We start from the raw sequence: 137,679 nt of genomic DNA, 5'->3' as shown, positions 1-137,679 counted from the left end.
TGACTAATTCTCCTAAATCAAGTTGTGTTTTTTTATTAAGAGGTTTAATAATAGCCAGCTTAAAAGTTTTCGGTACATATCCTAGTGCCAAAGATGAATGATATTATGATATTAAGAAGAGGATCTATGACTTCTGGACGCAACTCTTTCAATAGCTTAGTCAGTATAGGGTCTAACATATATGTTGTTGATTTAGATGATTTAATGAGTTTAGACAATTTTTCCTCTCACATAGCAATTAATTAATTAAAAAAAATTCCTCAGGGAGAATACAATGCACTGTCTGCGGCATTCGCTTGATCTAGCCATACCATTGTTAGATCTCCTTTCTTCTGTTTGGCCTCTTGGAATCAACTTGCTGATCATCGGTTTTCCAGACAGCCTGAAAAGCATGGGAGACCACCACTCTGGATGGAAGTATTGTAAGCTCAGAGTAATACTGTAACATAAATTACATACCCAGTTCAGAACCGAATAAAAAAAAAAAAAATAAACATCTCTCTGTTTCAATTTGATCACATGCTTCCTCCATAGCTTGAATGAGGGGCATCTGGACATAGGACCAGAGATCATAAACCTTCCACCGCCATGCTGAGAAGAACTCCTCGATGGGGTTTACGAAGGGGGAGTATGGTGGAAGGTATTGAACAGTAAATTGTGGGTGTTGATGAAACCAGTTTTGAGCCAGAGCAGAACGATGGAAAGCTACATTGTCCCAGTATTGCATTCATTGCATCTGGTCCCTTTGGTTTGCTGGTGTGATAATATTGTGTAATCTTTCAAAAAAAATGAAGAATGAGGTCAGTGTTGTAAGGACCCAATTTGGCATGGTTGCGGAGAACCCCATTCTGTGTAATGGCAGGCAGCACAAAGGGTAATGTTATCCCCACGTTGCCCAGGTACATTGACAATAGCCCTGTGGCCAATGATGTTTCTTCCCCTTCTTCTCACTGTTGTCAGGTTAAATCCAGGTTCATCAATATAAACTCATGCGGGTCTTCCTCCGCATCCATTTCCATAAAACTCTCTGAAATACAGCAAAAGATCACATTGAGTAGATCTATATACCGTAGGTCTGGTATACAGTAAAATTACATGTACAGTAAAAAAGTTGTGTGTGCAGTACACAATACTACAGTCAGTGAACAAAACATACCACCACATATTCACGCCGCAGGACTTTCACCCTGTCTGAATTTCTTTCAAATGGCACTTTATACAGCTGTTTCATCAGAACTTGATGTTTTTTAAGGATAGAGGCTATTGTTGACAGAGAGACCTGTTGGACATTATTTAAAATTGGGTGATCATTGTCAATATGTGTCACATGCCTGTCCTGTCTTGTGTTGCACATGGGTGTTTTGTTATTTTGGGCCATGTGCTCTGGTCGTTGTCTGATCCCTCCCCCTCGTTACCTGATTATTGTTTGATTTCTTCCACCTGTCCCCTCTTGATTTGTTCCCTTCTTAAGTCTCCTCTTGTTTGCAGTCTTTGTCGGATCGTTTGGCTAATGTCTCCTGTTCCCCGTGATTCCCTGTTCCCCGCTTCATGTTAAGGTTCAGTCGTTGTTTCATTTTTATTCATTGTGTTTTTCCCCCCTCGTGGGTTTTTTGCTTTGTGTTTGTTTATTTTTGTAATAAACCATTCTCCTGCATTTGAGTCCTCACACCTTTTTGCCTTACCCGTTCCGTGACATAACGATCCGACCTCATGAGGACTCAGCGGAGAAGAGGGGCCATGCCAGGGACTGTTCACGCTCTGTTTGCCCAGTCAGAGACTGTTCACGTTCCGTCTGCCCAGCGTGAGACTGTTCACGTCACGTCTGCCCAGCGAGAGAGTGTTCACGTCACGTCTGCCCAGCGAGAGACTGTTCACGTCACGTCTGCCCAGCGAGAGACTGTTCACGTCACGACTGCCCAGCGAAAGACTGTTCACGTCACGTCTGCCCAGCGAGAGACTGTTCACGTCACGTCTGCCCAGCAAGAGACTGTTCACGTCACGTCTGCTCAGCGAGAGACAGTACACGCTCTGTCTGCCCAGTCAGAGACTGAGCACGTCCAGTCTGCCCAGTCTGAGACAGATCCGGAAATGCCCATTTGTGTGGCCGCCAAGGCACTTACGGACTATCTGGAGTGTCTGGCTCGGATCCTGGACATGCCCGTGTCTGCTGTTCCAGAGCCGGAGCCAGTGTCTCCAGTTCCAGAGCCGGAGGCAGAGCCAGTGCCCGTTCCAGAGCCGGAGGCAGAGCCAGTGTCCGTTCCAGAGCCGGAGGCAGAGCCAGTGTCCGTTCCAGAGCCGGAGGCAGAGCCAGTGCCCGTTCCAGAGCCGGAGGCAGAGCCAGTGCCCGTTCCAGAGCCCGAGGCAGAGCCAGTGCCCGTTCCAGAGCCGGAGGCAGAGCCAGTGCCCGTTCCAGAGCCCGAGGCAGAGCCAGTGCCCGTTCCAGAGCCGGAGGCAGAGCCAAGGCCTGTTCCAGAGCTGGAGCCAATGTCTGTTCCAGAGCCAGCGCCTGTTCCAGAGCCAGTGTTTGTTTCTGTGTTTGTGTTTGTTCTTGTGACTGTTACAGTTCCTGTGTCTGTTATTCCTGAGCCGGTGTCTGTTGTTACTGAGCCGGTGTCTGTTGTTACTGAGCCGGTGTCTGTTGTTCCTGAGCCGGTGTCTGTTGTTCCTGAGCCGGTGTCTGTTGTTCCTGAGCCGGTGTCTGTTGTTCCTGAGCCGGTGTCTGTTGTTCCTGAGCCCTAGTCTGTTGTTCCTGAGCCCTAGTCTGTTGTTCCTGAGCCGGTGTCTGCGGTACCTGAGCCGGTGTCTGCGGTACCTGAGCCGGTGTCTGCGGTACCTGAGCCGGTGTCTGCGGTACCTGAGCCGGTGTCTGCGGTACCTGAGCCGGTGTCTGCGGTACCTGAGCCGGTGTCTGTGTCTGTGGTACCTGAGCCGGTGTCTGTGTCTGCGGTACCTGAGCCGGTGTCTGTGTCTGCGGTACCTGAGCCGGTGTCTGTGTCTGCGGTACCTTAGCCGGTGTCTGTGTCTGCGGTACCTGAGCTGGTGTCTGCGGTACCTGAGCCACCGCCCTGGCCGCCCGAGGGGTCTTCACCGCCCTGGCCGCCCGATGGGTCTTCACCGCCCTGGCCGCCCGATGGGTCTTCACCGCCCTGGCCGACCGATGGGTCGTCTGCTTCGCCCTGGCCGCCCGATGGGTCGTCTGCTTCGCCCTGGCCGCCCGATGGGTCGTCTGCTTCGCCCTGGCCGCCCGATGGGTCGTCTGCTTCGCCCTAGCCGCCCGATGGGTCGTCTGCTTCGCCCTGGCCGCCCGATGGGTCGTCTGCTTCGCCCTGGCCGCCCGATGGGTCGTCTGCTTCGCCCTGGCCGCCCGATGGACTGTCTGCTTCGCCCTGGCCGCCCGATGGACTGTCTGCTTCGCCCTGGCCGCCCGATGGACTGTCTGCTTCGCCCTGGCCGCCCGGTGGACTGTCTGCTTCGCCCTGGCCGCCCGATGGACTGTCTGCTTCGCCCTGGCCGTCCGATGGACTGTATGCTTCGCCCTGGCCGCCCGATGGACTGTCTGCTTCGCCCTGGCCTCCCAGGAGTAAGCGTTCTGTTCCTCCCGTCCCGTCCTGGTCTGTCCCTCCCGTCCCATCCCGCCCTGGTCTGTCCCTCCCGTCCCGCCCTGGTCTGTCCCTCCCGTCCCGTCCCGCCCTGGTCTTATGGAGCGTCTGGTAGCCACTCCGTAGGGAGGGGGTAGACTCACATGCCTGTCCTGTCTTGTGTTGCACATGGGTGTTTTGTTATTTTGGGCCATGTGCTCTGGTCGTTGTCTGATCCCTCCCCCTCGTTACCTGATTATTGTTTGATTTCTTCCACCTGTCCCCTCTTGATTTGTTCCCTTCTTAAGTCTCCTCTTGTTTGCAGTCTTTGTCGGATCGTTTGTCTAATGTCTCCTGTTCTCCGTGATTCCCTGTTCGCCGCTTCATGTTAAGGTTCAGTTGTTGTTTCATTTTTATTCATTGTGTTTTTCCCCCCTCGTGGGTTTTTTGCTTTGTGTTTGATTATTTTTGTAATAAACCATTCTCCTGCATTTGAGTCCTCAAACCTTTTTGCCTTACCCGTTCCGTGACAATATGGGCTTGAATTTCTCCAAGTCTGATTGCATTATTGGCCAAAACGAGGTTTATGATCTCTGTAGCGAAGAACTACCTGAAGCTGCTAGGGCTAGTTAGATCGCAGTGAACCAGGTGTGTCGGTCAGAACACCACAGAGTGAAGTATTAGTTTGAACTGAATTTATTATCACTGGTATGAAGAATCAGCATGAGAGGAGGAAACAGCCTTTACATAAACATTAACAAGCTATGAGAGATTGAGTTCAAAGGACTGATGAGAGCTTCCTTTTCAGCCTCCAGAGGGAATGGATTCAATTAGCGGTGTTTGAGCATAAAGACACTTGCCGATACACATGCAAGGATTGGTGGACAATGACACGATGTGAGCAGGTTAAGCACACGTAGGGACCTGCTGTACAGTCAGTGAGTCCTACTTTAACTGACTTGGGTTTGACTCATAACTGGGCTGAATACGTATTAGCTGACGTAGACAGGTTTGGTATACGTGTAGTTAAAGATGTAGATGCATGTATGTGTGGTTTCTCTGCAACACACAAAGAGCAATACTCAAATAACAGCAACACTATTACAAATCATCATTCACACACTGACTATAGGCTGCTTCAAACAAACAACAATAAATAATACATAAACACCTCATATAACATCTTCCATCATATTTACTTTGCTATTTATCTACATTTATTTACTATAACATTATAACGCTGAACTTTGAAGATCGACATTGAAGTATAAGAGCTGGCACGGATTAATTAACATCGTCATGGAACATTATACAGCCGATAACTGCGTCATTACTGATAAAAAGCATCAATCAGCGAACATTTAGGAATAAACTTACTCTTTATAGGACGCACACAAACACAAGATACATCCACTTGAAAGGCAATAATGCTTCTGAAACACATCTTCAGCTGTTCGTAATTGCGGTGAACCTGATTTCTAGCAGTGGCTGATGCAATCTGTCATACGCACTAAGCGGAAGAGATAACTGCTCTTGCGGCCACTCCCTACAGACTTCATAATAAGAGTCCCAACTAGAATAGTGCAACAGTGGTCAAGCATCATCTTATTATTAAGAGTCTTTTGCACAATCTCTCTCTCTTGCTCCTGTGTGAATATGGGGCCCCTCCCTCCTTGGTGTTCTCGACGTTCAATCCTATGTTGGCCAATCAAAATACATGTAGCTTACTGTAAAATGATACAGGAATATATAACAAAACTGTTGAAATAGTACATGCAGTAAGCTATGGATTTTTTGTTGACAGAAGATAACTTTCTCACCTGTGCTATTGACGAAATGTCTAAACTATTGATGCCACCATGTACCTGCTTAGGTTAGGCTGTACTCTCAGTCCAGCCTCCCTTAGTGTTAGTCCGTGGTTTATTACATGGTCCACAATTGTAGCACAAATTTTGTTACATAGATTTGGTTTTCTTCTTCTTTGTCCATGTCCTACCCCTCCTCCAGGTCTTCATCTCCCTCTCCCTCTTCCTTGTTCTCTCCGGATTCCCCCTCTCATCCGCACTCTCCCTCTTCCTCTGGCACCGTCCATTTTTGTTGAAGACAGGTGAACTTACCTGCTGCCTTTTTATAGTGCTTAAACTTATAGTGCTTAAACCGGATTGGTGTGTCTACAATTAAGAACCAGTGTGTGTGCACACCTGATGGCTGTGTTTAACCAATTGGTTCATGGGTGTGTTCATTTGAAAGCCTTTGCTTTGAAATTGCAAGGAAATGACATCATGATAAATTTCTGTGTCAAATGCATACAAGTGTGTTTAGTGTTTTATAAATTATTGTGTGTAATGTTTTGCAAAAAGTGTAAAGCTGACAATGTGCTTACAGTTGTGCAAATCTAGGCGGGTGTTTTCCTCCTTGAGTGTTAGGTTTTGCTAATTGTGGGAAAGTTTTCATTTTTGTGAGTAAGCAATTGAAAAAAACGAATATTTTATTTTTTCTTAATTTTTTTGCATTTGTTGAACTACCAGCTGACTTTTTCGCAACACAGTATGTTCAGCACCCTTTGTAAAACAGTTCTGTGGAGAAGCATGATAGCAGGATAGCATTTTGTGTGATATTACTATATGTAAATGATTATAAAAGCTATACATTATCAAAAAGATTTGTCTCCACTGACCCTTGTTTTCATAGATCTGAGCAAAGTGCGTACACCTTTATCAGAGCAGAACCAGTAGCCTGGATGACTTTACAATACCCATATAAGCAATTAACAAACAGCAATACAGCTTCTAAAGGCTGTGTAGCACGAGAGGCACCGGCTGGGTCATTCCACGAAATAGGTGCCTTTTCAACTTTAACAATTTGAAAGATTTCTAAGAAAATATCTCTATTATTGTCAAAACCATTGCTTATCAATATGAATACACTTAAGACAATATAAAACTGTGAAAATATTTTAATTTTACCAACATTTTACAATGAGAAGTTGTAAAAGAACAACCATAGCGAGGGACAGGCTAAAATCCTTACCCATAGCATATAATATGGGATTTTAATTATTTTAAATTTTGTTTTATTGGCTTTACTTGGTCTTATATTGATGCATATGATCTATAGTAACATCAAGTTTTTTAAATTACACATTTATTTGTTGTTAAAGCAACTTTAGAACTGATTATTTGTTTGGGACGCAAAAGGCACCGATTTCACGTAATCCAAGTGAAAAACAGCATGTGGTCATTTCCATGGTTTATTATTACTGGACAAAATAATGTTAACATTATCACCCATTGTTCTAGTCTGAACAAACAGAGGATCATAATTTCGAAGTTCCATTGAACATGTTTGATGGGTTGAGTTTGTAACGCTCTACAAAATCAAGGCAGGATACACCACAAAATATTCATTCTCGACCATCTATAAAAGCGTTTGATATTGCTCACAATGTAAACAAAACAACAAGCAAGATTAAATGACAACCCAAAGTGTATTAAATAAAAAGCACCGAAAATCAATATAATATATACTGTTTTAATATAAACTGTATGTAAGGGTGTGTTTCCAGTCCAATGTTGCGTATGTGTGTGCGTTGAATTGGCCTCACCGGTAGGCTGTTTAAGTCCGTGCACACGATGAGGAACTGCGCTGTCCTGTGAAGCGATCTTCAAGGTGAAATAATCCAATAAGTATCTCCTCAAAGAGTCAGTCACAGTCAATGACAGCCAAGCTGTGTAGTGCGATCGATCGCTAATCCAAAAGAGCAATAGTAAAGTTTTTCCGAATACCGGTAAGCCGGCCCCCTTTATCTTTCGGGGGATTCCCAGGGGTAACAATCAAGACTCTTGCTTAGAGAAAACAGTAAGACCACTCGACACTCGACAGGGGCAACAAAACACCAGGGATTATTTAATATAAGAATGGCTGATATATATAACTCTTTAATTAGTTTAATAAGCCGCCTTATAAATATCCCTTTTATGTGGCCGCGCTACATAAATCCCATTTTTTCAATGGTAATTATAATACCTAGGTTGTTTGACTTGGCACATCCTCATCCTATTCCTCACTTCTTCCATCATGTTGTTTTGTCGTTCCACCAGGGACTATGCAGCTTGATCTGGTGAAGGTGGTCTGTGGATAAGACGTTCCAGTGGTCCTAGAATTTGCCTACCCAGGATGAGCTCTGCATGTGTCTTTCTGGTGGTTTCTTGCTGGGCGGTGTTAATGGCATAGCAGAATTCTGGTAGCCACTGGTCCCAGGTCTGATGTTGTTGACCCACATAAGCATCAATCACAGTTTTTACTGTTCGGTTGATTCTTTCTGTTAGGTTTGACTGTGGATGATAACTCGTGGTGAGTTTTTGAACACAACCCCAGGTTTTGCACATATCACCCAGAATGCTGGAAGTGAATTGGGGACCCCTATCAGACACCAGGTATTTGGGTACCCCCCAGCGTGTAAATAAATCTCCCTGAGTATTTTCACTATTTTCTGGGTCTTGCCGTCTCTAAGAGGGAACATATCCACCCACTTAGTGAAGTAATCAACAATTACAAGGAGGTACGTGTTCTGTTTTTTACTGTTGGGGAAGGGTCCCATTAGATCCACCCCTGACGTGTGTCCAGTTTCTGTGATCTGTGTACTCTGCATAAATCCAGAAGGTTTGGTATTGCTGGATTTATATTTCTGGCATATCTCACAGCTTTTAACGTATTGGCAACGTTCTTCCTGACGGACGGCCACCATGCCTCGTCTAGGATTTTCAGCAGAGTTTTTAACTTTCCGAGATGGCCACCAAGTGGATTATTGTGGTAATAATGCATGAAATCAGTGGTTAACGATTGTGGTACCAACTGATACTTCTCTCCCTTATTTCTTAAAGGAACTTTGCGGTACCACACCCCTTAGAGGTCTTCAAAGGTGATGCGTTGATCTTTGATTGATCAAGGTTTGATGCTAGACTGCAGGTGAGTGATGGTATTGTCCAAATGTTGAGCTTTAGTAATTTCTTCCAGAGAGTGAGATAATGTAGACACATGGTGTGAAGATATAGATATAGGCAGCATCAGCAGCAGGCATCTCCTGGACCCGGGACAAAGCTTCAGGTCCCATGTTGAGGCAAACTTTCCTGTGATGGATCTGAAAGTTGAACTGTTGCAGGCGGATTGTCCAGCGGCTTAGACGTGAGGAGGTTTTAGGGCAGGTGAACACCCATGCGAGTGCCACGTGTTCAGTGAAGACGTCGAAGGGCCGTCCCTCCAGTAATGTCTCCACTTTTCAACAGCCCAAACCACTGCTAGACATTCCTTATCTGAAGTGCTGTAATTTTTTCTGCTTCAGTTAAGGTCCGTGATGCAAATGCAACCAACTTTTCTCCGTCCTCTGAATGTTGAGTGAGGATGCACCCAGTCCCACTCACGTCCGTGTGAACCTGGAAGTCTTGGTTAGTGTCTGGGTGTATTAACACTGGTGAGTTTTGTAAAGCTTGTTTAAGTGCATCCATCCTAAATTGACACTCTGGAGTCCACTCCCACTTAACTCCTTTCTTTTTGAGGTAGTTCAATGGAGCAAAAATTTAATGAAAGTGGGAAATAAACTTATGATACCACCCCACCAGTCCCAGAAATCGTTGCAAGGCTTTGAGATCTTGCGATGGGGGGGGGAACTCTGCAACGGGGCTTGTCTTCTCTCGGTCAATCTCCACTCCCCTCTCAGAGACTATATGGCCGAAGAAATGGAGCTGTCAGTTGAAGAAGTGGCATTTCTTAATGTTCAGCATCAGGTTGGCTTGGGTAAGTCTATGGAGGACCATGTTGAAATGTTGAATGTGTTGTTCTATTGACTTTGAATAGATGCTAATGTCATCAATATAAACAAAACAAATTTCCCCCCTCAAATCAGGCAAAACTCTCTCCATCAAACGCTGGAAGGTAGCCGCAGCATTTCTGAGCCCATACGACATCGACTTGAATTGAAATAGCCCCTTGGTGGAGATAAAAGCAGTTTTCTCTGTACTCTGGTCATCCATCTCCACATGCCAGTACCGAGACTGCAGGTCCAAGGAACTAAACCAGGAGGCTCCTTCCAGGGATTCAAGGATGTCTTGAATCAACAGCATTGGGTAAGCGTCAGGTACTGCCTTGCTGTTAAGATTCCTATAATCCACGCAGAATCTGTATGAGCCATCAGGTTTGGGGACCAGGACCACAGGTGAAGACCAAGGTGAAAATGAAGGTTCAATGATATTATCACGCAGCATCTGATCTACTTGCTCCTCAATGATCTGCTTCTTAAGAGGAGAAACTCTGTATGCCTGGGATTTGAGGGGTATGTCATCAGATAATGTGATTTTTTTCTGTCCTATTGATGTCTTACCCAGGTTGTTTGAGGTGGTGCGTTGCCAAGCGGAGATCAACTTCAGTAACTCCTCCTTATTGTCAGAGTCCCACTGAGTGATCTCGGGGGAAATGGACATGAGTTCGGGAAATCTACAAGTTGATGGTAAGGCATAGTATAAATTCAGCTTTGCAGCCATATGAGAAAGATCTTGACCAGAAGGGGCAGCTGGACCTGTTGGAATCAGTGATGCCAAAAAAGGGTAATAGGTGTGTCCTTTGTCAGATCTTAACCCAAATCTGCTTAGTCCCACTTCCAGGACCTCCCCCGTAGCACTCAGGAAATCCAGACCAGCAATAAGAGGAAATGTGAGGCGAGTGTCTTTTAGTCATGCCATTGAATCCTAATCCTTTGCAGGTCTCTGGTGAATCGTTCCATCCGCCATAATGAATCTCTGAGGGCTGTAGGTAATGCTTGATGTAGTCTCACCCTTCAACTGTAATTATAGTGTAAGTGCTTCCTGTGTCTAGTACTACCTTCGCTTCTTTGCCATTCACCCTTACGGGCACAACGAGGAGAGATGCCAATGGATGGGTTGTGCTAGGGTTACTCCCGCTTGGCTTTTACTGATGGCACGTTCTGTTGATTTCCTGTAAGGCTCCTCCTTGCTGCTCTTAGTGCCAACTTTCCACCAATAGTCTTTGGCTCCCATGCAGTCCTTTTCCACCATTGACCCAACCTTCTTCACCAGTTGCTCCACAGAGTTGACTGTTCCCCTTAGACATCCAGCGATCCTGGGGTTGATGTTGTTCAGGATTCGGTTCACCAGTTCCTCCTCTGAGATCTCTGGCTTCCACTTCAGACAGAGATAATCATAAGAAATGTCCCTCAGGCGTTGTCGTGGCTGCTGAACCACTGTCTTCAGCTTTTCCTCCACTTATGATAGGTAATAGTCTGATAGAAAAGCAGCCATGAATGTCTTTTTGAAGGATCTCCAATCAGTTACCTTGACCTTATCCGCCTTCCACCAGCTCAGATCGGGTCCCTTCAGCACCGTGCTCAAGGTTCCTATGAGTTCAGCACTGGGAAGGGGCCGTATCTCCAGGACATTCTCACATTGCTCAATGAAGTTGAGCACCTCCACCGTCTCACATGAGTCACCAAAAGAGGGGAACTCAATGCGGATAGGAGGTCGGGCATGGAATGAGGATGAACCAGCCACTACTGACGAGGTTATCACATTTGGGTGTTGAGCAATACTAGGAGGTTGAATATCATTGAGAGGTTTATGAGTTATAATTTCCTCTCTAGATACCGGAAATTGAGCGTCAGCGTCAGTTCTGGCAGGCCACGTAGTCAAGACGCTGCTATGCTACTTGCTAACAACACTATCCCGTCAGCTGATCTGCTCCAGCTGACCTGCTTCAGCTGAGCTGCATTAGCTGGGTAACTCCCCTCGCTGCTCAATGGCCAAAGCTCAAACAAGGCGCCCTACTTAAAAGCTCATTCATCTTGCTCATACATGCTTGCTGCTCACTTCTGCTGCCCGCCACCTCCCCAGCTCCTCCTTATGCATAACGTGGCATTTGCTTATGTCATGTTGCCTGCTCTGTTCACGGGGGATATTTTAGCTCTCACAGTCCTAAACTGTGTGAGCGTTCCCTAATGCTGCTGCTGCTCTTCTGACCCCAATTGAATGATGTTCCTGAATTTAAATTTGGCGGTATGGCTCTGTTCAGGAAGTCCTCTGACCTTTCATGAGCACCATGAAATAGCAGAGAGTCAGAGGACTCCCTGAACAGAGCCATACAGCCAAATTTCAATTCAGGAACATCAACTTGTTTGCATTCTATTCAATAAAAATTCTTACATTTATTTTTGTCTGTGTGTTCTTGACTTAATGGACCTGACAGAACTGGGGTCGGTGGATAATGGACAGAGGAAAAGTGGGAGGCATCAGGCGAATAGGCCCATAATCTGGAGAGTGCGGGAGTGCTAGTGAGCCTCAATTTTCTCATTTGACTTTCCCATTTAGCATCTCTCCTAAGAAAACAATTCCAGAGCCTTTACAAAATAATCCTCCAACCCTGCCAAGCTAGTATCAACAGCCTGCCTGTAACTTTTTACGATTTAATGTACTGTCCATTGACTGTTTGAAATCTTGTTCAAAAGTGTGAACTTTGTTATTGAGGGCCAATAAATCCACTTTACATTGAGTCATTTCTGATTGTAATGATTGTACCATCTCGACACAATTCTCACCATCATCACCATCAGATGTTTGGAATCAAAAATGTACAATGAGCTAATCACTGAAGTTACTTCTGCAGTAGGATTACGCCTGTCACAAATGTGCCTACAGTAAAATCCATTCCTGTCGGTTCAGTATCATTTTGGACATTTTCAGATGTAACTAGGTCTTCAGTATTTACAGCAATAACTTCTGAAACTGCATCAGTATTATTCACATCCATATTGCCGATTGAAAAGGAAAAAAAAAACAACACAATAATAAAGTTTCCCCGTAAGGGCCACCAATATGTAAAGCTCTGCCAAATCAAGGCAGCTACACCACAAAATATTTGTTCTGATCCTCTATAAAAGTGTTTGATAGAATTGCTCACAATGTAAACAAAACAACAAGCAAGATTAAATGACAACCCAAAGTCTATTAAAAAGAAAGCACTGAAAATCAATATATACAATATATTCAAAAATGTATGCATTCCAGTCCAATGGTGTGCGTTGAATCAGCCTCATCGGTAAGCCGTTTAAGTCCGTGCTCACGATGAGGAACAGCGCGATCTCCAAGGTGAAATAATCAAATAAGTATCTCCTCAAAGAGTCAGTCACAGTCCATGACAGCCAAGCTGTGTAGTGCGATCGATCGCTAATCCAAAAGAGCAATAGTAAAGTTTTTCCGAAATACCGGTAAGCCGGCCCTTTAAAAAAAAGCTTCCCTTTATCGGAAGTGAAGTTGATCAGCTGACGTATGACGTCACGGGGATTCCCAGGTGTAACGATCAAGACTCTTGCTTAGAGAGAACAGTAAGACCAACACTTGACAGGGGAAACAAAACACCAGGGATTATTTAATATAAGAATGGCTGACATATATAACTCTTTAATTAGTTTAATAAGCCGCCTTATAAATATCCCCTTTATGTGGCCACGCTACAAGTTTTTTAACCTCTCGCCAGGAATGGTTGAGGATGTGAACCAACCCCGGCCCTTCCAGCTTTGGTGGTTCATTGATGGATGTCGTGCTCACTTCTACAATTATCTCCTTGGATTTTTGTCTTAAAGGGATAGTTCATCCAAAAATGAAAATTCTGTCAGTATTTACTCACTCTCATGTTGTTCCAACCTCGTAAGACCTTTGTTCATCTTCGGAACACGAATTAAGATATTTTTGATTAAATCTGAGAGCTGGATCACTCCTCCATAGGCTTCAAAGGGATTGAAACTTGCCAGCCCCGAAAAGTTATTAAAGACATAATATTTTTATAATTTATTACAGCATGTATTTATGATTATCAAAATTTGGAATTATTATGATTATAATAACAATTATATGAAAAATTTTGAAGATAAAACATTTGAAGGCAAATTCAGAAACAAGTGTGATGCATTAATTATATTGGTTTTATAGTAAATGTCATATGTTTAACTTTGCTTATATATATTTTTTTTTTATGCAATATCACCCAGACATTAACTTTCCCATTAATAGCCCATATTTGACCCCTTAAATTGATTTCCAGGGGTATTTTTTTCTAACTATGTTCTAACCATTTTTTTTCTATCCATGCATTTACACTGCAATTACAACACCATAAATAATGTTATGAGATTAATTATTTAAATATAATCATTTTAATATAGAAAAAAATAGATGCTAAAAAATAATAAATTATATTTTTTTAATTATGAAATTAAAACCGCCAATAGGTGGCCCCAAATCAACATCTTACTGTACGAGTCATAGAAGCATTCATTCAACTGATTCGTTCAAAGCAGCAGATTCATTCCGGAAATAAGCAACTAGGTCACTCAGTCACAAAAACCCCGGATTTACTCTTTTTCTGTGGCTTGTTTGAAACTACTGTCATTGGAGAAATAGAGCAAAAACAGAGAATATTTACAATATTACGTCTAAAATGTCACACCACAATATTCACTCTTTGTTTACTGGACTGTTGTATAAAATCATTATCACATTTGCAATTGCGCCAATATTCTGGAAATATTTGTTAATATCATATGTTATAAATATAAAAATAACTCATATAGGGACATTTTATCCACATCTTGAATTTTGGGTGCATATTAATTCTGCTCACATTGCCCCCCAACCCCCTTATAACATCTGACCCTGCTTGAAGAGAAACATAAAACACGACAAAACAGTTTTCTATGTAAGAAAACTTTTTTTTTTCGTCATTGGAAAGAGCGACATATTTGCCTTTAAAGCATGATTTGAAAGAAACTGTGGCAAATGTCTGCCTGAATTTATGCACGTTATACAAAACATATGCCACCATTAATTATCATTTTGACAGCCTTAAGCTATATTTGAAAACATAATATTGTATAAAGAGGCATGCTGTTTTAACCACTATTCTCTCTAGATTTAACATTAGTCAAATTAACTAACAAACAGGTTAAACGAGCGATATAGCTTACTTTTAGACGTGGTGAATGAAGTTCGAGGTTGTGATGGTCGTGTCCGATATCCCTTGCCAGTTATTATGCGTAGAGCAAATCGTCTTGTATGAATATGGTCAATTTCTAGTGTTTATATCCAAAAAGAAACGATGCTGGGAGATGTTTTTGTATTTAGCGCACTCACTGAGGTGTAGCCTATGTTTTTTCTGTGCTCTGTGCGTCACGCAATCGCGCAGAATCTGATGACTGCCGTCAATGGTTCCCTGGCTTTGATTTTTTTCATCAATATAGGCTATGTTGCGATGATTTATATAAAAATGTATATGAAGTCATTTTCGAGTCATACAGTTCAAGTCAAGTCTCGAGTCATTGGATCTCAAGTCAAAGTCAAGTCAAGTCATTTTCTTAATTTAGTCAAGCAAGTCTCAAGTCCTTAAATATGCGACTCGAGTCAGACTCGAGTCAAGTCATGTGACTCGAGTCCCCCATCTCTGGTAAAGAGCGTAGAGCTTCTGTTGTTGCACGTCACACGCATCACACACATGACCAGCATCGGCCAAAAGTGAGCCTACGTGTGACGTAGTCTACCCTATCACACTACGTTAACTGACTAGAGGCCCACAGAGAAGGAAATGAATAGTTGAAATAAAGTCATTTTTGTTTGCTTTTGCGGGAAAAAAAGTATTCTCGTCACTTGATAAACTTAAGATTGAGCCACTGTAGTCACTTGGAGTATTTTAACGATGTCTTTAATAACTTTTCGGGGCTGACAAGTTTCAATCTCTGAAAAGCCTATGGAGGAGTGATCCAGCTCTCAGATTTAATCAAAAATATCTTAATTTGTGTTCCGAAGATGAACCAAGGTCTTACAAGGTTGGAACAACATGAGGGTGAGTAATTACTGACAGAATTTTCATTTTTGGATGAACTATCCCTTTAAGTTTGTATTCAATGTGTTAGTTGTATGTCTTTGACTTTCTGAAATATCACTTTAGCCTCCACAGGTGGAAAACTAAATTTGTCTAAGAGTAGGCCTAAGTCAAGCTTTTAAAAGAAGCTCTACATTAATGTATTACCTATCATAGTTCACATTTCACCTTTTTCAATATGCAGAACACCTTGTTTTGCTAATCATTATCATTTAAAACTGTTGTTATTGCCTCAGTCATACAAGGCGTTGTCCTCTGTTAGAAGATGAACTTTGATTTATTATGTTGGGTAACCGTGAATTATAAAATGATCATGCATGACTTCGCCAAAAAGATTGCACATATAAGTGTCTAGATTACCAAATGAAGTTGTGCAAAATATGTACATTTTATGTACAATTTTCCTCACTTCATTACTGATGTGTATCTAGATAAGCAGTTGAGGGCATTTGACAAATTCAAATCTATTCAAATGCTCAAATCAAAATGATCATCTTCCTCAATTAATATGTCACCTCTGTTCTGGGTTTTACTTTTGAGTTGAGTTCTTGTTTGATTTGCATTGTTTCCAGTTCAGTTTTCTGACTTAATTTATCTGTTGCTATGGTTTTTGATTTGTCCTAATGTGTTTCACATGTGTCTGTTTAATTATCCTGTGTCGCCCCAGTGTTTCCCAGTGTATAATTCTCATTTTCATTCCTACGGATGGATTGTTTGCCGTCGGGTGCTGGTTAAGCCTGGTAGCCTCGTGAGCAGTTCACTGACATCTAGCATGGATGACCTTTCCAGCACTGTTGGGTCTTGGACTTTTCCTGATCCTGTCTTACAGTCCTGTCTTACACTTACAGTCTACCTAATGTCCTATCATGATGAAAGGCAAAAAGACATAAAATAAATCTTTAAACTGTTGCTGGTTAATTTACATCTACACACAGAATAGAATCAGCATCTTTTAAGCCACTACATCAACGTCTCTCTTCAAATGGGTGGGGGAATGGATTCCGACAGCTGGATTGTTTGCCGTCCGATTCTGTTCCCCCATGTTTCTAACAAATTGAGGTTCTATTATTTACAAAACTAATGCTTGCTAGTCGTTGCTGATAGCCTCGTAGTAGGCAGCTCATGGATATCTAGCACTTTTGAACTTTGGGGGACCCGAGTTTAAATCTTGGCACTTGGAGTTTTCCTGATCCTATCTCCCACTTCGCTTACTGTCTATATGCTGTCCTATCATGATAAAAGGCAACAAATAAATCTTTAAACTGTTGCTGGTTAAGTTTCATCTAAACACAGAATAGAATCAGCATCTTTTAAGCCACTACATCAACATCTCTCATCATGGTGTTGGGGAACGAATTCTGACAGCCGTATTATTTGCCGTCAGATTCTGTACCCTCGTGTTTCTTACTCATTGAGGTTCTAATATTTATCAAACTGATGTTGGTGAAACTGTTGCTGGTCAAGCTCCATCTTCACACAGGGAATAAATTACAATCTTTTAAGTCGCTATACAGTATCAACATCTCGCATCATATGGATGGGCGAATGGATTCCAACAGCTCGATTCTTTGCTGTAGGACTCTTTCCCTCTGACCCTGAGCTTTGGGTGATCTGAGTTTGAATCTTGGCTCTTGGACTTTTCCTGATCATGTCTTACACTGTCTACATACTGTCCTGTTATGATAAAATGATATATCAGCAGCGCACTGCCCGCGATGCTATCGGCGCCACCTAGCCTTCACCAGTTTTGTAAATATCAGAAACTCGTTTTGTAATAAACATAGGGGCAACAGAATTTGACAGTCAATCCAGCAGTCAGAATCCTTTCCCCAAACCCCATGATGTGAGAAGTTGATGTAGGCTTAAAAGATGCTGATTCTATTATGTGTGTGGATGGAGCTTAACCAGTATAATTTTAAAGATTTATTTTTTCTTTGCTTTTATTTATTTATTTGCTTTTTACCTTGATAGGACAGTATGTAGACAGGGAAAGAAATGGGAGAGAGAGAGAGAGAGAATGGGGGAGAGGATCAGAAAAAGTCCAGAAGCCGAAACTCAAACTCAGGTCACCCAAAGCACAACAGCACCATATGTCAGCGCACTGCCCACAAGGCTGTCGGTGCCACCCGATCTGCACTTTTTTTTGTAAATATTAGAACCTCATTGTGTACGAAACATGGTGCGTACAGAATCCGACAGCAAACAATCCAGCTATCAGAGAAATGTTGATGTAGTGACTTTAAAGATTCTGATTCTATTCTGGGTGTGCATGGAGCTTAACCAGCATCACTTTAAAGATTTAGTTTCTGCGTTTTTGCCATTTATGAGAGAGAGAGAACGGGAGTGCTTCTCAATATCCCTCCTCGTCTCCTCGTGTCCTCCATCCTATGACCCGGAAACCAATCAAGCTCAGCCATTTTGAAGGACAGATCAGGCTTGGTCTAGTATCCCACCGTCGGTGGTGGAGGAGGACAAAATTTGGTTAGTTCTAGAGCTGGATGAAGGCAGGCGGGATTTTGCTGAAGTTTTTACAGCTTGTGCGGTAACGTGTGCTATGCCGCGCATAAAAATTGCTTTTGATTAAATTCTTGCATCCCACTTTTTTGTAACCTTTGAGCTGGGTTATGACATATGATAGAACCATATGTAGACAGGAAGAAAAGTGGGAGAGTGAGAGAGAGAGAGAGAGCTCAGAGAAACTTGAACTCAGGTCAACTGAAGCCCAACAGAACCATATGTGAGCTTGCTTACAACAAGGTTATCAGCATCATCTAGCCTTTAATTTTTTTTTAAATATTAGAACCTCATTGTGCGCGAAACATGGGGGGAACAGAATCCGTTCCCCCATATTATGAAATATGTTGATGCAGAGACTTAAAAGATGCTGATTCTATTCTGTGTGTGGATGGATCTTAACCAGCATCAGTTTAAAGATTTATTTTTTGGTGTTTTTGCCTTTTATTATAATAGGAGAGTATGTGGAAATGAAGTGAAGTGGGAGAGAGAGAGGGTAAATGAAATCAGGAAAATCCACAAGCTGAGACTTAAAATCAGTTCACCGGAAGAAGGCTACACCAGTGCTACATGTCAGCGTGCTGCCCATGATGCTAACAGTGCCAACTAACCAACATTAGTTTGATAAATATTAGAACCTCCATTATAAAGAAACATGGGGGGAACAATCTCCAATCGCAAACAATCCAGCTGTCGGAATCCGTTTCCCCACCCACGTGATAAGAAATGTTGATGTAGTGGCTTAAAAGATACTGACTCTTATCAGTTTGATAAATATTAGAACCTCATGGAGTTAGAAACATGGTGGGGAACAGAATATGACAGCAGTGGCGTCATGCCCATTCAAAGTGAGGGGCACGTGCCCCCTCATATTTTTCCTCCCTGATAATTTTTTGATTCCTATTATGCTCCATAATTACCAGTGCCTATAACGACTCAAATGTAGCCTATTCTCAGGAATGTGATTTTTCCGGATTTTCCGATTTGCCGGAGTGAAAAGGAGAGGAGATATGAGGACATAACAGGCTGACGTGCGTACAGATTTTTTCCTTCCTTTCCAAGTATCAACAAGGACGTATTTGCGTTCAGCTTGTTCACCTGCTCAATTTCGTACCTCAGTCACTCTCGCGCTACAGTGGTATCGTTGTCAGTTGACAAAAACATCGCCGTTAGGCCACCAGTAGGACTGGCCGATATCGATATAAAAAATATATCTATATATTTTTAAATGTGATATGGAATTAGACCATATCGATATAGTTCAAATTTGCGCTATAATCCTTGCTCCAAACAAGCTGCTGACTGCTTTTGTAGAAATAGATATCGTGCATTCTATCAGTTGCAGTTCTGGCACCTCCGTCTCAACAGCATTAGTTTAGGCTACAATGCGACAAATACTCATATCAAATGTTGGCGCAGAGGAACGGGACACATAAGTTCAGTGAGTTCTCAAAAGTTAATTATTTGCATGTGCTTTAAAGCCTTGCCGGTTAAACATGTCATTCACTACAGATGCGCTGTTCTAACATGCGCTTAACTGAGCGCGAACACCCGACGTGCACATGAACTAAAAAAGCCTGTCTAACAGCGCCTGGTTACTGGACTAAGTTATCTTTCGAGTCTTATTTCGCTAATACTCTCAAATACACACAAGGTTACACACAAATGCATAAGGAAAGTTGGTTATGTCTAAACTGAAAGCAAACCGAGAAAATTGAGAGAAATCTGCTTGTCAAATTAGACGCTTTGCGTACAGGTCTTAAAGGGACAGTAGCCCTAATAATAAACATGCAGCCGCTTGTCCTTAAAGGGATAGTTCACCCAAAAATAAAAATTCTGTCATTATTTATTCACTGTAATGTTGTTCCAAACCGATATTAATTTATTTGTTGTGCTGAACACAAAATAAGATATTTTGAAGAATGTCGGTAACAAGACAGTTGCTGGTCCCCATTGACTTCCATTGTGAAAAATATACTATGGAAATCACTGGGGTACATCAACTGTTTGGTTACCCACATTCTTCCAAATATCTTCAACAGAAGAAAAAAAACTTATTCAGGTTTAAAACAACTTGAGAGAGTAAATGATGACAATTAAATTTTTTGGGAGAACTATCTATTTAATGTTAATAAAACAAGAAAATCTGTATATTTTCCTGCTTTTTTGTCCTTAGCTAATCACATGATTCTTCTGGATGTGTAATAAATCGGTCAGCATCAGCCCGCCCCTTTTTCCTAATATGGTGTCTGTGTATATCAAATCAGCGCTCTAGAATCTTTGCTTTGTATGTTCAAGCAACTCACTCGTCTCGAACGTTGAGCTGGCAATGTTTTACATGGTCTTGAAGTGGCATGGCTCTCAAGTCTCACGCATTGGCCGTGAGACACACGCATTTCAACCCGTTCACACGCTCACACGCCACCACACCTTGTATTTCTCACGCTGAGGAGTAAGGGAACTTGTCCCGCTATACAATTAATGGACGAGACGCAGGCAAACGGAGGGAAGTTCTCTGCCGAGTTCATTGCATCTGTCTCGAGTTATACAGAGTTAAATGCTAGCTACCAGCCAATCAGAAATTAGAATGAGTTGTTTCCGGGTAAATTATGTGTTCCCGCTGCAAGCACGTTCGTTACTAGAGAACACGCGCACAAACGGAGTGGAAGTTGAAAGAGCACGATCTGATGAATGCGGTTTGCGGACATCTTCATTTATTTTTATTTTTTTATCATTTTGATTTTACGATTCCTGGACGATATCTCTTGCCTGTGATCAAAGACAGTGAGAGCTGATGTTGAGGAGTATAGCTAAATTCGTGCTTAATTATTTTTTGATGCATTCAAAAACTCTCCAACTGCTTTTAACTGCGGGGTCACCGGATGCAAAATACACTTTTATATGGTATTTGCAAATAAATGTGTCTTTGCAGTGTGTGGACACAATCACCATGCAATGAAAAAAATCCATTCACTTTTTTTTTATCCTCAAAAAACCAAAAAGTTGTTGCTCATTATCATTTAAAGAGACATGCACCGAAACGGGTCACTGTGAAGTGTGAACAGAGCTGTATTTGAAGAGGTAAAAAGGGTGTTGTTTTACACAACCATTGAGAAATTTTAACCAAAGTATGTTACAAACTTTAAATGAAGACCCAAAAGAATCATACCAACTTGTGGAAAATGGGCATCCGATGACCCCTGTAAAGGTGACCGGTTTGGGTCTTGACATACATGCTCAGGGCAAGTTGTTATGACACAATGTTATGTACATTGAGCACTGATGTTCAGTTGGCTTGTTTGGGGTCAAATTTATTTTAATTTTTCAATAAATTTGTATTTTTTAAATATAACTATTTATTTTATTTGGATGAATTTGTCTTTTTATCAGATTTAACAATTGTTATAATTTCCATTTGTGCTGGTCAATTATGAACAATAGGCAAAATTGAACTGCTAGCAAAAATTGAAGCGAATTTGGTTGGGTCAGAGACCGCTGCTGCAAATATTTGGGTGGCTCCTCCCCTAAATCTCACTCTAAACTTTTGATAAAACTTGAGAGCCCTGAAGTGGTAAGTGGGCAAAGCAACAAATCGGCATTTAATTAGTTATCGGATGATATTAAAAGGTAGTGGGATTATTTGTGGTTGACCTGGAAATTTTAACTTGATCAAATAGTTATGGATTTGATATTAGCTGCGAATTCAGAGCATTAACTTAAGTTGTGTCAGTGTAACGTTATCGATAGCTAGCCTAGTCTAACCGTCAGAAAAGAATTGCCTCAGATTGTGCCCCCCCAGAATTTTGGCTTGCATGACGCCCCTGTATGACAGTAAACAATCCAGCTGTCAGAATCCGTTTCCCCACCCACATGATAAGAAATGTTGATGTAGTGGCTTAAAAGATACTGATTCTTATCAGTTTGATAAATATTAGAACCTCTTGGAGTTAGAAACATGGGCGGGGAACAGAATATGACAGTAAATAATCCAGCTGTCAGAATCCGTTCCCCCACCCATATGTAGATGCAGTGGTTAAAATATGCTGATTCTATCCTCAATTGAGCTCAACCAGTATCAGTTTGATAAATATAAGAACCACCTGAAACATGGGGGTCGGGGGGGGGGCATAATACGACGCTGAACAAACCAGCTGTCAGAATTTATTCCCCCACCCCCATGATGAGAAATGTTGATATAGCCATGTAAAGACTTCTGCACATCGATCCTGCCGCTTTTTTCATTCCTGCTGGAACCAATGGTGACACAAGGCAAAAAAAAAGTTTTTTTTTGTATGATTATAAAAAGTCCCTCTATTAGCACTTCTCCAGAGGTTCCACTAGATGGCAGTACTCTGTTACTATATAGTCCCTACATTAATTACTTTTAGATGACAAAACTTGCATGAAAAACCTGCCTTTTCATTTCGGTGTAGTTAAATGTGAACCACCATGCGTTAAAAAAAAAACTTGGGTGTGTCAGCAGATATTCAATCATAATTAATTTTTACTTTTAAAATCTTACAAGCACTTTAGGCATACTACGAATCACAACAGTACTGCTCCTTTGTATTTTAAGTGGGTTTCAACTAAATTGTTTTCACAACTAGCACTTGCTTAGGAATCTACTGTTTCTTATGGAAACTTTGCAGTTGCTTCTTCAAACTTCTGTTATGATCAAACATTTTTTATATATTTTAAACTATTTACAAAAGGAAATGCATGCTCCCGAAAAAAAGTGCATGCTTTTTTTGGACATACAGTACATTTTAAACATTCTTGCTTACATATTACATTGCATGAACTAATTATGAAGTCATGGGATTTCATGTCCCACGAGTACAGCCACCCTTTGAGCCATCTGACCATTTTAACTACTAAGGTTATCTCACAATAAAAATTCAACTGACTCACAACACTTGGTTGAAAAGTTCACAAGTCCTGTCACTGGTGTGACATTGCATAATTTAGCCAGGACCATGATTATGATGACCTATTTGAAACACACACAGATAAAAAATATGATTGTTTATTCACCAACCAATGTTCAGGCCTCTGCATGGCTGATTTTCTTCTATAACGTGTCTTCTTAGATGTAATTCAAATGCCAGATTTGATTTTTTTTTAAATTTATATATATGCACTTTTATGCACACTATACTATACCAATTTCCCATAGCCTAGCCGTTTTCTCAAATTAGTGCTTTTCCACTGCGGTAGAAAATTCCACCAAACATTCTACACCTAATAAATCCAAAATGGATCCTCCAATTGCTTCCGACAATGTTGTAAGTATTGTTAAAAAATAACTATATGTGTAACATTAAAAACAATGTTTTGTTTTGTTTTTGGATGCATGACAAGCTAGTCTGAAGTGCATATGAATGTTTTTTGGGGATATCTTCTAACAGCCACAGACTAAGAACTTTTATAGATAGGCTACTATATTTTATTGTTATAAATTATACTCTCTTCACCCCAATATATTGTCTCATACAGACCATATTAAGACCGTATTCATCTTTAAGTAAATTGATGACAAATATTTAAAATGATTGCCATATTCAGTAGCCTATAGACTAATTTCTATTAGAATACATAATACACATTCCGTGGAGGGCGAACAAAACAACTTCAGTAAAATAATACAAATATTCAATTAAAATTTCTTGTCGTTGCTTAGCTTTGCTTTAAAATGATTCGCACACGGTTTAACACTGAAATTATAAGATTTCGTAGTTATTTTTCTAAATTAACAATTCACTACAACACCATAACAATACAAATAATAAACGCACAAATACACCAAATATTCACATGCATTGAACATTTAAACTATAATAGTGGAATGAGTTGCATTGCTTCGCGTTCCCCTGAAGCGCCTCATGGGTAATGTAGTCAATTATCTTGAGGCAGACAATGGAAGCGAACAGAGGTTCTTCAAACTTCAAACTACAATTACCATACTTCTTGTCCTTCGATTTCCGGTATCTTTGGCAAAAGTTTCAATGGGGGTGGAAAAAGAGAGTAAGGAAAAAGTATCCGTGTTGTCTTGTACATGAAGTGAAACTAGACGGGGAAGAGGAGGGCCATTGCCTTAGACGTAATAGGGCAAGGTAAGAGATGTTACCTATCAACCAGATGATGCACGCGCAGGTTAATCGCACTGGAAAGAAAACGTTTCAATGCAAACTCAGCTTTCTGCTATGTTTTTAAGTGTTATGCACAAAGGTACTCGTGCTCATACAACAATTTATTTTCGTCATAGGCTTTCTCTTCACAAATACAGCCAAACATGTGTTTTTTTATTATGAAAAAAACAAACAAAAAAACAATGCGTTAATATTTGTGATCAAAGTTGCAGCGGCGCTGCGCTCATCGTGATGCTCATCTTTGCACGCTTGCGGGTTTTTTTTTTTTTTCTTCTTCCCCAAATTCCATGCTTTAAATGCATATAATAAGCACTACGAACGGTGCAAATGCCCTTTAGTCTGGGATAGGAACTGAAAAGATAACCGAACATCTGAGAATATTTGCCGTTATGATGATCAGCAGACTTTTCAGCGACGCACGAGAGCTGTTTTTTACAAATCCGTAACGTTATGTGTTGACGGTGGTTTCTAAAGGGAACCTGTATAAAGCATTTCAATTTAACAGAACATTCCCAATGCTTTCTGAATGTATCACCGCTCATTTCCATGTCCATTTGAAATACGTGCGATGTGCACGCGCGTCAACTCGCAGTCAGCATTTCGCACCTACCGCCTGTTTTTTGTCCATTGTTACTCAAAATCTAACGAAACCGTTTACGAGAGCCGGTGTCTGTCTGCTCCTTATCACATGCAGAGACCGATCTCGCCAGCTTGCGTAACATTGAGGAAGATCTCATCATTATTAGCATCTGATTTGTTCTTTTGTGCACGAGTCGTTTTGAGGACTTGATTAGCTCGGAGCTCCATCAGAGCATCACTCATTCATTGCTCGAGTGAAGCTTACATTTCTCTGGTGTGTCTGTGCATGAGTGAAAGATTGAGATGGATTGCCGGTTGTAAGGTAGGGTGAAGGACAATTGTTAAGCTATTTAATAATATTTTAAAGAAATATTCCTGTTGCTCAGTGTGGTTAATGCAGACCATCTTATTTGACTCGCATTGGTATTCTATCGCAAGGAGGACACAAGTGATGACAAGAACGTCTTTAGTGGAATCCTGTAGATCGGGGATGTTTAGTTTTTATTGACACGGAGACATTAACAAAACCCAGGAGCCACAGATTAAAATCGTATTTTCTTTATAACAACTTTGATTGTGAACATTATAACTTACGTCGGTAGTAGCCTACAAAATCTACGCTTAACAAATCTTTAGTTAGAGTCATTCATGTAATGAAAATGTTGTTTTATGTATTTTCTCTATTACATGGATCGGCTGGTTGAAAATCGTGGTTCTAGATGACAAGATTAGGCTATAGTTATATTTTGTCATTAGTGGTTATCATAGTTATCATGTTTCAAATTGAAGTTCATTTGTTTAAACTCTTTGGTGTAAAAAAAAAAAAATATATATATATATATATATTTTTTTTATTTTTTTTTATCCTATCTAGATGGTTTCTACAGAGAGATGTGTAGATGTTGAAGACATTAATCTTATTTGGGAGGGATATTGATAGACTTGTTTAAGTCATTTACACACGTTGCTGGAAAGGAAACGCGCACATAATTTTTAATATCAGGAGAAAAATCAGCATAGTGTGAATCATATCATATTTCATATATTTTACTGGACTGGAATACTTCTACCCCTTTAAGAAACGTGTTTTATTCTGTTGATACTTTTGAATTTTTTTTTAACCAGGGTAATCCAAGTCTTGAAATTATTTTTGTAAGTTCTGTTACACTGTTTCACACTGCTTCACACTGCATGCACAAGTATGCGGAACTATAACAGCAGATTTGTGTTGTACTCTCGCACTGTGGCTTTACAGAAAATAAAGTGATTTCTGGGTTACTGCATTTAATTTTTCTTTTTTTAAATAATGACCTGTACATTATACAATGGTTATCTTTGTTAGGCCGTTGAGATTTATCATCACCAGTAAGGGGGTAGCTTTTAACAATCAGTCAGATGAAACGAATAGTGTAAAGTTTACTTCATTAGTTTGTAGCTTCATAAAAGCCTATATTGTAAAAGATTGTTTCGATAAATCGCATTGTAGTGCATTTTACCATATTTTATTTGCTGTTTTAAGCATGCTATGTATGTCTGGCAAAAATCTCTGCAGCCAGGTGATGTGGTTATGGCACCTACCTACCAGTAAGGGCCAAACCTTGACCCCTTTGTTTAATATGGGTACCGAAATATGTACTGCTTTTGCATGGGGTGCGAAACAGGCTTGAGGCTCCAACCTGATCTCATTTGAAAATGTAAAATTTTTACCAGGTGGCGATTTTGTATGAATTTGTACGATGTGATCTGTACTAGGAATGCTGATGATTAATCAACAATCTATTAATTGTCGATAATAGTGTATTCGATAAAACTTAAGATAGTTGATTAAGCAAGGTTGTCATGAGGTTTGTGCATCTTGTGCAAAACACGTGCAGCAGACACACAAGAAAAAATTAAGCAAGCTTGCCTTTGTTACGTATTATAAATGTATTAATGTCTTCAAGCCATGCAATGGATTAGGTAGGCTTGCTTTTTATTTCGAAACATAATTAACCAAGGGTCCAAAAAACCCTACAAACAAGTGATTTTACTGAACATAAGAACTACTTACAAACCAATCCAAGTGTGCTCCAGCTGTAAAACAGTGTATGATTGGTCTCTACACACAATGGTCCCTAACCATTGGCGGGGCGTAAGATTATACAAAAAACGTACAATTGTGATTGAATTAGGCTAATTCATACGAATTAGCCACCAATTCAACAAAACTTGAAATTGTTAAGAATTGCCATGAGAATGTGTTTCACTCAGCTCTACCACTTACACATCATCCATTTCTGATTGAGTTGCTTTGTATCCAGGAGACCTCCTCACTAAATGTCGTGTGCCAGCTATCAGGATTCAGTCTAAAGATCTTAATTTACTGGTGGGAAATGGAGAGTGCCTTTTCTACAACTCTATAAAACAGTTTCTCATTAGGAAACAAGCATTGACGTCCTTTCCTTGGAACACTACTTGGTCAAGGTTGTGTGTGTGTTGTTAGTTTCTACGGCTATGTACAAGATGGAATGAGAGGAGGGCTGAATTTGGTTCGGCCTGGTGTTTTGGACTCCTTGAAATGTGGGCCACTGGTCCCTGGGGTGAGCGGAGCTTTTCTGGGGCAGGCGTGGCTATGACGTACAGACGGTTCGGAATGGGAACGTACAGTACTGCCCAGTCATTCTGAAGGAAGCCAGGGGTGTGATATGCGGTCTGGAGATAGGAAATCAGGTCTCGCTTCATAGTTCCCACAACGGAGCTCTTGCGTTCTGGTTGAGGTTTCGGCCAGAGAGGTAGGCCAACTTTCTAGAGCGATTTCTGAAATTACAGTAAGATTGCGTTTGAGTTACATTGGTGAATTATAAGTTCACCGTATACTGTCTTCCCCACGCAGTTGGCAAAAGTTGCCATTGACCTCCAGTTCACGTAACGATTTTTTCTCTCATCCATCGGCAGCTGTCTCAGCCCAAAACTAAACACACAAGCCAGCCTTGACACGCAGAGGTGGGATGCTATTTAAAGATCACACAAGCGTACCAGCTGCTCCCATTTCCGTGCTACGTAATTGAATCGGCGCATCCAGTTAAAGAACTCGTCCTTAGATTTGAAAGTTCTGTTTATAGAAGGACTCTACTTTCTGTCATCCTTTCTTCTTTTCTGTCTGTTTGGAGAATCAACCATGTACTACAGGCAGTTTGATGTAGGACACTAAACCCACTTTTTTATGTGTGTTAAGCTATTCTTAGGCAGTCAAGTGGTAGGCCTAGTTTTGTACATGAGAGGGTGGTGCCGTAGTGTCACTTAAAAGCGAGCTTTGGGGATGTGTTTCAACGTGCCATCTGCTCTGATACAATTTCCATCATTGTTTAATTGTGTCAGTCATTAAGTGACATCAGACATCATTTTTGGATTGTTCCAACAACTGAGTAGTCGATCAGTGAAGTTTAATGTATCTAAATGTTTGATTATTTACTTATGTAGGTGTACTTTTGGATGCATTTTTTAAGTCACTGTGCTCTAAAAAAAATCTTCATAAAAGCCTACTTTAAAGCACCACTCCTGCAACCATCCACATTAAACAGAAGTCTTTGGTCATTGCATTCTGCATTACATCTCATGTTATTTTTGGATTTTTTTTTAAAGAGTCTTGTCTTGTGCATTGTTCCAGTCTGTTGCATTTCATCTCTTGCTGTTTGGTTTTTATGTATTTTCTTATGTATAAAGGACAGATTGTCTGTCTTAGTCTAGTAGTTCACGGTTTTCAGACTTTTTTGGGTCACCAAGTAAGTATGTTGATCCCTGTGCAAGGGATGTCCCTTTCTAAAATATAAAGGTAGCTCTATATTTATTTTCATATATAAAGAAAGACCAATTTTAACTGTGAAAATATTTTAAATGTTTAAAATATTTAAAAGTATTTATTTTAAAGTGCCCCCATTATGCCTTTTCAGATATTACCTTTCATTGTAGTGTGTAATATAGCTGTTTGTGAATAAAAAAAGGTCAGAGTTTGCAAAGTTTTAAAGATCAAAGTGCATGATAAATAGTTATTCTCTCTCTCTCTCTCTGTCTCTCTCTCTCTCTCTCTGTCTCTCTCTCTCTCTCTCTCTCTCTCTCTCTGTCTCTCTCTCTCTCTCTCTCTCTCTCTCTCTCTCTCTCTCTCTCTCTCTCTCTCTCTCTCTCTCTCTCTCTGTCTCTCTCTCTCTCTCTCTCCCTCAAAAAAAAGAATTGATTCTAAACTGCCAAACAAGTCGTTAGTAATTCCAGTCTTCCGTATTTTACATATGTAACAAATTTGCATAATGCCCACCTATGGTCTTTATTGGCGGGACGCGACATCAACAATGTCTACTTTGACCCGCCCTCACCTCAAACACTTGTGTATGTAGAGAAGGTGCTGTTTTCTGCTCTGCAAAACCAAATTCTCTGTGTAAACACTTCCAAAGGATGAGGATGTGAAGAGTCAGTGGTTAAATTACCAGAGAGATACAACAGCGCTATAACCTTCTGACGATTGCTTCTCAAATCTCTGTGAGGTTTAAGTGGAATTTACCAAATGCTTATCCATTAAAGATGGGATACCACTTTATTTGGACCAACTTGCTCCTCAGAATCACAACCTGTTAGAATTTAGATTAACAATTGATGCATCAATTTTCTACCGGGTGTTCAAAATACATAGCTTTGTGTTTTATATTGTGTAGGTCTCCTGCTAAATCATGTTACTGTCTTACTGAAATAGTTCTGCTAATCAGCTGTGGGCACGCTGTTACCTAAAAAGATGTCCATAAATGCAGATTGTCTGTTGTTTTTACTACTTTGAGTAGTACTTTGAATAATGATAAAGGATGGAGCAAGATTTGTTTCACAAACTTTAATGTTACATCACTCATTCACGTTAGTGCTCGTATTTGTGCACTTTTATTGATACAGTTCCCGCTAATGCACCGCAATAAATTAGAAATATACACATCGGTTTGTTGATGGACATACTCTTGTTAATGCTGATGGTGAGGAATTACAGTTTCAACATCTCATAATGTACGTCAAACTAAGTAGCGTCCCATCCTCAAGTCTTCCTTGCGATGAAGGTTTGGGTTGAATAACTAGCCTGGTTCTTCTTCCAATGTTTCATCGTCAGACTCGTGCTTGAATTGATATGGCAAAGTCGACGCCATCATTACTGTCTTTACAATGTGTACAATCTCTGAGCTTTAGGAAGCCTCCGGAGCTAATGTTCAGGTATGGTAATGTCTCTATTTGTAATTCAGTTTTTGCCATGAAGATAGCAACAGAGGCTGACATGGCCTTAAATAAAAAAATAAAAAATGTGGTGATGTGCAATGGATATTATGAGAAAGTTCAAGTGTTTTTTTACCTTTGATGCTTGTAAACCTGTTGTAGAAGGAGACTTCTAAAAAAAATGAGGCACCTTTAAAATAATAGAATATAATAGGGGGACTTTAAGTTTACACTATCATTTATTTTTTCATCTCATCTATAAATAGAATAATATAATTTGTGAATAATCTCATGAAATATGACCAGTTTTCAAATTTGTATTTATTTTTTATTTTATTTTATTCCATTTTATTTTATTTACCTTCTGGCCACACCCCAGTTTGAAAGCCCCAAGTCTATCCAACCACTAGCAAACCACTGACTAGTCAATTTTAAAGATAGTTTTGCACTGCCCTACTTGAAAAGCAAATGAAGAGTTTGTTTGGATGTTTTTTTTCTGGCATAATAGTATTTTTGTACAGAGCATGGAATGGCCTTGGTGTTCACACATAGGGGTTCTGAAGGAGAGTGAGACATCAAAGAGGAGTAGATTCAATAATAGTGTGAACATCTGTGATTTTTCCTGCTCGGCGATGGAATTTGATGGTAAGAAACAGTCACCGTTAGTGACGTGCAAAACTAAGTGAAATGACCTTGCGAAGTCATTCTTCCAACGTATTTCCCCATCTAAATCTAATTTTGCTTTTATATCATTTAGGCTATGGGGCAGCACCCAAACAGTTTGGTACCACACTTATTTTGCCATGTTTCATTTACAGTATAGGATTTTAGTTCCCTGAGCACACATCCTAAATGTTGCACGACACAGGCTGAGGAGTTAAGCACCCAAAGAAGAAATAGGCCAGTTACATCATTTTTTCACACTTCATGTCCCGAGGGAAGCTGTGTGTGTGTGTGTGTGTGTGTGTGTGTGTGTGTGTGTGTGTGTGTGTGTGTGTGTGTGTGTGTGTGTGTGTGTGTGTGTGTGTGTGTGTGTGTGTGTGTGTGTGTGTGTGTGTGTGTGTGTGTGTGTGTGTGTGTGCGTGTGCGCGTGCGTGTGTGTGTGCGCGTGTGTGTGTGTGCGCGTGTGTGTGTAGCATGTGTTGGGTATCACCAAGTGTCATGTCTCTGAGGTGACACTCTCTTTGGGAATATGACAACATTCACACTTTATTCCCGTGTTATTATAGTGGCTTTTTTAAATTCAGGTCATATTCACATTCATCTCGCAAACACTACACATGTGAATTTTGCATGCAAACACCTTTTAAGGAAGTACCCAGCACATTGTTCCAGTTTACAGTATCTGGTCCAGGGGTGTGAGAACGGATTTATCTGAGACGCACACACACATCTGCTCCCCGTTAAGGCACTGAAGTGTCTCCAATTCATTCTCTCGGCTCTTTTGCCCATCCAGCACATATTCCTAAGCCATTCCCCATCATTATGAAGCCACAGCAGCAGCATTTATTCAAATTGAATGCGAGTTGTGTGTTAAATAGCAGACTCTCAAATATGCAATGAGAGTATTATGCTACATGCCTTATTAAAAATTGAATGATTAATTCAGTGAGTGGCATCCATTTATCAGTTATTTTGAAAGGTAAGTTTTATTATTGTTTTGTTTGTTTGTTTGTTTTTTACATGGTCAGTTAATGGATGTATATCAGTTGATATTGAATATTTAATTGTTAATGTTTATTTCCCATTTCCCTATTTTACACTTGGATAAACTTTACCGTTATCTAACACTCACTTAAAGGTAATCTTTTAATTACACTGTTGTCTGAAATCTATAATGTAATATGTTGTAATGCCTAAATGCAGTTAAAACATTTTAGTGTTATTATTCATTTATTTACACAAAAGTGTGTATATATATGTAAGTGTATGGAATAAAAGTTGTATAACATGGATTGAGGGGAATGTCTTGTTCTTGTGGTTTTGAGAATTCAAACTGTTGAGTAGCCACAGATACCTAAGCTTGGAAACCTAAAAGACCATAGCTAGTTTGTTGCGGTGGCTAAACTACGATTTCATGGGAGGATTGATTATTTGATGTATGCATAGCTTTGGTCGATATTACCCTGTAGTTTGATACCGCAGTCACAACATGCTAACCACATGGCCCTAAACAAGAATGTAAGGTGACATGCTTCAAAATCATAAATGAAAGCATAGGTATGCAACTTAAAGGCAGGGTAAGTGATTTTTTTTCCAGAAACATTTTTTGTTATGCTGGTTGAAGGTCTCTTCACATCCTGATAGCAATCACAAATAGTGGTGGAACGGATCACAAAATTCGCCTAAATGATAAAAAAGTAATCAAAAGTCAGGTTATAAAAGTCAGTGCTTTTAGCTTGTTTGTTCATTATTATTGTAAAGTTATGTTCTTTGAGACATGAGGTAGTTTAACAGTCTCTCGTGACGCTTTTCTCATGGCTGTTGTACACGTTCATGTGTTTTGAAGGAGGCGTGGCTTTCGAGAGCGCTCTAAAGGGAGGGTGGGATCTTATGCTTTCAAAGCTAGCTCGCTACTCAATTCAATTCAATTCAAATTTATTTGTATAGCGCATAACATATCGCCGGCGTTGAGTCGTCTTTTCACAGGCGTCGAGTCGTCTCTTCACAGGCGTTTAGTCATCTTATCGCAGGTGTTGGGGCATCTGAGGTCTCCGTGAGAGGCTGGATACAAACCGGAGCTGACGAACGCTATTTACCTCGGGACTAGCGTCCCGAGATAACAGCAGAAAAGCAGATGGGAGATAATTAGCATAGCTGCTGTTCATAATATTAATGCATTCGATCTGATTCAACAGTGGTATAAAAGGTAAGCATTATGTGAATGCTTGGCTAAAGAGATGCGTCTTTAATCTAGTTTTAAACTGGGACAGCGAGTCTGAGCCTCGAACAATATCAGGAAGGCTATTCCAGAGTTTAGGAGCTAAATGCGAGAACGCCCTCCCTCCTTTAGTGGACTTAGAAATCCTAGGAATAACCAGAAGCCTCGAATTTAGTGATCTTAAAGAACGCGATGGATTGTAGGGCGATAGAAGGTCCATTAAATACACAGGAGCTAAACCATTTAGGGCTTTATAGGTCAGTAATAGTACTTTGTAATTGATACGGAACTTAATAGGTAACCAGTGTAGAGATGATAAAATTGATGTTATATGATCATATTTTCTTGACCTAGTAAGAACTCTAGCAGCTGCATTTTGCACTAACTGTAGCTTGTTTATTGAGGATGCAGGACAGCCAGCTAATAAAGCATTACAGTAATCTAGTCTTGAGGTCATGAATGCATGAACTAACTTTTCTGCATCAGAAACAGATAGCATGTTACGTAGCTTAGCAATGTTTCTAAGGTGGAAAAAGGCTGTTCTTGTAACATATGAAATATGATTTTCGAAAGACAAGTTGCGGTCTAGTATAACACCCAGGTCTTTTACTGTAGTAGATAAAGTAACAGGACATCCTTCTAAATTAAAGTTGTATTGTACAAGGTTTTGTGGGTAGTTTTTTGGACCAATAAGTAATACCTCCGTTTTATCTGAATTTAATAGCAGGAAATTACATGTCATCCAGCATTTTATATCTTTGAGACACTCTGTCAATTTAGATGAGTTAGTGTTTTCATCTGGTCGTGATGAAATATATAATTGAGTGTCATCAGCATAACAGTGGAAATTAATTCCATGTTTTCTTATAATATTACCAAGTGGCAGCATATATATTGAGAATAGCAGAGGGCCTAACACCGATCCTTGCGGCACTCCATAGTCTACTGATGTTATCTTCGATTTTTCTCCATTTAAACAGACAAAATGATAACGGTCTGATAAGTACGATCTAAACCAGCTTAATGCCTGTCCCTGAACTCCAGTGTAGTTTTGTAGTCGATCCAAGAGTATTTTATGATCTATAGTGTCGAACGCAGCGCTAAGATCAAGTAGAACAAGTATTGATACAGCCTTGGTCAGAAGATGAAAGTAAATCATTTGTAATTTTGACTAGCGCAGTTTCTGTTCTATGATGCTGTCTGAATCCTGACTGAAATTTTTCATAGATATCATTTTCTTGCAAGAAAGAGCACAATTGAGCGGACACAACTTTTTCTAGTATTTTAGACATAAATGGAAGATTTGAAATGGGTCTGTAATTTGCTAGGTTATTTGTATCTAATTGCGGTTTCTTAATGAGAGGTTTTATTACTGCCAGTTTGAATATTTTTGGAACATGACCTAAAAATAAAGACGAGTTAATAATATTGAGAAGAGGCTCTTCCACTACAGGTAACACTTCTTTCAGTAGTTTAGTGGGTATTGGATCTAATAAACATGTTGTTGGTTTAGATGCAATGATAAGTTTATTTAGCTCTTCCTGTCCTATATTTGTAAAGGGGTGTGGTTGTTCTTGAGGGGCGATAATTGACGCTGGATAATAAGACACCATAAAAGATTGTACATTTACAATTGTGTTTCTGATGCTTTCTATTTTGAAGAAATTCATAAAATCATTACTACTATACTGTAACGGAATATTTTGCTCTTGTGATGTTTGTTTATTTGTTAGTCTAGCTACGGTGTTGAATAAAAACCTTGGATTATTTTGGTTATTTTCTATTAGTTTGCGGAGATGCTCAGCCCTGGCTGCTTTTAGAGCCTTTTTATAACGTGACATACTGTCTTTCCACGCGATTCTAAAGACCTCTAAATTAGTTTGTTTCCATTTACGCTCTAAGTTACGAGTTTCTCTCTTGATGACATGCGTAGCACTGTTGTACCATGGTGCTTTAGTTTTCTCTCTAACCTTTTTTAATCTAATTGGTGCAACAATTTCTAGTGTACTAGAGAAAATGGTGCTCAAACTGCTAGTCATTTCCTCTAGTTCATCTGTTTGTTTGGGTTCACTGAGCAGCTGAGATAGATCAGGTAAGCTATTTGAGAATCTATCTATAGTGGTTGGAAGGATTGTTCTGCCTGGTCGATAACGTGGCGCAACATGACAAATTTCAGCAGTATGTATTATGCAAGTTATCATGTAATGATCAGTGACATCATCACTTTGCGGTACAATATCTATATCGGTTGGGTTGGTTCCATATGATATAATTAAATCTAGTGTATGATTTAGACGATGAGTGGGACCACTGACGTTTTGCTTGACCCCAAAGGAGTTTAATAAATCTGTGAACGCAGCCCCTAACGCATCATTTGTGTTATCTACGTGTATGTTAAAATCTCTGCACAATTATTGCTTTATCGACATTGACCAATAGATCTGAGAGAAAGTCTGCAAACTCTTTTATGAAATCAGCATATGGCCCTGGAGGTCTATATACAGTAGCCAAGGCTAGAGATAATAGGGATTTCTTTCTTACATCTAAGAGCGTAACATTTAGCACAAGTACTTCAAACGAATTAAACCTGTGACCTGTTTTCTGAGTAACATTTAGAATATCTCTATAGATTGTTGCAACACCGCCGCCACGACCGATCAGACGGGGCTCATGCTTATAACAGTATCCTGGTGGATTAGACTCATTAAGACCGAAATAATCATTTGGCTTAAGCCAGGTTTCAGTAAGGCAAAATACATCGAAACTAATATCTGTGACCATTTCTTTTACAATAACCGCCTTAGGTGTGAGCGATCTAATGTTTAGAAGACCTAGCTTTAGAAATTGTTTTTGTTCACTGATATTGAGATTTTCTGGTTTAATTACAATAAGATTTTTTCTAGATCCTATAGTAGATTTATTGTTTGGCCTCACTAAACGAGGAATAGACACAGTTTCTATATAATGTTCTACACTTCTTATATCAATTAAGTTGGGACAGCAGAGACTGTGATTTGGACTTTGACTTACTAGTCATATGGTGTGTAACGTCTTGGAGATGTTGTCCGACAGAACAGCCGCTCCGATTCTGCTGGGGTGCAGGCCATCAGCACGGTAGAGCCTAGGTCGCTCCCAGAACAGATTCCAATTATTTACAAAGAGCAGTTTCTGTTCATTACACAATGACATTAACCATTCATTTAGTGCAAATAATCTACTGAACCTTTCCTGTCCTTGTCGGTACGTGGGAAGCGGTCCAGACATGATGATCGTTGCTTCAGGCGATGTGCTGCGTACCGTCTCGATCAGGCTCCTGTAGTCCTTCTTCAGAACCTCCGTCTGACGCAGCCTGATGTCGTTCACTCCCGCGTGCAGCACAACAGCTCCGACGCGCTCGTCACCGTTCAGGATCTCGGGAACATGTGCAGCGACATTTAGAACACAAGCACCAGGAAAGCAGTGAGTGCGCACCTTACCCTTACCTGAGGTAGGCCGGACATGACGGACGATGGAACTGCCGATGATCACGGCGTCGTCGCGTTCCGACTCGCGAAGAGGGGAGAAGCGGTTCCGGGTGGAGATCTCGAAGACCGGGAGAGGCGGAGAAGTTCTTGGTCTGGTCCTGTCTCGTGTCTTCCGCTGAGGAATCACCCAGGGCCCATGGTGTTGTGTCGGTGCCGGAGTGAATGAAGCCAGGGAAGATCGCATCCTGGGTGCTTGCGTCCTGTGCAGAGAAGCACACAGAGTAGACGAGGTCGGAGTCAAACAGTTACTAACCACTGACTTGTGAGCATCGGCGCGTGATGTTTCAAGCGCTGATCGCCGATCTCGCAGCTCGGCTTGCCTCTCTAGCAGACCACGGATCTGCTTCTCCACGGACTCCAGCTCCAACAACACCGAATGCAGCTCGAATGTGTCCTCACCTGCACTCAGAGGTAACGTTAGACACACATCCGATATATTCGCCATTATAACAGATGAACAGTAAATTAGTATTGATACTACAAATCAATAGGCGAGAGGCCACGCGTGCGATGCTAGCGGGCTAAAGGCTAGTAGCGGAGATTCGGAAAGTTGGATCTAAGTAGCGAAATCAAAGCAATCCGATTGTTTTTTATAAGGAAAAGTATCGAAGATAAGTTCACATGCTATAAAACTAGAAAGTGCTTGTTTATAAATGAGAGCTATTGCTCTCCTCTGCGAAAATTGGATACCCTACCTTTAGGCCGGGTGCACACTGACTGTACGAGTTATATTAATCCTTTACGACTGTTGCTTGTCAGACCGTACGAACATGATTCCTGCTGTAAGCCATGTCACACTGTGGGATCTCAGTGGTCATTATTAATGTCAGACTGTACGGCAGGCAAGACGCGTTAAAAACAGACACAAGCAGGAAACCTAATCCAGAGTTTTACATCATCAATCAGTGAATCATTCGGTGACTCAGCCGTTACATGCAGGATAGAAGTAGGGGCTAGCAAACAAAAACAATTACTAGCGTTCATTTTGATCATGGCTTTTCTTGATAACGAAGATGATGTGTGTGGAGCAAGTGGTGGTTTGTTGTTGTCTGTGCTCCTGTTGGTTTTTGATATGACAGTTGTCGTATAGGAGAAGCCACACTGCAGGACTGTGCCTAAACTTCTGACACTGCCATATTTTCGACTGAGGTAAAATTTGATCGCAATGGTCATCGTTAATGGCAGCGAACATGTCAAACTGCCATCAAAGACTTTAGACTTTGGCCTAGAATCAGATTAATTTCTTTCTTAGAATTCTCAAAATTTGTCTCAAAGACCAAATCGTGGCCATAATTGTACAGTGTGAACCCAGCTTTAGATTTATGAAGATCAATTTTGATGTTGTGAAAGGCTGCTTGATTTTTTTCAAAGGAATGTATTGGAGAGCATGTTGCACAGTATTAGTATTCCAGCTGCCTGGTCACTGCATCGTCGCAGCAGTATATCATGTTGTTCTCAATGAGATTTGCATAGGGGACAGCGTGGGCTCCCTGCAGACAAGCTTTTTATAGTGTGTCCACATTCACAAAAATAAAAGCAACAGACTTTTCTCTAAGAGACAAATGGAATCTTTTTTCTTTTCCTCATCCTAAAAGAACAGTGTGATAAGAGAACACTAGCTTTATAATCAGGGGTGATGTAATATTTTTTGCCTTTTATATCAAAATTAACCACAATTGTACATATGAAACTCCAACTTCTTTATAAAACTTAAATGACCAAAACAAAAGCAGGCACTTTAAGACTTCTCTTTTGCATGTTCTTTTTATTTTTACTCGCTTTTCTTATTTTTTAGTTTGTCAAATGTGTGCTTTAGATTTGATCATACAGCCCTCAAGGAAGTCGCAAACCAAATGGTTTTAGGATTATTTTGGTGTCTGAAACCTCAAAAATGTGAGGTTGCAGGGGATAGTGATCATCGCTGAAGCAGGCTGCTTAACTCTAGCAATGCCTGTCTCATGTTTACTGCATTCCTGCCTGCTTAATGTACTTAATCAAAGTCTGTAAAACTTCAGCTGACTGTCATGTTTTATAAGGGACGTACCAGCATCCATGATTGAGCCTGAGTAAGCTCCAATAACTTTATTACTTTAACTGCAACATGGTTGATTTAATGAATTTACGTGTGTGTACAAAATATTGCTGTTTACTATTACGAATTATGATAATAATGGATTTAGGTTTTAATTTTGGTGCTTCCCTATTAATTTTTTTTTTCTTTTTGTGAAAAACAATGTGAAAAACATTCCCAGTTTATTTTAGATTTTTCCAGTATTATGGTTTATTCGCATTTAAAAACAAATCCTTTCAAGCCTTTTTCAGAGCAAATAAAAATAAATTAGTAGAAAAGAAATTAATACTTTTAGTCAGTGTGGTTGAAATAAATTGCTTAAAAAAAAAATGTAATGTCACGGTTTCCACAAAAATAATTGTTGATAATAATAAATGTTTCTTGAGCAGCAAATCAGCATATTAGAATGATTTCTGAAGGATCATGTGACACTGAAGCCTGGAGTAATGATGATGAAAATTCAGCTTTGCTGTCACAATAATAAATAAAATTTTAATTAAATAAGTTCAAATAGAAAACAGTTGTTTTAAATTGTTATAATATTTCAGAATATTACTGTTTTTACTGTAGTTTCGAGCATACAGTATAAATGCAGTTGACCCTTCAACAACAACCCTTCCCTCTAAAACTCTCTATACATCTCTCCTCAATTCATCCATCCTCCACTTCTACTGACAGTCCATTACAGTCTGATGTGCCCTGTCTGTTTTGTGTATCCATCTGTTAGACATTCGCTCATTTTATTTGCCTGTTATCTATCTTTTCCAACAGTGCCTTTCAGATAATTGCCTGCCTTCCATTTGTGGTCATTCCTTCTGGTCTTTTCTCAAGCTCGTGCTATTTTAAACAAACCATTAGCTTTGTCCCAACAACTGTGCAGCCTGGAGGTGTGATACCTGCTTTTTAAAAATGTTTGATGATTGGAAGTTCTTGCCAACTTAATGGTGTGAGACTTGCGACTAATCAGTGTAGGAAGTAGAAACCATCGAATCTCCTTTTTTCTTTTTCAAAGATTAGAAAAGACTACATGAAGCAAAATAACAAGCATCATTCGTAGCATATGAAGCGGTCTTGGACTGAAGCTTTAAAGAACAATGAGAGTACTTGAGAATGCCACACTGTACTTTTCGCTCTGGTGAACCTGTGATCACAGCGAGTGAGGATTTGAAGAGATGTTTGGTCTCAGCTGACCTCCGATCAAGTGAGTTATACACAGTATATATCTATATTACAGGAAACCCCTGGAGATGAGCGATTGCACCCCGTCTGCTGGTCTGAACCCTTGATATAGACGAACAGAGGCACCACGGACGACCACCAATGACCTTCACCACTGTACGTCTGCACGTTCATTCTGAGTAAAATATGTTTTGAAGCTCCCATTTGGTGATTTCAAGAAAGATGTCTGTCCTTTAATGGACCCAAGAAGGAAAACCATTTTATTGTATTTGTTTCTATTATAGTTTTTTTCTATTGTGGTGTTTTATAAGTTTTTTGTCACTAAACCTGAAATATATTTGCAACAGTCTGAAATATATTTGCAACAGTGAATTCTGATTTTGCCAAGGGTAAAGGAGTTTGATTGCATTTAGCGTAAGAACACCCCTTACCAGTGGTAAACTGATTGTAATGCACAGCCTCTTGTGCCTTATTGCTTTATTAAAACTTTTAAATGCCATACTATCTATAATTAGTAATGAGTGGCTCTGTAAAAGATGGACCTGCTTATGTAATTATTATCTGTTTGTTTTGCTTTAATTACAGGATCCATTTATCGTTTTGTCTCAGATTCTGTAATGGAAAATCGAGGTGAGTATTTATTGCCTTGCTTTGCTCTTTCTTGATACTAATGATGCTGAATAATTGAGAAGAAACTGTTCCATTAGTAGATGCCGTTGATTAAGGTCCAGAAACCAATGTGTGATCTTGATTTAACTCGTTTTGGTGCATTCTAACAGTGTTTATTGTCAAAACCACAGTTCCTACACAATTTATATTCTAAGATGCAGCCTTTGTAGTGAAACATTTGTTATTTGTCTGAGAGCAGATTAATGAAGAACAACTGTATTTGATTAAAATGGGATTCTTGTGAAACAAAACGCTGGTAAAGAGCCCTGTGGAAGGAAGGTCATGAAGGCAGTTCCTACCTTGAAAAGATTCGTAGAGCTTGTTTTCCAGGTCATGTCATGTCAAGCTGATTCTCTTCTCTCTCTGTTCTCTCATTCTCTCTCTTTGGAAATGTGCCCAGTGTAGGTGCTTTAACTGGGACAGAGAGAATCAGAGCTTCAGTTCAATCCTTTGAGTCATTTCTTTCCAGTGTAGATGCAAGTGTGTTCTTCTTATTGTGGGGCTGATCTTGGAACAGTTGCAAAGATAACAGATGAGTTGCGAGATGAATAGGTCAGAGTTCTTTTGTGATTGTGATCTATCCAACTTGGATGTACAAATTTTATGTAACATGTCGGAACCATGTAGCACAAAGCTATTTTTGCTAGCTTCTTCTTTTGCTGGCTTTATAGTTTTTGTTCCTTTTGTTGTATTATTGCAGTTTTTCCCTCTTGCTTTCTCTGTATCTGTTGCCCCCCAGTCCAGCATGTGGTTTGGGGATTTCAGCTCCTGCACCACAAGCAGAAAGGATTGTTTGTTCTTTGTTACTTCATCGAAGCCTCAATGTTACATTTTTTGTTCAAATATTTTTGAAAGATGTGTTAATGCTCTATTTTACATGATTTTCTCATCTATAAACTGGGCTTTAAATCAACTAATCGATTTTGCTGCTAGTCAATGCATTGGGTCTGTCAACTAATCATGTCTCTTTAAGTTGCACTTCTTTTATACATGGTAATTGGTAAGATTTTTTTTTTATGTTTTAGAAATATTTATCTCGTACTCACCAAGACTGCATTTTATTTGAAATGTTTTCTATATCTCTATATTTCAAAATGTACAGTTAGGTCCATATATATTTGGACACAGGCACAATTTTTTTTCAGGTATTTACAAAAACATATTCAAGCTATAGGGATCTCCCAGTCACGTGACCCCTAGCCGCGTGTCAGCCATTTTGACGGAATACACCCGTAAGCTACTCAGTGGCAATGGATCTATTATTGGGGGAAAAGAGTATAGAAGTTGTTCTTCTATACTCTTTGTTAGGGGTGAGCCACCCCAAATAATAGATCCATTGCCTTGGGTAATATATATTATTAGTATATTATTATACTAATAATATAATTACATAAAAACGTTTTGACATTGGGCTACAGTGGTTTAGGTAAATGCATTTACCAGTAACGTTACTGACTCTGAAGCTAACTGAGCAGTTCCACGGCTCTCTTCTCTACTCGTTACTACTACTTTAATACTGTTTCTAGCTAATGTTGGTAGTTTTTTTTTTCACTGCTACAAGAAAAACGTAGAAAAATGTAGTCAACCCATACACCAATAGAACCGTGAAAAAATGTACAATAGTTCTATCATAAAGGGCGACAGCTAAACGTTTGATTAACGAATGATTTTATGTTTAAAGCAACAACAACAAAAAATTATATATATATATATATCGTAAAATATGATGACGTGTCCAGCTAAGACAAGCTTATGTTATGCTGAATGCTTGGTAGTGCACACAAACATTGCGGATTTCTATGGCAACAGTGGATTTAACATTTGATCCCGAACTCAGAGAAATCATTCATTCAATTGTGGAATTATGGAATTACAAGATTGTTCACTCTACTGCACTATGTTGGTTTGTATGTCTGACTGTTAAATAAAAAAAATAATAAAAAAAAAGAGAAATCTTTCATTAGCCTTCGAGGGGACAACTTACCTGATCCAAAATGAAGACTGCAAAGCTGCGTGTGTTGAGTTGGAAGCCAAACACCGCCATCAGCGTTTTGCCTGTTTATTCTTGCCAACCACTTTTTTCTCCGTTTTGTTTCTTTTGGGATACGGTATAAAGATATTCCCTTTGTATGATCACGCATCTGATCACATCCAACTGCACAGCATCGCTCGGGCATGATAGAAATATTTCGCGACGAGCTGTATTATCACCTGCGGTATAGCATTTTCTATTCCGTCAAGATGGCTGCTCCAAATGGTGTGACGTCACGTGGGACGTCCCTATAGTTATTTAATGGATATGGGCTGAAAATGCACACTCTCAGGTTTAATTCGAGGGTATTTAAATCCAAATTGGATTTTTGTGATCCCCCTTCCTTCAAAGGACCAAAAGTAATTGGCCAATTGAATGAAAATCGGTTTCATGGACAGGTGTGGACTATTCCTTCATAGTTCTTCATCAATTAAGCAGGTTAAAGGTCTGATTTGATTCTAAGTGTGTTATGTGCATTTGGTATCTATTGCTGTGAACCTACATCATGTGTTCAAAGGTGCTCTCCATGCAAGTCAAACAGGCCATCATTAGGCTTCAAAAACAAAATAAATCTATCCGAAAGATAGCTGGAATATAAGGAGTGGCCAAATCAACAGTTTGGTACATTCTGAGAAAAAAAATAATGCACTGGTGAGCTCAGCAACTTAAAAAAAACTGGACGTCCACAGAAGCAACAGTGATAGAAGACTGCAGGATCCTCTCCATGATAAAGAAAAACCCATTCACAATATCCAGCCAAGTGAAGGACAATCTCCAGGAGGTTGTCAAAGTCTACAGTCAAAAGAAGACTTCACGAGAGCAAATACAGAGGGTTCACCACAAGGTGTAAACCATTCATAAACATCAAGAATAGAAAGGGCAGATAAGACTATGCCAAAAAACTTCTAAAAAAGCCTGACCAGTTCTGGAAAAGCATTCTTTGGATGGATGAAACTAAGATCAACCTTTACCAAAAAGACGGGAAGAAAAAAGAATGGAGAAGGCTTGTAACAGCTCATGATCTAAAGCATACAACGTCATCTGTAAAACATGGAGGCAGTGTGATGACATGGGCATGCATGGCTTCCAGTGGCACTGGATCACTGGTGTTTATTGATGATGTGACAGAAGCAGCCGGATTAATTCTGAAGTGTATAGGAATACACTGTCTGCCCAGATTCAGCCAAATGCAGCAAAGTTGGTTGGAAGGCGCTTCACGGTATGATCACGGACAATGATCCAAAACAAAAAAGCAACCCAGGAGTTTTTTTAAGGAAAAGAAGTGGGAAATTCTGCAATGGCCGAGTCAATCACCTGATCTCAACCCGATCGAGCATGCATTTCACTTACTGAAGGCAAAACTAAAGGCAGAAAGACCCATGAACAAACAACAACTGAAGACAGCTGCAGTTAATGCCTTGCAAAGCTTCACAAAGCAGGAAACCCAGTCTTTGGTGATGTCCATGAGTCATTGTCTGCAAAGGATTCTCAACAAATTATTAAAAATAAACATTTTTTTCTTTGATTATATTAATTTGTCCAATTACATTTGAGCCTCTGAAAATGGGGGGACTGTGTATAAAAATGGCTGCAGTTTCTAAAATGTTTACTTTATTTTTGTTCAACCTCTTGAATTTAAATCTGAATATCTACACTTCAAATTAATCCAGATTTTTTCATTTAAATGTTATTCTGGTGGCATACAGAGCCAAAGGTATGAAAATTGTGCCTGTGTCCAAATATATATGGACCTAACTATTTTATTGTTGTGATGGCAAAGCTGAATTTTCAGCATCATTACTCCGGTCTTCAGTGTCACATGATCCTTCAGAAATCATTCTACTATGCTGTAACACCTTTGTTTTTGTAACACCTTTGATTAAAAAAAAAAACATACTAAGCCCAAACTTTTGAAAGGTAGTTGGAGGGTTTTTTCAACAGTAAACGGTAACAAGATATTTAAAATGGATAAGTTCACCTACAAATTAACATTTTGTCATCTTCTCACCCTCATATCATTCATAAACAGCTTGCATTTCTTTGTGCATTTCCATTTCCATTTGGGCTCCAAACAACATTTGTCACATTGTGTTATACAAAGAAAGTCAGTCAAACAGTTTTGAAACAACACGAGGATGAGTCAGCAACAAAATTTATAATTTTCATTTTTGTGTGAACTATTCCTTTCAGTAACCATGCTAAACTATAAACAATAAGCTAGCTGGAAGGGTTGTCACATTACCAAAATGTCAGTAGTCTGTACCAAAACCAGTAAAATTGTGTGGTTCTCAGTATCAATTTCAGTACCAGAGAAAACCTGTTGTCCCCTTTCTTTTCTCTCGTCCATTCATCAAGTCATCGCAGTTTCCAATTCAATCTTGCATTTAAATAGTTGTCAATTCAGAAACTTTGCAGTGTACTAAACAGCATGAAAAACTAAATTTGTGTTCAGATGAATGTGGATGGACAATAAACAAAAAGCAAGAATAAGAGACCTTATAATCACTAAGGTTGTCTATCTCTAGTGGGTCACGTTAAACAAAACCTTGTGCATTTTCAGCGGTGTTAAGTGGATTGTAATTGGCTCAACTGATTGTGATTGGCTACAATGGTTAACGCTTGTAAAAACAGAGACCGCTCAAACAAACAGCCTTTTTTTTAATTTTGGTAAAGGTACTAATTTTACATTTACATTTATTCATTTAGCTGACACTTTTATCCAAAGCGACTTACAATTGCTATATATGTCAGAGGTCGCACGCCTCTGGAGCAACTAGGGGTTAAGTGTCTTGCTCAGGGACACATTGGTGTCTCACAGTGGATTCGAACCCCGGTCTCTTAAACCAAAGGCATGTGTCTTATCCATTGCGCCATCACCACCCCCAATTTTACAGCTTGTGTGTTGCTATTTTTATTTAGTCGACAGTTAAAGTGAAGGTTGTTTTAAAATTTTCATCCTTGAGATTATTCCTTATTAATTATTAAATAAAGTTAATTCTAATGAATGTTGAGATCACAGATACTGATTAGTTTTCCTATATGCTTGTGTCCAAAAGCGTTAAGAGTTTAACATCAGGGGAGCCTTTCCTTCAATTGTGGGTGAAGTCACCTGAACATACCTTTGCAGCATTTTATTGCTGGTATTCATTTGTGAACTAATGAAGGTCCAGTAATGTACACCTGATCTCTTGAATTGAACATCCTCCTAAGATTTGAAAGGAAATTAGGTCAAATCTCTTACATGAATCATTATATTCTTTTGCGATCCATCTGGCTGTGTTTGAACACAAGAACATGTCCTCAGGCTCTATGATCATTACACAGGGTCATGCATGGTGACCAAAGATCTGGAGCATTCTTGATCACAGGGAGGATGTGGTCAATGACTGAGGTTTCTCATCTAAAAGAAGCTTTTATATACACATAGATTCAATGCAGGGGTTTGGGACAGAATCGCTTTGTTATACACTGTGGAATGAGAAGTAATTTCTGGCTGTAGAAAATGGTATTAGGAGTGCGATCTGCTGTAGTCAAGTTACACAGCTACACACGTCCACATTCCCGTTTTCTGCTAATGTACTCTGCTGGATAAAATTGCATTCTTAGAATTCCTGTGGATGAAGATTTGCTGAAGTGAATTACCCTCTGCTCCGTGCAGAGCGCAGGAGTCCAGATCCGCTGATGACTGAGTGTATACTAATAGATTTAATGTTCGAGTTAAAGAGAGGGTTTGTTTAGGGGAAAGACTTCAGTATCAATCTTATAGGGACAATTCACCCAAAAATAAATTGTAATTGTTTACTCTCTATTCCAGACCTGTCTGACTTTCTTTCCTCTGTGGAACACAAAAGTAGAAATGCTGAAGACTGTGCTGCCCGCTCTTTTCCATGCAATTGCAATGAATGGAGTGGAGCTTTCAAGCTTCGCAAAGGACACAAAAGTATTATAAAAATAGTTTATGTAACCTGTCCACAATATTCCAAGTCTAACATTTACACCAGCATTCAAAAGTTTTGGGGTCGGTAAGATAGAATTTTAATTCAGTAAAGATGTTTATGTTGTTATAAAAGTGTTCTTTTGAACTTTCTATTCATAAAGAATCCTAAAAAAAGTATGACTGTTTCCACAAAATCATTGAGCAAAACCATTTTTAACTGTGATAATAGTCAAATCTTGAGCACCCTGAATAATGATTTCAGAATGATTATGTGACACTGAAGAATTCCAGCTTTGCCATAATAGAAATAAATGACTATATACAGTATATAAATTAAATGTATTTTAAAATATATTTTAAAGGGTTTGTTCACCCAAAAATTAAAGTTCTGCCATCATTTACTCACCCTCGTGTCGTTCTAAACCTGTAAGTCTTTCGTTCATCTTCGGAACACAAATGAAGATATTTGTAATAAAATCTGAGCAGTTTCTGTCCCTCTATTGACAGCTACGCAACTACTACTTTGAGGCTTAAAGTTCATAAAGAGATTGTAATACTAATCCATATGAATTGAGCAGTTTAGTCCAATTTTTCTAAGAGACACAATCACTTCATACATTGAACATATTTAATTTAGGCTTTTATTCACATATAAACATTCGTCAACTCGCACATCAGTTATGGTAAACGGAGTTTCATTCTGTGTTACGCAGCACGTTTGAGCTTCCACAAGAACAAATGAGGTTTGTTCTCGCGCTTCAAGCATGCATGGGTTAGCTTCTGTTTATCTTCACTGATCAATGTTTATATGCGAATAAAAGCCTAAATTCAATCTGTTCATCATGTAAAGGGATTGTGTATCTTCTGCTCAATTCATATGGATTAGCTTTACGACCTCTTTATAAACGTTTTAAAGCTGTCAATTGAGGGACAGAAATCGTTTCGATTTTATTTGTGATCCGAAAATAAACGAAACTCTTAATGGATTTGGAACAATATGAGGGTGAGTAAATGATGACAGAATTTTAATTTTCAGGTGAACTAACCCTTTAATAGAAAAGAGTTATTTAAAATCATATATCATAATCAAACATGTATCATATATTTAAATTCATAATTTCATATTTCATGTGTTTTCATAATCAAGATATCAAACATACTAGATGCCATAACATTTCTATGGTGTCAATCATCGCAATTTCGGAAGTGAGTCATATTCAGTACACACACTACTGATACTTTCCAGTGTGTACGTGGCCAAGGAAAGGTTATCCAGGGTTTTCTTTGTAATGTCGGTGAAATTTCAAATTTCATTTCAAATTTTGGCTAACGTGATGTGTTAAGAGTATTTTTGATGATCATTCAGATGTCAGTTCCTCTTTCTTTTGTATTCTCCATAACCACAAAGTCAAATGTCTGCCCAGCTGATATACCATTTCTCCCTCCGTCGGCAGAACTTCCCTTTAATCCCTTGCTCTTTTTTTTCTTTGCTTTTCATTAGAACTCATACGCAAGCGCGCACACACACTCACTTTGCACTTTGACCTCTGCTTTAAGGAATGATAGGCATCCGTTGGCGTCTACGCTGATCTGCTTTGCTTGCTCCTTTATGAAGTGGAGGGAGAGATAGTGGAGTGAGAGAGGGAGAGGGGGTGGAGAGAGTTGCAGAAGGAGGGTTGAAGGACACTGGAAGAAAAGAAAGGTAGTTGGCATGAGATCCACTCAAAGAAAAGAGAGGAGCTTGGAAATATTGTGGGTTGGAAAGTGGAAAGAAACATGAGAGCGACACTCGGTGACAGGAAACAAGTCCTTTGAAACTAAAAAAGGAAAGGCAGAAGACTTTTGGGTATCCTGAATTGCTGCTGTTGTGCACTGGGTTGCACCTGGGCAGGAGCTGCAAACAGAGGCCCTTATAGGGGGCTGGAGCATGGGACAGACGTTCCCTCTAGAGACGGCACCTCGAAACTCCTGCGCACACTTGGGTGAGTCAAGAAAACACTTCAAAAATCAGCATTTTAGGACATTGTTGGCAGCTTCAGACAAGAAGGTACTTCCTAGTAGCCAAATTAATCATGTTGTCTTCTAAGATAACTTGTAGCCAAAATAGAAGGCGGCATCACATGTAGGCAGTCCTTTATGAAGAATGCAATCGCAGAACGCACTACGACAAGTGGATTTAAAAAATGGCGTTGGAGTTGAAGCAATGAGAAATGTTGATTTATAAATGCTTCTTGACATTCAATATTGAATTTTTTATAACTAAAATTATAATTTAAATGAATTAGTATATTTGAGAGTGCTTAATTTAAAATATTATTATATAATATTATTATATTTTATTTTGTTATTTTACCCATTTACATTTATTTACATTTTTGTTTGTGCTACTTATCCACTATTTCCTGTGAATGTGCAAGACTTGAATTCATTAGCCGTTATAGGTAAATAACTAAAGGAATAACAAAAGTTGTAGTAAACTGTAAAACTATTATTATTGTGGTTAGAATAATACATTTAAATATGATAGCATAAACCTAAACCTAAAATCTTGAAATTTTCAATATTTATATATTTAAATATTTATATTTGTTAGAATATCTTGCTCTTAAAATGACTAAACATCTGAGGTTCCAAAACAGTTAAACGACTGTCTTAGAAAGCAGCTGCCAATGTTGGCAGTAAGCACTAAGGCAGCTCACTAGGTTTTAGAAGCATTAAGCTCTGCAAGCATTACCTTGGCTTGACTTCATCACAACAGGAACTGGCTATGACTAAGAAACAGTTACCGGTTTGATGTAAACCACATTAAAATTTAAAAGGGTTAGTATTACACTTTCATATTTAAATTATTTTTAATATCCTATTTGATTATACCACAATTTAAAAAAATCTCATGGTAAATACCATCCAGCATTAAAGTCACAATGAAATCAAAATTTACTATTCTTATTTTCTTATTATTTTTGAAAAATGAATGTGCCCTTGTAATCTTTAATCAAAATGACTTCTCCCTCTTGCAGCGGCATCTCTTTTATTTTCTGATGTGTTTTTTTAAGTACGACGGCTGGACAACCTGTCACTCACATGAGATCACAGCGATAGCAAACTACAACAATCCAATTAATTCCTGAAGGACAAAATCAAGTCCCGCCTTTTTTTTTTTTTTTTTTCTTGTCTGAGAAGCCATTTCACTTAAATATACATCACAATAGGAAAGACATTCAAAACTTCTGTTTATATGTAGGGTAGGCAATTTTTGGAGCAGCTAGCAACAGTGAGCTAGCTTTGAAAGCATAAGATCCCACCCTCCCTTTAGAGCGCTCTCGAAAGCCACGTCTTGTTCAAAAGACATGAACATGTACAGTAGAGTTTGCAAAGCATCTCGAGATGAGGGATGGCGTTAAACTACCTCATGTCTCAAAGCATATAACATTACAATATAATAAACATAAAACAACTTAAAGAGCACTGACCTGTATCTGACTGCTGCCAATTCATTCTGGCGGTGATAGTGTTGCCATTGAAACACTTAAATTCGAGTCACGATTCACAAACCGCTCCGAGTATAACGTCACAGGTTTCCAATTCCATCTCTTCCACATTACAGTAGTTATGGTGTGTACACAGCATAAGCGTGTTGTTTTGGTTCAGGGGAACTGTAAAAGGTGGCTGCTGTTTCGGTTGCGGACGGTGCTCGTTGACTGATGGCGATCTAATAGCATGAACCACGCTGATGACATGTGATGTCTGCACGAGCAGGGTGCACTGAGGTCCGAATGCAATGATTGGACGAACATTTTATGGTCCTACGCCTTCCATAGATGAGATATACATAAAGACAACTTGGTCAAGGGTTGAAGAATGTCGGAAACCAAAAAGTTGATGAACCCCATTGACTTCCAAAGTATTTTTTTACATACTATGGAAGTCAATGGGGTCCATAAGCTGTTTGGTTAACTATATTCTTCTAAATATCTTCTTTTGTGTTCAACAGAACAAAGAAATTCATACAGGTTTGGAACAACTTGAGGTTGAGTAAATAATGACAGAATTTCATTTTTAGGTGAACTATCACTTTAAATTAGTGTTTGCTAACAGGATGTGAGGAGACTTTCAACCAGCATAACAAAAAAAATGTTTCTGGAACAAATTTCGATACCCTTACTTTAATGCTGACTTTAGGCAAAGTTAGCAATAATCTCACATTGTTTATTTGTGGAGAAAAGCCTGAAGTCTGAATCACGATGATCTTAAAGTTTCCCCCAGTGCAGGGTGTGAGACTCCACCGATAGTGATGACAAACAAGGAGACAAAGCACAGCTGACATTCGGTTACTGCACAGAGGAAGCAATCAAGTCTTTAATGTTCCTCAGCCAAACAGCACGGCTAGGTTCAATGTCACAATACAGGCGTCTTTGTTCTTTTGGCGGAATCCGCTCACTGTTCGCTCTGCTGACACTGTATTTGTTTCCAGTGGTATTTTCCTTGCAGCAAAATGTCAATTCGCTGTAAGCAACTGAAACTTGTTACCCCTACAACAATGTGTCCAATTGAAGCTTAACCTCAGACAAATAGGGATGGGTCAAAATGTTGTCCAACAACTGACTATTTTATCTATGCGTGTTATCTATGTGTTATCTAGGGCTTATACAATATTTATATTATTTTTAAATGTATATAATTATAAATGTAAGTGCATATTTTTTAATATTAATAAAATAAAATTGTAATTTAGATTTTTTTTTAATAATTATAATTTTTTTTTTTTTTCATTTTTCAATTCAATTCAAATTTATTTGTATAGCGCTTTTCACAATACACATTGTCTCAAAGCAGCTTTACAGAAAGTGCATTTTGGAAATGTACATAGAAAAATACAGTCAGTTAATCATGTATTAATTTATGGCATAACATATCTCCGGCTTTGAGTCGTCTCTTCACAGGCGTCGAGTCGTCTCTTCACAGGCGTTGGGGGATCTGAAGTCTCCGTGAGAGGCTGGATACAAACTGGAGCTGACGAACGCTATCTACACTAGCGTCCCGAGATAACAGCAGAAAGGCAGATGGGAAATAATTAGCATAGCTGATGTTCATAATGTTAATGCATTCGAACTGATTCAGCAGTAGTATTATTTTTAACAATATAATATAGAATTTTTTATTTTAAATGTATATATTACATAATACATTGTATTTTACTTTGTTTCAATTGGCATGTTAGACGGTTTCAGAGTAAAACCCTTCTCGAAAACGTATGATATTTTCTATTCATGCCCACAACTACAGCCATATATATTCAGTTAATCGTCTTTGCCCATAGCATATGTCTTATGTGGTATTTTGAGTTTAACTTTTTAAAACACGTCTTGAGACCCCTGCATTCTGTTCCTTTGTTACACACCTATGTTTTGAACTTGTGTTTGTTTAGTTTGTTTCTGAACACAAGAATGCATCTTATGTAAAAGCCCCCCGATGCATCTGATTTTTTGTCTTTTCTAATATGCTTTTTTGGATTATTTGAAGCACAGCTTTGAGAACTATACATTTAAGACATCTGACAAGCAAGGCTGTCTGGAATGAGAGCCTGTAGTTATTTGTGCATATAAAGCAATGCATAAGGGGGTGGTGTGTAGCGGCAGGGCAGTGATTGACTCTTCATGGTTTCTCCCTGTGGAGACAGACTGTTACATAATGAAACAAGCTGCTCCAGGCTGAATGCCGGCCTTATTTCAGACAACACAACTGCCTACACACTCCTCCTCTCATTTGCTTAGCATATACACCTCAATACTCTGGCTCTGGAGTTGCATGTACATGCACACTAGTCGACTAGTCGGTGGGTTGCCTGAATGACAAGTCAACTAATCGGTCTCAAGGACCTGTATCTGGTGCACCTGCCTCGATCGGATATGTTTGTTTGAGGCCGGTTACATAAGATGTGCTAAAAAAAAAAAACCGCTTCACGGTGAGCAACATAATGCAAGGGACTTAAATGGTGTTTTAAAAAATGTAGCTTGTTAAAAGTCCAACATTTGTGAGTGAAGGTTAAAAAAACGTATGTGATGTGGCTGGGCTGTATAAAATGGCTTTGAGTTCTTGCTGTTCTGCTTAAGTGCTTGATTGTTTCAGTCTAGTTAGGTAATGTAGCTCATTCAGATCACTTGGCCATAGAAGGAAAGTTGAGTTTGAGTTTTTCTAGTTTTATTTATTTGTTGTGTTATAGGGCTGGGTATCAGCAGCTACCTTATGACATCACAATTAGTGTTGTCAAATCGATTAACTGCGATTAATCATCACATGAGTTAACGTGTGTGTTATAGTATATTGACAGCACTAATCACACATTTTTTTATTTGACCTGATTTTAGATTTTAGGATAGCAAAAGATTTAGGCCCTTTTCCTTTAAAAATGAACACATTTTTATATTTCATGTTGTCTATTTCAATGTTGTCATGCCTTTTTTATTTTTGGTTTTCAGATTTGTTTTATTTGTATTTTTAGTGGAGATTTTAATAGAAATGGAAATATTGTACTGTAGGAAATTATATAGATGATCACAAAAATGCAGTACCATTTAAAGTTTTGGGGTCATTAAGTTTTTTTTTTTTTTTTTTAAGAAATCAACTTTTATGCAGTAACAATGCTCTAAATTGATCCAGTGACAGTAAAATGTTTATATTACAAAAAGGGTACTTCAAATGAATGCAGGTTTTTTTGTACTTTTTTCAAAAAATTATTATTATTATTATTATCAAATCAGCATCTTAGAATGATTTTTGAAGGGTCATGTGACACTGCAGACTGGAGTAATGGTGCTGAAAATTCAGCTTTGCCATCAGTAGTGGCAAAATGTACAGTAGTCAACATTTGGAAAAAACGTCATCAAAGTTGTCTTTAGACAAGAACGGGTTTTGTTGTAATTCATCTATAACTTTGATGAAAGGTTTTGATCCACTTCAAATGTGGAATACTGTATATAAAAAATGGTTCATTTAAATTGTAATAATATTTCACAATATTACTTTTTACCTGCATCTTTGATCAAATAAATGCAGCCTTGGTGAGCATAAGAGACTTCCTTAAAAAAGTCTTACCAACTTTTAACTAAAAGTTTTGAAACTTTTGAATGGCAGTGTAAATACAAATTTACAGATGCAAGAAAAACAGTTGCACTCTGTCCATATATAATTGTTTCAGCAGTCTGTCTGATAGAATAAAGTACACATCAGTGAACTCAAATGCACATCAGTAAATGCATGTCATGTTTGTTTTCTCTGCCGTTGTCTGTTTTCCTGTTTCACACTGTGGTGGACCGTGGTAGGGGGTCGTTTTCGGTTCTTTTCACCTCTTATTCCCCCCACCCCCCTCCCCGTTTCAGGATCAGGGTGGAGTGCCGTTTCCTCCCTCTGTTTCCCAGGCCTCGCCCCCCTCTGTTTTCCAAGGCAATCTGAATCTCTCCCTGACATTAATGCACAGCCTTTGCACGGATCATTCGTTAAACGACACCTCACTCACATCTTTTGTGTTTTGTATAATTTGGAACCCTGTCTTCCGGATCTGTTTCCTACTGGTTCACTTATCTTGCCGCTATTAGTGATGTCTGATCCATTAAGGGCTAATTTCTTGACTCAAGCTGCTCATGCTCAAGTTTAATGCAGCTGGATGATATCTGCGTAACACATTGCTCTGTTTGCTCACCGAATTCAGTGGTTGTGCGTCATTCGCTGATTGTCTTTCCAAAGGCTGGGGCTTCTGGCCGGCTGTGCTTCTAGGATATGATCATGGATATGTAGTCGAGTGCTGGTGTTTCTTAGCTTTTTTCTGGATGGTGTTCCCTGTTTGTTTGACATTAGGAGTCCGTATTCTGACTTTTACACTCCTCATGTACTCATGTACACAGTTTGAGTTGTGAGACTGCCTATTCCTCAGAAAGCATCTTCCATTTGAACTGTCCGATATATGGTTGTGTTCAGTGACATTGTGCTCTAGGACTGTAACTTTTTTCATTTGTTCTCCTACTTCAACATTTGCACTTTTTTTGGGATTTGGAAAAACCAAACCGGAAATAGAAGTGGACGCTTGTATGGCTTGCTGCTTTCAAAGCCATGGCAGCTGGAGTCCAGGTAGACTGATACATTTACACACTAAAATGAAGTAATGGGGGACTTATTAGTGTTTTAACAATTAAGGATCAATTTGGACATGTTTTCCGAACCTCGTGAGTCTTAATTTGTCTGTTTTAGCTTCTTTGCTCTAATGTGTTTTCCTCCCAGTTGATTTGTGGATTGCAGGTGTTGGTTGCCTATATTTGTACTTATATAACAGCAGTGTTTCCCCTAGAAATTTTTCCAGCAGCGGTGCTGTTATGTGCCCGAGGTTGTTACCAAGCCGCGCGTGGTGGGGTCCGGGGGCATGCACCCTGGAAGATTTTTTTTAAAAATAACCCCTTAAACCATGACTTCTGGCAAGTTTTGTGGATAGAAATGGACATTTTGAGAAAAACAAATATGACATACCTTCAACTGATTCAAGGCATCATTATTGCAGCACGTACCTTGAACTGCAGTCACAAACAGAAACCTTCATTTTATAATCTTAGACAGGATTGTTCATGTTTTCTTTTGTGTTCATTTCCAGCTTGGTAGAAATTGTTTAGGGGAAAAATGAAACGGCACAACCCAGAAAAAGATTATTTACAATTTATTGAAAATTTTATCTTAATGGGAAAGGCCACACCCGATCTGTGAGCACTTAATTTTTCTGGGCTTTTTATAGAAGATCTCTTGGTAATTGAATGATATTGTCGGGGTATTTTATGTTTTTGCAAGAAGTCTTATGCTCATCTAGCCTGCATTTATTTAATCAAAAATACAGAAAAAACAGTAGCCTAATATAGTGAAATATTATTACATGATGTTCTTTTTAACTTTTTATTAATCAAAGAATCTTTAAAAAAAAAAAAAAGAGCATCACGTATCATCATATTAGAATGATTTCTGAAGGACACCAACAAGTTTAGTAGACTCATCTGAAAAATTAAATATGATTTAACGTTAACTATCAGGACTATGAGCAGTAGTTGATACTTCCTCGTCTTCATGGAGAGCGCAGTTCGTACCGCTTTCTCCTTTCCACAAGCGCTTGCTCTCCCGTCGCGTCTGTCGTTGCTATGCAACCATGAACAGAGGCGCGCTTGAAAAAACGAACGCGCCGGCCGCATTTGAAATAATGAATTTGCACGCGCAAAAAACGTGCTATGTGAACGGCCCCTTATGGCAACGTGACATTAGTCTAATCTAAAATATTTCCATATGTGGCTCTTTCCTCCTTGTTAACAAGGGGATTCAGAGCCACTGCATGCAGCGCCGCCGGTTATGGAAGCCCGTTTCCGCCATAGTTGAGAAAAAAAAGATTATCTAATTCATAATAGTGAGAAAGTTTCTCATAATTATGACTTAGTTACTCATTATATTGAGAAAGTTTCTCATAATTATGACTTAGTATCTCATTATATTGAGAAAGGTTCTCATAATAATGAGATAATAAGTCATGATTATGAGAAACATTCTCGTAATAATGACTTAAGTATCTCATAATAATGAGAAATTTTCTCATAATAATGACTTAACATCTCATAATAATGAGAAACTTTCTCGTAATAATGACTTAACATCTCGTAATAATGAGAAACTTTCACGTAATAATGACTTAGTTTCTCATTATTATGAGATGTTAAGTCATTATTACGTGAAAGTTTCTCATTATTACGAGATGTTTTCTCGTAATAATGACTTATTTTCTCGCACTTCTACGCATGCGCAAAGCAGTCGAGCAGAAGGGAGTGCCACGCTAGCGACATCCGCTGGTCAAAGCCGTGTAAATGCATCACAGCAAACATGGCACGATCTGCAAACCAGTTGTTTTCATTAAAGTCAGTGTGAACTAAGTGCAATCTGTAGTATCATAAAATAACATCAATTAAAAATCATCAATATCACGAAAAAGTGTGAAAGTGGAAAGCAGAAGCAGGACTGTTACCATGGTAACGAAGGACGCCTGCTTGTGCACACCGATGGTGTTACGTGAACTTACAAAACTATCAGATTAAAGTTGGATTATTACATTTATTCGTTAAGTTTAAGTGTAACATCTATCTTAATAAAATATGTGGGTATATTTGTTAATATATCACGTATTTTGCGGATGCGTCTAGGATATTTGATGTGTATTTGATGTATAATTTTCAGTAATTTCTTTGGAGTAATTTGGAGTAATTTTTTGCAATTTTCAGTGTCTAAAATTCGGATTTGGATTCTGAATTCTGAACAATTTTTCAGGATTCTTTATAGAATACAGAGTTCAAATGAACAGCATTTATTTTAAATATATTACTGTAACTTTAGATCAATTTAATGCATCCCTATTCTTACAAAAAATCTTACTGACCCGAAACCTCTTTTGTAAAGTATACTAAAAGTCACTAATATTTCAAGCAGATAATATGTTTAATAACTGTCACTGCTTAGCAGGCACTGTTATAGGCTGATAATCTCTAAATGGAAAAATATTGGCCTTTTAAATGGACCTGGCGCTGTATCTTACTGTACTTATGGGATGGACAGCTTCATCTGTGCACTAAAGAGAGTACAGTGAGGCCCATCCCCATCAACCGGAAAGTTCAAAGCCACTTTCAGCACCCATTTGAATGGGCCAAAGATGTGACATTGTGAGTCTCTTGGCAGTGCTGGACCTGAGAGGAATGTGAGTGTGTAACATGGGGAAGCAGTGGCCTCTAGCCAGCTCACCATGCTGAGATGTGATTGTGATTCATGATGGGGATCAGCTCGTCTTCTTTAGAGAGCCGCCAGAAAAAACTCTACGTTTGGGTCTAAAACAATAGTGAGTCTTTGGAAGCTCAGCAGTTTAGTATGTTTTGATATTGAGGTTGGAAAAGGGTTGTGGTGTCAAGTATTTCATGCATGAGAACGTCTCTGGATCTACTGCACAGGACACAGCTGCATATATGGGACAGTGTGTTTGTCATGTTTTGTATGACGGCACTATTATAATTCACCCTGGTGTGGCACGCTATATATAATATGCTTACGTAAACACTCAGCACACCACAAAGTTTGAGTTACATAAACCATGTGACCCAACCCCTCTTGTAGCCATTGATATACAGTACCCTGTGTTTGACGGCTCAGCCAAGGCATTATTTCTTTTCCAGACGATGAAGGTGACCACCAGCACAGCACCATGGGCAGCGAAGGGGGCACGGCAGGGGACGGCACCCCTCCTCCCAAGCGTAAAGGCAAGTTCTCTACCCTGGGTAAGATCTTCAAACCCTGGAAGTGGAGGAAGAAGAAAAGCAGCGAGAAGTTTAAGGAAACTTCAGAAGGTCCTTTGTTCTTTTCTCCTCATGTTTGTGTTGGAAAATACGTTGCCTTTCCTTGACTTTTTTTTTCTTAAATAAAACCCTACTGTTTGTGAATGTTTTCTTTCCTTGGCTGATATGAATGTTGTTTTCTTAGATGTTTTGAACAATAAAACTAGATGATTTCAAAATCCTTTTGCCCAGTGATTTCGTAACTGGTTTCGCTTGAGGACTTGGTACCTGACATGAAATGTTGACCCAACACTGTACTAAAAATGTTTAACATACAATAAATGTCCAGTAATTCAAACTTTGCTGGAGATGCACTAATCTGTGGTTCAAAACCATGGAGTTATATACAACTGTGTGCAGTTGTGAGTTTAGCTTTTATATTATATAGTGTTTTTGTTCCCCCCACAGTTTTGGAAAAAAAGATGTCGATGAGGAGGCCAAGACAGGAACTGATCGAGCAAGGAGTGCTGAAGGAGCTTTCTGACAATGGTAGGAGAGAAAAGTGTGTGTGTTTGGCATACGTGCGTGCATTTTGTTTTAAGTTTTCAGAGAGATTACTGTTTGGGTTAAGGTTAGGTTACAGTACACAATTTTAAAATGTGTAGATTTTGTTGTTGTTTTTCCCCCACACCCAGAATCCATCATAAATATGCATCATAATTAGTTGTCTCGTCATTTTGACCAAAACAAACAATTTTGTCCAAAATATTTTTGTCTGTCATTTCCTGTTAAGCTGTAATTTTTGGCCAAGTCATGCAATTACATATTCCATTAATTTTTTTTTATTTTTTTTATCACTATCTACTTTGGATTCTATTTAGCTCTATTCACTCTATTTTGGATTCATAAAATGTTGGCTACTGTATGAAATTAGTCTTAGTTAGCAAAGAGTTGGCTGTTTTATTCCAAAATGTCATTTCCACCATAGAATGTTATCCAACAAAATACTTATTCTGAAAAAGATGGAAAAGACATTGGTTCAGGGAAAAAAGACTAAAATGGCTTGATTCTTCTGTGAGGAATGTATATGACTAATTTTTGAACTCTATTAATTAGATATTATGTAAACTAGTGATATGTGTATGAAGAGAGTTCTTTCTAAAAGTCTGTAGCTCCAAAAGCACCCATAGTTGTAGAAACGTGTGCGTGTTTGTGTTTCAGGTAGGAGGTTTGCGCCTTTAATTTCTGAGTGGTCTCGCTGTAATTCTTACATTTCTCTCATTGTGGTCTTTGATGATACTGGACATACCAACAGAGAAAACTGGGCCTGAGAAGGAAAATAAACATTGTGAATGATATCCCCCTCATTTACAGATGTGCATATTCCTTGGTGCTGAATCACAGTTCTGTGCCTCAAAGCTATCTTGATACATGTGCTATACTTTAATTTCAATTTATTGTCTCTCTCTTCACATCAGAAAAAGACCGACAGCTCAGTGAGGTTGTATGTCATCTCAGCCCCACATAATGTGGCAGCAGTCAGGGGGAGCTTCAAGGCAGATGAAGGGTGTAAATTTCAATTTGCTACTTTTTTTTTTTTACTCTTCATATTTTGGGAAGGAAATGACATGCAGTTTTTCTTAAGACAAGAAAGTGGAGCAAATTGTGCCCAGCAGCAAAATGCTTTGAAAGTCATGCGCTATGAACCGGCTGCTTTTGGAGGCCTAATTATTTGAAAGCTGCTCGTGTAACCTTTGAGAGATGTGTGAGGAGACGCAACCTGTACTTCAGGGCTAGTTGTAGCTACACAATTGTGTCGCACTTCAGACGCAAGCCACACAAGTCTATAACCTGATGCAAATATGGTCTTTTTTTAAATAAAAATGTAAATCCTTTTGAATTTTGCAAGGCTACTTCTCCCAGGAAAACAAATATTTGTTCAATGAATATTGTACTAAAAGGTGAAGCGTGTGCCGTTTCTATCTGTGCACCTCCTGGGTTTTCGTTTGTTTTTGTGTGTGTATATTTTGTATTGTTATTTAAGAAATAAGGTATGATCCTCAAATCATTACCTCAACTCAAGTGCCTTTTTTCAAAATATTAATGACACACATTTTAATTAAAGTAATGAAATCAAAACCTGGTTCACTTTCTTTCCTCAATGGAACATAGATGTTAGGAAGTGAATGGTGACTTGGGGCTGTTAAACTCCAAAAAGTACCATAAAAGCACCATAACAGAAGTCCATACGTCTTTTGTACTATATTCTAAGTGTTAAGTCATACAGTACAGACAAATGTATTATGTGTTATTCACGTTAATTTTCCCTAGAGCTCTTAAATCAAATTTTTGCGATTTGAATATGCATATACTCACTTTTTGCACATTGCAGTTGTTCACGAGACACACAAACCAGTGATCCTCATGGCATCAGTGAATGAGATTTCAGAGACACAACAGAGGAGAAAAGTTTAGTAATAAAGGGCTTTTTCCTATCTTTTTCTGACAAACATTGTGTGGCTTCAAAAGACGTTATATAATATGGCGCAAGGGTCATATGGGCTACTTTAACAGTGTTTTTAAGAGCTTTACAGAAAAGATGGTTTCATCAATTAACTAAATTAAGTTTTAACAACTATGTGTTAATACAAATTACAGGCTCCATGAGGTTTTAAAATAAGCTGTCAAATATTTTGAACAAATTGGAACTATCCTGACAAATTTGCATTATCTTCATTCCATCTTAGTCCAGAATAAGTTATAGTGTTCCTCATGTTTTACTAGGTTGCATGCAACACTGCTAATAACATCTGTAACACAAGACAAAATGACAATCTGTTTTTGTGTCATGAAGAAGGTGTGGCAAAATTGCATTGCGCTGACTGTAGATAATCTCGCCTAACATTGATGATGGCAATAGTAAAACTGTTGACCTGCCTTGTATAATATGATATTAATCCAGTTACTTGCCATATAGTTATGTTTTAATTTTTTTATTATATTTCTTTGTTAACAGAATCAGGTGATGCCCATGGTCACAAGACACACTATGTGAAGAATGGTCACACTCTGCCTGTAGGAGTTGGTGGAGGTCTGGGGCTAGAACAGGTTCACTCGCCCTCTGAATCTGAGTTCAGAGTCAACCCTGTCTGGCTGCCGCAGCATGATGACCGCAGGGGTCGGGCCCCCTCCGATGGCGATCATCGCGGAGCATTGGGCCCCCGGGCCTCCAATCAGGACGAAGGCAGGAGAAGTGGTTGGTCTGTCGGGACGGAGGACTGGAAATCTAATCTCGCCTGGCAAGGAGATGATATCCGACGTGGAGGAAGACCTCACGCTGAAATGGACAAGAGGCCTGGGCTAATGAAAGCCCCATCCGAGGATGGGCGCAGAACTCGCCCCGAATCTGACTGGAAGCCGACACTTCCTCGTCACTCGTCTGTCGAAGAGGGAAGGGGAAGACAAGGTTTGTAGGATCAATTCTATTCATGTTTCTCTAGTTCCCTTTCTACCTTCCCCTCTTTTGTTCTTCACACTTCCGCCATCACTGCATCACCTTCTGTTGGGCCAACTGGAGTGAGACAAGTGTCTGTGTTCCCATGGGTTCTGCTCCAGCTAAGGTTCTTATTTAGGAACTGAGGACAGCTAAGCTGAATTCTCCTGTTCTTTCCTAATTAATAAACCACAGTCACCTCAATCCTCACCAAAGCGAACATTATCATTTGTGACCCGGACTGGCAAAATGAGTCGGAAAGTGCACAGGCTAATTTCGAGCTAGAGGCAAAACAAGTTAAACAATTTCAGTTATGGTAGAATTCGAGGTTTTCATAAAAATGTGTTCATTAGGCCATCATCCAGTTATCCAAATGCTCCAAATAGCAATAAATAAAACATCTAAAAGGATCTTTATTTGAACGTTTTCTTAGAGTACCACCTTTCATGAGTGCCATTTTTTTCTCTGCTCGCTTCTTGACGACTGGCTGAAGTTTGGTATCGTTTTAAAGTGCAGCATTCCAACTTTGTGAATATTCATAGCGACTTCTTGATGCCATTAGTCTGAACCAATGACATGTGATTTTCAAATTCATGCTGATGTAAACAAAACGATCTTACTTCAAGCTGACAGATCCGAAGAGTGCGCACAATCGACACCGCACGATCCAGATATACACAGAATTACAGTATTTCAAAATATCTGTCTTGGGAGAGTAATCACGAAAACATTATCTTTTTAATAGAGAATAGAGAAAATAACACTAACTCATTTTTGAAAATGTACTTACTGTGACTCATTTTGCCAACATGGGTCACATTTAGTCCCAAAACCATTCCTTAGTAGACAGATCTGTCTCTCCATTAGGATGAGACATTTTTTTTTATTTAGATTTAATGTAGAGCAATATTTCCATGTGACTGAATAGAGCTATGTAACTTAAAAATAAAAATAATGATATAAATGTTTTTTAGCTTTCTGATGATATTCAATGTGCATTTGTATGGGGTGAGAATTGTTGCATTATTCCAAATAAATAGATTGAGATCCACAAATAAATGTAAAGAGATTCACAAAAATATATCAAATTCACAAATAAATAGATTAAGATCCACAAATAAATGTAGTTTCACAAAAAATTCTAGAAAAACTCATAAATAAATAAAATGAGATTTGCAAATATAAAAATTATATTTACAAATGTGTTTTATGCCACAAACACAACTCTGCCTGGCATTTATTTGTGAACCGCTTTCTGTGCATTTGTAAATCCCCTAACGCATTTGTGAATCGGTTCCTGTGCATTTGTAAATCCCCTCACGCATCTGCGGATTTTGAAACACTTCTAGCGTCGACGTGCAAACAAATCCTCAAATACGTGGGCTCCACCCACCGTTTACCTAAGCCAATCAGATAATGGCCACATTGAGCTGACCAATCGTAGCATGTTCTTGCTACAACCAATCACGTTAGGCTTTACAATCAGAGTGGTCTTGCCCTGAAATAACTCTGCTCATTCATCTGCATTGGCTCATATAGGAAGTGTAAGGCTAAGGCCCATAATATTGCTTCAGTAAAATATGCTTAAAATTTGGATTTCGTTAGAGTTAGACCATTAGACTGTGTATCAAGCCAAGACACATTTTTATGAGTCTTTGAAAATGCCAGAGAAACAGCGCTTACGTTATGGGAACAATGCGTTATGGAAGCGTCACGTTATTCATGATAAAACAGAAAAGCATCAATACGTTGCTGACTAATGAATAACTGGATTCAGCCTCGTGATAAATACGCGTGTAATATAGTTTGTGTAATATAGGGGAAATTACTGTCACAACAGCTTTTCCCACTTCTTCAGTCAAGTTTTAAATACCAGGTCCGTGGATCTAATGATTAAATATGTATCATTTATCTGTTAAAACACTTGATCACACAAATAATATTTCATATAAATCAGACTTAATAATATTGTATTGTAAAAGTTACTTACAGCATCCAAAATAAATGCAAAGATGTGTGTTTTTTCAGCATTGCATTATCCACTCAAAACTCCTGTAGCCTACACGCTGTTCTTCAATGATGGTCATTTGGGCTGATAATTTGTCTTCTACATAATATTTATGTCCTATAGCTAGCTATTTATCACAATGATTGTGCTTTAAAAGACAAAATCATCCGTTTTGTAATTTCTTACAGCGTGTCTACCCCATGCGAGGATTTCTACATTGGACAAAGCAACTGTGCAAATGATGTTTCCTCCGTATAGTTGCGTGTAGTAGCCGCTACTTCAGAAGAAGAACGGGCATCCATTTACTATCAATTAATCATCGTATCGCGCTGCGCCTCGTCCAGTAGACACTATCACGAATTATGAATTTTCATGTAGCCAGCATAGTCAATAAAGAAGATTATAGACACGTCATATATCTTCAGGTAAGAAAACAGACATCATGGGCTAAATGTGTTAACATTGCAAACATGTTAGTTTTTCATGATTTGAAACTGCTACGGCAGGGAAGATAATGGGCTATTTGCTTTTGATGCGCTGCCTGAGTCCGGTAGAGAGGGTGTTATGATGCTCGGGATCTGTGATGATCATAATTTGTGTGTAATCCTGAGTTGTTAATAAAGAATAATAAATATAAAGAAGCCTTAAACTCCAACAATCTTTTGGAAACGGGGTGTTTTAACCAAACAAACACCTAATTTGAAAGAAGCGCCCATTACAGCTCTTTTCAGGGGTGCAAATATCTGCGAAATTAATCAGATCCAGGTCTCGCCCCGAGTGTAAAGCCTAACGTGATTGGTTGTAGCGAGAACATGCTACGATTGGTAAGCTCAATGTGGCCATTATCTGATTGGTTTAGGTAAACGGTGGGTGGAGTCCACTTATTTGTGGATTTGTCTGCACGTCGACGCTAGAAGTGTTTCAAAATCCACAAATGCGTGAGGGGATTAACAAATGCACAGAAAGCGGTTCACAAATAAATGCAAGGCAGAGTTGTGTTTGTGGCATAAAACACATCTCATTTTATTTATTTGTGAGTTTTATAATTTTTTGTGAAACTCTACATTTATTTGTTGATCCTAATCTATTTATTTGTGAATTTGATATATTTTTGTGAATCACTTTACATTTATTTGTGGATCTCAATCTATTTATTTGGAATAATGCAACAATTCTCACCCCATACATTTTGATATGTATGTATTTTTTCTGTAGTGTCTTAAATGGTGTCTTTTGAATCGATTCACTGAAGCAGTTCTACTGTGAATTTTTAACTTAATAAACCTTCAGATCAGATTGTATTATTATTATTATGAAGCACAGACTATCTGAATTAGTTTTTCAAGTAAGTGAATATTATGTTTTCCCTTACAGAGTCTGACAGCAGTCAATATGTTCTTAACTCCGAGCTTCTGAGGGACACACTGCGAGAGCCTCTGCCCCCCAAGCAATCTGTCATGCCCCCCAAGTGGCTTATGACCTCCGCCCCAGAACCTGGTGTTGACAGCTTGCCCCGCACCCCTGTCCACAACCCCGCAGCTGGTTTCTCCTCTTCCTCTGCCTCCTCCAACTCCTCCTCCTCCTCCTCAGCTGTCAGCACAACTGGAAAAACTCTACGAAACGTCTCCTCAGCTGGTGCCAACACACAGGTTTCCAGCGGCGTTCACCTCACCACCTCCTCAGGACCGTCCTCTATGGGTGCTGTCCCAACTCAGCCCACCAAACAGCCCCCCCTCCCTCCACCCAAGCCAATCAACCGTAGCAACAACCCCGCCATGTTGGGTGAGTGGCCACAAACACGTCATGCGAGATATAACATGACCCCTATTAAAGTCTGTGAAATTACTAGTCACAATTCATTTGCTTCCTCTGGAAAGCTCTTTGATAAAGCCTTCATAATCTCCTCTATGGGTGTAGATTTGGGTATGGATAATAGAGGCATGTCTCTACAAATGTTAAAGAGACTTTAATGATAATAATTCCTACCAATATTTTTAACAATCAAAGTAAGGAATTACTTGACCTTTATAAATTAAATTACCAGTTACTAGAATAACTCTATAAAATGTTTTTATGGTTGGCGCATTTACTGTGCTACAAACCACAACAGATGACTCTTTTTAAACATGTAAAAAAAAATTTTTATACTATTTTGTTATTACATATGTTATATAATACTCACATTTATGATGTCTATTTATTTATTCATAATATATTGTTTATATTTTTTATAATATTTTAGTGCTTCTAAACAGGAACAAACTAATCAGCAGATTAGAAACTTTTTTTTGGTTATTTTACATGGCCAAGAGTGCTGTGTCATTGTTTTAGGCATACGTGCAATGCCATGAATGAGGAAATTAATAAAGTGCTCTGTGAGGGAAGTTGAAACGGCTTATAAAAATTTAAATGGGAATTTCAGTAAAATACTTTCAAATAGATTTCACAGCTGTTAGATACAGTGACAACCCTGAATCACATATGTAGAGACTGACAAAGAAATCCTTTCATACTGAAAGATTGCAGTATTAGTCATTTCTGTCTGTGTGTGTAACTGTATCTGTAGATTGATAGATTTTAAAATGTCCCTACTAATATTCAAAGCAAATCTACTGAATTTGCTCATAGGCATCACACTACAGCATCTCCTATACAGAAAGCACTGATGCTCATATGTTTGTGTTGGATCATTTTAAACTTTAAAGACTTCTATTTTTACTTTAATATGTTTTATAAGCATGTGTGACATGCAGTGGTGCATGATTTGTTGTGTCAATTACATGAAATCCACTTACTTATGTGCCATGTCATTCGTCATAAGAACTCAACCATGTATTTATTACATATGTGCTATTCTCTGCTTGCAGAGCCCATTTCTGCTTTTGAGGTTCTGCCCCTTAAGCTGATCAACTTGATAATAGTCTTTGATTGCGAGATACTCAGTTATTACTAAAGACAATGTTTTCATTTATGTTGTAATCTTGGATTTATCATTTGTCCCTGATTATTGCAGGAAAACAATAGGCATGTTTGTTCCAATTTAATGGGAACTTTTTCTTATTTGGGAGAATTTGTTCTTTCAATGCGTTTCTTTGTTAATCATATGAGAACCGCTGATATCAATATCTGATGTTGAATATGATTTTATTAGCCCTTGACTTGAACTATGCAATTTTGGAACCTATTTAGGGAAATTGAGATGTTGAATGTAATCAATATATTTTGTTTTATATTAGGAATAATATATTTAAGCAGTATAACAGATTTTGAACAGATTTAGATTTTTTTTTTGTCCTCCTCCAACAAAAATAGTTCAAAAGGAAGCCCATGCGTCAAGCTTTTCATGGTTTGTAGTGTATGAACATCATGTCTCAAACATTCAATCTCCACTGCCTCCTGCTGTCCATTTGGAAGCCAGTCAATGAGCATGTCAGTCAGTGCCTCTGAAAGGCAGAGCTGTACATTTCACATGAAATGTTTCCCTGAAATGGGCCAGATCTTGATGTTGAACCGCAGACACCAGACAGAAGCTCTGTTGCATTAAAAGAATAGTTATTGGAATAATACAAAGGACTTGCTGACCATTTGTGATGGGATTAACAATAACATTTTGAAATGTGTTGGTTTTCTTTTACTTTGACTGATTCCACAGTGCTGTGGCATTTTTCTTAGTGTTGTGGCAGGAGTAAGTCGTCCCTGCTTTTGGTATGTGGTGTTTGATGCCCGGGGACTGTGTGTTTTTGTCCCCCGCCAGCCTCCACCCTGCATGGGGGTGACGGCAGCGATTTCCCTCTCTACTGGTCCTGTTGGAAGCGTGAGGGTGACCATGACGTCTACCTGTCCCTGCCTGTCTACCTCTGTCGGCGGGCAGGAGGCATGCGCACAGGTAAACGTCGAGGCCAGGCCTGTCGCCAAACCTGGATGATCCTTCATCTACTGCTGTGTGCGCTAGCCTCATCTTTCTTAACCTCAGCATAGCATGCCTTTAGCGCACCGATTGAGCGTGCACAGGCTAATTTCGACTAACACGCCCTTGCTGCTACTCTTTCAATCTCACTCCTATTCTCAAGTGCAAAACTGCATGTTTTGGGCATTAAAGCTGTCAAAAGCGTGCAGCACGTTGGCACATTATTAACAGGTGTTTAAACAGCTAGAAGACCCCCTGTGGAATCGAGGCGATCTTAGCCACCGCTGCTGGAAATGCCCCATCATGCCAGGTGCCAGCATATGTTCTGTATAAGCTACTCCAGGCAACAGTTGCTCCACAAGCAGCTGTGAGATTATAAACGAGGAATGAATCAAGTCCACCTCATCATGACATGCTGAAACAGCCTGCGGGTTGCTTAGCTTTAGAGCTAAAATTCATGCATTTGATTCGTAGGCAGCCAGGCTAATCCAAAGTATTTTTTAACATGCAGTTTGCATGTTTAGCTTACTTTATGCTTCCTTCTCATTAATAATGTTTGGCCGCTGTAATTCATAATACATGCACTATATCTTTGGCAGTTATGTGTAGAGCAATTCATCAATTCAAGTCATGTGACATAGGTTTGCATTTCAAATGCAATTAGCAGTCACATGGCTTTTCATCAATGAACTTGCTTGCTTAGAATGTGTTCTGTAAGAATCAGTTGGTCTTCGGTGACGTTACTGGCGAGTCGGGATGGAAGTCATTTGATTCTACTAATATCGAATGTGAAAACTTTAAAGTTTGTATTAAACAAAAGGGAAATTTCTGTCATCATTTACTCACCCTCATCTCATTCCAAACCTGTATTTTTTGTGGAACGGATGGAAGTTTAAGTTTAATGTTCTCCTGTGAATTATTTTAGTATTATTTATTTAATATTATAATATTAATTAACATTTTTAATTGATTGTTATTTATATATATTATATATATATATATTATATATATATATATATATATTATTTTTTAATTTTTTATTGTACTTTGTTCTAAAGATAATGTGCTTTTGTTATATTTCCGTTTACCTTTAATTCATTTTAGTTTTAGTAATTGTGGTGCTTTAAATTTATTTTAGTTAGTTGCCAAGACAACATAGTTTTTTTATCTAATATTTATATTTTATCTTATTTTTTATTTATTTCAGTTAATAGTGATTTTTAATCATTTTAGTTTTATTTAACAATAACAGCACTGCTCCTGTGAGCTTAATCATTGAGTCAGGGAGTTTTTTTTTGTGCCAGTCAGGGACTGGTTTTGTGAACGGGATCAACTAATTTAATTTAATTTATTAAAAAAAAAAATTCCATTGTTTTCCATGGAAGAAAGTCATATGGGTTTTGAATGACATGAGGGTGGGTGACCGAATTTTCGTTTTTAGGTGAACTGTTCCTTTAATTCTGTTATAGTTATAGTACAGTGATGTTTGAACTTTAATGCAGTATGTTTGAAAAAACTGTTACTTATATCTACAATATTTCTTAATCATAATATTCTACAGCTGAACTCGCACAAGGAGGCACCAACCTAGTACCGGTCAAACCCTCACCCCCCATGCCCCCGAAAAGAACCACGCCTGTCACCAAGCGCAATCCAGAAGACTCTCCTCTGACCATATCCTCCCTTCCCTCCATTCTGTCCGAGGACATGAGGGCCAACATCCCTGGGGGCTACCAGCTGCCCCCACCTCCCCCATCCCCACCTCTCCCTACACATATCCCCCCCTCCCCTCCTCGGACTCACACACATCACCTCCTTCACCAACACTCCTCCTACCCCTACCCCCTGCCCCAGCCACTTCCTGTCCACTTTGACCCTCCCAGCCCGCCAGAGGAACCACCTGCCCGTCAAGCACCCGTTCCCTTACACATCATGATCCAGAGGGCGCTCAGTAGCCCAGGACCCACCCTCCCACATCCAGATGGCTCCCAGCGTGCCCACTCACTGCTGTTTGAGACACCGCCGGAGTACCAGGGTGGCCGCCCACTGCCAGTCACCATCCAGCCTCTCAAACTGTGAGTGTAATCTGGGCACTTTCTTTTCGATTATAGCTGTCCATCAAAAATTATATGATAAATATTTGGTCACAATTTCTGTAAATGCAATGCACATTTTTTATGTGGATGATTCATCCATGTGTGTATGTATATATGTGTATGTACAGTATGTGTATGTATACAGTGCTTAGCATAAGTAAATACACCCATGCTAAAGTTGACTAAAAATAGGAATAAAAAAAATAATCTTTTGGAAATTGATCTTAATGCCTTAATGAAATAAACGGGGAAAAATCCAACCTTTAAGGACACCAATTTTTATTTGTGAATGAATATTGTATCGTAAATAAATGTTCTTCCTTACAGGTTGCATAAGTCAGGACACCCCTATGTTAAATTCCCATAGAGACAGGCAGATTTTTATTTTTAAAGTCCAGTTATTTCATGGATCCAGGATAATATGCATCCTGATAAAGTGGCCTTGGCCTTTGGAATTAAAATAGCCCCACATCATCACATACCCTTCACCATACATACATACAGTACATAAATATATATATATATATATATATATATATATATATTAGTCTGTATAATTATTAATTTAAACAATATATTATATAAATAATATATAATTATTAAATAAAATAAAAAAACATTACTTTTTTGGACCTTGTGAAGTTTAATCAAAGTCTCATAAATCAATCTACCAGGGCAATGACAGACTTCTCTCTAATGTTGTATGCTGGATTTCTCCAATCATTAAGTGCACTTAAACCCCATCCTTCCACAATGGACTGCAAACTTGCATTTTTCAAATCAAGCTTTCATGAATCAAATTCCAATCAAAAATTGATTGATAGAACCAAGTTACTGCCCCCATACCGATAAGTTATTGCACTTGAATGTATGCCACAAAAAAGTTCTGTCACTACTTCAGTTTCAACACTTTTAAAATAGCAGTGTTAAACATTTAACTAGTAATTTTCTGCCCTTCCGCGTCATGCTCTTGCTGATGCTTGACATGAAAAAAACCTCCATAGATATTGAGCCAGTCACCATGATTTTGCCAAGTAAGATGTATTTTGAGCGTATTTTGTTGATTTTGTTTAAGCGTATTCTGAAAATTTTGTCCTAACCCTACCCATAACTTATCGCTAAAATCAGAGGAAAATATGTTAATAACTCTGATGTAGAATCTCCTAACCCTGGCTGTAAGCCTAAACTTGATATAAACCTTAAACTTGTCCTTCAAATCAGATTGGTTGATTGGAATGTTGTTCCAAGATCAAGCAAGATGTTGATTCAGGAACATGTTGTGCTTGGTGAAATCACGTTCACACATTGAGCCTTGGGTTTGAAAAAGGCTGGTTCAATCCATCTTGCATTCTCTTTTTCTCTAAAATATTTTGTATCCTCTCTCGAATGTTCCTGACAGTAAAAAGTTGCAAATACAGTAAATTAATATGTATATAGGTCCAATATGAAATGGATTTTTTTATTTGCTCAGGGATGAGGACGACTACTCTGATGAAGAGGATGAGGAAGAGGACGATGATGATGATGATGATGATGATGAGGAACATCCACCTGATCACCTCCAATCCACTCAGTCCCAGCCAGAACTTGAGCCTCGTAGCCGCAGATGTCTGGTGGGGGAACTGAGCATCAGCGTCATCCCAGAAGGAAATAACAGCAGCGAGGAGGAGGAAGATGAGGAAAATCAGCAGCCAGATGAGAGCGATTCAGACGGACCCGTGCTGTACAAGGATGATGAATCGGATGAAGACGAGGATGATGACAGCCCACCCAGTATGTATATAAATATATATATATGTGTGTGTGTGTGTGTGTGTGTGTGTGTGTGTGTGTGTGTGTGTGTGTGTGTATATATATATATATATATATATATATATATATATATTCACAAAAGAATTTGGGGACAGTAAGATGTTTTAATGTTTTTGAAAGAAGTCTCTTATGGTCACCAAGCATGCATTTGTTTGATCAAAACACAGTAAAAACAATGATATTATAAAAAATATTATTACAATTTAAAATTGTAATATATTCTTGTGATGGCAAAGCTGAATTTTCAGCATCATTACTCCAGTCTTCAGTGTCACATGATCCTTCAGAAATCATTCTAATATACTGATTTGCTGCTCAAGAAATATTTATTATTATTATTATTATAATAATAATTATTATCATCATCAATGTGGAAAACAGTTGTGTTGCTTAATATTATTGTGTAAACCATGATTAATTTATTCAGGATTTTTTGGTGAATAGAAAGTTCAGTAGAGCAGCATTTATTTGTCGTGGAAATCATTTGTAACATAAATGTCTTTAGAGTGTGTGTGTGTGTGTGTGTGTGTGTGTGTGTGTGTGTGTGTGTGTGTGTGTGTGTGTGTGTGTGTGTGTGTGTGTGTGTGTGTGTGTGTGTGTTTATAAATGGACAACCAGTTGTACATTTTACACAATACATTTGTGTCTGTGTTTTTAGAATGAGCCTTCTGCTGTCTCTATTAATTCCACTGTTTTTTTTTTTTTACTAAGCTTGTATGTTCAGACATCTGTCCATATAAAAGAGAGCCAGAACTTCTGACTGCGTGTGTGTGCGTTTGCTTGCTGCAGGTGCTCTGGCCAGCAGGGTGAAAAGGAAGGACACATTGGCGCTGAAGCTGAGCAGTCGGCCCTCTGCCCCAGACAGGCAGGCTCCTGAGAGGCAGGCCAAAGTGGAGCACACCAGTCTGTCGTGGCAGAGCAAGGAGCAGTGGGAGGCCATCCGCACACAGATTGGTTCTGCACTCACACGGTAATAGCCCTCAGACACACACCCACATAAATACAGATTACACTGAAATACTGTTGTACTGAATATCAACACAGCTGTGAATCAGTCATAGACTGATACTCCGTGTAAAAAGAACCAACAAGAAACAAGAAGATAAGGCCTATTCACACCAAGAACAATAACTATAATGATAAAGTTTTATAAAACGTTCTAAACGTAAAAGAATAGCAGAGCCCACACCACAACTATAACAATAACGACACACATTAACAATATCGTTGGAATCACTTTCACAACCATTTTTTCCAGCTGATGATTGATAGAAATGACAGCCAATAAGAATCCATCCTGCTTTATAGAGCTCAAGCATTTAAAGTGACAGATGAAAAAAACTGCAGCTTGTGCTTATAATAAACAGAACAATATCGTGCCTATTAAATGAAATGTAATATTTAAATATATATTTAAGCATTAAATGAAATGTAATATTTAAATGTATATTTAAACATAATTAAAAATAGATATTCATATATATTTAATCATTGTTTATAATAGTGTGCAAAATATAGAGAATATATGAATAATATGAGGTTGCTGTTTTTTTGTGTGTGTAGACGACTGAGCCAGAGACCTACTGCTGAGGAGTTGGAACAGAGAAACATTCTCCAGCGTAAATTACCTCTTTATACTCACTCCCTCCAGTTATTGTATTGTGATTTATTTTCCTGCTTCCGTTCTGTCCTTTTTTTCACGTTTCATTAGTTACTCATTTATTCCTGTTCATTTATTCCCTCAGTGTTCACTGAAGGTTTGACACTGACCCAGATATATTTCACTCTCCGTCTCTATTGGTTCATAAGATATTACAGATATTTTCTGCTTAATAGAGTGAAGTCTTTGCTTGTGTTTCTCTCATAGATTTAAAATACTTTGCTGCCTTTAGTTTTTACTTTAAAAGTTGTCTGTGGTTTGTGTGCTCGCAGTTTTCAGTACTTCACATCATTTTCCTATGATATTGGATTTGATCCAGCTAATCGGTGTTGATGGTGTCTCTTCTTTCCAGCAAAAAACCAAGCAGACAGGCAAGCAGAGGTCAGGGAGATCAAGCGCAGACTCACCAGAAAGGTGCGATTCGTTTTGCTTGCATTCAAATTTTCCTGAAATATAATTTTAGGGTTGATTTTAGCAAGCATTGAAAGTGATCTTGCTTAAAGGAATTTCAATCAAACATTCAACTGCATTTGTGCATTTTCTTTTTTTAGTTGAGTCAACGACCGACTGTGGCCGAACTACAGGCTCGAAAAATATTACGTTTCCACGAGTATGTGGAGGTCACATGCGCTCAGGACTATGACCGCCGTGCTGACAAGCCATGGACCAAACTCACCCCCGCAGACAAGGTACAACTACAGTACAAAAACGAAAGCATTTCATTTACATCTGCAAAACTTGCGTATGCAACCACACACACATTTGTGTCTATATAAAGATCTAGAGCGTTTTATATATCATTTGACTTGAGTACTGGAGATTATAAATAGTCTTAAAAGACACTGCTTTCTTTTGAATTTCTCACTTATTGGTCTATATTTTGTGTTACTTTTTCTTATCTGGGCTGGGCTCGCTTGTTAGTTTTTTTAATTACAAAAAAAGTTCTATTTTGGCAGCTGTAAAGGCCTTTTTACACAAAGTTAAATGAATAAGCCTCAGGTTGAAGGAAATGTAAATTCATGTCTGTACAAGAGTGGGCGCAGCTCAAACAAACCTTTTAGCTATGGTGCCATTCTGATGCAGATTGCAGATTAATAGGATGCAGGAAAAGATAGGCTGCGTCCAAAATTGCATACTCTCTTGAGTAGGTACTTATTTTGAAAAAGCAATTAATTCACATTTGTTTAAAAAGTATCTTCATAGTATGAATTTGTATAGTTTGAATGTAATTTGGATGTACTACATTCGCCATGCTGTCATTATCACGTGTAAGTGATACCTACTCATGTTAGTTATGTTGCTTCAACGCCGTTCAAAAATCCTCTTCTATGGCCTCATGGGATAGTAAAGTGTCCATCATATGCAAACTTCAGAATCTCGCCGGAAATGGTAGGTCATCTGGGTACTTTTGCCTGCTCTTTTATGACTACTGTGAATTCGGACATACTACTTTTGCCAGATACTGTTTTTCTCCTACTTTATTGTAGGGAAGTATGCAGCCAGAGTTTAGCACTCTCAAGCAATAAAAACAAAAAAAAGGAAACACAAATGTGATGTTTAACTAAAGTAATTTTTGCTTAATTTTAATTCCTTCCTTAAATTGTATCATCAAAGGTCAGCAACAAAGACATTGGTTAATAAAGTGAGATTAAATACATAGTGTATTTGTGTAATTTAACATATTCAATTATTGCAGATCTGCATTTCACTGTTTTATTCATTTTGAGGAATACTGAAACTGTTTTTGTGGAAGTGAAATGTTAATGCATGCTCACATTTAGTCTAGAACTACAATAACCATCATGTTTACACAGCGCACACAAACACCTCTGCACTTAACTCACGATTTTTCTCAACATGTGGACAGGAGTCCTGTCAGTTAATAAATGGGAAAACAAAGTAACTTGCATTACTTATTTGAAAAAGTAACTCAGTGATATTTTGTTATAAATTTAGAAGTAGTGCGTTCATTAGTTACTTGGAAAAAGGTAATCTGATTACATAACTAACGTTACTTGTAATGTTACCACCAACACTGACCAACTCTTAACCTGTTTGTTTAGGCTGCTATTCGGAAAGAGCTCAACGAGTTTAAGAGCTCTGAGATGGAAGTGCATGAAGAAAGCAGAATTTACACAAGGTAAGTGTATTGTTACTTGCAACATAAAAATGCAAATAAATGGTTCGATGCTTTGCAGTTCTCCTGTATTTTTGTGTGGATTTGTGTCGTTTCTAGATTCCATCGTCCTTAACTGCTGCGTCTTTAACTGGAAAATGAAGTACTTAAAGGCTGGTGGATATTGGGATGAAATGGCTGTTTTTTTCTGGCGAGGAGCCTCCGGGTATCAGAGCACCTCTCAGACTGCTTTTACTATGAATGTACTACTTCAAATGCACAGGGTCACCTGGAGCATTCAGAAACTAATCGAATCTAAAATAAAACAGACTGTTTCTCAGTTGTCCACCCACTGATGTGTGGGACGGGTGACCTCTGGGGGACAGATGGAGTATTTCTCCTGGACTTCAGGAGACCCACGTGCCAAGACAGAGAGGCGATGAAGAACTTATTAGAGGATGTTACTTGTGCCAATGGCAGATATTCCTCTCTCTGCTCTCTAAATGGCCTTTTTTCTGCTTTTACTTCATATGATCAACTTTATTTCCTTTCAGGGAAGTGTAACAAAGTTAAAAATAATAGTAATAATAATGATGTGACAATAATGAATACAGTAATACTACATTGTTACAAGTGTTAATTAATGACAAATAGCGGGGCAGACAGAAAAACTGCAAGAATAAGGCCTGAGCCTGGACATTAATTGTGTATTTGTGTATGTTTGTATAGGCTGCTGTCATTTTTCTTAGTTTGGAACGTTTTAACTTAGATACTTTAAGGCTCAAGATTTTTTTTATTTCATAACTTTGGCTCTGGCGCTCTTTATTCAAGACAGGGTTACAGATTCCCCTTACTTTGTGGTCTTCACAGTTTGAGAAGTCATAGAGAAGAATAGAGGAAGATATGGTCATTTTTTTAGATAGAATGTAACCATTCCATATCTCACTATTGATCTACAGCGAAACTGTGATCTATTATCTTTTACCATTTTTTATTTTATTATTATTATTAATAGTATCACCTTCTGTAAAAGTGAAGTCCAGCTATTTCAGTTTTAAGAAGTGTCCAACTCATGTTTACAAAATATTTTATTTCTAAATAAAAAGGATTTCCTGATTATTTATTACCCATTTAAAAGGAGAATGAATTTAGTCTGGGCTCGCACTGATATAGCTCTAAAAATGAAGTCTTTGTAAAGTACTGTTGACAGGGAGGTTATTGCGGCTGGAACTGTTCTTCATTTTTTGCAATTATTTTGTCATTTATGTTGTTTTTGGCCAGTAGGATTATAGGAATTGCTCTGCTGTACAGATTTATTCTGTAGATGAACCTGACTGTTTGTGTATATCTTGTCTTCCTTTTATTTTGAAAAATATTTTAAATATATTGAAACTCATATAGGTTACTATTTTTTTAAGCACAAAATTATTAGTGTATTATTCAACACTACAAGAATGGGAGCAGAATGTTCCATTGTAATGTAGCGTTGTATATTCTTGCTTTTTAATTATATGTGAAACTGACAGTAAATTTGCTGTTTAGATGTAAAAACTAAATCTAAATTAAAATGCTTACCAATAAGGTTTGTGTTGCTTTTTTTTCTTACTTGCAAATGCATTCTTATGACATATTGACCGATGACTTATGAGTTTGTGCACGAATCTAATAGGTAATAATTCACATTTTATAATTTAAAGCCACATAATTTGATTGTGCCACCGTTCTTCTGGGGTCATGAATTTCAGAAATAAAGATGTTAAAGACAGATTGCAGTCTTTGCTGGCCCCTTTTTTCACAGTTTTGAATGTCCAAATGAGATCTTAGATTGCAAATATGAGAAATCAATTGCAAAATTACAGTTGCAAAAATAAACAAACACTATGTGCTTAATATGTTGCAAAGAAGATACAAATGTGCCACAATTAGCAAATGACATCAAATGTGCTATGAGGTTTTAGAGATCACTCTTGGTGCCAAGAAAGGGCCATAAATATTCCTAATTTCTGCATTTGTCATTTTTACATCTGTAGTCACTTTTATGTCTTACCCAGTATTGTAATTGTTAATTTAAACTACAGTATTAAAAATGTTTTTCATTTTTGATTGAAATTAAGTTGATATCAAATAAAATATAAAAATTAGATAACCTTTTGCCTTGTTAACTAGCTAAAATAATTAAGTAAAATTACTAAAACTGAAATAAAAATAAATTAAGGCTAAATAGATATATTAATTAAAACATACAATTACAAAAATTAAAATGAAAACTGAAAATATAAAAAATATATAAATGTTAGTAAATACCATAATATATAAAGGTAAAATAATAATGATAATATTCTCTTTACAAACCTTTTGCATTGATTTTAAAAAAAAGCCCACCACATAATTAGAAATGTTATTTTTGATGTTTTGTTGTTGTTGTGGTCTATCTACCTGCAGCTATTCTCATTCTCAGTTGCGATAAATTTTTTTAAATATTTAAAAATGTTTTAAAAAAATTAAAATAGTTCGAAATGCTGCTATAGGGACAACTTGAATATCCTTTCGTAAAAGATCGTGTAATATTTAATTGTAAAAACCTCCCCGCCTTTCCAATAGGCGGCGCCTGCCCATTTGTTTATTAGCGCGATTCCAGTGAAATACATGAAGCAGGGCAGTAGTGAGACACGCGTGCGTTATACTCTCTCAAGGAGTTACTGGTGTTCACAAACCTCCTCGAGCCAGCAAAAGCATTGAAACTGGGCAGTTGTTGTTCATAATTTTAGGTTATCATCTCAGCTGCCTACCAACGGTAAGATAATACAATTTTCTTTCATAGGCAAGGTAAATTTATGGAATGTGCTTGTGCAATATCTGTTACCGAACAAGCCTGTTTAATTCATTCATTGCTCTTAATCTTATTTGAAGTTTGATACTTGTGCGACGTAAGTTATTAAATAACTTGTGGTCAAACTAAACGTTACAAGGCTGAACTGTGTAACGTTAGACTCTCCCGAGGGTCGCTTTATAAGGCTTGGTCTGTTTAAACTTTTAGCGGGTTGTTCCTTAATGACTTTAAACTTGAACTCGGCTATTATTCCGCCATGTTTAAATTCATTTCCTGCATCCAAGTTATGTAAAAAAGCTGAAAGAATAAGATCATAATTTGTCATTTCCAATGCCATGTTTGACCGATAAACCGCCATCAAACATTTGCTGCTGTCAGTCATTGTCTGTGAAGTCAGCGCCAGAAAAAAGTGGCGGTCTCAAAACCTAGTAAGTTGCCTATATTTTTTAGCTATTATGATGCACACAAAAAAAGCTATTTGCAACTATGATACCAAATTGGCGCACATTGTACTTTAATATGCTGTCTAAGTATACTGCAGTTTAGGTTTTGAGACGCAGACAATGTGTAGCCAGTATGTGACCCTGGAAAGTTTTTGTTTCTTAGGAGTTTGAAGTACTTCATATACTAAAAAGTGAAACTAGTTATTGAATTAATAGCAGTCCTGTTTTACGTGTAGGCCTCAAATGCTGTTTAGTTTGGCCTTGAAGTTACTTGTTTAACATGTCTTTATTCATAGTTTTAGATTTGTCAATAATTTGAAGTCACCATGCCTGCAAAAAAAGCTGTAAAGAGACAAACGACTGCAGCTTCTGAGAACTCAACAGTTGAGAAAAAACATAAAGGTAAGCCGCCCTGTCTCTATTTTCATTTTAGATTGAAAGTGCCCCTATTGTGCCATTTAAACATTCTAAATTTTGTTGTGGAGGTCTCTTAAAATAGGGTTACATGCATCAAAGTTTTTTTTAAAAAAGCCAAATTTTCTTATAGGCATCGCAGCATTACCTCTTTTCTTGCAGCGTCTGAAATAGTTTGATAAAAATCTATCCTTGTCTGATGGGCCAGTCGGTTGTGATTGGTCTAGCGCAGGGGTCACCAACCCTGCTCCTGGAGAGCTACTGTCCTGCAGATTTTAGCTCCAACCCCAATCAAACACACCTGGACCAGCTAATCAAGCGGTTCAGGGTTACTTGATAATTACATGCATGTGTGTTGGAACAGGGTTGGAACTGAAGTCTGCAGGACAGTAGCTCTCCAGGAGCAGGGTTGGTGATCCCTGGTCTAGCGCTTTACAGCGCATATCGGAAATGGTATCAAATAAGAACAAAAATGCACAAGTTGTTTTTTTGTAATATCCAGGCCTGAAAACTCATGCATTCTTTTTCTGTGGATGTTTGTAGTCTATCACAGTAGTCATGGCCAGGAGAAGGCCCTGGTGCTTGTTCTCGGACAGGGTGATGTTGGGCAGCTTGGCCTGGGGGAGGATGTGCTGGAGAGGAAGAAACCAGCTCTGGTGACTCTTCCTGAGGGTATCGTGCAGGCTGTGGCTGGAGGCATGCACACAGTCTGCCTCAGCGACACTGGAAATGTAAGCTGAGCGAGCAAATCATTAATCGCTGACTTCAAAACCCAACAAGACTGTTCAAAAGTTATTTAGTTTTTTCTGATGTCCTCCTTGTTGTCTGATTCCTGTGTAGATTTATACATTTGGCTGTAATGATGAGGGTGCTCTGGGTCGTGACACATCCGAGGAGGGCTCAGAGATGGTGCCAGCTAAGGTGGACCTTGGGGAAAAAGTTGTGCAGGTTTCTGCAGGAGACAGTCACACCGCTGCCCTCACGGATCAGGGAGCGGTCTATGTCTGGGGCTCTTTTAGAGTGAGTATAGCATTTTTGTATACTGTTACGAAGTGCGATTGTTGTACCAGTTTTGTCATTGACCTCTCCTTTCTGTTGCAGGACAATAATGGTGTCATTGGACTCCTGGAGCCCATGAAAAAATGCACATTGCCCGTCAAAGTTCCTATAGAAAAGCCTGTGGTTAAAATAGTCTCAGGTCGGTTATAGGAATTCAAGCTTTGACTTTAGTAGTCAGTCTCTGTGAAATCTTTCTAATGAAGTTTTTAATTCATTCTAAAGGAAATGACCATTTGGTGATGCTGACTGAGAGTGGAGAGCTGTACACCTCAGGATGTGGAGAGCAAGGCCAGCTTGGCCGTGTCGCTGAGCACTTTGCTAATCGCGGAGGCAGGAAGGGGTTGAGTATGTATCTCTATGTTGATCGAATTGTCGCTACTGGAATGTGAATGAATTATTTTAGGGCTGGAATGACATGTCAACACAACAGATTATGTAAATGAGTCTATTCGTTGCGCTGTTTATGGTCATCCCTAATGATGGCAGCTCAGACTCTCTGCCTTTATTACAAAAATATTGAGCCCAATCTAAAGTGTGAATTTTTTAAACGGAGACCAAATAAAATGATGCCCTGCACATTCTGTAAAACTGATAATCCATAGGCCTACCATAGCAGTGCAACTTCTATTCAGGACGGTTGTCAGTCCCATGTTTTGTGTTCATATAGCATTCAGTTTTATTCGAACTGCAGTGGGCGCAAGGTTGCAAGACACACAGTTCAAAAATACTCTCTACAACCCGTTACAAAGCACTTAATGCTGTTGTTGGTTATTTAAAATATCTATGGATGAACTCGGCCCTCAAATATTCATTTATTTAATAACGAGCAGTCAATCGTTGTAAAGAGTTTCATATCACGGCACAACGTGGATGAATCCAATGTTTTGAGGAGACTGTGCGGCTGTCAGTCATTGCGCGGTGTGGATGCTGTCATTCGGAATTACAGATTCTACTTTTTGGAAGTATGACCAACATAAGAATTTTCACCGGAAAATGTCATTTGAACAAGTAACATCCACTTTTGTTCTGACCAACTAAGGGAAAAAATGTTATGGATTTAAGCTTTAAGCAATTGCTATTGTCAATCCCAAAAAGTGACTAAACGCATCTTTAGTAAACCCCATTCCTAATTAGGCCTACACAAACCTTGTCATAAATGGTATCATTAGGTAAAAGTTCATACATAAATTAGTTACGATTATTTATTGGTAAAGGATTAATCGGCTATTCAGGAATAGATTGAAAGAGTAATTGTTAGTTCCAGCCCTTAATCATTTTATTTATTTGCAATTTTGGCTTATTTTCTGAATATTAATGGTTTTCAAATATGTGCTATAACAATCTTACAGATCCCAAAATTTGGGAATGGTTTCTAAACTTTTTTTTTCTCCCTCCCCAAGACTGCATTAATTTGAAAAATTACAGTAGAAACAATAGCGTTGTGAAATGTTGTATTTGACAATAACAGTTTGGGGCTCTAGAAATATCTTAATGTTGAGAAGTTGTGCTGCTTAATATTTTTGTGAATACTTTTAACTGTGATACTTTTTTTTCTGGATTCTTTGATGAATAGAGTTCAAAAGAACAGCATTTGAAATATAAATCTTTTGTAACACTATTAATGTCTTGTCACTTTTGATCAGTTTAATGCATCCTTGATAAAGTGTTAATTTAAATTTTTTGAAAATTTGTTTTGTTCTGTCTTCTAAGGTTTCTTATCACTTTTCTTTCTGTGTCAGTGAGACTGCTGGAGCCGCAGATGGTTATCATTAAGCCACGGGGGAAGGTCATCTTCACGGATGTCTTCTGTGGAGCATACTTCACCTTTGCTGTGTCTAAAGAGGGGCACGTCTATGGATTTGGCCTATCCAATTACCACCAGCTTGGTAAGATTTTTAGTAGAGATGCGCGGTTGGCAGTTATAGCCGCGGACTCCGCGGATAAGCCACAGATCGGGCGGATGACGAGACGAAAAAAAAATATTTTAATTAAATTTGGGCGGGTGGCGAGCGATTTCTAGTCTCGCAGCTGTCATCAGCAGCGCCTTGTATCAGCGGATGGCGGGCGGGAAAATTGGTCAAAACGGTTGGTGCGGATGGATGGCGGACGGATGATGAGTCTTGTGATGCGGTTGCGGATGAAATAATAGCCCATCCGTGCATCTCTAATTCTTAGCTCAATCAGTCCTGTAGAATAAATGGTCTGTCTTTTGCAGTCTATTTAGGGATTTTTTTCTTTTTTTTACAGGCACCCAAAGCACAGACACCTGCTTTGTTCCTTTGAAACTCGGTTCTTTCAAGAACTCCACCACCTCCTGGGTGGGTTTCTCTGGTGGGCAGCATCACACAGTGTGCCTGAATTCAGAAGGCAAGTCATCCATAAACCTCATTTGTAATATTTGTATGAAAAATTGTTGCGCTGGCACTGAATCATGTGTCCCATCAGTGCATCAGATAATGTTCAACTGCTGACTTCATCCACAGGACAAGTGTACAGTCTTGGTCGGGCGGAGTATGGCCGTCTGGGCCTGGGGAAGGATGCTGGGGAGAAGAGTGAGCCCACACCGGTCACTGGGATCAGTGACGCTCAGGTCATTGCCTGTGGTGCCTCTGTGAGCTTCGCTGTAACCAAACAAGGTGAGAATACACCCTGTCCTGGTTTAGATGCACTCCAACCCCTTCAAATAATCCCAAACAGACTTTTTTTGGCTTCAGGTTCATTTTGACTAATTCCAAACATTTTCTGCCTCTGCAAGTTGTTATACAAAACTTGATATGCATTGTAAATGGATTCAGACCACAAGCAAATTTGGTATAAATACGCATAGAGAACCTAAAAAAATCTCTTATGCTCACTAAGACTGCAATTATTTTATCAAAAATATAGTAAACTACGGAGCCCCTAAGGACATGGTGGTGGGGAGATCAAATGAGATGGTAGTTTCTCTTGCAAAAGTATTGCATTTCTCAGAGAAACTTTGTTCTCTTGCAAAAGTACCATAAAAAGGCTGTATAGTATTGCATGAAATTATTGCAATTTAAAGTGACATTTTTATTTTTAAATTTAACTTATTCTGGTTAAGGCTAAGCTAATTTTTAGCACCATTACTCCAGTGTCACATGATCCTTCAGAAACCATTCTAATATGCTGACTTGGTGCTCAAGAAACATTTCTGGATGCATTTGAAAGCGGCGCGTTCATTAATAAATTCTGTCCCCACTAGCGTTTTCCGACGGCTCAGTGTGGATGATAAACTTTTGAAAAACGACCTAAAAACGCTAAATTCACCTTACTGCGCATCCATAAAACCTCACAAAAGCTCACTAAGATGATACAGACGGAAAAATAATGTTATCGCGCAATTTTTCTGACAGGATAATTTTATTTAGCAAAATATCTCCCCATTCACTGATGGTCGCACTGTCACCATATGTTTGGTCTAAAACGCAACTGCTCATGTTTTTCTGCAGGACAGCAAATGTGAGTAAATTTTCTGTCATCTTTGCAGGACTGTGATTTGAAAAGTGTGCAAAATAACACATTTTAGCAACAGTGTGAAAGTGAATAGCAAATAATAGGCACAACACCGGTATAAACATCAATATCTATTGGTACAAAATACATCACATGACTAAACTTACGTCTTCGTTTTTAAATGCCTCCGTTTTCAAAAACTTTGGAGAGTGTTTTCAAAAAGCTTTGTTTTCATTTCCTTAAATGCATCGTTGCTGAATTAGTATAATTTTTTCAACAACTAAAATAAAAACCTTTTTTTCATTAAAGCTACACTGTGTGATTTTTACCCCCATCTAGCGGTGAAAAGGTATATGACCATCCAGTGAATATTAGTTTCTGTTCCTCTCAATTCCGATTTCGTTTTAACTCCTACGGTGGCCAATGTAGTCCAAGATTAGCATGGCTTCCAGTTCGACCTCGTCCATGAGTGAAAGGTGAAGCTTGAATTAACCGTATGTCCCTCTTTGGCTAATGTACTTTCAAGATGGAGGGGCAACATGGCGACCGACATTAGAACCCCCCACCCGTATGTATTTTCAATGGCATATTATACACTCACGAGAATACTTTATTACTTGAACGAAGTAAATATACATTAATGAGCACATATATTTTTGAAAGAACTTAGTGTTTTTAGCTAAGAATAAACTAAAAAAGTTACACAGTGTAGCTTTAAACTTTTGAACAAAACGATTTAACCCTTGTGCATCAATTTAAAAAAGTTACACATAGCTACATCAAAACACATAGCTAAAAAACTCAAAAAACTGTCATACATATTTGAATCTTGGGAGCACAGACTTAAGTTAGGTATAATTTTAAAAGACCCTTGGCAGATTATTGCTGAAGTAAAAAAGAATTAAGTAAATCCCCAAAAAAGTTATATAGGTTTATGAACATTATTTTACAATAAACATATTTTTTATGAAACAAATTGAACTCTAAAACGGTTAGAAAATCAAAGCCATAAATCTAAATAAGTTGTGTTCCAAGTTTGAGGTTGTTATCTCTAAAAATGAGCTTTCTGTAAGATTTTGTTTGGGCGCAGTAACAGATTTTCCCCATTGGGTGCCTGCAAAACTGCACTGGTGCACACAGTGATTGGATTTGTTATCTGCTGTTGAGTTTTTCTCTCTCAATATTACAAACACACGCGCGCACACACACACACACACATTTTTTTAATAACACTCATACTAACCACACTCTGACATCCATACCAACACACCCACACAAATATTGTTGCATAATTTATCCAATTGGCTCTATAATATCCCGAAGCAGAAAACAGGAATAAAGCGAGTATTTGCTTTATAGGCAAAAACTGAAAAAAAGGCACCCTCTGATAAAAATAGTAAAAATTTAAATTTTGAAGCCTAGCCAACAGAATGAAAGCCTCTTAACAAAGATTGCATCATTTTATAGTTAAATGGCCCTGGTATAAAAAATTGCAGTTTCAATGGGGCCATTTTTGTCAAAACGACGCGAAGAGGTAGTATTTTGTGTACCTAGTGCAAAATAGATTTTTTTTAAAGGAAATTGGGGTGAAAAGGTAAAATTACAATAAAAATGCACACCTGTGCCAAATTCATTCAGTTGGCATAAACAAAACAAAAAAAGTTACACATAGTTCCAAAGTGGACAAAAATGTCCATGTCAAAAAACTGTCATAAAAATGTTAGGCTTGGGAGCAAAGACTTAAGTTAGGTCTCATTTTAAAGAGGACCCTTGGCAGATTATTGCTGAAGTTAAACAAGTTAAAAAAGTGAAACCAAAAATGTTGTATAGAGGTTTAAGTTTATGAAAATTATTTATGAACATTATGATCATTTATTTTATTTATAATATATATTTTTTGAAACATGTTGAACTCCAAAACTGATATAAATTCATAAATCTAAACAAGTTGTGTTCCAAATTTAAGAAGGATATCTAAAAAAATGAGCTTTCTGTAAGATTTTGTTTGGGCGCAGTAACACATTTTCCCCATTGGATGCCAGCAAAACTCCACTGGTGCACACAGTGATTGGATTTTAGATTTGCAGTTGAGTTTTTCTCCCTCAAATATTACAAGCACACAAACACACACTTTTTTTTTTTTATTACGTGCATACAAACCACACTCTGACATCCATACCAACACACCCACACAAATATTGTTGCATAATTTTTCCAATTGGCTCTATAATATGCCGAAGCAGAAAACAGGAATTAAGCGAGTATTTGCTTTATAGGCCAAAACTGAAAAAATGGCACCATCTGATAAAAAATAGTAAAAAAATAAATTTTGAAGCCTTGCCAACATAATGAAAGAACATATTTGAACAGAGAAATAGAAATTGTATAAATAACAAAAATAAATAAGTTTACTCTTAGTCTTAAGTGCAAACAATAAGTGGAAGTGCAACCATAATCAAAGTTCTGTAGCGCAGACTATTTATAATTGTTGTGGAATTGCTGTTTTATTTTGCACCGGCAGTTATAGGGTTAATGCTGTGAGTTCGGATTTCGAAAAAGCCCGGTGGAGAGAAACGAGGCTGGTGCGTTTGTCTTTACAGTTATTCTTGCGTTCCGATCATAAGTTCAGAAACGGAGCCTACCTTGTCTGTTGTCAAGATGTTACAGTACTCTCAATATTCGAAGTGCAAACAGAGACCGTAGCCACAATTAAACAGTCCAGAGATGGGCATTGGGTGACAGACTATTGTATGTGCAGCCTAATTTGCGCGCATCAGGGAGCTCGTGTTTTACTTTCACTTTTAAATTCGTGATCGCGTGTACTCTGTGTATAAGATGCAGCGGGGCTAAGCGCGCATTCTACAAGATAAAACATTTATCAGACGTTTAGGCTCTTTCGCAACGAATCCTCCACCATTGTCACGTGATCAGTGAACAGTGAATTCTTACTGCACTAACGGCTACTCGTGCTGTATGAGCAGACTTTTACATTAGTTTATAATGGTTTTAATTTTTTTATAAAAACAAAACAACAGGGAACAAATGAGGCGAATGTGAGTGTAGCAGAGGAATATTTTATGCTTGTTTAACCCTCACGCTCCGTCATGGCGATATCGCGAGAAACACTGAGTGTCTTTTTTAATCACGTTTTTTACTGAACGGGAAATCTCGCCACATTTTAGTCTCACGAGATCTCGTCACACCCCCTAGTACCTAGTGCAAAATAGATTTTTTTTAAAGGAAATGGGGTGAAATATTAAAATACACACCTGTGGCAAATTTTATGCAGTTAGCATTAAAACAGACGGAAGTAATCAAAAAAACAAAACTGAAAAAGGATGCACAAGGGTTAAATAAATTTATAAATTTGATTGCAAACTATTTGGTGTTACTTGTCTAATCAAAACTGATCAGTGCATTTATAGTTTGATACCGTTTGGGTTGTAGCATTGTTTGTCCTTGTATTTTTAAATGGCAAAAGCAGCAAATGACGCAGCGTGTATTGTTCACAAATGTATCCTCAACCACTGATTACATTGATTGCACCCCTTCACAGCAGTTTTTTTTTTTTAGGACATTAACAAATAACATAGAATGTACTGTTGGCTTGGTTTGATCTTGCTTTAAAGCTGTGTTTTCGCTATCTGTTGGCCAGGCTCTGTGTTTTCCTGGGGAATGGGTACCAACCTGCAGCTGGGTACAGGAGAAGAGGAGGATGAATGGAGCCCAGTGGAAATGACAGGCAAGCAGCTGGAGAACCGTGTAGTTCTATCAGTGTCCAGTGGAGGGCAGCACACGGTCCTGCTGGTCAAAGACAAGCAGGAGAGCTGATCTTTAACTCCTTGACTAAAGACAGTGAAGCCAATCTACTGTATCAGTGGTATCTGTAACCTAAAGCTTGATCAAGATTGGGGGAGTCTGGGATTGGTAATGCTTCCTGTGCTGTGCTGAGCTAAGGCAGCAACTTAGGGAGGTGGTAGGATGTGTATCATCTGATTAAACCTTTTATCCCGCTTTATGGGGAGCCCAAACATTCACTGGATATGGTCCGGTAGATGATCAGAGACCTTTTTTATGGACTTTTGTTTCTTTGCTTTTATTTTCTTCTTCTTTTTTTTTAACCGAGATCTTGTGTGCCTCCTGGAAACTGCCTGTCGTGAATGATTGTGTGCATGTATGAGCTAAAAAAGTGATTTAATAAGTGTTTTAGAAAACTCCCAGGTATTTTTTCCCCAATTTTAAATCTCTCTCTCTCTCTCTCTCTCTCTCTCTCTCTCTCTCTCTCTCTCTCTCTCTCTCTCTCTCTCTCTCTCTCTCTCTCTCTCTCTCTCTCTCTCTCTCTCTCTCTCTCTCTCTCTCTCTCTCTCTCTCTCTCTCTCAAAAATAGCAGATTTGGTATTGCTGTATTTTGCAGTTAAACTGTTCTCCTGATTTCCTAAATAACACCATTATTGTATCCATGCATTGCTGGCCCTGTGGACAATTAATAAAAATGAAACTTTACAGAAACTAACCTAAGATTACTTATTTAAAACAAACTACTTGTTTAGTCCAAGAAGTCACTTTTTAATGTCTAGTTTTATACCTTAAATTGCCTTCTGTGGGTTTATTGGATGCTCATATTTGTAAGTATGTTTCTTTCAATAGTTTATTCATCTGCATAAATTTCCTTGTGTAACTGCACTTTAAAGTAAAAATTAAATGTATAAAATTGGCCTAATATCCTTACACGCTTATAAAAGCATGTTTCTTTGTGTGTGCTCGAAGTGCGTGCTATCGAGATTAAAAGGATAGTTCTTGGATGTAATTATTTATATTTTAGAAATATATATTTTTTTTTATATAAATTTTATTTTATGAAAGCGTTATCTTGACCGTAACCGGTGCTCGCTCCCCACTGTACAACATAACTGACCGTAAACTGTCTGTGATCCTATTTAATAACCAGCAGAAATGTATACTCTGTTAGATTATGGAACATCAGAGTTGATGCTTATATAAGTATGTACTAAACTGTTGAAGGCACTTGAGGCTGGAAATGGTTTGGTCGCTATTGATAAAATTTGCAGATCAAAGCGCCACTTCAGCATCCATGAAGGGGAAATGGAATTGTGCTTTCGGTCTGTTCTTTATGTTACAGCCCACAGTGAGTCATGCTGAGAGACTTTGTGGGGTATTTCACTTGAAAAGCCCTTCAAGGCCCACTTTCTCGGAAAGCTTTGAAATGCTAACAGCCTCTTCTGCAAGCACTTAATTGACCACCATCATTTAATGCTGTCATCAATGTTTTTCGACGCCTGGTGTGAGGCAGCATGAGGTTTCTGCACTGAGAAGTGGACAGGGCACTGGCTGTAAATGTTGTTGTTTTTAATGCCAGCAAGCTACATTAAAGGCTTTTGGGTTGGCCATCCTTATTCGCAGTATAAATGAGTCAAACGTTTCCATCATGCGGTTCCATATGTGACTGAAACGAAAAGTTTCACAGCAGGCAGCCCATGAATTTTTAAAAGCATTAGTATTTTCTACAGCTTGTTAAAGGATCAACTTTTTCCTCTGTTTCCGTGAAATCAAAATTGTCCATTCTTTATTTTTATGGAATATTTCAGTATTTGTTATAAACAATTCATCTGTGCTCAATTTTTAAAACAAAAAAGTGCATTTGTAATCTTTAATCAAATTAGCTTCCACTACTCCCTCTTGCAACATTTCTTCTCTGATGACGTGTTTACTGGTTTACGTGTATACATTTTTTTTCTTGTTGGAGAAGCATTTTAACTTGGATGTACGTCACAACAGGGAAGAAAAAACTTCAAATGAAAAAAATTTGAAACAAAAAATTTGACATCAGTGAACTGTGCTTAATATTTCAAATTAAAATATAGGCTTAAAATTGTCTACATATAACATGACCATTCACAATCTCCGTAACCACATAGTTTTTTCACTCATAAAATACATTGATTGGCGTGTGTGGTTTATCATTGATCGGTGAAATCTAGTCATTTTCAGCATGAATTCATGAGATCTGGAATTTCATGTTTCAGGGCGAAAGATTGTTCAAGCATGATGTTGACCAACAGAAAGATGCTTGGTTTGAAATTAGGTTACTTTTGTCCCAGCTAACAATTTTTGGTTTCCAGAAGATTAGTTTTTGGTTCCCACATCATTCTCCTTTTAAGGTTTGTTTTTGATTAGCTAGGAAAGTTATCTGTCTGTCTGTGTTCACAACTGAAAACTGGCGCCCTATAATTGTTTGGAGTAGATGTTCTTTTCTTTCAGGCATACGATGCACAATTTATGTTAATAATATCCGCATGCCTTTAACATGACCATTTGTTATTTTTTTAGCATCTCATATTGATGGGTGAACAACCACATGTCACCATGGAAACTGAACTGTCTTTAATGGAAGTTCTTACTGGATATGGGTATGAGTTGTAACATATTCTCCTCAGAGAAATTATATGGACCTGCTTAGCCTAGACTAGAGCATGATTGACATTATACAATGTTTTCAATATTTATGTGTGTGTGTTTTATTTTACCATGTGTGTGACAGATGACAGTCAAAATATATATATATAATGATAAATATAGTCAAATTGAGGAGGCTCTTAAACTGACTTTTTTGGGGAGTGAGAAGCTGATATTACCTTCAGTTATTGTTTTAAGCATCAGTTGCATATAAGCTATTATGTACAAGAATGTGAGTTGTTTAAAATCCACGCTGACTCTCGGATGCAGCCCACAGCTTGTCAAAAATGAATCTCATAAGTACACTGAAGGGGTTGAGCGCAATATTGTGCAGTGTGAGATCCTCCTGATCAATCTAGATGACATGCTGTGTCTCTTGCCATTACTCTGCCTCGTGATGCTTCCCTCCACTCAGTGTGTAAACAGTGTTGCTCTCTGATCCGCTGTTTATGCCGTTATGTAACAGACACTCCAAACCACAATCACAAGGAACCAGAGAAGCACATAAATGACATTTGCTGACCATATAATGATGGTGTTTAATATTCAGACCATTTACTCATCTGAGATGGCTGGTTGAGACTCTGTGTTGCACTGTAACCATTTCCATAGTCCATTACTGTGGCACAAGGTATACAGTACTGCAAACACCATTGCTTTAAGTGTTTGTGTATTGTTTTCCAAAATAACAGGTGCACTGATTATGCTCCTCTTACTGTGTTGGAATTCAGACAGAGTAGAGGTACTGTATATATATATATTGAAAGCCACATTAAACAAACAGGACCCCTATTTGCTTCAAAACGAATCAGCTTGATAGTGAACAGATAGACAATGAAATGTTTAGTTTGACCTCCTGTGGCTGACAAAGAACATTTTCTGCAGATCAACATCTTTCAGTTTCAGGCCCTGTTTTATACCCTGTTTGTGAAAAGTGCAGAAATCGTAGAGAGTTTGAGAGGATTGAGTTCCTTGATTACCATAAATATGGCAATTTATTTAATTCCAAGACAAATAATTTATTATTATTATTTCACTAATGGTAAAACATATCGTTCAGCAAACTGTGTGTGTGTGTGTGTGCGTGTGCGTGTGCGTGTGCGCGTGCGCGTGCGCGCGTGTGCGTGTGTGCGTGCTTGCGTGCGTGCGTGCGTTTCACACAAGCACTTCTTCCAGCTCATTGATTCTCATGTAAGGATTTGGACGTTTTTGTTTTTATACAACAACCTCCGTTTCATTTTTAACCTGATTCAGATACAGCCCAGGGGCCTTTATTTATAAAATGTTGCGGAGAAACCGTCCTACATTTCATCCTACAATCGTTTCCAGGGCTCTCAAGTCTCACGCATTGGGCGTGAGACACACGCATTTCAACCCGTTCACACGCTCACACGCCACACCTTGTATTTCTCACGCTGAGGAGTAAGGGAACTTGTCCCGCTATACAATTAATGGACGAGACGCAGGCAAAAGGAGGGAAGTTCTCTGCCGAGTTCATTGCATCTGTCTCGAGTTATACAGAGTTAAATGCTAGCTACCAGCCAATCAGAAATTAGAATGAGTTGTTTCCGGGTAAATTATGTGTTCCCGCTGCAAGCACGTTCGTTACTAGACAACACGCGCACACACGGAGTGGAAGTTGAAAGAGCACGATCTGATGAATGCGGTTTGCGGACATCTTCATTTATTTTTATTTTTTTAGCATTTTGATTTTACGATTCCTGGACGATATCTCTTGCCTGTGATCAAAGACAGTGAGAGCAGATGTTGAGGAGTATAGCTAAATTCGTGCTAAATTATTTTTTGATGCATTCAAAAACTCTCCAACTGCTTTTAGCTGCGGGGTCACCGAATGCAAAATACACTTTTATATGGTATTTGCAAATAAATGTGTCTTTGCAGTGTGTGGACACAATCACCATGCAATGAAAAAAATCCATTCACTTTTTTTATCCTCAAAAAGCCAAAAAGTTGTTGCTCATTATCATTTAAAGAGACATGCACCGAAACGGGTCACTGTGAAGTGTGAACAGAGCTGTTTTTGAAGAGGTAAAAAGGGTGTTGTTTTACACAACCATTGAGAAATTTTAACCAAAGTATGTTACAAACTTTAAATGAAGACCCAAAAGAATCATACCAACTTGTGGAAAATGGGCATCCGATGACCCCTGTAAAGGTGACCGGTTTGGGTCTTGACATACATGCTCAGGGCAAGTTGTTATGACACAATGTTATGTACATTGAGCACTGATGTTCAGTTGGCTTGTTTTGGGTCAAATTTATTTTAATTTTTCAATAAATTTGTATTTTTTAAATATAACTATTTATTTTATTTGGATGAATTTGTCTTTTCAGATTTAACAATTGTTATAATTTCCATTTGTGCTGGTCAATTATGAACAATAGGCAAAATTGAACTGCTAGCAAAAATTTAAGCGAATTTGGTTGGGTCGAGAGACCGCTGCTGCAAATATTTGGGTGGCTCCTCCCCTAAATCTCACTCTAAACTTTTGATAAAACTTGAGAGCCCTGCATTTTTCAAATGTGCATACGTGATATTCCCAGAGCGAACGTACACACAAAAACGTGCATAGGCTCCTCTCTTCCAGATATGAAATCTATAAATCGCAAATGATCTTGAAATTGTGTGCAGCTGAATGGGTTCACAATCAGATCTCCGCCTTGTAAACGTGCCTAATTAATGTCATTAAACTATCACCAGTCAAAGTTCAAATCCTTTACTTGAGAATGGCGAGTGGCAATAATTGCTTAAAATGGCGCATATTATGCCCCCTTTTACCAGATGTAAAATAAGTCTCTGGTGTCCCCAGAGTTTGTATGTGAAGTTTCAGCTCAAAATACCCAACCGATCATTTTTATAGCATGTAAAAGGGATAGTTCACCCTAAAATGAAAATTTGCCCATGATTTCACCCTCAAGTCATCCTAGTTGTACAGTAAATGACATTCTTCCTTTAGACGAATACAATCAAGAGTTATATATAAAAAAAATGTCCTGACTCTTCCAAGCTTTATAATGACAATGAATCGTTGTTTCTGTTTTAAAGTCCATAAAAGTGCCTCTATCCATCATAAAAGTGCTCCGCTCAGCCCCAGGGGGTTAATAAAGGCCTTCTGAAGCGAAGTGATGCGTTTGTGTAAGAAAAATATCTAAACTTATGCGAGTAATGCAACATACTGCTGATATTTACGTAGCCTTGGCGCACTACGCTACTTCTGACGTCAAACGGTAAGTGGAATCCGTATGTTCGTTGGGCCAGAAGCTAGTTATTTTACTTTATAAAGTTTAAAATATGGATATGTTTCTTAGACAAACGCATCGCTTCACTTTATTAACCCCCCAGACAGAAACGTCCTTTCACTGCCAATATAAAGCTTGGAAGAGCCAGGACATTTTTTTTTATATAATTCCAATTGTATTCGTCTGAAAGACGAATGTCATTATACACCTATGGCTTGAGGGTGAGTAAATCATTGGCTAATTTTCATTTTTGGGTGAACTATCCCTTTAAAATTGCCACTTTTTGGGGGTGAGCAAAATCGTACTGTTTTTATGTTTCCCTTTAAATGGAAATGAGCTGGTGCTCCTGGCTCCCTTTCAAGAAGAGGGTGAAGCGTCAAGAGCTCATGTAACAACAAAACAGGACAATCTCTCGCACTGAAAAAGTCAAAAGTTGTCTGTCAGTAGTGGTGTTCACCCTCGAACGGGAGTCAGACAATAATGCCTCCTTCGCCAGAGAATATGCTGCATGAAGATGGAACATAGTATAGTTTAGTTTTAGCCTGTTGTAGCAGACCCTGTCCGAATGATGGCCAAAACTTTACTGATGAGTTTTATGAAGTTTATTGTATATCACACAAAAGATGAAGCACCCGCAGAAAATCACCCTAACAGCTGAATAAAACACAGTACAAGAAGTGCCTATTAAAGTCTTACCCATAAACTCTCTCTCCCTAGAATATCATCAACATACACAGTGATTTACACAAAGCATCCGTTACAACTAACAGTAACAAATATATACTGTACAGACCTTATGCCTGATCGAGGGGTGCTCAATAAACTGGTAAACATTATATATACGTAAAACAACTCAGATTAACTGTAATAAAGCATGTGCTCTCCCTTTCATTACTGCTGTAACCAGTATGGCTCAGGAGACTATAAGCTGGATCACAAACAGTTGGTACTGACAGTGTACTACTCACTTTGCCCAGAATCTGCGAACGACTTGTTCTGAGACACTGCTTATGATTTATGGAGATTAATTAAAAGGAGTGGGTGGATTTTTATCCATATAGGTTGGTTGTTTACACCAAAGTCCCTGTCAAGTAAAATCTGTTCACTCTGCGGCCATATTTGCAACGCCTCAGGGCAGCTATTTTGGCCATCTAGGACCAAGTCCTACCTATTGGAATGGGGCAATCCTGAAATCTCAAAAACTGCTTGCCGAACTCACAACTAAATAACATATTTCAAACAACAACAAAAGCTGACATGAACTGTCCCATAAATGTTGTTTCCTATGCTGAAATAGCTTTAGAAAAAGCTTATTTTTCAGGCTAGACCAGCCAATGCGCATATGCATTCCTAAGCGCGAGTCTCAAGTTTCTATGGGAACCGGAGCTTCTAACAGCAGCTGCAGTGACGTAATGACTTTACCAATCAGCGGTTGGCTCTTTTACGGATTCCGCCATATTGCATGTTGCAGTTTCTCCCCATTCATAAGTAATAGGAGTGAATCGTATTTGGTTTACACACACTGCCAACACATATTTATGTTCAAACACTGAAAGTTTCAAATATCTACAGTTCTCAGACTCTCTGCCACAAGGGAAAGTGCGTATATCTGCTCAGACCCTGACATGGTGCTAAGCACTTTTCCACATCAAATGCCTTTTTTTGGCATGGATTTTAGCATACGCCCACTCAAAGGCTCCAGCTACTTTACTCAAAGCACTTATCCAATATATTGCAAAATGGGGTCTATAGGTTGTCTGCTGAAGAGATTATGTAAAAGTGCTTGAGTACCTGCGGAAAAACTGCTTTTTTTAGGGCTTTTGTGCTATATTTTTACCAAACAAAATGTAAATCTTTAAAACAGCGTAAAGGGTGACAGGCTTATCATTCAATATATGAGATGATGAATGTATATTTCAGATACTAAGGCACACTCATCATTTGGGAAGTGAAAATTGTTGAGATAAAGCTTATTTTTCCCAACACCCATACATACAGAAAAATGTTAATAGGCTACTTTAGCTTTCACACTGACAGTTCAGATAATTGGTGACGTCTAATTGCCATGCATCCATAAAAAAATGTATTCATGGGTAAATATGAAACAGTTTCGCAAAAATACATATAGGTTCTACAGAAAAGTAATACTGCTAATACATAAACACATTGCTAACTGGAAAAAGTTAGTTTATAACAGCTCAAGAAACTAAACTCTCATTTTACAGCAAAGCTGACATTTAGAATAAGATGCTAATATCACAAAATAAATTGTTAGATGTGAATTTGAAGAAGGTAAAAAAAACAGCCATTCTGCCCTTATAGCAATGAAATGCAAGATAATAACTGAGAAGGAATAATCTAAGAGACCTAATATGTCTAAACACTGCACACTTCATAGTCAAAGGTTATCAAACACCTTCACTAGTAGCACAAAATTACACTTTATCAAGCACCATGAAATTAACAATGTGTCAAGAGTTTATGTAACAGTATATTTTAACAGTGATCTTGAGGAAAGTATTCTGTCATCAATGGAAAACTTTCCTGCTAACCATAGGATGAAATTTTGGTCCATTCTCCGACACCTCTCTTTCTCCATATATCTTTATCCTCAGATTTAACTAAATCCTTCTATTATGGAGTGGAAAAAGACTTCTGCACATTTTCATTGTTCTGTGAAAAGTGAGTATTTTTGTCTCTTTAAATTAAATATCCATCTTACAGCTTATTTTCTTGTTTGAGAAACTGAATTTGTGTATTCAGTACATGGTTTGGCCCCAGTAATAATGTATTTCAATAACAAGATCCCACAAATCCCGGGGAAACGCATTCACTTTTATTTATAAATCCAATTACAGTAATCCACTTTGATGGCTCATATACCACTAAGGAATGCAGATTTCCTATTGACCATTCCAAGGCCACATTTTTTATTTTTTTTCCCACTGCATGATTAGAATCTTGATGGTCCAAATGATCTCATTTCCTCACTTTGGAAAACATTTAGCAGATTATTTTCCCACAAACGAACCAAATTTTGCCTTTCTGTATATAAGCTTGTCGCCAACTTTTATTAACCTCAGAGGGGTTTAAAACTCAGTGGTGGAGATCTGGGTGACCTCAGACTGCAGGTCTTTCTGTGTCCTTGGTTGCGTACCAGGAGGCATCTGGTCCAGGTCTAGTCATGTGGGCTGCTTCGTTGAATCAGACTTGGCGCACACTGAGATGGGCTCTCTCGTGGCGCTACGAGCTCTGGAAAAGCTGCTGTGCTTCATGCGGGAACGAAAGGGCACGCATAATTCTCTGAAGCACCTCTTGAAGTTTTCATCCAGGAATGCGTACAAGACCGGGTTGAGGCTGCTGTTCATGTAGCCAAGAGCAATACACAGGTGCCAGCAGGTGGCAATGAGCAGATTCTTGTTGTTGATCTCCACCACAGTCCTGACGATGATGAATATATGGATAGGGGTCCAGCAGATGATGAAGGCTGCCACCACCACCAATACCATGCGGGTAATACGCCGGAGGTTCCTGTCCTTCTCTTTGGAGCCAGACAACAAGCGCACACTCTTAAGTCGAAAGATCATCAGGCCGTAACAAATGGTAATGACCAAGACGGGAACCACAAAGGCAAAAATGAAAACACAGATCTTGGTCACAGTATCCCAATACTGTGGATTTGAGTCTGGGAATTTCAACATGCAGACCGTTTTGCCTGGGGAGAATATATATGTAAAAAAAAAAAAGATGAGAAGATTTGTTAATTCTAAAGTAATTTCTTGATTGAATTTGCTGATCAGTTGTTCTGTAATTCCCTAACTATATATTTTTTATTTACAACAGTTATTTCCCGTCCTTGAATCGGATTGGCCAAGCACTGAAATACATTGTATATGCAAGCTATATTATTACCCCAGGTGACGACAAGTGACTCCCTGTGTCAGAATATGCCTACTTCCCTAATATATAGGGAATAGGCAAAAAGATTATAAAGTGCATATCTGATAGATCCGTTACTTTCCAATGAGGCCATGGGAGAAAAGCTGTGAATGGCAGTGAAGCAATGCAACTGACGCTGGCAGGTCACATGATTTTGACAATATGAAGAATAGTTTGTTCATGCTACTACCCATTTTCATACTATCTAGCAAAAATAGGCAAAGTACGGTAACTAGCAATTTTGGATCTATAAGTAAAAATATAAGTTACTAAAAATGAACATCTAGTTTATTGTGCTATAAAATCAAATCCTTCTGTATTTTCCCCCACTCACTTTGTCCTCACCTTTATCTGTCACTGTAACGGCCATAACCATGACTGGGATACCGATAGCAGAGGAGAGAATCCATATGCAGATGTTGATGATCTTTGCTTTGACAGGCGTGCGGAAGTCCAGGGCTCTCACTGGATGGCACACGGCAATGTAACGGTCCACACTCATCATCGTCAATGTGAAAATACTGGTAAACATGTTGTAGTAGTCAATAGCCATGACCACTTTGCACAACAGCTCACCGAATGGCCAGGTGCCCATGAGGTATTTGGCACTCTGGAAGGGCAGAGTACTGGTGGCTAATGCATCGGCCAACGCCAGATTAAAGATGTAAATGTTGGTAGCTGTCTTCATCTTTGTGTACCTGTTGAAGAAAAAAGAGCAAAAGTCAGCCTGAGAGAATCAGCTACACAAGCACTTCATAGTTTTTGAATGTCGATCAGCTGCACCTGGGTTTGCAAAGACGATATGAAGATTCAAGAATTCAGATGCAGATGAATGATGAATTGGATGCGCTGATTGTGCATAATTTGAGGCTCTTCTCGCTTTTGCCCTTTTCATTATAAATACGAGATGATTAACATGAACACATATTTCCATTTGTGGTTGATCATCATTTAACACCCTTCTAAACTGTATTCAACGTTTATTCCAATAATTAAAATGTTCACATTAAAATTACTTATTCTAATATATATATATATATATATATATATATATATATATATATATATATATATTATATATATATATATATATATATATATATATATAGAAAGGTGTAGTTACAACATCTGCCAGCAGGGGCTAACAACATGCTTTCATTAAATTAATGTGTCTCAATAGTCTCTCTGTGATATCATATAATAGTCAGCTCATAATTTTCTCTGTATTTTTTAAATTAATAATGGGCTGATGAATGATGGGGTTGCCTATAAAAGGATGCAAATAGTTACTTAAGAAAAGATCAATGCCAAAGGCAAAAATTGTAATCCATTGATTATCCTCTCTTTGAGATTTGTCTGGAGCCCACACAGTGATCTCACAGTCTCACAGCGCTGAAGAGAGAATACAGCACATCCATTAGTGACACTACAGTTTATTCCTCTCTTTGTACATGGCTACATGTGTAGTGAGATTAATAAATTCATTATTATAAGTTCCATTAAGTCTTTTGTACTTGAGTGCATAACATGTTTTGTTGTATATCCATGACTCATATTTGCATCTCTTATTTTACACTGGTCCCTAATTCATAAGGAAATACTGGTTTGCTATGCTAAATTTGTAGCATTGCCATCAATCATGTTTTTCATGCTTATTAGGGAACATATTTCTGCAACAGGCCTTGTTGTTTAGAGGTAGTGCCATTATATTGACCTCTAAATGGTGTGTGTGTGTGTGTGTGTGTGTGTGTGTGTGTGTGTGTGTGTGTGTGTGTGTGTGTGTGTGTGTGTGTGTGTGTGTGTGTGTGTGTGTGTGTGTGTGTGTGTGTGTGTGTGTGTGTGTGTGTGTGTGTGTGTGTGTGTGGCTAGAGAAGCAAATCGTTTTTTGTTGCTGTTGTTGTTTTAATCAAAAACCTTAATACATCTGTTTCTGTTGTCTTGTCATTTAAGGACACTTAGATATTTTTACTTGGAAAAATACCATTTAAAAATGGCTTTTTGGTGCAGTGTGGGAAATAATGGATTAAAATGAGGGGAAAACTTTGATGTAGATGCAATCAAAAAAGCATTCATATCAAGTTCTCCGTATGCAATTGTAACTTCAGGGGGAATTATTAATGAGTTCTTTTCACACCAAGCTTCCTATTGTACAGCTTCATCCTTCCAGGCTGTAGTGTCTGATACACTATAATACTCTCTTCAGCTACATTTTTTTTAATGTCTCCTCAAAGGTAGGCAATCCAGAGATTCAGAATATGATTAGTCCATTCAGACTTTCCCTCCTAGGCAATGGCTTTGCACTCTTGAATATGTGCTGTGAATAGATAGAAAGATCTAAATGCCAAAGGCTCTATTTATATTCAAAATCTTTTTGGTTCCCTTCCATTTTCTTGTCTAAATCGAGCTGTAAAATGCATGTTCACTTTAGTTTAGTTTAAATGTATCAATGCAATCTAACTAAACACAAGACCTTTAGCTGATTTTCCTGGGTTATACATATTTTGTTCTTAATTTTATTGAGTTCCTATTCTGTTCATTTCCTTACTGAGTTCTAATGCTTATTTCATATTTGGAATGCCTGAAAGATATTGTAGGAAATAGAATGCTTTATGTATTAATTTAAAAGAACTCTAGTTCTTTATAGCTGTGTGAAATGGTTTTGTACACTGTAAACTTGGGGTTAAGGAATTTGGGGTTCCTCGGATAAAGAAAATTTTGCAGAACCTAAAGGCATTTTAAAAGTGCCTCAAAAGACCCTAGTCAGGGTAGAAGTTATAAATGTTAAAAAAATGTTTACCATGGGTTCTACATTGGCCATTGGGTTTGCCAGGTGGTGATCTGAAATGTTGACTGGAGTAACTTTTTAATGTACAGAAAACCAGAATTTAAATTTAAATTTTACATTTTAATAGTTATATACTTGATACTTCAAGAAGAATTGTGATTCATTTTTAGCTTAATGAAGCCTTTTGTGCGAAATAGATTTATTTTTTATAAGAAACCCACCCTGGCTTTGTGGTCAAAACCTCAATATAATGGAACTCGCCACCCTCAGATGAGCACATCACAAAAATCTTACTCCTCAGCTTTGTCTTTCATCTTCTCCCACTTGATCAGATTGTACTCAAAACTCCCATGTTCAACACATTCTCTGTAGGCTACATGATATTGCCTATATTTCCTGGGTTCAAATAGGGGACGCTATTTACGTTTATCTTTCTCTTTAGACTTTGTCCACTTATTGTACAGAAAACCAGCAAAGTTTGAGCTAAGGGTCATTTCTCAGTAGCTATTAATGTCAAGAGTGGTAAATTAAATAATGAATGATTATTGAAGATATTGCAGAGAGATTTGAAGTATGCTACAAATGATGTTCATTGAATAAACTAGTTCTCTTACCTGACCACACCGTACATAACCAGAATATTTCCAAACAGTCCCACCACGCATATGACTGAGTACAGCGCGGTGATGCACACAGCGATAGCGACCGCACTGCTGCCTCTGACCGCCTTCGGCTCGCTGCTCTCGCTCCAGTTGGACAGAATTCCTGCTGGTTCCTCCATAAAGCTCGAGTTGTGGAGAATTAAAGGAAACTGTTCGAGAAAATCATTAACAGTTACTGTTGGAGGTTCCATTATGCGCTTCCCTTGTATAATGCCAAACGTCTTCTAATGTGACTCAAAAACGGGAAGATTATAAACATATATCGTTAATCTAAAAGGTATAGAAAGATATAGAACAGCAGCTATAAGGACATCAACTCCACTGGTCACTTCACGCAGCTCTCCTTTTCTCTTCTCCTCTGCTCGGGAGCGCACTCGACTTCCAACTGCGCGTGCTGCTGTGCATGCTCTCGTACTTTCTCCCGAACTACAAACCATGTGCATAGTGGAACACACTGAATATCTGCGCCCACACACAAAAGTGTCACTCGACATACTGTAAACATGCACTATAGCTATTAGCTTAATCATCTAGTCCTTTACCTGAGCTATTAGCCTATTTGTTATATGTTTCCATTCCACTCTTTTAGAAAAAAAGGTTAAATTGGTGTTCTAACCCCTAAAGGGTTCTTGACTCAATTTTAAGGAACCCTATGTCAAACAGGTTCTAGGATACATGTCTTAAATGAATGCATAATGATTTCATGTTTAACATTATTTAAATTTGTCTAGTGATAAAGTATGTTTACACGTGTTCAATTCATAACTTTTAATCAAAATCAAAATAATTAATTAAAATGTATTATAACTAAATTTCTTTATATAAAGCACCTATATTTTTCTTCTATAAGCATGTAGTTCAGTTAAAGAGAGAAATACAATTTTGTGGAATTCTGTGCCACATAAAGGCTAAAATTTGGGGGGCTTATAAATTCTTGGCCTTGCTGCTTTGAGGTGACACATTTGTCAAGATTGTGATTCTGTCGAGCACTGCTCTTGGCTTCATTTCATGAAAAACAGGGCACCATCTGGAGGCTTTGTATTTAAGTCAAGCTGTTACAGCATGTTGTTTTGGTACCTCTTAAGACATTATTAAGTTCATTCAACTTGCCAGAATTCTACAGTACATGTACTTTTATGTTAATTCAACTTATTCTACATCAGTGTATAATACATGTCACATTCCTCATATCTGACTTACATTTACATGTGCTAGGAGGCATAATATTTAAGTTTGACCCTCAGGGGTAAATTTGCAATTAGCACACATTTTGATAATGGAATCCTGTTCAACTGATTACATGATCAGTTAAATCAAAAAATATTCTTCACGATTACTGTGGCTTCATATCGCAGCAGTTATGCGGAAATGAAATTATATAACAGAGAATCAATTTCAAGCACTTGACAATATCCTCCCTGCATGGCTCTGGCTCTCTACTGTTGCAACATTGTGCTTTTTATCCAAAATTTATGACAAGCGATGTTAAAAGCTACCTTTTGTATACGCTTTGTATCACTCAGGAAACAGGATGAGTTCTCTGGAGCCTGTTAAAAGAACAGATCAAACAAACAGAGATAAACAAAATAACAGTGTGCTGTTTTTATAATGAAATGTTATGCAACGCTTTCACACATTACAGAAATCTTCCATGATCTAAAAAGACCAAATGTGCTAGCTAGAGGATTTCTTTAGAGTGAATTATCTAGTTTCTTAGTGCCATGAGCATGTCCTAATGAGAGTGAAATTACATTTGACTTGCATGACATTAGTATAAATGAATGAATCTGTATAATGGATGTTAGACAGTGAATTTCAGAGCAACCACAAGCTTACATCTGCACTCAGTCTGTTTTGCTTCATAGGTCACCATTTTAGCTGGCCAGTAGACATTTAAACTGAGAGAGCATCTGTTGTTACAGATGGCTCGATAAATATGACTTGATGAGAGAGATTGGATCATTAACTTGCATAAACCATACAAGTTCTTCCCAGACTTGTGTACTATGAAGTGCTTGTGTAGCTGATTCTCTCAAGCTGACTTTTGCTCTTTCTTCCCAGAAATATTTCTGGAATTTCTCAGTACACAGCCATCATGTTTTACTAGTTTTATGATTTAACAGTTAGTTCTACCTGTATGTGTGATTTATGTCGGGTTTATCCGAGACCAGATGCTAAGCTTGGCCACTAACAGATTGAAGTCTGCTTTAGCCTGACAGGTCCAAGAGCCAGATGCACACATTAAACCATCTGATCTTTAGCCAAACCGTCGTTTAGTTGTGAATGAACTGACCATATGCCATTTAGAGAAAAATATGACGGAATATTGGCAAAATAAAATCCTGAGCCTTTTTATATTTAAAAAAATTGTATCTAAAATTGTCGACGAGAGAATGAGAAAGGTTTCTTGATCTTCTGACTGATGATGTGATTTTGATGTCTAGCCACAAAAATTGAAGCCTTGCCAAGAAAAGAAAAAATCAGTGTGTCACCAAGATGAGTGTGAAAAAAACAATCAAAATTTAAAAGTTTTATTTCCAATATAACATTGATTCTTACTTTAAGATTTAATCAATATAAGTAACCACTAGATCAAATAATACATACAGAGCAAAACAGAATAATTAACATAACAATAGCCAATGTTGACACAGGAATTAAAATAATGCATGTATGCAAATCGGAGGGAAATGTTTAATGCAGGTTCTCAACCTGGGAACAAATTTGTAATTGCAGCTATATTGCTTACTGGTTTGAATGCTCACAGGTCATTTCAAGTGGCTTTGGATCAGCACTTGATAATAATAATCTGATTATTTATTCTTTCTTTAAAATTCAGGCCTCATTAAAGCTATTTACATTTGGAGTGGATACAGGATATCAAGCACTGAGTAATACATATATACATAATGGATTTCCTTCACCCAAATCTGCTGTTAAATGTAGGTATATTTTCTTCGAAGTGTGGTTAAACGGATCATTTAATGCTCAAATATTACGCATTGGATTGTTATGAAGCCTCAGTTCGCCCAAGAATCAGTGCATGATAAGATGGCTGGTTTGCTTAATTATCATTAATATGAAGGACAGAACCGCCACGAATCCCATTAGCATCTAATCAGTGTTTCTGCCTCTTGTCATCAACAGAACTGATGAATTCAAGCCAGTGGGAGTCTAGAGTGAAACATTTTAATGTTTACTGGGGATGTTAACTAAAATAAATAATAAATAAAAAATGTATAAGTTTGTTTTTGTTTTAAACCCAAAAAAGAACACCTGTCTAACTGTTCCTTTCTTCATTGTTTTTTCCGCCAAGAACAACATCCTTAGCTAAAAGGCATATTGTCTGTTGTTAGCATTCTATTCACAATTATAGTTTACAAGGCTGCAATGCATGTCAAAATAATACACATACTCCCAATTTTTCCTCGTTTTTATTTGCTTCATGGACTCTCCACTCTCTCCATTACAAGTTTTTGTTTTGTTATTGTTTCTTCCAAACTGATTTTCCTAGGAAAATCTGTACATATAATATACTGTAAGCAGCGGTAAAGTTTGATGGGTCTTTTTTTTTGTTTTTGTTTTTGAGGGGCTGGTGGATTAGATCACGGGTGACTGGTGCATTAGATTGATGAGAGTAGCCAGCGGGGACTAACTAGCCTTCTGCCCACGTATTGGAACAGATCTTTCTGGCAGCCATCAACACTTTGAGACTGAGAAATCTGTCTATCACCTCTCATTTTCATCCAGATCTGAACATCCAGACTATGATGAGCTTCTGCTGTAGAAATACACTCACTCTGCCTTGTCTTTCAAAGGATTTAGATGGGTAATATATGTATATGTGTGTATATATATATATATATATATATATATATATATATATATATATATACCCACACATAATACTTATGGAATATATAATATCTTTGTCTTCCAACCACACACTGCCATGAGAATAGTTCTTAATAGCTCCAAACTCGTCTCTAACTGTGCTTGTATTTCATTGTAACATCCGTTGTGAGATATTGCATTTCTGATTAATGCACATTGACCATCTACTATATGTGCCATCACTGTTTTGATAAATTAATAATACATTTTTCCTAAAGAAATTACATTAACATCAAAGCAAGTTAGTCACTCTTAGAAAATAAGTTAAGTGGTTTATTCTTGACTCTTTTTAAAAATAAAAATACATTCTAGTGATAAAGTTTACTAGCTGTTTAATTCAAACAAATTTAATTTAAATTATATATTTCATTTTAATAAAAATGTATTAAAACAAAATCTATTAAATCAATTATCACTTTATTTCAATAGTCCAATTTAGGCATGCCACTAAGTAACTTTGCAATTACATGTCAACTAACTCCCATTAATTTGCAACTTCATGTCAACTAACTTGAGTATTAGTAGACTGTTAGTTAGGGGTATAGTAGAACAAGTTGACATGTAGTTGCAAAGTTACTTATAGTCAGTAAAATGTCTAAAGTGGACCATCAAAATAAAGTGTTATCTGATGATCCCATGGAACCTCTTAAAAGGTTCTATATATTAAGGAAGCACCTGTAGTGCATACAATGCAAACAACCTAAATAAGTGGAACTCAGTGTCACTTTAGCACTACAACTGCAAATTTCCAAGCAGTTCCTAAAATTGTTGTCAAAAAAATCCGAATGGTTCACTGTCTTTGAGGGTAAGAGCAACTGTATATTGTACTTCACGGTACTTCTGTTGTAATGTATCTCGGTTCTAGCAATATACATTTCAGAAAGCATTCTTGGCTCTGACATATTTCTCTATTCAGGGAGAATTTGGGGGAGGGGGGGAGTCAACTCACGACCAACATCCTAGAATCATCACTATAGTGCCTTTCTTTGTTTGCATCTTTTGCACGTATTTCCAATACAATCGTGAATCATCTTTGCAACCATCTTTTACGGGTAACTAAATTGCCTTTGCAAATACATGTTGACGCTGCTGTATACAGTTAATGCAATGACAGTTGAAAAGACGCCCATAGAGTCTGCCAGGCAACTCATTCAACAGAGATGTGAGACGTGCTCACGCAAGCGTCTTGGGTAGTTGGCTAAATTGTATTTTTTTTTTTAGTTCTTTCGAGAGCAACTTAGTTCAATTATTTGGATCCTTAAAAAGCACTCTGGTTTGTATTGAATTTCACAGTGTCGCCTCTCTCCTGCCAGACTCGACTATATGCCTTCACAGTCAAACTCTGACAATTTATTACAATTATTTTTTTATTTTTTTAAATTAAATCCCTTAACTGATTTTGAGTAACACAAATGTATTTATCTTCGATTTTAGATGCGTCTAGGGAAAAACAGGTTTCAATATTTTATAAAGATGAGTGGGCACTAAGAGCAATCATCCACCTCCTAAAGTCATGATGGCTGAAGTCTAATGGAACACATTAGATGTTTGATAGAATGAGTCTCAGTCCTTTGATACCTCTGCAAAAAAATGATCCTAGAGGTCCTAATGGATTCTCTCAGTAAAATGTAGTTGTCATGGGAACAGCTGACTCACTTCATCCTCAGCAAGGGGCCTAGAGTTCTACAGCTGATTGGTTGTATGTGTGCTATATAAAGATTTTGTGGACATATTTTTATTGTTGTTTTTCTATAGTTTGTTTATTGAAATACTCACTTTTTTTAAAATCCAGAGGACATAACCTATCACACAACAGCAGTATTTTCCATCATAGATTTCCGAAATGTGACAAGTGATAAATGAACAGCTATTATCGACTGACTTTATATGATAACCTGAATGATTGTGCATTATATAGTTATTTTATCATTTTACCTAACTAGTATCTTAAAAGCTTTTGCTATAAGAAAATAAAATAGCTACTATGTATAAAACAATCATCCTAACTACAAGATGAAGAACAATATAATTCAAATGTATTTGCATATCGCTTTTCACAATACATATAGTTTCAAAGCAGCTTTACAGAAAATGCTTGTCTTACAATTTAGAGTGATCTTTTATCAGAGGTGACCCTCGGATATTTTTATTTTAGAAAATATAATAATAATGACAAATCTGATTTTCAAAAATTAATTATTTACAATAATTTATATTGTTTGTTTATAGGCTAGTTGCAATCAGAACCGTTTATCTTTCTACTATATATCCACTGCATGTCGGGGCTTTTGTAGCCTATGCCTATTCCTTGCATAAATTGGAAACATTTAGGCTTAAGTTACTAATTTTTAATTATTAATAGTCCTGGTTCTACGGAAGTGCTAGAGATCTGGATGAAGATTAGAAACAGCTTTTTAGTAATTATAAAGGGAGCGTTCCTTGTGCGCTTTCTATGCTTTCTAATGTCCATTCAGAATTTAGGCCTACAAAACTTGTTTTTCATGCTGCCGTGGCCACCGCTGTGTGGTGCTGCTGCCGTGGCCACCGCTGTGTGGTGCTGCTGCCGTGGCCACCGCTGTGTGGTGCTGCTGCCGTGGCCACCGCTGTGTGGTGCTGCTGCCGTGGCCACCGCTGTGTGGTGCTGCTGCCAATGGCCACGTAGGCCTATATGCTGCAAAGTTTTGGGAATTACATGCATTTATGCAGGATTCACTCTTGAAATAGCAATGATTGACAAAAATTAAGAAAATAAAAAATAAAAACACTACACAGACTGAACACATATGATACTATGCATGATTCTTCACCATTTTCACAAATTTGTGTATTTTGTTGTTTACACATGGAAATGATAACGGAATCGTTTTCAAAAACTTTGGAAGTTTGTTCTTTCAGGCCCCCAAAATGTCATTGTCGTGTAAATGAACGGCCAAAACGCATAAGAAGTTTTCTATTTTTAGTTGAAACGGTCCGCGGTGTGATGACACGAGACATGAAAGTAGCGCCGGTTTCATTTAACCGAATGAGCAGACTGATATACACCTTTGTCATGGACGATGGCGAAAATTAGGAAATATCAGAACGACACTGGCCAGTCAGAATCAAGTATTCCAGAGCTGTGTAATAAATGAACATAATAAACATTACTCTAAAAACATGTATGATGAAAACAAGTAATTGTCGTGAGGTTATCCCTACTAAGAAATGTCAATTTGGCTTCTTTTTTTAATCTTACCGTGATCTGTTATTGTGTTAATTTGCATGTTTACCTCCTGATGCTTACAGCAATACCAATGGCTATCTAAAAATCTAAGCATCAAAATGACAAGAGGGGCTCTCTGCAGGGGATCCAATTATCTGTTCAAGCCTGAGAGAAATAACTTGTGTCTTCTAGAGAAACTGAACACTGCACAGCGCTGACATAGTTATCCACTGCTTCATGCCATCCTCTCAGTGGCATTTCCTTTTTACCACAGGAAATGCTGTCAGAACAGAACATCCATTAACAGCATTTGATTCAATTCGCTTCTAATGAGCGGGCACCCTGGTAAACTGAGTAATGAAACTTGAGTGAAGATTCAGGGCTAAAAGGGATAATTTCACACAGAATTACTCATATCATTTCAAATGTACTGAGGATAGTAGAGACCAGGGTACTTATTAAACCCAAAATATAGTGACAGGGGCATCATTAGCTCGGCTAGAAATGCGTCAGTAGGAAAATCCCATCGATAACGACACAGGGCAGACTTTGACATGCCAGTGAAACAAATTTCCCACAAGTATAGATAAGGAAAAATGGCTCTCACTCAAACTCTAGGGGTCCTAATTTATCAAAGGCATAGGGTACAACAATAATTTATTTCTATTACAAAATAATAAACATTTAGTTTTAGTTTTACAAAATTTTATTTAAAATAGCATGTTTTAGGAATAATGTGAACAACTGAGACAATGGATTGCATTGTTTACTTATAGCCTATTTAATTTACATATGTTAACCCGATGGTATAGCCAAATTAGACAATTTAACTGGTGCTCTTTGGTAATTTTTGACCAAAACTTATTTACATTTTGTGTGAATTTTTTACTTCATCGGAATGGTACGAAACTTGGTAAAGGTTTTAGCAATTGCTATGTGATCACACACACAAACAAAAAGATTCATGGACATGATTCAAAAAGGTTAAATGGTCTTGAAAAAAATAGTCACACTTTGAGTCCTCGCGGTCAAAAACGACCGCATTGGAAATTAATGGTAAACTATCTAGTGGAAAATTTTGGTACTGTGCCCAAACAAAATCTTACAGAAAGCTAATTTATTTGAGATATCAAGCTCAAATTTGGAACACAACTTGTTTAGATTTATGGCTATGAATTTATTTTTTGGAAAATATATACTGTATCATACAAAAATTTAAAATAGTATTTTATGTGCATTTTTCAAAACAATAAACATAACATTTGTATAACTTTTTTGGGTTCACTGTTTTCACTTAATAATCGGACAAGTGTCATTTTAAAAAAGAGACCAAACTTAAGTCTGTGCTCCAAAGCATTCAAGATTTATGACAGTTTAAGTTAGAGATGTCACTTTCAGGTCTATGCTCAAAAATGGAATAAATGGATTATAACTAATGCAAAAATATAATTTAGTACCAAAAAAATACAAAATATAGTACATTTAATTTAATTGAAATAATAATTAAAAAAAGGTTATTTTTGACAGCCATGCGAAGAGTACCAGATGGTTAATCCAGGAGTGACTTGCTCTGGTGTGTCCTGTATGTATTTTTGGGAAATTTGACAGAGCATGATGTGGAGCTGGCTGTGGTGCTTTACTAAACACTTTTGGCTGTAATGGTAAATCACTCAGCATTGCAGTTAGGTGTTGGGTGTTGTCTACATGTGTGGTATATCCTGCTTTCACAAGGCTGTCAGGATGACAAGTCAGTCACACCTGACTGGAAAGAAACCAAGCATATTTGATGAGCTTTGGACAACCATGGCTGTGCCTGAATGGTATTAGGCCTTTTTAAGCCTGCAAAAAATACTACAAAAAATATAAAATCAACATAATTTATTCAAATCAATATTACAATTATTGCTTTAGTTTTTGCAATATTTCGCTACAATATTTTATGCATCACCTTAATTCAAAACAAAATGTTTAGATCCATTTAAAAAGCATTTGTGTGTTGTACTGTATAGCTGCTACATTTGAGATAGATTAGGATTCTCTTCATTAATTACATTTTAAATTTGTTAACACATTCTTTTTTTTAGTCTGACCCCAGTAGGATTCTGTGTAATAAACCAATTAATCAAGTAAAAAAAAATTAAAATAACAGGCATTTCATAAAACCGTATAAAAGCGTAGAATTTGATCAGATTTACATCTCCCAAGTCATTAATGTTCACTTTAATTATGAATATACAGAACACACTCTTTGCTATGTGTACTTCTGTAAAAGTTAAAGAATTAATTTACATATTATAAATTCAGGATCATTTGCTGGTAGAATAAACCATTATATTACTTTCTCTTCCAAATTAAAAAAAAGATGAGGAATCCTACATGGCAGTGGCGAGGCTACATAAGGGCCAGGGTTGGTGGATTCTAACTTAAACACCTCTGATTGGCCATTGCGTTCAAAAAAATCAACAGATATGTCTGTGATTGGCTGCATTACTCAACAATGTAACAAAACCCATTGTAAATAGAAACCTTCAACACTCTCCAGAGCACAAACACAGATACCCACTGGATCATTTGCCAAATCGCTAAAATGCTATTATTACAGAGAAAACTGATCATAGACCAGCAGTTATGGCCAGCATTTCCCTCTAAAAGCAATCAGAAGCAGTAGAAGTCAGTGGTTTGAGTGAGAAAATTCCCTCGGCAAGGGGAAGGGGAAGCCTTGCCCAGCCTTACACACACTCTGTCTATGATTATTTATCTTCGTTTACTGTTCTTATTCTGTTCACTGGATCATTTATTTATGTTATGATTTTGTTGTTTTCATGAAACTGTTGGCTGACAATAAATCACATTTAATTAAACTTAATTGTCAAACTTTTTTTTTAAATTGATGTAATTTCAGAGTAGGGATTGGTCCACCCTATTTCACTAAGGTCTGCTCACTTTTAAATTTCTGGCCTCCCCACTGCTGCATGTTCAGTGTTGTTGGACTCCTGGCTTCAAGTTAGCAGAACTAGAAAAAACATATTGAAAGACACTTGTTACTTATATTGTTCTACTGGACGTAAGATGATTGGTTTATAAAAAAATATAAAATACATAAGCCAACACATATTTTTCTGACCTTCCAGCGATTACCACATTCATTGCACAGCACAAAGGTGGTCATTGGTTCATCAGCACTCCGAGTTTGCACCTGTGAAGGTTCAAAACATTAGTATATTTATAACAAATGAAAGAACTTTGTATACTAGGTTCATATGCACTACAAATATCTACAGCTAAAAATCCAGTAATATTAGAAAATTCTGTTTCAACGATGTACCTGGTTGTAGGTGCAGTTTTTCTTTCTGCACTTGCCACACTGCAGCAGGTCAGTTGTGGTTCCTCCAGTCTTTGCCATCTGATGTTCTCGGATGGCCTCCTGGGTCAACACGTTCCTTAACTGTTTCAGTTCATCACTAGCCATTTCCTACAACAGCAAGAACATAGTGTTTATTTATAGACAGCAGATTGGCTTCTGATATACTGTATCATCTTTCTGGTTAGAAGATATTTGCTTGACAACGGTTAATTTCAAAGACTAAGTTTTTCCACATTGCACTGTAAACAAACTATTGCACTGCAAACTAATTTTCCAGTTAAAACAATCTAACATATAATATCTAATAATGTAATTCTTGTTTGAAACATAACTATCAGAACATTTTGGGCAAATGGGGTAAGAAAATTTACTTACACTACCATTCAAAAGGGTCAGTAGGATTGTTTTTACAAGGAATTAATACATTGATTTAATCAGTAATAATGCATTAAATTGATCAAATCGCTAAGTTCATTCAATTGAACTTTCTATTCACCCTGAAAAAACATGACGGTTTGCACAAAAATATAAAGCAGCACAACTGCTTTCAACATTGATGATACAAAAGAAATCTTGAGCACCAAATCAGATATTAGAATGTCATTTCTGAAGGATCATGTGACACCGAAGAGTTTAATAATGATGCTGGCAAATTCAGCTTTGTCATCACAGGAATAAATTACATTTTAAAACGTATTCAAAAAGAAAACAGTTACTTTATATTGTAATAATATATTACAATATTACTGTTTGTACAGTATTTTTGAATGCATTTTCAAATAAAATGCAGCATTGGTGAGACTTATATTAACTTATGTTTATTATTTTATTATTTATGAATTGAAATTATTTAAGAGGTCCAAAATGTGCAATTTACCTCAGCAGTCATGGTGGCCATGCGGCTCAACTCGATGGCTCCAGCTAACACATTTTTACGCAGATTGGGATTTTTGGGATCCTTCAGGTTACTTATGCGGCTGCGGACTCTGTTCTTGTATTTCATGTCTGTGGCTCTTATCTCCTGGTAGATATGTAGGCAGAGGAGGACAGTTAAGGATATCTACTTTTGAATTTTAAGCAATGGTTTCAAGAGGATTCTCCACTAATTTTCAAAGCAATTGTCAACCAATAATGTCCAATAAGGATATAATCTTCGATTTCCGCTGCCATGCTCTCACAGTTTGCCCCATAGTCTTTGTAGTCATCTAATAGGCAAGAAAAACATATCGTGAGCATCATCTCCACAATAATGAGTATCAAAACGATATATGTCAGTATGTCTGTGATATGTGTCAGACTCTGTGTGGGCAGGGGCGCAACTACCCAGTGTTAGAGGGGTATGCAGCAACAATTTTGGCACCCCCCCAATACACACACACACACACATATATATATATATATATATATATATATATATATATATATATATATATATATATATATATATATATTTATATATTAACAATGTTAACAAATAATAAAAAGTTACAGAATAAACAGTTACAAACATACACATATACACACACACACATATATATATATATATATATATATATATATATATATGATAATCATATTGTGTGTAGCTGTCATTTGTATCAAAATGATCATCCATCAAATCTTCCTTATCCCAGAAAATGTTCTTTTTTTCTTTGCAAATCCCTGTACTTGTGACAATGACAACAATGATGACATAAATTATGTCAGTGAACAAAAAAAAAAAAACAGACACAGATTTTGTCCAAGTGGTCAACAAAAGCCTTGTTCCTGTTTGCCACTTGATCATACATATTATATAGCACAGATCTTTAAAGAGAGAGAGAGATGTGACCATAAATACAGCTTCCATGTCACCCAGCAGATGTAACTATAGCTTGTATGTCTGATAGCACAGCTAACATGAACATACATGAATGGTAAAACAAAATCTATTTTTTTCCATGATAAACCAGCCTTATTGCATAAGTCATGTTTTCCAGCTTCTAGTCATTTATTGTGCATGCTACCTTATATTTACCAGTTGTTATTTTACTTTAATAAAATTGAGATATGTCATGCATGGGATTGGTGCCATAAGGTTTAACCAAAATCTAAATGTAGATATCAGCAATATTATTTTGCATTAAGTTAGAAAACACTTGCTGTTAACATTAATATTTGCAAGCCTCCAAGCTTGGTAGCAAATCTACGCATGATTCCATGGTAAACCAGAGATATTGCATTAGTTGTTTTCCAGATTCTTGTCATTTATTGTACATGCTACCTTATATTTTTTAGTTTTCAACTCAGCAACCTCGGTTTTGCGTATTCTAAATTAGCTAGGTCTGGCTGCTACATTCCCAGAGTTAGCAAACGTTAGTCTGTTAACATGAATATTTGCAAGACTCCTCCAAGCACAAACATCACATACCTGTTGCATTTCACCATCCACTTATTTAGCTGCTGTCGCATCCCTTGACATGCCATCTCCTTTAACCTCCTTCTTTTTCTATTTTTAGCCCCCGACCGCTTTTTTGCTTCATTCATCTTTTTCGAGTTTCAACGATAACGCACTCCTGTGCTGCTCACTCAGCGCTCACGCGCGCGCCCCTGCCCGCTCGCGATATTACCCTTCTATGTCAAAATAAATTCTATGATGGAATATTATGAGTGCACCGGCGCCTACTCTAGCCTGTTAGTCCTCTAAAATTTATATAACTTTTTTTATATTTAACTTGTATAACTTTTATATAAATGTATATAACTTGTAAAAAATTTGATTTTTTTTTAACCATCGCTTTGGCGCCCCCTTGAGCCGCATATAGCGCATACCCACTTTTTGCGCCAGTGCGTGTGGGTGTCAAGTGTTTGTTTTGCGTACCATCTGTATGTAGTGCGGCAGTCAGCATTTCAATGCATTTGTCCCTGATGGAATCCCCGGTTTGCAGACGAGGAGATAAAGGACCCACACTGGAGCTAAGTGACGGAGAGAGGGGGCTTGTGGGTGTTGTGGGCGTCTTTGGGGTCTCTGGTTTACTCTTGCTGTATGGGAAAAACAAAAAGCAGGCGTCTTTAGTTCTCTAATGAACTAAAGAATGTTCCATCATCCCAAAAGAATCATTGATCACTGCTGTCTGTGAACATTATTTTCGTTGAATGACTTTGGGATTTTGAGTTGTATTATAACTGGAATATGAAGAAGGCAGAATTCTAAGTATATCTGAGCCTATCCAAAAGGATGAGAGTGAGAACATAATGCCACAATAACACCATATGGCATGCTGGTCACATCTAAATGAGTAAATAATAATAAAAAGTGAAGTAGTTCTTGCCTTTCACTAGATTTCTTGGCCTGAGGTGAGTTGCCAGACCTTGAGTTAGTAGAATCTCTCCTGGAGAAATAACACATGAGAGTTTATAGTAAGCATTCTGTGTTGAACATGAAAGTCATGCATTTATCTTTGTAAAGGATCAGTAGGTTTAATTTAGGAATGTGCAAGACTAGTCAACTAAACAGTATTGCTGCTAGTCAACATTGGAAATACAAGTCGTTTACATAAAGCAAACCATAAACATGCACAAAACAATTTATTTATTTTTACAAAGGCTACATTCAAATTACTCGCATTAGTGTTACATTTTTAAAACACATTATTTTGAAAAGTGTACATCCTAAACTGATAACAAAATAATATTTTACCACAGAGCTTTCATTCATTCACTTTTTAAAATGTCCACTTGGATGAGCAAAGTGATGGAGTATTTTGACTTTGCCTACACAAAACTGTTCCGTTTTATTCTATTTCATATAACAATTACGCTTGCTTACAGGCTTGTTTTACTACAGGTTATGAGGATCTAAATACTGGTATGAAATTTGATTCCAATTTAAAGGAGAAATATTATAGATGAAACGTAGGCTACTTAACAACAACAGATCTTATATCAATTTCCTAACAAACGGAATCCCCCTATAGTTGACGAACAACAATACCTTGAAGTACCGACTTATGTTAACTAACATCTATTTGAGGAATTCTGTTTATAATAGGCTATTAAGTTTGTATTTATTGGTCCTCCACTGCATGTTGATTCAGTAGGTTTTAATAAATATGTCAATATTGGCTAACGTTAAACACTTATGTTTAGTTTACAATGATCCAAATGCAAGGCAAGCACATCGCATACTGTATATATGACCTCTTTTTCAGCAGCATTCAGTATGGGATTTGACTCATATATTATATAGGTTATTTCAAATTGATATTCATATATAGCAGGGGTCTCCAACACGTCGCTCGCGAGCTACCAGTAGCTCATGGCCTGAATGGAGGTAGCTCGTCTTTTGCGCGCTCAAGTTTGTTATTTCAAATGTAGCAAGCTCATAATTAAAGCAACGCACTCATTTTTTCCAGGCGCAGGGAGATGAAAAAATCCTTTAAAACTTTGTCATTGTGGAGAGCGCAGTGCAGGGTTGCATAGCAACGACAGACGCCACGGGGAAATCGGACCGTATTTCACTATTAATAATAAAAGATAAGCTAATGTGCATTGTAAACGTCAGTAATTTATCTTTTTTGACTCATTCTTTTTTATAAAAATGATTTAAAGGCTGAAATATGCAAAGTTTCTTTTTATAAATCTTTTTTGTCAAAACTTTATTTGAACTTGTACATGTTAGTAGATAACATGTCGCAAGACACTCCTTTAAAATCTGGCCATCATTTATAATGTTGTTATTTTAATGTTTATGTAAACAAAAAGTACATATTAATGCTAATTATATTTGTTATTTGCTGGTTTTCGAAATAAAACTTGTTGAATTGATTTTATTGTGTAGTATTAATACTTTTTGAACAGGATTCTGTGTTCACTAATCATGAAATGAAATTTTCATGCCATTTCATCTCTAGTTAAGATGCACTGTAAAATCAACTATAATTGTGTTTTTACAGTATAATATGCAAAGTACAATTTTCTATAAAAAAATAATCTCTGATTCTGTTCTTTTCTCTGACATTTAAAAGAGAACTCCGGCGCAAAATGAACCTGGGGTGTAATAACACATCGGTACCGAGTCGACTGTTCTCTGGGATTTGTTTTCATGATAATCGATTGTAAAGAGTTTTATCTCTAAAAACTGTTTAGCTTATAACGCTAGTATATGGGGCATATAATAAGTAAAAAGAGATCGCTAGTTAATACCACTAACAAGGCTCAAAATAGCCCCACACTAACACGGTAGCTTAATGAGGGTCTCTACATACAAACCGAAGCACTGAGAACTTTGTAAGTGTACAGACAGTTTAATAATAATATACTTTATAAAGACAGTACCATCGCGGAGCCATCTTTGGAAAACAGTCTCGACCAGTCGAACCACTAACGCCGTGCTAAGTGAGCTGAACTGTTAGATTCCAAGTCACAGTTAAGCTCGTAGCACGGCGGGTCGTGGTTCGACTGGTCGATATTTAAGAGATGTAAGCATTGTATTACATGAGTAGCTCTCCGCCACTATCTTTTTAAAAAAGTAGCTCTGAAATGAAAAAAGGTTGGAGAACCCTGATATATAGCCTGTTTTTTGTTTTTTACCATCTTCTGGGGGTTTGTTAGACTAGTCCACCAGTTGGTTATAAAATGTCCATTTAAACGTTAATGAAATTGGAACACATCCCTATTTTGGATACTTCAATATTTCATTGCAAGACCAACTGCATTACTATAACAGGTTACCTCTCCAACTTAGTTTCACTTGATTGTCGTTTCAAAAGGTGATGGCTTGACTTGGAGTCAGTAGAGTCCTTACTGCAGTAAAAGAGCAAAACACAAATGCCTGATTTACAGTAACCATTTTATTTTGTTTTTTTATTTGGTTTTCTATATGTTTTTTTTCTTTTAGTAATGCATGAGCAGACCTGTCTCTCCGTCCTTCCATGCTCGGCTTTCTAGGAGGGAGCTTTTTGGAATCTGTGGACTCCTTTCTAGGAATAAAAGCAGAGTAGGGAATTTTGGTGACAAGGATTTTTTGTTAATTAAAACAATATAATTTAAGTCTTGCAAATTGCCACCATCCTCAAACTCCCAAGACAAATAACAACAATGCATGCACTTCTGCTGCCCTCTGCCTACATTCTGTTGCAAAACATCAATTCAAACCTCTCAATCTTGAGCTTCATTGAAGGTCTTTTAAGTGGTTTACTGTCTCTTGTATCTTTTCTGAGAAAAAAAAAATCATCTCAGCACTTTGGGATGGCGACAAATTATTATCACCACAAGCCATGAAAAGACTTCATCCGAATTGAATGAAGGAGATGGTTCACTCAAAAATGTAAATTCTGTCATTATAAACCTGTATGACTTTCTTTGAATATAGCACACAAGTCATTTGGATGACTTTTATGAAGCATGAAAGCAGTGTTCAACATTTTCCTTTTGTGTTCCACAAAAGAAAGTAAATCATACAGGTTTGAAACAACATGAGGGTAAATGATGCCAAAATTATAATTTTTGGGAGAACCATCCCTTTAAATTAATAGCACCAATGGTTTAGTTAAGACGATACACTTTGCAACTTTTAAATATAATTTCACTCAACAATGGTTTTGTTCAAGGGTTAGCATTCGTCATGTTTCAGACCTATCTTTCTCATTGTGTTCAGACATCCGTCGCTTCGGGTCTGATGTGTCTTTTCTATGGTAAAACAGTCGTAGTTATTCTTCAGATGGTGAAGTAATTAAGTAAAAACACAGGCACACAGCTATTCATGTCAACATGCTTTTCATTTCCTCTGTCCCTAACCTTTCTTTCTCTTTGTCTTTATTTGTGTTTAATGCGGGACGTTTTGTAGGTGTAGGTTGAAGAAGGAGAGGAACAGGAGGGAGAGGAGCACTGGGATCCGCTGTTTCTTTTCTAAGCAAAGAAAGTCACTGATTATTTATGAGACAAACAACACTGCGCTTTGTTAGAACACTGTGTTACTCTAAAAAAAAAATGTTGCAGGCAACTGAAAGTACTTTGTTTACTCAAAAAAGACAACACGCCAAGCCCTAACCTTTCTTTCTTCATCTCTCGTTTCTGAGGAGGATGTAGATGGAAAGGTAAAGGAGGAAGAGGGGCATTCGGATCAATTGCTTTCTTTGCCCTAGGCAACAAATATACAATTCCAATGTGGCATTAAAATGAGAACAAGGGGAGACACTTGCGCTTGTGGCGATACTAGGTCAATCTAGGGAACTAGAAATGATAATTTACAATTTTCTACTAATTGAATACTGAATCATTAAGAGCCATCCCCACTATTTTACAAAATAAAACAAACAAATTAAAGCAATAATATTACATAATATTGTGCTCTTGTCTTCACAAAAAAAAAAACAGTTTACCAAAAAAGAGGGCCATGAACTTGAACTGAGAGGTATTCAGACCTTTCTCTGGGCTCCTCTAGTGATGGATGTTTGGGAGGAGGAGAAAGGATAGGAGCAGGAGGAGGTAAAGTTTCAGAAGGATCTCTCCTGTGAAAATAGATATTTAGTGGCGACCCCCTATGTTGAATATTTACTACATTTTTTATAAATAATACAAATTATGAACACATTCTCCTGAGAGCAATCCCTGACCTTTCTTTCTTCATCTCTGATGAGCGCTTAGGGATAGGAATAGGAGGAGGAAGAAGTGGAGGATGAGAGTGATTATGAAGAGGAAAAAGAAGTTCATGTGTGTCTCTCCTGCAAAAAAAAAAAAGCCAGCCAGCCTCATTGCAGTGTTGATTCAACATGAAAGAAAATATTTTCATGTCACACACTGCATGCACTTCTAGCACAATGTCTAACCGTTCTTTCTTTCCATCTGAGAAGGGACGTTTAGTAGAATGAGACTGAAGAGGAAGAGACTGTAAGGAACCCAGAGTGTCTTTTCTGTGCAAGAAACGTAAACATCCAAATTGAGCATTTGAACTCAACGTACACTACCATTCAAAAATTTGGGGCCATTAAGATTTTTTAATGTTTTGTATATTTAAAAAATGAGATTTATTCCTGTGATGACAAAGATGAATTTTCTGCATCATTACTACAGTCTTCAGTGCCACATGATCCTTCAGAAATCATTCTAACATGGTGATTTGGTTTTAAATAAACATTTCTCATTACTATCAATGTTTAAAACAGTGGTGCTGCTTAATATTTTTGTGGGGGACTTTTTATTGAGGATTCTTTGATGAGTAGAACGTTCAAAAGAGCAGAATGTATTTGAAACAAATTGTTTGTAATATTATAGATGTCCTTACTCCCTTACAGTTCCATTATATCAGGGAGAAAATTCTAACTATGCAAACGTCTAAAAAAGTATCGCATCAGGCAGTGCATTGTAGTCTCCCTGAGGAAAAATTTGATTCATTGCTATAGGAGAGGAAGAATTTTCTAAACTCGTTAAATCATCTAAATCGACAACATGTATGTTAGACCCTATTCGACTAAGCTATTGAAAGAGATGCTTCCAGATGTCATATATCCTCTTCTTAATATGATTAATTCATCTTTGTCATTAGGATACGTACCAAAAACTTTTAAGCTGGCTATGATTAAACCGCTTGTTAAAAAAACACAACTTGATCCTACAGAATTAGTCAATTACAGGCTCGAATCTACCTTTTCTGTCTAAGATATTAGAAAAGGCAGTATCTTCACAACTATGTTCCTTTTTAGAAAGAAATGGTATCTGCAAGGAATTTCAGTCAGGATTTAGACCGTACCATAGTACTGAGACAGCTCTCATCAGAGTCACAGATGATTTGCTCTTATCATCCGATCATGGTTGTATCTCTCTATTAGTGTTACTCGATCTTAGTGCTGCATTTGATACCATTGACCACAACATTTTTTAAATAGAATTGAAAATTATGTTGGCATTAGTGGAATTGCACTAGCATTGTTTAAATCATACTTATCTGAACGTTATCAGTTTGTAGCAGTAAATTAAGAGATGTCTTATCAATCAAAAGTGCAGAATGGCGTACCACAATGCTCAGTACTAGGACCGTTGCTGTTCACTCTGTACATGCTACCCTTAGGAGATATCATTAGGAAGCATGGCATTCGTTTTCACTGTTATGCTGATGATACTCAGCTCTATGTGTCTTCACGCCCTGACGAAACTTACCAATTCACAAAATTGCAAAAGAAAGCATGGCTGATATAAAAAACTGGATGACTAATAATTTCCTACTACTTAATCCAGAAAAAAACAGAGATTCTAATTACTGGACAAAAAACATCCTCACGTAATAACCTAGAATACTGTCTAACACTTGATGGCTGCTCTGTCAAGTCTTCGCAGTCGGTTAGGAACCTGGGAGTGCTCTTTGATACCAATGTTTCATTTGAAAGTCACGTGTCTAGTATCTGTAAAACTGCATTTTCCCATCTTTAAAATATATCTAAATTATGTCATATGCTCTCAGTGACAAATGCAGAAAAATTATTTCATGCGTTCATGACAACAAGGCTAAATTATTGTTATGCTATTATGGGTGGTTGCCCTAAACACTTAATAAACAAACTACAGCTGGTCCAAAACGCAGCAGCAAGAGTTCTTACCAGAACAAGGAACTATGACCGTATTCGCCCGGTTCTGTCAACACTGCATTGGCTCTCTATTAAACATTGTACACATTTTTAAATATTTCTGATTACTTACAAAGCACTAAATGGTTTAGCTCCCCAGTACTTGAGCAAGCTCTTAACGTCCTTCATAGTCCTTCACGTCTATTGCGATCTCAAAATTCCGGCCAGTTGATAATACCTAGAATATCAAAATCGACTGCTGGCGGTAGATCCTTTTCCTATTTAGCACCTAAACTTTGGAACTGTCTTCCTAACATTGTCCGGGAAGCAGACACACTCTGTCAGTTTAAATCTAGATTTTAAAAAAAACATCTTTTCAACCTGGCATACACATAGAACACTATACATTCCTATTATTCAAATCAGTTAAATTATTATTAGGCTGCATAAATTAGTTCAGCCAGAACGGGGAACACTTCCTATAACACCTGATGTACTCGATACAACATAAAAAGAATGAAATCTATGGTAATTTTAGTCTTTTTGTTTATTCCAAGGTTTACTGTAATCAGCCGGATCCGGGCCGTATCCAGATCAGATGGTGGACCTGCGCCTAGACACGACCAAAGCGCAAGATGTAATCAGCCGGATCTGGGCCGTATCCAGATCAGATGGTGGACCTGCGCCTAGACACGACCACAATGCATCCCTGAAGTGTCAGCAGAGCTTTTGTCAACTACACTCTCCCCTGTGAAGGCCTCATCGACACGACAGCCATCGGCACTGATCCTCAACAAACTCGTCCCCATACGTGCATGATGACTCCGATCTTCAACGAGATGAACTGCATAATATAATGTTCCGATCCAATCTGATTTCTGACCTGTAATGCTACCTGAATCATAATCATACACTGTTCGTTCGTGGCCAGAGAGAGAACTGGCCCCCCAACTGAGCCTGGTTTCTCCCAAGGTTATTTTCACCATTCTGTCACCTGGGGAGTTTTGGTTCCTTACCACTTTCGCCTTTTTTTTGGCCTTTGTCGCCATTGGCTTTTGGCTTGCTTAATTGGGGACATTTCATTTTATATTTAACAATATTATTACAACATTATTTTCCTGTTATCTCTGTAAAGCTGCTTTGAAACAATCTGCATTGTAAAAAGCGCTATATAAATAAAGGTGACTTGACTTGACTGTCACTTTTGATCAAATATATATTTCCATGCTGAATTCAAGTATTCATTTTAAAAAAAATGTACTGAACCCAAACTTTTGAAAGGTAGTATATTTTTGTTTTTGCTGTATCATCTATCACTGTAGATAGCCTTTATGGATAATAGACTGCATCAGAAAATAAAACTTTTCACACTACAATGACGTGTTCTTAACTAACACATACCCAAACACAAGCATAAAGCTCTGACCTCTCTTTCTTTACATCTACTGATGAGCGTCTTAGAGGAGGGTGAGAAATGATTGAAGCAGGAGGGAAAAAATCAACGGGAGCATCTTTCCTAAACAAAAGTAAAAATTCATCTTACATTGGAACTCTGCTTGTCCAGCATACAAGTGGGAAAAGTAAAACAAAATTATGTCAACAGGCTTGTGCCCCACTCAGATTTGAGAATATTTTAAGGATATTGCTGATTTTTAATTGAAGTAGCAAACAGGATGTAGAATTGTAATTACAATTTTAATGATTATATAAATGATTATAAAGATTAGTTTTAAACTATAACATATTGGACATTTTGTTGTGCTGTTGAGAAATTTTTTTTTAATTTTATTGTTTTGATGTTTGAGTATTTAACTTTAAGTTTATCTAATTAATGTAAAAAAATATATATATATTAGAATTCTGGAGTGGAAACAGACATTATTAGTCCAAAAAATGAATAATGAAATTAAGCATTTTTGTTTTGTTGCAAAAATATTGAAATTCCTCCATTGTGTGACTATGTAAATAAATTCAGTAAATTCCACTTTCTGTCCAATTCAAACTAAATTCATCATCCTGATGGACATGAATTGAAACTCAATTCTTAAATTCTGATTTTTGCTTAACACTATCACCAGAAAAATTACAATGTAAACCTTCAGAAAAAATGCCATTCATGCAATTGTCATGACCTTGTTAGTTTGTGACATTTTAAACTTTCCTAGATAATCAGAAATGAGTTTTAAACGTTGATACATTCACCATAATAATATGGCTTCGTGTTTTTTGTTTTGTTTTTTATGTAGTACAAGTGGATCCTCCTAATCACAGTCACATGCTTCAACCGCATGCACAAGCCCTAACCTCTCCCTCTTCACTTCTCCAGATGGAGGAGGACCCTTGGGGGGCGGAGATGAATGCGTCTTTCCGGAGGGAAGATGATCACTGTTCAATGCATCTTTCCTAAACAGAATACACGTAAAAATCTAATGGAACAGTTTGGGATGAGAAGAGGGGCTTTATACAGCAGTGGGGCTTCTCACCTCTCTAGCTCCTTTTTATTGTTAATAGATTGTTTCTCTTTTTTCGGGTCACTTTCTTGTTTTCTGTTCCTGAACTCTGCAACTCGGTTCTCTCTTCTGTGTTTTTCATCGAGTTTCTTGTTGGAGTCTAAGTCTGGTTTAATTTCCGTTGTCAATCTTCGTGGACTGACAAGATAAACAGGTTATACTTCATAACGCAAACCACTTTGCTTGCTTCAACCTCTGCGTAAGTCAATGTTAGTAGCCACTCCTAAAGCTTACAAAAGCTTACAAATTACACTGTACAAAAGCTGTGTCTTGAATACTTCCATGTTTTCCCTGTTATTAGCAAACATACCTGGACTCTCTCTCAGGAGAAGTCATGTTGGGTGACCCTGATGCCTTGCTTGGATGATTGCCATTCTTCACTTCATTTGTCCTCTCAGACTTTTGGTTTTGAGCTGATTCTGACAAAGACAAAAGGCGTATAACTTAAAATGTTAAGCCAGACTATGTTATACTGCATATGTGAATAACATATATTAGGTATTATGATGGGATTTGGAGTAAATTTAATCTGTATCTGATTTTAAGATTTTTTCATTAAAATATTACCCTTACCTAAAAGCTTCTTCCAGTTTTTGATAAGAATCTTTGCCAAATTGACAATATCCTCATCTGTGCCATGTTTCCTTATTCCGTTCACAGACATGCCAATTCTTGTATCCTGGAACAAAGTAAATATTAAATGTTAGACAAACAAAAGCAAGAGATATAAGGCAACCAATGATGACATTAACAAGAACAGCTGCATTTATGCGACAATCTATCTGATGCATCATATCGGTTTTATCATTCATAAGTGTCATAAATCTCTCACGACATCATTTTAAAAAATTATTTTAATTATAAATCTCTCCATACTCAAACATTGATATTTCGTTTGCATTGTCCATATTGATTGCATTGTGTGTGTATATGGCTCTTTGTGATTCCTTTGATTTGCAGCTATATTTTCCTTCAGGGATCGATAATGTATGTCAATACAAGTGATCTAGCAGACATACCTGAAGAAGCTTCAGTGTCATATTGAAATTTTTCAATTCTCTCAGAAGATCTAGAGCTCCGTCCTACACAGACAGGAAGATTAACAATTATTTAATTACTTGGGTAACTGTAAAGATTTTTCTTAATATTTGTATTTTACTTATTTTGTATGGTAATAAAAATTCAATGTAACCTTTACTGTTCTCAGACATTTGGCCTGCAACACTTACAAATTACACACAAAAAAATTACAAATGAAATAAATTCTTACTGGTTTGAAACAACATGAGGGTGGGTAAATTATGGCAGAAGTTTCATTTTCATTTTTGGTTGAACTATCCCTTTAAATTCTGTGCTCATGCGCCTAAAACTATTCGAGTCGGCCAAAAACAAACCGCCTCCTCGACCTTGTGCCATTTACTACGAGGAATCCAATACATATACTGTTAAATATTAACAAAAACCTGCATACAACGTCAACTAAACTGTCTATAATGACGCACTTTTGTCTTCGCTCTTGTTGCTGCCCTGAATAATTCTAAAGTAAATCTGCTCAATCCTCAGCCAACACCTGTTGTCACACTCGCATATGCGTCTCTGTAGTCCTATTACACACAGACACAAATTATGTCTCTCTCACTTGCAACCAAATTAACGTTAAACAACGCTTGTGCACGCCTGTATCTTAATTAAGCAGAATTAAAACGGGTCAAACACACACGCAAAAAAGTTTTTCATAAGCAGCATGCGCAGATATCGCACAAACAAACAGCGCGAAGCGTTGCGTCAAAATTAGGATCTCACCATGTTATTTCTAGACACCATCTTGTCTAGTTTTTTAGCAATCCGCAACAGGTCCTCCTCTCGTGACATTGTGTGCGCATTAATACACTGTAAGGGAAATGAGATGTGTTTATAGTACGTTATGTCATATAAATCTTATTAATTCAGCGAAATGTACGAAGTTTTGTTCCCACGCATAAGTTGCTCCTGCACGGTCAGTTGAGTCGGGGGGCGGGGCCTTCGGGACAGTCGGAGCTGTCAATCAATTTCATTTGGATTTATGACAATTCCTAAATATAGTTGTTACAAGGGGGCGATAAAAGTTCTCTTTGATTTTTCGGAGAGACACATCATGAACTTTGTAACTTGGGTCTATTGTATTTTATGTCTGTTTAAGAATAGCCTATATATTTTTTTTCTCGATTAAAGGGATAGTTCACCCAAAAACGAAAATTCTGTCATTTACTCACCCTCAAGTTGTTTCAAACCTGTATACATTTCTTTCTTCTGCTGAACACAAAATTAGATATTGAATACCATGGCATTTTTTCCATACTAACTTGTAGTCTGTTATTTAAATGTTCATTGAGTAACTCCAATTTCACTCACGTTTTTATCTGGACATTTCCAAGCATGGCTCAAAAGCATCAGACCGTGTGTGGTAAATAAGAGGCAAGTTTTGAGGCATTAGACTACGCAGTACGCAATAAAAACTCGACAGGTTTTACAGTTAAGCAGCAGATGGCAACACTGTGTCATATATTAATGTCCTCTGACGGTTGCATCTGCTGTGGAAGAGCAGTGCAACGAACTGACAGTTGGAACGGGAAATATAAATGACTAAAGAAATAGTTTACTCACAAATTATTATCATTTACTAAACCTCACGCTATCCCATGACTTTCTTCTTTTGAACATAATTGGAAATTGGCAGAATGTTAGGGACTGACAGTGTTGGTAACCATTCACTTTCATGGCATCTTTTAAATAAAAATTGGAAGACTGTCAGTCAACATCTCATTTTGATGAATTAACTGCATGACACACACTTAAGCTTTAAACAACCTGGAATGTAGGCACTGTTTGGCTTTATTTTACAGCTTGTGGGAGGCTGATATTGGATTTTCATAAACCCTCCTACACTTTTCATCACACTCTTTCCATAGGAAAATTGAGTTATTGTTATTGTTAATATGCAGAGCATATTTGAGAGGTTAAAATAAAGCTCAATGTCAATCCCTTTTGGGATGACCTCAGATGACATCTGTCCTAAAATAACACAGCAAATATGTTGTGCCCCCCCACCCCACCACCAAAAATCTGCATAAAATGCACCTTCACTGTAACACCAGCAACATTTCATTCCGTTGTATGCAAATATTCATCACTTCCTCTTACCTACCTTGCAAGTGTGTGATTTCTCCGATGTCTTCACCCTAAATAACCTCTATGGCTTTGATGGTTGCATAAATTATATAAAATTATCAACATATGTTTAAAATGTGCTGAATTACAGCAGATTTCTGGAAAACAGATCTATCATTACCCTTTTCAAGCACCCATCATCAGTCAGCAACTGCTACCAGTGCTCAACTGCAACAGACAGACAAGTAGAGTTTGCCTGGAAGGCCCGGTTTTCAAACCACAGAGAAAAAAGAACGAGAAAAAAAGAAAAGACTTGAAAAATATTTTTTCTTTTGATGACCTCCCGCTTCAATTTTACGACAAAATAATGAATCAACCAGTACCCACCTACAGTGTCTTCTCAGGGAGTTTGCGGTGTCTCTGCCAATTATAGACACAAGACGCCGCACTCCGGCAATTGTGGAGAGTCTGAGATGACATCAGACCAGAAAATGAATGATTTCACCGTGCTTCAGTTTTTTTAGGCGCAGAGAGCCCCTGTAATAAAACTCAAAGATGCTAGGCTGGATTGCCACGGCATGCACACCAGCCTCTGGTTAAGGGTGTATTTATAAAATCTCAGCAATAGAACTATTTTTTGTTGGCTAAGTTGGATAGTTCCTAGCATATCTGTGTGGCAACATTTTTGAAGGATTTGAGTTGCGCACACGCCAGGAGCAGAACTAGTGCTTGTATACAGTATGCCTAAACCACAAAGGTGTGTTTGTCATTATAACTCTGAGAAAAGGCAGATATTAACAGTTTCATTCTGATAGTCTGATGTAACTCAGATCCTGCAAACCTTGTTAAACAATGACCCAAATTTCCAGACACTGGTTCGTTACGATATGTATATGCAATTAAAAGCCTTTTAACTAAACACAACTCATTCATGCTAAGTGGTCACAGACATCAATTGCTTCGAAAAAGGAACTTAGTATCACATTCAGATTCCTGCAATTGACAATAAGTGGCTTTGTGATACCACAGACGCCGAGCTCCATAACAAGATAGTTAAAGGCAGAAGTGTGTTAGTGTGTAAATCCCCTCTTACTCTCATTTCCCTTCCTATCTACCATTAATCCTTTAGTGAGAACATCCACTTCCCCTTACATAGCATATTTCTTGCTGCCAAATTCAGGACAGTTTTTGCCATCTACAAACCCAGTTTCACTTATTTCTTAATCAGCTTAAAGAGTATTAATCAGCTTGAGAGTTGCAATGAAGTGAAATCCTTTAAACTCGCATTAAAAAAAACGTGTCTAGTCTCACACATAATGTGTATTGAATGTTGCATTTTCAAGAGATATTTATTTTATTTTTGATAAACACCTTGATTACTGTTCAAAAGTTTGTGGTCATTTTTTTTAAGAACTTTAAGAATTTTCCTCAGCAACAATTCATTAAATTGATCAAAAGTGACAATAAGACATTTATAATGTTACAAAATATTTATATTTTAAATACATATACTGCAAAGAATCCTGAACAAAAAATGTATCACAACATTGATAATAATTAGAAATGTTTCTTGAGAAACAAATCAACATATTTGAATGATTTCTGAAGGATCATGTGACACTGAAGACTGGAGGAAATGATGCTGAAAATTCCACTTTTGCCATCACAGGAATAAATTAAATTTGAAAATATATAAGAGAAACAGTTACCGGTCCATTTAAATTGTAATACTGTTTCATTACTGTTTTTAATGTATGTTTTGATCATCTTGCTGAGCATATGAGGTGTTTGAGTGAATTTTTATTGATTTTATATTGATTGATATAGTTTTTTTTTACAGTTTTCTTTAATTTCAAGCATAATGGAGCTAAATTCTGTGGGAGAATATAAGGCAGATCACACACTCAATTTTGTTTGCAATGTAATTCAGACAAAATGTGTACTAAATTTTGCCTTTGTAGGGCAACGGATAATTATTATTGACATATGCATGTCAACAAATGATGCAATAGTTCTAGTTTGTTTTTGTCAAACTGCAAATCCAATTTTGGATATTCTTATCAGGTCTAGCTCAGAGAGATCAGTAGAGTTTATTAGACTTTATTGATAAACAACCAATACTGCAGTCTGTAGATATCTTTCTGTCATTCACACAAGTCTGCTGGCTCAGCTGTTCATTAGTTGCATTAGCTCTTTGCTTCTGCGAGAGAAAATTCAAAAGCTTTTTGACTTTCTTTGGGCTGTGCCATCTTATTTTGGGGATGGAGGATAAATGCAGACCCCTACTGCAAGTGTTGAAGTTATCTGCAGGATAAGTATTGCATTAACCACTAGGAGAACCAGTGCCTAGTCTTGTGTTGGTTTTGAGCACTGAAGCCAACCATTCAAAAAGTGCACTTGTATCATAGCAACACCTCAAGACTAGACATGTCTATGAAAACACAGTGATCATCCATGGACATACTTAGCTCATTGTTATAATCTGATTAGCACCTCTCCAGTGTTTATAACCCTGTGAACACACTCATCTGTTACTATGAAACACATCCTCCCCTACACCGCATTTTTGGTTAAATGCATAACCGGCTCATTAAAATTTTATTTTCTTTGACAGAAGTTAATATTTTTATTTAGCAAAGACGTCAAAAGCTACATTGGTCAAATGTGTCAGTAAAGACTTTTACATTGTGACAAAAGATTTCTATTTCAAATAAAACTGTTCTTTTCAACTTTCTATTCATCAAAGAATCCTGAAATAACAAATGCATCACATTTTCGAAAAAAAATATTAGGCAACAACTGTTTTAACGTTGATAATAAAAAATAATAAATGTTTCTTGAGCACAAAATCGTCTCGGTTACATATGTAACCCTCGTTCCCTGAGTAGGGAACGGAGACGTTACGTCGGATGACGACGAATGGGGGTTTCGCCTAGAAAGCCAATCATCTTCGTGTATTATAAAACGAGCCAATGGCGATGAAATGCCATGGGTCTGCGGAATTTGCATAGCGTAACTCCGCCCCACCTCGTGGGTATAAAAGGAGGACGCTCGGCAACATGCAGATATGTCTTCGCTGAGGAGCCGAGACTGAACTCAGGCGTCTACCCAGCGGTACAGCGGAAGTGGCAGGGAGACGTAACGTCTCCGTTCCCTACTCAGGGAACGAGGGTTACATATGTAACCGAGACGTTCCCTTTCGTAGTCACTCCGAGTTAAGTCGGATGACGACGAATGGGGGTCCCCGTGAAATCACGCCACCTTCACAGCTGTCTTCCAGTGCCCTGCGAAAAGTCTGATCCCCCTGTCGTGACACTGGCACAGACGAAGGAGTCCTACTTAACACAGGAATACCAAGGTACACTGGGAAGCATATCTCAGAGGAGATATGCCGCAGCATGCCTACCCGTAGGGAGGACTTAAGATACACATATGGCCGGAGGGCTACATATGGAGGAACACTGGAGTGACCAGCCCGAGGGGTGGCAACTTTCAACTCCAGGAGGGCAGGATGGCTTGCCAAGGGAAAGACACATGCTCAAGGAGGCTTACAGTGGAAATACACATGTGGGGGTTACTCAGGGAGGAACCATGCACACGGAGGCACCTAGCCGACGCCCAGGCAATAGACACTGGCGCCAGCATCAACAGTGCTGGAGGAACTCAGGGCTTCAGAGAGGAAGGCTCACCTGAGGAATAATCGCACGTATCCAGTCCGTGGAGTGGAAAGGCGAGCAAGCGAAGACACCTGAGCGGGTCCAGTACTAGCTGACTGAAGCGAGTACACGAGAGGACACAGGCTCGACTCGGAGATTATAGAATCTGGCGAATGTGTTGGGTGTCGCCCAGCCTGCAGCTCTACAAATGTCTGCCAGCGAGGCGCCATGCGCTAGAGCCCAAGAGGAAGCCACACTCCGGGTGGAGTGGGCTGTCACACCAAGGGGGCACGGTCGGCCTTGCTGTTGGTAAGCCAAAGCAATGGCGTCCACTATCCAGTGAGACAACCTCTGCTTTGAGAGAGCCTTTCCCTTCAGTCTCCCACCATAACAGACAAAGAGCTGGTCTGAGGTCCTGAAACACTGCGTTCTGTCTACGTAAGCGCGGAGAGCGCGTACTGGACAGAGCAGTGCCAAGGCTGGGTCTGCCTCCTCCCGGGGCAGCGCTTGCAGGTTCACCACCTGGTCCCGGAAGGGAGTGGTGGGAACCTTGGGCACATATCCAGGCCGGGGTCTCAGGATCACGTGAGAGTGACCGGGCCCGAATTCCAGGCACGCTTCGTCAACGGAGAATGCGTGCAGGTCCCCTACCCTCTTGATGGAGGCCAATGCAACCAGGAGCGCTGTCTTCATAGACAGGAACTTAAGCTCCACTGATTGCAGAGGCTCAAAGGGAGCCCTCTGCAGGGCATTTAAGACCACTGAGAGGTCCCAAGAGGGAACGAGAGGAGGACGAGGAGGATTTAGTCTCCTCGCTCCTCTCAGGAACCTGACGATCAGGTCGTGCTTCCCCAGAGACTTACCTTGAACTGCTTCGTGATATGCGGCGACCACCTTCAGGGTGCAGGGAGACAGCCTTCGCTCCAACCCCTCTTGCAGGAAGGAAAGCACGACAGAGATCGAGCACCTCCTGGGGTCTTCTCGACGAGAAGAGCACCAGTTGACGAAGAGGTTCCACTTCAACGCATAGACATGTCTCGTGGACGATGCTCTAGCGGAAGTGATGGTAGCCGCCACCGCTGGTGGCAGGGTACTCAAACCTGCCTCGTCCCGTCCAGGAGCCACACGTGGAGCCTCCAGAGATCGGGTCGAGGGTGCCAAAGGGTGCCCCGTCTCTGAGAAAGGAGATCCTTCCTCAGAGGAATTGGCCAAGGAGGTGCTGTCGCGAGGAGCACCAGTTCGGAGAACCAGGTCCGGGTGGGCCAATACGGCGCAACCAGAATGAGCTGCTCCTCGTCCTCCTTGATCTTGCACAAGGTCTGTGCGAGAAGGCTCACTGGGGGAAACGCATACTTGCGTAGGCCCCGCGGCCAGCTGTGCGCCAGTGCATCCGTGCCGAGAGAGCCCTCGGTCAGGGAATAGAACAGGGCGCAATGGGTCGAGTCGTGAGAGGCAAACAGATCTATCTGTGCGTCCCCGAACTGGTCCCAAATCAGCTGAACTGACTGGGGATGGAGTCTCCATTCGCCGGAGATGGGCCGAAACCGTGACAGCTCGTCGGCTGCAAAGTTCCGATCTCCCGGAATGTAGATAGCACGAAGGGACCTCAGGTGCTTCTGACTCCATAAGAGGAGGTGGCGTGCGAGTTGCGACATACGGCGGGAGCGTAGACCACCCTGACGGTTGATGTACGCTACAGTCGCGGTATTGTCTGAACGGACTAGTACGTGTTGACCCCTGAGCAACGTGAGGAAACGGTGCAGGGCAAGGCGTACTGCCAGCAACTCGAGGCAATTGACGTGCAAAAGGCGCTGGGGTCCTGTCCAGGAGCCCGCGGCAGCATGTCCGTTGCACATGGCGCCCCAACCCGTGGAAGAGGCATCTGTGGAGACAACAACATGCCTGGAAACTCGTTCTAGGGGAACTCCGGCCCGTAGAAAGCTGAGGTTCCTCCACGGAGTGAAGGACTGACGGCAGGTCGGAGTCACTGGGACTCGGAACGTGCCGTGATGCCATGCCCACCTCGGGACTCGATCGCGAAGCCACAGCTGAAGCGGTCTCATATGAAGCAATCCGAGCGCCTCTGAAACAATTTCAGTGGGACCGCACTCTTGCCATCGAACTGTCGAAGGCAAGTCAGCAGCGAGTGTGCGCGCTCGCTCGTAAGCTGCGCGGACATGGCGACCGAGTCGATCTCCATACCGAGAAAAGAGATCCTCTGCACGGGGCAGAGTTTGCTCTTCTCCCAGTTGACCTGAAGGCCCAGACGGGCTAGGTGCCGAAGCACAAGATCCCTGTGTTCGCAAACCTGGTCTCGAGAGTGAGCTAGGATCAGCCAGTCGTCGAGATAGTTCAGGATGCGAACCCCGTGTTCCCGAAGGGGAACAAGGGCAGCCTCGACGATCTTCGTGAAGACGCGAGGAGACAGGGCTAGCCCGAAGGGGAGAACCGCGTACTGGTATGCCTGCCCCTCGAAAGCAAACCGTAGGAACGGTCTGTGTCGAGGTAAGATGGAGACATGAAAGTAGGCGTCCTTCAGGTCTATGGCTGCAAACCAATCCCGTGGCCGCACACATTCGAAAATGCGTTTGGCCGTGAGCATCTTGAACGGCAGCCTGTGAAGGGAGCGGTTCAAGACGCGCAGATCCAGGATCGGCCGTAACCCACCGGATTTCTTGGGGACAATGAAGTACGGGCTGTAAAACCCTGACCTCATCTCGGCTGGAGGGACAGTCTCGATTGCACCCTTCGCCAGCAGGGTAGCAACCTCCGCTCTCATGATAGGGGCATTGCCACCGACCATAGTGAAGCGAACTCCCCTGAAGCGGGGAGGAGACCGTGCGAACTGAATCGCATAGCCGAGCCTGATAGTTCTGGCGACCCAGCGAGAAAGGCTGGGAAGCTCCAACCAAGCTGTCAGATACTGAACCAGCGGGGTCATACGAACCACAGGCATCCCCCCGGAGGGGCAGCGAAGCGGAGTGACCAGCCCAGGCGAGGGTGGCAAAGCGGCCCGGAGCGGGGGCGCGGTCATGCTCCGCGTCCTGACAGAGGAGACCAGGGAAGGACCAGCGTTCCACGGGGGTCTGCTCTGCCAGGGGTCTGGCGATAGAGGGGGACGAGAGTGGTGAGGTCCGGAGACGGCACACACTGTCGCCCGCACCCTCCGGGACAGAGGGGGACGGGAGTGGCGAGGCCCGGAGGCGACACACACTGCGGTCCGAGAACTCTGTGACAGAGGGGGATGAGAGCGGCGAGGCCCGGGGGCGTCGCGCACTGTCAACCGGCTCTGTGTGCTCAGTGATGGGTGTATTGATTCTTTCTTTGACCATAATAGGGTACTGCCCACCCGTGGGTGGGCAGCGGGAGAACAAAAGATTCTCCCCCGGCCCTCCGCCGGGGGAAGGAGGGGGCCTGCAACCACCTCCTGGGAAAAAACCGACACCATCACTGAGCAGCCCGTCTCAGGAGCGCCGCTTAGCCTGGCGTTTAGCGGGGCGCGGGGCTGGAGAGGGCTGTGGCGCCTTCCTGCGGCCTCCTCCACGACGCGGCCCGGGTGAAGGCTGCTGCTGGGGCCGTGCGGGAGGGGAGGGAGCCACAGGAGGGCGCCCTCGGCGGCGAGCAGTCTGAGGTGTCTGTACCGACGGCTGGGTGGAGGCAGCAGCAGGCCGTCGGGGCAGAATATGTTTAATCGCCTCAGACTGCTTCTGTGCGGTTGAGAACTGCTGGGCAAAGTCCTCAACCGCTCCGCCGAAGAGGCCGGCCTGGGATATGGGGGCGTCGAGCAGACGGGTACGCTCGGCGTCACGCATATCAGCCAGGTTCAGCCATAGGTGACGCTCCTGGACCACAGAGGTGGCCATCACCTGACCCAGGGAGCGTGAGGCCACTTTCGTCGCTCGGAGAGCGAGGTCAGTGGCGGCACGCAGCTCATTGAAGAGCCCTGGGTCAGTCCCCGCCTCGTGCATATCTCTGAGCAGCTGGGCCTGGTAGACCTGCAAGGTGCTCATCGCATGCAGAGCGGCAGCCGCCTGTCCTGCAGCTCTGTGAGACCTCGCCACTAAGGTGGACGAGAATCTACAGGCCTTGGACGGGTGCTTAGGATTACCACGAGATGAAGCACTCTGAGGACATAGTTGCATGGCAACAGAGCGTTCAACCGGGGGAATCCCAGTGTACCCATGGGCGGCTGCCCCATCGAGGGGAGGAAAAGCGGAGAAAGCTGACGAACGTACACGGGAGGTCAAGGGAGCCTTCCATGATTTCGTCAACTCCTCATGCACCTCCGGGAAGAATGGCATTGGGGTTGGCTGTGGCCGTGAGGCGGCAGCCGCACCCAAAAACCAATCATCCAACCGCGAGCGCTCAGGGCAGGGCGGAGGGTTCCACTCAAGCCCGATGCTCGCGGCGGCCCGGGAGAGCATGGCCGTCATCTCGGGATCTGATACGGGCAACGCTGGAGCTCCAGAAGGAGGCAACGCAGCCGCATCGTCACTTCCCGATGACTCTTGCCCGCCTTGTGATGCCGCGATCGACATCGAGTCTTCCTCTGGAGCGCCGAATGAAACACGCGGGGCATCGAAGGATGAACCCGGTAGAATCACCGCGGCACTCGCGGGTTGCAACACTGTAGAGGGGGGCGTGGTCCGAGGACGCATCGTCGGATTGTCCCACACCGTAACCCTCAGATCACCCTGTCCACCAGCCGAAGTACAGCCTCTCGTGGAGGATGTAGATCGGGGTGTGGATGAGGGGACTCTCTCCCGAATGAGATCATTGAGTCTAGACCTCAGTGTTGCGATGGCCATGTTCCCACAGAAGGAACATGAGTCATCCACAAGCGCTGCTTTAGCGTGCTCTAAGCCCAAACACGCAAAGCAGCGATTGTGCCCATCAAAGGAAGACAGGAAACGACCGCACCCAGAAGAACACGGGCGAGACATCTTTAAAAAGACGTGCCACGTGCAGCTCTTTTAGAGAAAAAACTCAGCGATGCTGAGGCGACCAGGGAGAAACACACAGACTGGCAGATCACTGCTCAGATCGCAGGCAATGTGAACTCGCTGGGTACCGCCGTCACACCAACACCGGAGAGTTCGCTCGTCACAGAAGATGAAGTCAGGATTGGCTTGTGGAGTGAAGAGAAGCTCTTGGCTCCGAAGCGAAAACATATCTGCATGTTGCCGAGCGTCCTCCTTTTATACCCACGAGGTGGGGCGGAGTTACGCTATGCAAATTCCGCAGACCCATGGCATTTCATCGCCATTGGCTCGTTTTATAATACACGAAGATGATTGGCTTTCTAGGCGAAACCCCCATTCGTCGTCATCCGACGTAACTCGGAGTGACTACGAAAGGGAACAGAATATTATGAATACTGAAGGATTATGTGTCACTGAAGACTGGAGTAATGGCTGCTGAAAATTCAGCTTTGCCATTACAGAAATAAACTACATTTAAAAATATATTAAAACAGAAAACAGTTATTTTAAGTTGAAATAATATTCACAATATTACTGTTTTTACTGTATTTTTCATCAAATAAATGCAGCGTAACCAGACTTTTGTGTACCTTCCTCAGGAGCTAGACAATTTTACTTCAAGACATGTGACATTTAAAGTAAAGTATTTTTGTGGCATATTTTATAAATGTGTATTTTTAAATTGCCCCATTATGCTTTTTCAAATATTACCTTTCTTGCAAAGTGTAATAAAGCTGTTTATGAATGTAAAATTCTGCAAAGTTTCAAAGATCAAAATGCATGACAAATAAAGTTGTCTCCTAAAAGAAAGAATCGATCTGAACTGCTGAAACGAGTCGTCAGCAATTCCAGTCTCACTTCCTGTTACATACCTGCGTAACCATATAAATTTGCATAATGCCAGCCTGTGGTCTTCATTGGCTGAGAAGACGCTATTTTCAGCGCTGCAAATCCACTTTACATGTACTTCAAAAAGATGAGGACTCGAACTGGAATTGCTACAAAAAAACCAACAACATTATTCGTATTACTGTGTTTCAAGTGCTAAGGAAGCCTCCGGAGCTGAAATTCAGATATGGTAATAGGAGTTTAATTTCAGACAGGCACTGTATGTGGTAGACCAATCACAATAGATTGGGCTGTCTGACCAATCAGAGCAAAGTAGGCTCTCGAAAGGAGGGGTTTAGAGACTGATTCTTTCAACTAACATTTTTCAGATACTTTGAGAAATGAGGTGATGTGCAAAGTATATTATGAGAAAATTAAAGTGTTTTTTGACCTTGGATGTAAACCTATTTTAGTAGATCTCCAAAACAAAATTAGGGACCTTTAAAAAAGTATAGTTGGGGCACTTTAAAAGCATTTTTTTAGGGGAAACTTCCTCTCCTGAGGTTCATTTAACTCATCAAGATCAGTTCTATTTTCTGAAAACCTCTACTTTCCCCCATGGAACAATGAGGCTTGAACTTTTGCCTAGTCGTTGTTGTTGTTGTTGTTGTTGTTGTTGTTGTTGTTGTTGTTGTTGTTGTTGTTGTTGTTGTTGTTGTTGTTGTTGTTGTTGTTGTTGTTGTTGTTGTTGTTGTTGTTTTTACAGTTTGAATTTCTGGGTTTCAAAATATTACAGTCTTGAATTTGGAGTTCAACATTTCTTTTCATACTAAAACACTGTTAGTAATTAGAATATTTACAGCTAATTTTATCTCTAAAAACTCAGTTATTAAGGCATTTTTCTATCTTCCTTTATGACATCACTTCACCTGGATGCTTGGATAAGAGAGTTTGGGTGGTTCCATGGTGCTTGGCAAAGACTGTTGCCTCCTTAAGAAAAACAAAGAGTAGGACATCAACTCATAAAATCCCCAAAATGTTGAAATGCAATGAGCTTAGAGTGACAGTTCCTTCAAAAATGTTTTCAACATTTAGAATTTTAAAGTATGTTGATAACCAGACGGTGGCCATTGACTTCCACAGTATTTTTTTCCTACTATGGAAGTCAATGGCTGCCGTTAAATGTTTGATTACCAACATTCTTTAAAATAATCTTTGTGTTCATTGAAGAAAGAAACTCATTCAGGGTTGGAACAAATTGAGTGTGTGTTGACGATGATACAATTTTCATTTTTGGGTGAACTTTCCCTTTAAACAGCCTTCTAAGCCTGTCACTGAAATCAACTCTGACTATTTGACTGTCTAACATTTGATGACAAGTAAAAAGTGGTGTAAAATATAAATGATAAATGGATCCATCCAAACTCATTTCAACTGTTCTTTCACTTTTGCTTAGGATTTATAGATCAATCTTGCAGTCTAGGATGCAGGGGACTCCTCTCCAAAAACTCTAATGGAAAATCTCCACAATGGCTTTAAGGTCGATCTCAGGTCAGAAGGAAAGAGCTGTTAAACAGGGGTAAGGGGTGATTTCACTAGAGAGAGGCCCAAGGCAGCTGATGTCATGCGAGAGGCTGTTGGCAGGGCAACTTTCTAAACACATCCATAGACCAGAGGAGACACAGTCCGTTGGGACTTTAGCACATTGCCTTTAGCAGCCCAGAAGGTCAGGGTTTGTAAAAGACGAGGTCCTGTGACTCACCTCCATGGTCAATTTGCTGAGGGTGTTTTCCAAATCATCCCAAGCGGAGGAAGAGGCCAGCAAGCACAGAAGCTGAAAAGTCTTTAGTCCAGTCATTGTTCCCTAAATGAGGAAAAAGAAGGAAAATAATATGTTGTTAATAGCTCATTCCATTTTCAGCTTGATGTTATGACAGTAAGAAAGATTTGCCATGAAAATCCAATAAGGTCTTATATAAGTTTCTACATTCTACATTTTTTGTTCCTTCAAAGGGTTATTTCACCCTAAAATGAAAATTCCAAACCCATACAATTTTTTTTTGCTATAGGCTTTTATTCACATGTAAACATTGATCAGCAAACATAAAAAGAACCTCAACTGAACCTGCTTGACGCATGAGAACAAACCTCATTTTGTCCTTGTGGAAGCTTAAACATGCTGCGTAACACAGGAGAATAAACCTCAAACGAACATGCTTTACCATAACTGATGTGTGAGTTGATGAATGTTTAAATGTTAATAAAAGGCTAAATTAAATCTGTTCATCATATAAAGTGATCGTGTCTCTTCAGAAAATTTGGGCTAAACCACTCAATTCATATGGATTAGTTTTAAGATCTCTTTATGAACTTTTTGAAGTGTCAAAGTGGTAGTTGCGTAGCTATCAATGAAGGAACAGAAATTGCTCAGATTTTATTAAAAATTGTCTTTTTTTGTAATCTTTATAAAAAAATTGTGTTTTGAAGATGAACGGAAGTCTTTCAGGTTTGGAACAACATGAGGGTG

General features: G+C 38.7%; 4 protein-coding genes across 30 annotated transcripts; 2 read left to right on the top strand and 2 right to left on the bottom strand.

Moving 5' to 3' along the window:
- The first annotated feature begins 24,009 nt into the window (after window positions 1–24,009).
- phactr4b (phosphatase and actin regulator 4b) lies at window positions 24,010–76,270 on the top strand. Of its 9 annotated transcripts, none has more exons than XM_077217273.1 (16): window positions 24,020–24,139; window positions 39,685–39,785; window positions 40,215–40,259; window positions 57,499–57,669; window positions 58,066–58,146; window positions 60,614–61,063; window positions 64,473–64,880; window positions 66,853–66,984; window positions 68,567–69,080; window positions 70,573–70,874; window positions 71,703–71,883; window positions 72,477–72,532; window positions 72,926–72,987; window positions 73,125–73,262; window positions 74,637–74,713; window positions 74,810–76,270. In XM_077217273.1, exons 3-16 carry the CDS (start codon window positions 40,247–40,249, stop codon window positions 74,823–74,825), a joined length of 2,601 nt encoding a protein of 866 aa, XP_077073388.1. In that variant the 5' UTR covers window positions 24,020–24,139; window positions 39,685–39,785; window positions 40,215–40,246; the 3' UTR covers window positions 74,826–76,270. The 9 variants fall into 9 exon arrangements, with proteins under 9 accessions (XP_077073415.1, XP_077073388.1, XP_077073423.1 ...); XM_077217281.1 differs by lacking the exon at window positions 24,020–24,139 and adding an exon at window positions 24,834–25,076; XM_077217275.1 differs by lacking the exon at window positions 24,020–24,139 and adding an exon at window positions 27,397–27,525.
- A 1,058-nt stretch (window positions 76,271–77,328) lies between these two features.
- On the top strand, window positions 77,329–87,422 carry rcc1 (regulator of chromosome condensation 1). Of its 2 annotated transcripts, none has more exons than XM_077217426.1 (10): window positions 77,329–77,483; window positions 78,259–78,364; window positions 78,920–79,107; window positions 79,217–79,396; window positions 79,478–79,574; window positions 79,658–79,780; window positions 81,175–81,321; window positions 81,683–81,802; window positions 81,919–82,071; window positions 86,565–87,422. In XM_077217426.1, exons 2-10 carry the CDS (start codon window positions 78,289–78,291, stop codon window positions 86,738–86,740), a joined length of 1,260 nt encoding a protein of 419 aa, XP_077073541.1. In that variant the 5' UTR covers window positions 77,329–77,483; window positions 78,259–78,288; the 3' UTR covers window positions 86,741–87,422. The 2 variants fall into 2 exon arrangements, with proteins under 2 accessions (XP_077073541.1, XP_077073550.1); XM_077217435.1 differs by lacking the exon at window positions 77,329–77,483 and adding an exon at window positions 77,929–77,947.
- A 5,809-nt stretch (window positions 87,423–93,231) lies between these two features.
- oprd1b (opioid receptor, delta 1b) lies at window positions 93,232–101,577 on the bottom strand. Of its 3 annotated transcripts, XM_077217468.1 has the most exons (5): window positions 101,527–101,577; window positions 99,983–100,179; window positions 97,367–97,470; window positions 96,929–97,281; window positions 93,232–96,359 (listed from the first exon to the last, which is right to left on the bottom strand). In XM_077217468.1, the coding sequence occupies exons 4-5, from the start codon at window positions 97,269–97,271 to the stop codon at window positions 95,827–95,829; spliced, it is 876 nt and encodes a 291-aa protein (XP_077073583.1). In that variant the 5' UTR covers window positions 97,272–97,281; window positions 97,367–97,470; window positions 99,983–100,179; window positions 101,527–101,577; the 3' UTR covers window positions 93,232–95,826. The 3 variants fall into 3 exon arrangements, with proteins under 3 accessions (XP_077073583.1, XP_077073574.1, XP_077073566.1); XM_077217459.1 differs by lacking the exon at window positions 97,367–97,470 and having other exon boundaries at window positions 101,527–101,573; XM_077217451.1 differs by lacking the exons at window positions 97,367–97,470; window positions 101,527–101,577 and having other exon boundaries at window positions 99,983–100,421.
- Window positions 101,578–108,989: 7,412 nt separating this feature from the next.
- On the bottom strand, window positions 108,990–124,572 carry tcea3 (transcription elongation factor A (SII), 3). Of its 16 annotated transcripts, XM_077217324.1 has the most exons (23): window positions 124,343–124,562; window positions 123,559–123,621; window positions 123,113–123,218; window positions 122,850–122,958; window positions 122,513–122,677; window positions 122,334–122,432; window positions 121,456–121,545; window positions 118,299–118,382; window positions 118,086–118,193; window positions 117,894–117,980; window positions 117,521–117,610; window positions 117,268–117,378; window positions 117,106–117,159; window positions 116,626–116,685; window positions 116,385–116,450; window positions 116,203–116,274; window positions 113,802–113,861; window positions 113,351–113,511; window positions 111,639–111,695; window positions 111,368–111,522; window positions 110,452–110,598; window positions 110,251–110,322; window positions 108,990–110,139 (listed from the first exon to the last, which is right to left on the bottom strand). In XM_077217324.1, the coding sequence occupies exons 1-23, from the start codon at window positions 124,409–124,411 to the stop codon at window positions 110,131–110,133; spliced, it is 2,094 nt and encodes a 697-aa protein (XP_077073439.1). In that variant the 5' UTR covers window positions 124,412–124,562; the 3' UTR covers window positions 108,990–110,130. The 16 variants fall into 16 exon arrangements, with proteins under 16 accessions (XP_077073439.1, XP_077073443.1, XP_077073449.1 ...); XM_077217328.1 differs by lacking the exon at window positions 121,456–121,545; XM_077217334.1 differs by lacking the exons at window positions 116,626–116,685; window positions 117,106–117,159.
- Window positions 124,573–137,679: the final 13,107 nt, after the last annotated feature.

Source organism: Siphateles boraxobius, unplaced genomic scaffold, assembly GCF_051911475.1.
Source record: "Siphateles boraxobius isolate OS27281-9 unplaced genomic scaffold, OSU_SipBor_1 12, whole genome shotgun sequence".
Lineage (NCBI taxonomy): Eukaryota > Metazoa > Chordata > Actinopteri > Cypriniformes > Leuciscidae > Siphateles > Siphateles boraxobius.
Note: the sequence above shows the minus strand (reverse complement) of the source record. Positions and strands in the feature narration are given on the sequence as shown.

Excerpts from the sequence above, each read along its gene's own strand:
- tcea3 (XM_077217324.1), bottom strand. The coding sequence starts at position 124,411 with ATGTCACGAGAGGAGGACCTGTTGCGGATTGCTAAAAAACTAGACAAG. Across the intron at positions 121,546-122,333 it reads GGAGAAGTGAAGAGGGAGAG|GAAAGATGCTCCCGTTGATT; the intron begins GTTAGGGCTTGT and ends ACTTTTGTTTAG. Across the intron at positions 111,696-113,350 it reads TGCCGCACTACATACAGATG|ATGACTACAAAGACTATGGG; the intron begins GTACGCAAAACA and ends CTTGCCTATTAG.
- phactr4b (XM_077217260.1), top strand. The coding sequence starts at position 48,195 with ATGGGACAGACGTTCCCTCTAGAGACGGCACCTCGAAACTCCTGCGCA. Across the intron at positions 48,250-57,498 it reads AAACTCCTGCGCACACTTGG|ACGATGAAGGTGACCACCAG; the intron begins GTGAGTCAAGAA and ends TTTCTTTTCCAG. Across the intron at positions 73,263-74,636 it reads AACTCACCCCCGCAGACAAG|GCTGCTATTCGGAAAGAGCT; the intron begins GTACAACTACAG and ends CTGTTTGTTTAG.
- oprd1b (XM_077217451.1), bottom strand. The coding sequence starts at position 100,221 with ATGGAACCTCCAACAGTAACTGTTAATGATTTTCTCGAACAGTTTCCT. Across the intron at positions 97,282-99,982 it reads GTTATGTACGGTGTGGTCAG|GTACACAAAGATGAAGACAG; the intron begins GTAAGAGAACTA and ends TTTCTTCAACAG. Across the intron at positions 96,360-96,928 it reads CGTTACAGTGACAGATAAAG|GCAAAACGGTCTGCATGTTG; the intron begins GTGAGGACAAAG and ends TATTCTCCCCAG.
- rcc1 (XM_077217426.1), top strand. The coding sequence starts at position 78,289 with ATGCCTGCAAAAAAAGCTGTAAAGAGACAAACGACTGCAGCTTCTGAG. Across the intron at positions 79,781-81,174 it reads CGGAGGCAGGAAGGGGTTGA|TGAGACTGCTGGAGCCGCAG; the intron begins GTATGTATCTCT and ends TTTCTGTGTCAG. Across the intron at positions 81,803-81,918 it reads AGTGTGCCTGAATTCAGAAG|GACAAGTGTACAGTCTTGGT; the intron begins GCAAGTCATCCA and ends CTTCATCCACAG.